The 144,179-nt window shown below is 39.6% G+C and overlaps 2 protein-coding genes across 2 annotated transcripts; both read left to right on the top strand.

The window, feature by feature from the left end:
• Nucleotides 1-71,557: 71,557 nt before the first annotated feature.
• Nucleotides 71,558-111,927, top strand: LOC135476134 (acetoacetyl-CoA synthetase-like). The gene is given in 20 exon segments (XM_064756048.1): nt 71,558-71,853; nt 85,115-85,218; nt 88,406-88,523; nt 89,067-89,180; nt 92,345-92,442; nt 93,080-93,194; nt 93,473-93,551; nt 94,483-94,633; nt 95,346-95,426; nt 98,997-99,121; nt 100,377-100,441; nt 100,770-100,841; nt 100,844-100,891; nt 102,657-102,710; nt 102,713-102,769; nt 104,188-104,317; nt 104,626-104,721; nt 105,319-105,377; nt 109,606-109,811; nt 111,042-111,927. Coding segments are annotated over 20 exon segments (2,025 nt in total). The 5' UTR covers nt 71,558-71,738; the 3' UTR covers nt 111,180-111,927.
• Nucleotides 111,928-115,585: 3,658 nt separating this feature from the next.
• Nucleotides 115,586-131,847, top strand: LOC135477115 (uncharacterized). The gene is given in 12 exon segments (XM_064757269.1): nt 115,586-115,630; nt 117,952-118,090; nt 118,656-118,811; nt 120,904-121,067; nt 121,587-121,675; nt 124,834-125,053; nt 126,879-126,954; nt 128,475-128,536; nt 128,538-128,623; nt 129,186-129,389; nt 129,666-129,796; nt 130,853-131,847. Coding segments are annotated over 12 exon segments (1,641 nt in total). The 3' UTR covers nt 131,122-131,847.
• Nucleotides 131,848-144,179: the final 12,332 nt, after the last annotated feature.

The raw sequence follows: 144,179 nt of genomic DNA, 5'->3' as shown, positions 1-144,179 counted from the left end.
AACTACACAAATATTTGTCTACACCCACTATTAAGTTGCCAGTAAGCAGCATGCCTTCTTTATTTACGACTTAAGAACATCGTATGCCGATAAGTTTTCCTCATTAGTTCTGCAAATTCTGCAAAATGGTGCTTAGAAATACTCATCTTATATTCGTTCTTATCATTCTCACTGGATATTTTCCCCCGGCTATTGTTGCACTGAGTTCAGTTGATGTGTCGTCTGCTTCTCCAGATTTTCAGCTGACGTCGTATGCAGTCTTCAAATCCTCACCAGTCCAGCTTTTCTCTTCCAAAAACTTTTCAATAGCATCAGCAAGTTTACTTTCCTGCGTAGTTCGTGGCGCCACAGACGACACTTGTTTCGCGGTGAATTTTTCGGACCAGGATGGCATCTGTCAGTTGATGTACAGTGACGGGGTCACAGCGATACATGACCAACCCACGGGAGGAAATTCAAAACGCTGGAAAAGTATCGAGATCAGGGAAGTCCAAAATGTATGTATACGATTCAGATGTTTATCCGGTTGAAAAGTTACCCTGCTTTTGTTCTGATTTTAAACAAATGCATAAGCTGAAGCTGAACGTTCTTGAATGACCTTCTCTTGAATATTTGCATGTCTTTGCACTTACAAAGGGCCGTACACATTTAAACTTTTAAATAAACTAGAGTTTGTATGCGCAGTCAAAGAAGCTCAGCAACTAATTTTTTTTCTTTTTTTCTTTTTTTTTGAAAACACAAAAACAAAATGTGGTGCTGGCAAGTGCTTTTCAGCCAGCAAACATAAACCCATGTTATGAAATTATAGATCATGTTCTTACTAAGAAATTTACGATTGTTTTCCAGGTGGATACTACTTTATCACCGATTGTGGAAGGTAAGTTGTTAAATTCAGATTTGACGAGGATTTCTTTCAGCTGTACTTTTTTTTTTTGGCTTGTTTAGGGTTTAATGTCGCCTTTAACATTGTTTCGGCGATATGTCACGACTTTGTCGGCTAGTAGAATACTGCTCTCAGTTCTGACATACGCCTAGTGCTGCCTCACTGGAACGCCATGCTGACAGCACCACTTGTAATACCCAAACCAGGATCAGTATTTTGACACTGGGGCACCCTATTCAAGAGTGTATTAAAAATTTAAGCCATTCCTAAATCTTAATACCAATTTTAGTCTAATACAAAGCTAACGGTACTGAAGTCCAGACTAAATTTAATACCGGGCTTAGTTTTAATACACTTTTGAACAACTGGGCCCGGGCCGAACAGTATTTAGCCAGACAAAGAGGAAACGGTCTTAAATGTGCTTCAACAAACATGCAAAAAAACTGATGACAATTATGCTGAGCGCCAATTAAAAAATAAACTATAATATGGTGGATTTAAAATGTAATACATATCACTGTTGAAGTCATGAATTTGTAATCACCTAATCATGGCCTTGGGGGGTTTTCTGGGAGTTTTTATTTTTTTTATTTTTTTTTTGGTTTTGTTTTTTAGGGTTTTTTTATGAGACTTATTATTTTTCTTTACTTTTGTTAGTCTAAATAACGGTAAGCAAGAATAATGAAGCGATGGTGCAAAAATGCGAAGCGATACTATTGGTGTACGAAGCGATGATGCGAAGTGTTCTGATCTCATAACCTCGCTTGGCATCTATGGAAGCACTTTTCAATATTTAATATTTTTCTTCACTTTGTAAATGCGCTTTTAGAGCAAATGCTCCTAACAACACAAGCTATTTTAATGCCGCGTACTTTTCAACGGAATGTCGTTAATTGTACCCATTCCCTTTGTCCTCAGAGGGCGCTTTTCCCACAACATCCGTGAAGCCGCACGGCTGTGCTCTGGACATGGCGGGAGAATTCGGTGACAGTTGTTACAAACTCGTCAGGGACGAGATCTCCATGTTTGCGGCGGTCACATGGTGTGAAACAGACGGTGGCCATCTTGTTGATGTTGACAGTCAAAAGGAGCAGGATGTCTTATGTGGATTTGTCGAAGGTGTGACGAAATGATATAGAAGAATATCAATATACAAGTAAATTCCTACATCGCTATATATAACGAATGAAAACTGAACATGAAAAAGCATTTAAAATTCTGATTCTGTTGGTGGACTAAGCACCCCGAGGCCTGGTCCCTTTGCATTATTAAATGTGATTGTATGTTAAAGGTGATGACAACACAATATTACGAGTAATTATAGACTAGTGACGTCTAATGATTTGCGACTACCATCACTGCAACATTTTCCCTGTAATTCTACTTAAGCTGTGGTGCTATGGGGACTTGTAATTTATTGCTTGTTAAGCATTTATATGAGTCATGAAGAGTTAGAATAAAACCCTAACTGACGTAAATTGAAGTCCTATTTCCTCAGCTACCTGTGGCCTTGAACCAGTCATCACACTGGGAGGTCACTACTCCGTACATATTCATTATATTTAAAATTACTCAGCTTGCTCCTGTTTAACTCTCTGTGGCGTAAGTATTGTATTATATTTAAAAATTATTCAGCCTACTCTGGTTTTTGCCTTCTATTCTGTACGCCTTTAATTATATCTTATAGTTGTCTGCGTATGTGGTCTTAAGTGCAACTCTCATTAAAGAGGGCATGCCTTTTATCAGGAAAGCTGCGGTTTTCTCTGCGGCTTTATGTTGTTTCCTTCAGGGCCCTGCCTGGTTCCATCCACGCACAAACCGGGTATGTAGTCAGATGTTGGTATTTGCCGTTTAAAAACTTCAATTAAATAAATATTTTTTGTCTAACTTTGGTTGGCATTTAGATGTTGAAATATGGCAGGCAATCTTACGTATATTGCTAGAAACTCTGTTCAGCCACAATTTCATCCCCCAAATTTCTAGAAAATTATATAAAAGCTGTAATTCCAACAAAAAAAACCCAATAGAATTAACTCATCGAAAATTAACATCCTAGTCTGCTAATCTCATTCTGGGTTTTTTTCCCCGTCGATTGCACCAGCAAACATGTATCCCCTTTATCCTGGATAGAAAAAGGCTTGGATTCATCATTTTCTTCTTATAGCCACAAATGTTTATTATATATTCTTTAATTTACTTTTATGCTCAAAAACAGCCCCAGAGTTGATTGAATTCTTTAATTTACCCAAGACACAAATAGCCCCAAGCTTTTTTTAAATGCGCAGTTCGTCACAAGCATAGCTCGCCTTCCTACATACGTCAGAACTGGGTTTATGTTCTAAAGCAGTGATTTAACTCCAAAATATATTCCATTTAAATCTTTTTAACTTTAATTCTTGCCCGAAATACTAAGCTTTGTTTAAAGTCTTCGATTGTACCGAAGTATGCAGGTATGCTTGGGGTTTAACGTCGTACAATTTTTCAGTCAGATGACGACGAGAAGTCATTAGGTGTGTGCTCATATATTGTGTCTTCTTGTGGCAGGGCGAGTCCACGCCGCCAAAGTGCTGCCAACATGCATTGTAGTATCATGCCAAAGGCACCAGAAATGACATCCCACCCAGTCACTTTATACTGACACCGGGTCAACCAGTCTTGTTTCCTTGGTCTAATTTGTGGCTCTGGTCTTCTTTGTTAAGCCCGGACCGGGGTTTGATTGCGAGTCTCCCGACTGCCTCCGCCGTGATGTAATGTGCTGTATCGCATTTTTACATATTTCACCCCATACATCTAGTCTTTGTTATGTCAACAAAGATGCTATAAGAATGACAGTGAATGAGAAGGCAACTTTCCCTGCCTCAGAGAGTTCAAATCCAGTTCCCACCACTCTGTATGCATATAAGTTCCATACTAGTTCCCAAAAAATTAATGCCCCACTCAAATACATAACTAGTTAACATAAAAAAACATAAAAATAACATGAAACACTCACAACTGGAAAAAAACATCGAAACACTTATAAGGACATGTTCACGATCGTCTGATCTGTGTTAACAGAATAGTCAAAAACTATACTCACAATGCTAATATTTTGTCCACTGTCACAAACAATTTTCCATCAAGAGTTCAAAACCAGCAGGCATGCTCATGCTTAAAAGACAAATATTGCTTTCTTTTCAGGAAAAAATAAGTTTTTTCACTTTTGTGTTCAGTATCTAAGTTTAAGTTGCTTTCCATCTTTCTTCTTTCCTTTAGTTGTATTAATTGTCTGTTTATTTCTCCCAAAGCTTCAACAATATTTTAAGCTTTTACAGCTGATGCAAACAAAAAATGCTATAAATACATCCGTCTCGGGCACAGCAGACTTAGATGTCAGTCTAAGGACGAGTTTTGAGGACAAGGGTGTTTATTTCAAAAGATCTCTTTCGATTAAGAACAAGAATAAACAGCAATAAGAGCCCTGTAATGCCCTTCTTTAAGCCAAGCTAAAAGAGGGTAATTGCGAAATCAGCGTTTGAAGGGGTGTTTAATTTGAAAATATAGAATGAAACTGGAATTAAAATCTTGACATAGTTATCTTTAACCATTACGCAATGTCACCAGTGCGCTTGACCGAAACCTTGACACTCTGTTCTGCCTATTTTTAGAAGCGCTAGAAATCTGGACCGGTGGAACTTTCGATGAAGGAGTGGCGTACTGGATATCTTCGGGTCAAGACGTTGGCTACACAAACTGGCTGGACTCTGCCACACCCACACAAACCACTGGAACTGCCGTGTACTTGGACACGTCCAAACCAGGCTGCCCTTGGCGAATACAGTCATTCACAACACCTAGAACATTCATTTGTGAATACAAGAAATAAAGAGTTGCTCGAAGACAATCCTAGTGTGTTTTTCTTTTTCAAAAATATTAAGTTCCAATTTAAACCTATACAGTTAACTTAACTTTGATTTGTATGCCAGATATTCATTACAAACCTTGTGTAACCATGCATTGGAGCGAGATGAATTGATGACAATGTATAAACATAAAGTAGAACTGAGGCCAATGTTTCAGCCGATAAGCCGTGTTTATGACGTTGAACAGGCATGATTAGTCAAATTCCGTATTGTGCTGTTCACGAGGGCACCTTAAATGGGGAAATATATATTTACTGATTTATTGATTTATTTATTTATCTAACTGTTCTTAATCACCATCCTCTAGAATTTCTGACTTATGACGGTGAGTTTCATGGGTACTGGAAACCTGGGTACTCGTGGTAAACCACGAAACATTGGCAAGTTAATGACGAACTATTCCACAGACAAGGGCCATACGACCAATTATTGCCACCAAACGAACTACAAGGAGTGCGAGCAGGAGAATCCGCAATCTCGGGGTCAGTTTAACAACATGTTACGTAACTGGAGCCCGAAGTTGGGTGCAATCTACGCAGACAACACTTCTGAACGCCTTCTTTGCGGGGCTTCTTCAGAAAAGCCGTTTAATTCCGTTTTCCACGGTAATATCTTTCTCGTGTTAAATGTGCAAACAGTTAGCTTTGTATAAAACAAACACGGCCAGCTGTGCTGTGTATAAAACTGCCTTTATCACCAAAATATCAAAGAGGCAATTTGGTGGTCCGACGCTATTTATTTAGTTAGTTAGTTAATTAGTTATTTCGCACCTAAATAACCATACTGTTCTCAGGGATATAAAGGGTAGAGGATACCTTGGAGAAAAGAGAAGGAGACATAAATGTCGGTATCCCAGACAAACTTCCTCACTAAAGCCGCAACGGTTGTCTCACCCTGTTTAAATGGTCATTAAAATACGACCTGTGTTAGAAAAGAGCAAACCCGCGGATGGTCGTGGGCTTTCCCCGTGCTCTACCTGTTTCTCTCTCACTGTTATGCTGGCCACCGTCGTATAAGAGAAATATTCTTGAGTATGGCGTAAAACACCAATTAAATTAAAAAAGCACAGAAAATGTTTTATAGAAAGACACCGTCAAGACGTTGTACTAACTGAATGACACAATGAGTCACTTCTGACTTAAGTCAAAGTTTAAGGCCTCGACAGAATGCGTAATATCTGGTACTAAAAGTTGAAAATTTGGCACATTCGACTTAAGATAAAATTCAGGAGTTGCTCAAAGTTTGAATCCCTATAACCCAAAATTAAGCTGCAAAATCGTATTTTATATTCTGTCAGAAATGGCTTTGTGGAATCGGCCCCTGTGGTGGTTTGTGTTAAACATTGTTTTGGGGAAATTGATCTTCCGACTGTTGCCGCTGAACGGCCATTATAGTTGGGGCCGCTGCATAAATGTCTGTTTCGACTCCTATAGACTGCAAGATGTATTTAACGATAAACAAAGCTATATAAACAAACAGCTCTAAGCCTCCGTGTGAAGACATTCCAACAAGATTGAAATTACATGTGACTAAGCAAACATGGTAGTGTTTGTCAGCAAGCGCAGTGCTGTTTGAACGCATCGCTGACAATGAACGCGAATGTCTTATAGCACAGGAATATTGATTAGATACCGCTTCCCGTTATCACATGCTACGATAATATCCGCTTACACTAAAAAAACTAATCTGTTCATTATAACAGAAAAACTGATGTCTGAGTGATTCTGTTATGAATAACACAATATTCTGCCATATTCAACATAATATCCTGTTACTGTAATACAATCTTTATGTTGAATTAACAGAATATGTGGTTTATATTTATCGGAACAATCTGCTGCAATAACAGAATACATTCCAGCATCACTCAAACAGACTTGCTGCTAATATTAACAGATTAATTTTTTGAGTGTACACTGACTGTGTGCTATAACAGTACTCAGATTAATCTGAGGTATACGCAAAAAAAGAAAGTGTTGAAGTATAACACCTGACGATGAAGTCCGTATCGGATTGCTTTTACCTTACTAACACAAATTCTTGTATTTTCAAGTTGGTTCGAATCGAGAAACGTGGAGATCGACCGAGGGCATTCTCAAAGTTGGATGCATGAAAAGACAGAGCAACATATTAAAATATTTTAGATGCGGGTTCAAGAAAGCAAGCGATAATGTTATGCTCTCGTCATCTATTTGTTTACATCATTAGAGGTTTTTCGTTTACTATGTTCATCCGCATAACTGTACTCTCCTTAAATGTCATGTTAAATCTGTTATATGCAGTATCTATTATCTAAATGGATCCTTCAAGTTAAAAAAAAAGCTTTCATTTATTCATATATTTTAACTTGAAATAACTGACGACGGTGAAGTTTATAGGTGAAGTAATCCGCTGCCAATCGCTAGGTACAGGACTGATAGAATCAATAAATCAATCAATCAATCAATCAACTATTGAATCAATCAGTTATATCAGGAAATTGGTTAAACTACATCTCTTCGGGACTCTTCAAAGTGTTTTTTCTAGTAGTTTAATCAAGTGCATATTGCACCTCTTTTTAGAGATGCTCGGAAGGGCTGTGTACAGATACAGTCGGTACATAACTGTGGGATATATGTCAGAAGAGTCATGTAAGGACGGCATGACGTCATCATTTGAGTTATAATGGCTGCCTAGAGACTTGAGTGAATAAAGTCGTCGATCTGATTTCAAAATATTTTTCTTATCATATACCGGGACTATTTAAATATTTCTCTAAAACTAGCTGCTGTTGTTAAGTACAGCGTTAAACTACCGTGGCCGATATAAATTTTCCTTTTTTTCTTAACTTTTGTAACTTTTTCTTAGGTTTTCACCCGGGTGGAAACTCACGTGATGCAAGGAGCCTCGTGCTCGTTTCCGTGGGCAGAATGATGATGAACTACAACATGTAAGAACTTCAGCATGACGGAGAAAGACGTGCATGAGACAAGTCACATGGAATTCTACATGACCTCCATATAGAGTGTCCCCAAAATTTTATCAGTAGTCAAAATGATTTCATCTTCCGTTAATAACCCGTCCTAAAGTCCGGCTGCCCACGGAAACGAGAACGAGGCTGTTTGCATCACGTGAGTTTTCACCAAGGTAGAAACCTAAGAAAAAGTTACAAAAGTTAAGAAAAAAGGAAAATGTCGTATATGGGCCACCGTATTAAACACACCAATCAAATGAAAACATAAATTCAGATATAGCTTAAACAAATAAAAATCAGTTTCTTGTAAAACTACAAAGCAAATAAATAAGATCTTAGAGTATTACGTCCGCCAAGTGGTTTTAGGTCAGAGGGTATTGTTAAGCTACTTGCCATAGATTCGGTGAAGGCATTGACGGTGGTACGTGCTGAAAGGAACAACCTGTCGAGAGTAACGTATAGAGGAGCGAAGAGAAAGCTAAGGATGTAGGTCAAATGCTTTTGTCAGTCTCAGGGAATCAATTTACCTTTTAATCCATATCGATGGAAAATTTGATATATTTGCTCAGCAGCTGCTTTGACCCTCTTCATCGATCACTGGCGTTTTGTTTTCACAGAAGGAGAGAACAAAGAGTGAAGTAAAAATTATCAGAACGATAGTGGAAAAGTGAAGCTAAAAATACATCTACCGATATTTAAAGATTTGTTTACTTAAAGTGCAGTTACATTTCCTGAATGTAAAATGGGCTTTATGGGATATATTTGGTATAATGACGTGAATGAAATTAATGTATTGTGTGCTTCTGTGAAATATATGATAAAATCGTTATGCTGTATATGATCCATTAAACGCGCCTTTGAGTGATTGGGGTTTAACGTCATACTTAACAATTACGATGAAGGAATCCTTAGAGTGCATGTATTGTTGCCTCGTTGTTGCAGGACGAATTTCCACCGCTCTTTTATCTAGTGCTGCTTCACTGAGATGCCTTACCGAAGGCAGGTAAGCTGCCCCGCCCGGGTCAACCAGTCATTGCACTATCCCCTTCATGCTGACCACCAAACGACGAAGTTACAACGTCTTCTTTTAAGGTCAAATGAGTGACATGACTCAGGATTGACCCTGGATTTACCGCTCCCGAAGCGGGCGCTCCACCAACGTTCCCACCTTTGAACCCAAATAAATAAATCGATCTGGTAAAATGAGAAAAAAATCTTGTAAAATTACCGCTCATGTCTGGCTACAGTTTTCATTTGACTTTCTTACTTAATTTTTATTTTGTTTCTTGTCCATTAATCTTTTAAGCCGATTTTAACACAAGAGAAAAAATCTTAGCGTTGAGATGTGTGTGTCGCCTGTAGACTGTTAAGGGACTCATATCCAAAGCGACTTAAAGCACCATATCCAAAATGAATATGTAAGAAATAATATAAAAATAGCAAATAAAGCTAGTAAGCTGCAAGAGAGAATATATTTCGAAATCTAACAATAGGTTAACATAACCGTGTCAAAAAAAACACTAAACAAATCCACACAGTATATGTCAGAAAAGGTGAAACTGTTTCTAAACACTTGTCTGTCATGGACATATAGTTGCAAATTTAAAAGTTTCCAATAAGTTTACTTCAGTTCATTAAGGGAGTAAGCTGCGGTTATGGTACTTGCCTTTCTGTTGATAAAAATCATTAACAATTCCTTCGGTGACCTAATGAGTTAGAGCGTCCACCTGGAATGTCTGGAGACACCGGGATCAAACCCATGTCGGGCCTTACCAAAGACTTTAAAAATAATATTTAATGTTGGTGCTTCACTTGACAATCAGCACTGAGAGGTTAGAGAAACGGAATACGGAATAGTCTATATTATACAAATTATATTATTATAAGGCTCGATTTACTACCAACTTAATAGAAACCAGTTATGCAACTTCTAAATGTGGAAACACACGATGCAAATGTTTCATGCTACCAATTTTCACTTCCGCATTAACGCTGATATGAACTGTAATTCCTAACATTTACTGTATGTCTTAACCTGCTCTAATTGTAATAAATTCTACATAGGCGAAACCGGTGATTCATTAAGGAATCGATGTAGGGTACATATGCAACAAATTAACACGCCAAGTTTGCAGATTTTACCTGTAACCAAACATATCGCATTATGCACCCGTAACCTACACAGTGGGCCCAAGTTCCACATAAAACCCTTCTTTAAATTATCGGTGAATAAAGCACAAACCAGAGGAATCAAAGAGTACTTCAACAGTACTTCATTCCATTCATAAATTTAAATCTGAACTTAACAGAGAAGAGGTCGGGAGATAATCTCTCCGAATGAATAATCCCCTGGGAAAGTTAAAACTTTATTAATTAAGACCGATCACCATGGATTAATCTACCTGCATGTATATATATCTGTCACAGAATATGTTGAAATAAAAAAAGCTCTGAAGAACCGTCTATGAAAACGTTTTCTGGCGTAAAGGTACTTGGTGCTAAGTTGTGAGGTTGTTCGGCAGAAAAACTGTTGAGTCATGCATTAGAAGAACATAATGGTTAATTCGAGTTGTCATTACGGGGAAAGTAAACTCATTGGACGTAGATCGTTGCCATGCAAAGAGTACATAAATACAGCGAGGTGCCTCGCAAAACAAAACTTTTTAACAAAACTGGCAATCGTCGATTTCGGATTAACGATCCAGGGCGATAATCGTTTACCCCTCTTAGATCAGAAGGAGATCACTGACTTCATTGTCCCTTGCACAATTCAGTTCTGTGAGGTACGAAAACATACCTCAGAACAAACACATTGATTCTTTATGATTTTTGAACCATCAAAATTCCAAGAATGCTCGTATGCTGCAACTACATCAGACAAATGAACTCGACAGTTATTTGCATATTTGCGTCGAAACACACATTCGTTTACCAGCTGTCAACCAAAAACGGAGGTTTCAGGTCAATAACCGCAAACCCAATTCCCAATTGACCCGTATTCAGCTGGACAACAGAAAGGACACGTCTTCACAAAATTAGGTCACGCCCAGCCCAGTATTCTATTGATTGTCCCTTGAGTAAGAATTCTATTAGCTGTCCAAACCGAGATTTCTTAATTACCTCCAGAGCCCAGCAGAAGTTTGGGAGCCGTACCAACCAAGCAGTATAGAAAATTGCAAGATTGTGCGAATGTTAAATTGGGTTTGTTAGAAACGATTAATTATTCGAGAATAATCATTCACCTGAGGAACTCAATTAACGTTTTACTGTGATTTTTTATCTTTCTCGGGATTTTCATGGCATTAGAATTGCAGTGACTTTCATCCGAAACGGAATAATTATGGAACGATTGGATATGTGATTCGTGACCTTGGAAATGCGAATTTTTGAATAGAAAAGTTTTGTTTTGTGTGGTTCAAGTCAAATGAACAAAAAATGAGAATGTTGTTACAGCTTCCGAGTTCACTGAAAGAAGCTTTGATTTTCCTGAGTTTCCAGTTTTTGCTGATGTTATGTAGTGCAGACGAATCTTGGTTAAGATTCAGCGGCCTGCAACGAGTGGATAGGGGCTACAAGATTTCACCCGACTCTGCCGTTACATCAGTCAGTTCCAGGAGTTTAGTTGCTTGTGTGTCCGCTTGCCTGGAGTCTAATGTTCATTGTTTCTCTGTGAACTTCCAGCCAGAATCAGGGACATGTGAGCTGCTAGTTTCCGGGTCGGGGAGCAACATTGTGCCGAATCCGGGCTGGAGAAGTGTCACACTCACGAAACAGGTCAGTCTGGCAAATCATCCAACTGTTTGATCGTTTCTTAGTTTGAGGGTTAATTTCAGGTTGAAGATAATTAACATATATCTCCAATGTTTCTCTTTATAGTACATCGGTGCCGTTGCCGACATATCTGCAATAGTGCCCCACTTAAAAACGTAACAAAAGAAGATTTTAGGCTTGATGCCTCGCACAGTAACAGTATGCTAATATAGTAAAGTAAAGTTTATTTCTCCTGAAATCACAGGGTTGAGTGTTAGGCAATATAATATAAATATAATCACCATTACGTGTAAAGCCAGAGCAACGACAAAAAATTCGTGTCATGAAATCCGGCCACTTGTGTTGAAATCTGGTCTCTTGTGTTGAAAACCGCCCTCTTTTTTGACATTCGGCCTCTTGTCATGAAATCCAAACTTTTGTCGTGGCCCAACTAGACAAAGAACACTGTTTTACGTCTTGAAAGGTTGCAACTTAAGCGCCATTAGACCAGTACCCTAGTGTAGAATTTTGGATCCAGTTGTTCCGTATTGTACTAGACAATACCACTAGTAAGTAGTATTTTAGCCGCTATTCCACGTATCCGCAGCATAAGTATAGCATCGTTAGATTTAGTCTTCATAGTTTACTGTCACACGGTTATTTTGGTGCTGAGCACAAAGTTGAAGATTTCACTTAAAGTTTAATCTAGCATTAATTCTTAAGACAGCCTTGAAAAACCAGACCGATGGCTCGTCTTTAAAAGGCAGTCTCATCATGCGCCTGTTAAAACTTCCATGACAAGATTTAAAGAAGAGACACATTGCCATACTTAATACGTATGACGTACCCTTGCGACAGCTTTGTGACACGGGCATCTCTTAGGCAGTTTTAAAGTTACACCTAGATAACACTATTGTATCAAATGACTACACTTGTTTTCAAACTGGAACTTATTCCACCAAAATGACTTAAGTCATGATCGTAAGGCGTGTGTACATTGCTACTGTTTATGCATTTACATGGACAATTAGAATAAAACCCAGACTGAGGTAAATTGACAAGAGACCGTATTTCAACGGTTACATGTGACGGCTTGCCATCTATCACACTGTCTGGTTTTACTCTCTATGCTGTACATCTTTAATTATATCATAAAGGATACCTCTTCACTCTAAGTTTCATAAAGATTTAAGTAAGCAAGTTTCTTGTACAGTGAGCATAGAGCGTTCAGGATCCCTGACAAACTGTGTCAGAATGTCTAATTCTGCTTCATCCGGTGCTAGGTGCTGTATAAGCATCCATGTTTATAACATCGGCAAGGTGCTTTCATGAACAGTTGCAAACAATCCGTGAGTGGGATACCTGTATTTGTACTCAGGGACTACCGGTGGGATATTTGATTTAGCTAGTTTGCATTGTATATCGACTGTCCTTCCGTACCACTGTAAACTGATGACTGTATCTCTTACATTTTACCAGTTTATTTACCATTTATATAGTTATTTATATTCCTTCGTTTTTGATTCTATTTATTTGTTTTGTTGGTTTACGTCGTAGTCAAGAATATTTCTCTTATACAACGGCGATCAGCATTTTGGTGGTAGGAAACCGGACAGAGCTCCGGACGAAACCCACGACCATCCACAGGCTGTTGGTAGACCCGTATTCCTTCGAAAACTGATGTTTTTCGCTTTTTCTAAATCGGTCTTGTGCTTATGGACTTGGTCTACGAGTGGAATGCGGACGTAGAACTTGATGCCTATATTGTGACCAAGTATAGTCCACAAATTCTGTATATATTGCTCTTATACCGCCTAGAGTGATTCCCAGATTTCATTGGTCAGTATACGGTCACATGTCACACAGGTTACATGTGACATGTACATGGTTTAGCAGAACATGGTGCACAAAGATCACGCGCTCTCGCTAAGCAAAGTCATGCTGACGAAGTAATATCCCACGTTAACGAGGCAATAGCCAACAATCTCGTGCTGATATCCTATGATCACATGTGTTTATTCTACTGCAGTTACCTCCCATTGTGTGCTTGCTTGTAAAGTAAACAACTGGGCGAAGGTTAGCTCCCCTGTCGATGTACAAATGCGGCCATTTAAAATACTAACTGAGTAACTACACGTTTTTCCGTATGACAAAACATATAGTGCATGCTGGAAATGGGATATCAGGAACTGTCAGCTCTCTATCAATAATGTTCAACTGTTAAATATAACTTTTCTCGAGCTGACATTTCCTTATATACCATTCCTCAGCATCCACTATCTGTGTAATATCTAATATCAACTCCAGTAAAACTCATGTCAACACAAACCGCACAACTAATATGGTTGCCAGTCTGGATTAGTATATTAGGCATATTGTGACGAGAACATAGTGTGACAAGGCAGCAATTTACTCGCGACATGAGAACAATAGCAGTCAGAAAAAAAATAAACAAGATATAAAAATGATAAATAACAAATGCCAGGTAACGCATCACACAAGAACACATTTAGGAGTTATGATTCTTTTGTATCAGGTGCTCTGGCAATATTCACGAGGCAGGTCGCTTCTCTCTATAGAACGATTGTGTACAAATTCGCACGTCCACAGTGACGCGTGTATTAGCGGTGCACACATATGTACACAGGTCACTGTGGATGTCATAAATGAATTACACAATTTGTGTACTGCTGATACACAAAATAATGATAATTAAGTTTCCAGCGTCAAATGTTGTGTTATGTCGAAACAACTTTTGAGGAAGGGAGCTCGTTTGGGGTGCTACGCTTTCACGCCTTGCCAGTTAGTTCATCGATGACGTCATTTCCTAACATTTTGCACCACTGAGCAATAATATTCATACAACTGTAATTAGAAAACAGCTCTTTCAAGGCTCCCAAAAGAACGCACTTGATGTACATACCTCGACACTGTGGACGTACTTACACAATTCCAAAACAGAATATTTGAGATCTACTACCAATTATTTTGAGATGATAGAGATTTCTCCTCGCTCACGCTATTTAAAGAGCTCACGCACTCTGTGGTGAGGTACGCGACTTCCAAAGCTAGAAAACGAGGTTTGGATTTAATTCTAGCTGGTTGTTTGAGTTGCCTTGATACATAAATACATGTACTTTCATAGATACATAATACAAATTTATTATAAGATACCGAACACATAGATACAAATACATTATTAAGAAAAATTAAAGCTATGCAGCCACTCGTAGAGAAGAAATATCGCATAACGAGTAATTTCATCGGAAGATACAGTCCAAACTGAAACAATGATGGCTGCAGGGAAATGATTATTATTTCATAACGGAGTGATACAAAGCCGTATATGTCTAACTTGCCGATGCCGTTTTATTTTGCAGACAGTAACCACTGCCTCTACAACCACAGTCGAGAGTGGTAAGTTTTCAACCTTCCCATTTGTCTTGTAAACATACAAATATACATGCATATTCGTTGATCTAACAGAGGTATTTAAAATGTAGCCAGAAAGTATTAACTATTTCAGAGGCCCATCACAAACGATATTAACACTGTATAATACCTAAAGATATATCGAATACCCATGCATAAATACAAAACACTGTCACATTTGTTTGAATTACTGCATCGTTGTATTCAAACTGTAGTGTATCGGGCATACACTACAGTATTTACTGAACGATGACTGTTTACTTGATAAATCTCGTCAGTTATGTACATACACATATAAAGATAATATATTTGTTTATTGCTCGATCGTGGTTAAATATGGTCTACACAATTTATTTCTCCACAGTCAATAAACCCGTTTTTCGTTTTGTTAAGAAGTTCTGAAGAAATATAAATTGGTTGAAAAAACGAGAACTGCATGCAGTTATACGGCTTCCAAGTGGTCCTTACACACGGTTGTTCCTGTCTGCTGCAAAACAAATCTGATACTTTCTCCACGATAAACCATTTAAATTTATCAATTCTATGCTGTTTCGAAATACCCCAGGGTTTTGTGATGCGAGTGAAAAAGACGTAACCCTTATTAGAAAATGAACTCTCCGTACGAGAAAATTACACAATTGTGTCATATTTGTGAGCTTTTCAGAGGAGGTAGAGGACGGAAGGCTACATGTCTGCATGACGAGAGCGTCTGTCTCAGAACATGACACTGTAGAAGACGATAAGCTGCGCAGCCTCGTTGGAATGTTAAAGCCGACAACCTTCTAGCTGTTGTCTGTATGATGGCCATACTACATGTAGCCATGTATTTAGCTTTCAGCTTGGAAGCCTAATAATTTTTTTATCTTCCAAAAATTTTGCCTTTTTAGGCTGTCCGGATAATTTCGTGCCGTTTCAAGAAAAATGCTACTTTGTTGAGAGAAACAACCAGAAAAACATCCCTGACGCCAGGGCAGACTGTGATAAGTTATCGGCGGAACTGCTGAGCCTCGAGACACGGGAAGAGCAGACGTTCATAAACCAGATTATCCTGGGTAAATTTATTTATTTATATATCTGACTGAGTGGTGTTTAATTATATTTTAAATCTAAGCGTCGAAACAGACACATTTGTACACCAGCCGTCAACGAATAAGGACGTACCAGGACAATAATCGCAAGGCCAATTGCCAAAACGACGTTCAGCGCAACCACCGAAGAACTAAGAAAATATAAATATTGGACGGAATCATGCAAAGAGAAAAAGTCAATAATTTTCAGTGACGGAAAGACTCAAGGTATGTTCTAGGCGACTGAGTTAAACCAGTACTCAAACCGTGCACCACGCTAGAACACCAGTTGTCGAAAACAAAATATTTATCTCGGTTGGATTGCAACTCTTCATAAATCCAAAGTAGCGCTCTAATTCAACACGCCTAATATACGGCCCTTAGCCCAGGGTTAAGCGGAATCAGACACGATCAGAAAGCAGAGTGCCAGAGATCATGGACGCTCTGTTCATACTTACTTCCCAGAGAATTACACTCATTGTAAAACTTAGAAACTTGGAGTGAAGGCGTTTGATGGAATAATCTTGACATACTATTTTTTGCAGTAATAACTTGTGGCATTGATTGAAATCGTCACACAACATGTAAAGACTTACAGTGTAGAGATTAAAACAAGACCAGCGACGACAGTGTGATAGCTGGATTACCGCAGATAGGGTTTCATTCTAACTGTGGCTTCTTTAAATGCTTAAATAATAGCAAATTATTATAACATTGATTGTGGGCACAGACAAAATCACATTGATTGTGGGCACAGACAAAATCACATTGATTGTGGGCACAGACAAAATCACATTGATTGTGGGCACAGACAAAACCACATTGATTGTGGGCACAGACAAAATCACATTGATTGTGGGCACAGACAAAATCACATTGATTGTGGGCACAGACAAAATCACATTGATTGTGGGCAGCTGAGGATGAGTGTTGGGTGGGGGAGGGGCTCATTAGACAAAGCCAGTGTGGTCGTGTGTTCGAATCTAGATCTGGTTTGGCTGTGATCTCAAATTGGGCATTTATCAGACGCCTGGCGAGGTGTGTCAGTCAGCTGCTCCTGACCTATTAAAATCAGGCTGCCTTCACACAATGTGACATCATCGAATGTTAACACTCTCTTCACACATGTATGCAAACTTTCCTGAACGGTATGTGCGGATAAAGTGACGTTATTGATAGTACAGTGGGAACATTCTAGATGATCCAGGTTGAAGTTGCGTTCCACTCGTCGATGTGACCGCTACTGCTGACAGATTCAACGGCCTCCGAAGAACATGGTGTGTCGTTCTATTGATCTCCTTCAGTGCCATTACACCTTCCAGTGCCCAGTGGAAAAACATGTTAGTTGCAAGTACATCCACAGATGGCGAATGGAAAGAATGGAAAGTTTCCATCACATCCACCAGAGGCCATTGGATAGACAGGTCATTTCCCACCACATTCTTCAGTGACCATTGGACAGACACGTCATTTCCCACCACATTCTCCAGTGGCCATTGAACAGACACGTCATTTCCCACCACATTCTCCAGTGACCATTGGACAGACACGTCATTTGTCACCACATCCTTCAGTGACCATTGGACAGACACGTCATTTCCCACCACATTCTCCAGTGGTAATTGGACAGACACGTCATTTGTGACCACATCCTCCAGTGGTAATTGGACAGACACGTCATTTGTCACCACATCCTTCAGTGACCATTGGACAGACACGTCATTTCCCACCACATTCTCCAGTGGCCATTGGACAGACATGTCATTTGTTACCACATTCTCCAGTGACCATTGGATAGACACGTCATTTGTCACCACATCCTTCAGTGGTAATTGGACAGACACGTCATTTCCCACCACATTCTCCAGTGGTAATTGGACAGACACGTCATTTGTGACCACATCCTCCAGTGGTAATTGGACAGACACGTCATTTCCCACCACATTCTTCAGTGACCATTGGACAGACACGTCATTTCCCACCACATTCTCCAGTGACCATTGGACAGGCACGTCATTTCCCACCACATTCTCCAGTGACCATTGGACAGACGTCATTTGTTACCACATTCTCCAGTGGTAATTGGACAGACATGTCATTTGTTACCACATACTCCAGTGGTAATTGGACAGACACGTCATTTGTCACCACATTCTCCAGTGACCATTGGATAGACACGTCATTTGTCACCACATCCTTCAGTGACCATTGGACAGACACGTCATTTCCCACCACATTCTCCAATAGCCATTGGACAGACACGTCATTTGTCACCACATTCGTCAGTGACCATTGGACAGACATGTCATTTGTCACCACATTCTCCAGTGACCATTGGATAGACACGTCATTTGTCACCACATCCTTCAGTGACCATTGGACAGACACGTCATTTCCCACCACATTCTCCAATAGCCATTGGACAGACACGTCATTTGTCACCACATTCGTCAGTGACCATTGGACAGACATGTCATTTGTCACCACATTCTCCAGTGACCATTGGATAGACACGTCATTTGTCACCATATCCTCCAGTGGCCATTGGACAGACACGTCATTTGTCACCACATACTCCAGTGACCATTGGATAGACACGTCATTTGTCACCACATCCTCCAGTGGCCATTGGACAGACACGTCATTTGTCACCACATTCGTCAGTGACCATTGGACAGACACGTCATTTGTCACCACATTATCCAGTGACCATTGGATAGACACGTCATTTGTCACCACATCCTCCAGTGGCCATTGGACAGACATGTCATTTGTCACCACATACTCCGGTGACCATTGGATAGACACGTCATTTGTCACCACATCCTCCAGTGGCCATTGGACAGACACGTCATTTGTCACCACATACTCCAGTGGTAATTGGACAGACACGTCATTTGTCACCACATCCTCCAGTGACCATTGGACAGACATGTCATTTGTCACCACATACTCCAGTGGTAATTGGACAGACACGTCATTTGTCACCACATTCTCCAGTGACCATTGGAATAGACATGTCATTTGTCACCACATCCTCCAGTGGCCATTGGACAGACACGTCATTTGTCACCACATACTCCAGTGACCATTGGATAGACACGTCATTTGTCACCACATCCTCCAGTGGCCATTGGACAGACACGTCATTTTTCACCACATTCTCCAGTGCCCATTGGACAGACATGTCATTTGTTACCACCTCCTCCAGTGGTAATTGGACAGACACGTCATTTGTCATTACATCCTCCGGTGGCCAATAATGGAGTAAATAGAACATGCTTTTAATAGTCTGATGTATGAGAGCCATTTGCGTAGAAGTTCTCATGATGAAAATAATGTTAAAGGAAGATGGGCGTTGTCTTCTGCGTGGCGACTCTCATGACAAATGATGGTAAAATAAACGGACGCTATCGCGTGGATACCGTGTTTTATCATTTGGTAAAAATGAAAAGTCCAAAAAGATCAATAGCAACCTTCGTATTGAAACCTTTGTGATAAATCACAAGAGAGGTATCTCAGTGTTACGGACGAATAAATATTTAGTTACTCATTATGCAACCCACTGAAACAATTACGTAGAAGATGGCCAGTGCTTTTGTCTTTGTTTTCTTCAATATCAAAGTTAAAATATGACCTGAGAGAACTCCTAAGACCTCGCTCTGGTGTATCAGACCAATTATTTTCCCGTTTCAAACAAAGTGGTTAAAAATAGTCTGTTGTACCAAAGTGTCATCTCGTACAACAAATGCCGTATAACAGCTATTCCTTTAGTAAATTCTTGTGTGTTGATGTAAAACCCCAGAGAAATAAAGCAATTTCTTCTTGACCCATACTGTTTCTTATTTTGCAGATAATGATCACAACATAAACTTGTGGACGAGTGGCCAGGGCTTGGGAACGAACGCCTATCAATGGAGCAGCAGTGGCGTTTCCTATGGCTTGGACGGACTTCACGCCGGGGTTTCCTGGTGGTTATTACGGCCAAGATAGCTGTGTTTATATCGACGGTTTTCGATTAACCTGGAAAACAGGATTCTTGTGATGTGGCAGTAAATCGATATATATGTGAATACCCTAAGACTGTCTGATAAATTAAATACAAGTACCTTTCTACAACGAACAGAAGATATTCTCTCTATCTATTAAACACAGTTTTTGGGAAGGCGATTTTCGCGATTTATCAGATATGCAACAATATTAATATTTATAAAAAAATAATAGTAATTTATATGAATAATTATATACAAATAATAATAATTTATTCATATGTTCTATAAAATGAAATACATGGTTCAATGCTGAAATGCGTGTTTTTGAGGGAATCTTACCCTCTAAACAGACACTTGTAAGACCAGACGTCAACAACAGTTTAATAGAAAACGGCCAATGAAAGCAAGCCCAATTTCCAAAAGAGCGTTCAACACGTACCACTGAAGAAAGAAGATGTATAAAGTAAGAAAACAAAGAAGGTATATGCAAAGAGGTGTCCTGCGACTGTTTCGCAACAGTAGTTTCATGTATAGATAGACAAATGTTTCTGTTGCACCCTTAGCGGGCACATCGGTCAAACTGCTGTTCAGAGTGCACAAATCATCAAAGTAAGAGGACATATGTGATATTTAACTGATACCTAATTTGTGATTATTTGTCTGTGTATATATATGAAGATTAAGATTCAACTTTACAACTTCAGTTTGCCTTATTGGGTCCTTTCGATTTTACTTCGAGGTCCGTTCAACAATACTAAACACCAACCCACCACTGAAATAAAGAAGTATAAAAAAGTAAGGACTGCTTCAAAAGCAATAAATCATGAACTTCAAACAAACGCTTCTGTTACAGTCTTAACGGATACATCTGTCAGGCTACTGTTTGGGGAAAACATTGTAAGATTTCATTTCAAGCGTGTATTACGTGTGAATATTCCAAAGATTTTTCAAGGAAATTCTATTCATGCTGTGTCGAGTTTGTATTTTTAATAAAATATCTTTATAAATTCAATGTAAACTCTGTCTCATAACATTGCTTTATAGGGCCGTTTCAGTTGTCCCATTCAGTGTCAACGTTGCCCCTTGTGTTTGACTTCCTGAGTCATTTTAGTTTCACTGTAAGGCCTTAATCACCCAGTAGAACTTTTGTGTACATTTTTGCAAACATATCAAGATCCGTTTTATTGAAGCCGTCTATAGTTTTGTTCTGAGAATGACACACAGATCTAAACAGACAAAAATGTCACTCACAACTTTCATTCTTAATACCAGTTACGCTCAAAATATACCTTTAAATTTCTGAATAATCTCAAGTAACATCTCAGTAGCTGCCTGTATAGTAGTTGCACAGTGGTGATCAACTAAGTCTCACCGAACCCGAAATGATCCATGGCAACCGCAAAATTCCTAAAATAAATACACTACAACAACTGTGGTCGTAAGCCGTCTGTCACCATTTTGATCATTTGGGAGAACGAACGAGACTGAAGCGGAATAGTGCCATCTGAAGTTAAAAGGGCGACTATACCAGACTAGACCAGACTCGCAATACTTCGTGCATCTCGATTAAAAGTTAAATTCCGCAACTAAAGGCATAAGCATGTATAGATGTACACTTATTTATCTATGTATTCCATTGGTGTTTTACGCCGTACTCAAGACTATTTCACTTATACGACGGCGGCCAATATTATGGGGGGAGAAAACCGGGAAGAGCCGGGGAACCCACAATCATCCGCAGGTTATAGCCAGACTTTCCCACTTACGGTCTGGGAGGAAGCCAGCATGAGTATAGATCTACAAGTTGGCTGTATAGATCAATTAGCATTTATAGCAGAAAAGAACAGAATATAGTTTTGTGCCATAGCTACGTTTGAAATACATATAACAGCGTTACCATTCCATTTTGGACGAGTTTTAAGAAATGAAAAGTGCAGTATCTAACATGTTTTCCAGAACCAATCTTCCTCTCGTTCATCAATGCCAGTCGTGGCCCCACTGGCAGGTAACAAAATTTGACTTGCAGATGGATTTGATTATGGAATTTAAGCAATGCATATTCTTTTATTCTGACGTCATTTTTTCACAGTCGCCAAAAGACGGCAAGAAAACATTCAACGCTACGTTTGACATCAAAATTAAAATCACAGAAAGACAATTTAAATAACTGGCAAGAAATTCATCATATCGTGATGAGATAGAATGAATGAATGAAGGATTAGTTAACTGTCACTATATGGTGTTGACAACATGTTTAAACTAGGAGACAGTAATGGTGACGAAATGTTTAAACCAGGAGACAAAAATGGTGATGACAAAATGTTTAAACCAGGAGACATTCATCGTTGTGACAAAATGTTTCAACCAGGAGACAGTCGTGGTGATAAAATGTTAAACCAGAAGACAGTAATGGTTGGGACAAAATATTTAAACCAAAAGACAGTAATGGTTGTCACAAAGTGTTTAAACCAACAGACAGTAATGGTGGTGACAACATGTTTAAACCAGGAGACAATAATGGTTGTGACAAAATGTCTAAACCACCAAACAATAATGGTGGTTACAAAATGTTTAAACCAGGAGACAGTAATCGTTGTGACAAAATGTTTAAAAAAAACCCAACAGTAACGGTTGTGACGAAATGTTGCAACCAGGAGACGAAAATGGTGATGACAACATGTTTAAACCAGGAGACAGTAATGGAGGTGATAACATGTTTAAACCAGGAGATAGTAATGGAGGTGAAAACATGTTTAAACCAGGAGATAGTAATGGAGGTGACAACATGCTTAAACCAACAGACAGTAATTGTGGTGACAACATATTTAAACCAGGAGACAGTAAAGGTGGGGACAAAATGTTTCAACCAGGAGACAGTAATGGTGGTGACAAAATGTTTAAACCAACAAACTATAATGGTGGTAACAACGTGTTTCAACCAACAAACAATGATGGTGATGACAAAATGTTTAAACCAGGAGACAGTAATGGAGGTGAAAACATGTTTAATCCAGGAGACAGTAATGGAGGTGACAACATGTTTAAACCAAGAGACAGTCAATGGTTTTCGATGTGGAGAGAACATACAAAATAAGAGGAAAAAAGACCAGCTCATATTTCATATCACATATAAAACATATAAACACATATAAACATATAATCATATAAACATATAAGCTAGAATGAATGACCAAGGAAGAACACACCAGCCTTGGCACTTCAGCCACATGGTGGTGACAAATGGAATCAGTTGTGGCTTTCAATATAATAATAACATTTGAATGTCTGAACAAAAGTCACAAACATATTCTGTGGTAATATCTTTTTAAAAAATGGGTTTCAAACATTTATATTTAGAACAGCTCTATGTTAGTGGCCTTTTACGCCAACCTTGGTTGTCTAGATGACTGGAACCCTGGATGTATGTTGTTAAACAAGTTTCAAAATGTAAATAAACCAAACAGCTATGTATAAATATTGAGAAAGTCGATAATTTCATCATCATTTTCATTTTTGACACACTCTGTACAAAGGACGATAACTTTTACAATGGAAAGTCGATGTGAAACAACAACAGGGGAGCCTTGGTAGTTTGAGAGCTTTAAAGGCAATCCCTTGTGCTAAAAGAATTTGATATATTCCTCTCTTTTTTGCGCTTTCAAAACTTTCAACAACAGCCAAATCTTTTTTAGTGGAACGAGCTATACACAATTGTTAGTCAGCATTTCAGAGTCACATGTAGAAGTCCAAGCTTAGCCTTTAGATCTTTTACTGTCAATAAAATGGAAAGCTTCATTACGGAAATAGCAGTCTGTAAATACCAGTGTTCTAACTGGCAATATTACCAAATAAATTAGCTTAAAACATGATAAACAGGCGGTATGAAGCAGATACACAGAAGTTTGAATAACAGGGCTTTGTTCTCAGAAAGAACAAGGTTTTTTATGACAAACAGAAGCCAGTATGACTGTGAACATTAAAATGACAAAGATTCTGAAGAAACACTCCTCACAGAACAAAGTCAGCGTAGTTGAGTAATAATTCTTAAGTTCCTTTATTATCCCCGATACCACGTGTACTATAATACTAATAACACCAACATAACGATCCACCAAGCCAAAATAAACGGGTAACTTTCTGATCCAAACTCTGACGTCATCATTGCTAAGGGTAACGTGCCGCTTCCACCGCAACATATGGCCGCCGACACTATGCCGCAAACCGTCGCTCCCTTGGCGACACCATTCCAATAATCATTGCTGAAATGAAGGCTGACTGACCGATAATAGTAATAATGGCGCCAGCCATAAGAGATCGGAAATGGTCATAAACTGCAGCCAAAATTAACCGGCTGATGACTAATACAACCGCTAAAATGTACACGACAGAAAATGGTTGCGCAAGCCCAACAGAAACACCAGTCGGTGCCGGTTACTGTTGTTAGCCAATGGCTGCGCGGATGTGTCAGCTAGGTCTTCGCGCAAGCAAGCATGAATGAGTTAGATACGCAGAGTGAGGGGATCGCTGGCTACTTTGAGGTAGGGCCACAGGTTAAATAAATACGACATGTGTTCTGTGTTAATAATGGATTTCGCCTAAGTGAGACACATCAAAAGGATATTACGGTTATCTGTAGCTTATAATGCAGCCATTGGCTGATTATCTCGGGGCCCGACATAGTTATGTCAGGGCCATAAATAATCATCCAACGACAGTGTCACATACAAGAGTGTTTCTACTAAAGCAGGAAGCTACTGGGTTATTATGTCGAGACCCGAGATCTTTTTGTGGGAGTTTTTTTCTCGTCTGCTTAAGAAAAAAGAAATTCTTTTTGTGGGAGTTTTACCTTCTTTTTTTTTTGCCTGCTCAGAAAACAAAGAAAAGCTCCGACTGCAAAAGTGGGGTAAAAACAATACTCTGTTTAAAAAAGAAAAAAGCGCTTTGTCCCTTTTACGACCATCCACAGGATATTGACACACCTTCCCACGAACGTCCGGAGAGCTAGGCTTGAACTCACAGCGACCGAATTGGTGAGAGAGTCCTGGGTCAGTCCGGGGGAAACCCACGACCATCTGCAGGTTGTATTTAATTAGAAGTTAAAAGTTGTAACTTCTAACTTCAAATTTGAATTAGTTTACCTATTCTAGTTTGAAGTTACAAGCTACAAGTTGAATTTTTAACTAAAGGTCTCTATTGTGACAATGAGAAAATACAAACAAAAACGCCTGGTACCTAACCAAAGAGTATCAGCTCTGTTCCGCGTTCATCGGGACGATATTTCGTCTAGTTTGTCGCTCGTTCTGGGGCAATGTTCGTGGGTACAAGAGTCATAATTTAGCGGTCCTGCTCGTTCTCTTTCTGCATGGGTGTAAGCATTCGGCCTAGTCGGATGTACCGACACCAAGGAATTTACCGAACATAACAGGGCCTTCCGATTTATAACAGACTCTTTCATTCAGATTTTGGGAAGATATATTCGTAATAAATCTCACTTTGCTAAAGAAAAACAATGCAAAGTCACAATACGTTTCTTCATGCAATGACTCTCCTGAGGCGATTATCTTGCGAGCTCACTCTGAGAAGTTACACTCACGGCCATTCTCAGTTCCACCCTCATAAATGTGTTGTCCAAAATGCAGTTTAACAATTAAACAAACCGTAAAATCCAATTTATTGCATCGATATCTGTCAATAACTATAAAGAGACCACACTGACAATCGAGAGCTAATAGTTTTTTTGACGTGACAGGCCATTATCACGTGACGCTTTCAGCGTTAGTGATTGGCCAAGTCCATAATGACTTCTACAAGATGGCTACTCGGAGTGAATTGTCACTCAGTGGCATATCCCCAGTGCTGAACTTCATCTTCTCCTTTCAAAACTTCATAGAATTTTTTTTACTTGTTTTTCCGTGATAACTGTGCCCTTCCTCCTTTTCTCTATGTATAGATCGTGGCAGATTTTACATTCACTTTAAGTGCTCATGATTACAAAAAGCGGGCTTTGTGTCTTACTGTACCAGATCTCTGCGGTACTGTTATTGTTATAACCATTGTAATGCTGCGAACTATTCTGAAGTGAAGCAAAAGTTCAAAACCGTTCATGGAGACTTCTTGGAAGCCGTAAAACTGCAGGCAGTTCCAGTTTATTGTTGCTGAACGATGTACTCAAGGATTTTTCAACTATGCCGTGGTGGTGAGTGCCTGGATCAAACAACCGACCTGTGGTATGTTGCTGACAAACATTTTTGCACGTGATGTACCGATATGTACGCCAGGTAGTCTTCAACGAACGTTACTGCGCGAACTGTTGCATGAGCGACGTAAATCGCTTTTACTCACCAACACGCTCAAACAGTGAGAAATGGGATATCTACAAATTTCCTGTGTTAACAAGTTTGAACCCGCCCTTTGTGTTTATCCCCCTAGATGGATTGAAAGGCATACACCTCTACTCAAAGTTTTATATTATAGGCAATGTTTCACGTTAAAATGATGCTTTTGGTAAGGTGTTTATTTTGCTATTTTCATTCCACTGTCTTTTATTAAATGTCGGTGTATCAAAGAATCACAATTTGCGGATCTCGTGTGAAAAAATAACAAAAAGCGCATTGAAAACATTGTGGGTAAAGGGAATCATTTAAAAGGGACATAAAAAATTGAACACCTGCCTCACGGATTGGGACTGTACAGATATTTGCCTGGAGCGTTCGAACAAATATCGCAAAAGAATCAATGTTCCTTTGATGTCATCATAACGATTTTCAATATCCATGTAAGCGGTTCCAGATAAGTTATTCCTGAAAACTCCACATGTCAATACCCTTCCTTTCTAAGTTTAGAACTATAAAATCTATCTTTATCTATATTTATGATTTCATTAAGACCGTAACATTAACGCTTGGGTTCAAAGCGACGGAAGTAAACAAGTAAAGCAATAGTGCTCCGCCTGTCGTTTGTGGAAGTTTGTACAGCATTCAAAATCTTCAGTGTTTCCAAACTATGCTGACACAACACACATCTACAATAATGTTGGCGTGACCTCAAGTCCAATAATCCAATCATTTATTCATTTATTTATTCACCTTTTCTTACACTTCTTCTTGTGGTTATTCGTTTTCCTATCAAAAACATAAACAAAAGGGACCGTCTGGTTGACGAGATATTCTCTATAGCATTTTAAAAGCCTCCGGGCAAGTTTTGAAAGCGACAGGCAAAGGTGAATCAACGCACCTCCGAGTCCTATCACTTGTATTTAGTACACTGCTTGAAAACAGGAAACACTTTGTGCTGACTTTCTCGATGATGAGAACCGCCCAGTGGCCAGCGTTATGGCTCTGGCTTCACAAATCCTTCAGCAATGTAGGCTATCTTGGAAATAGCTATTATAGATGACTTCCATATACAGCAACATTTGCAGTTTTTTTCACGGCTGGCATGCAAAATTTCTTCCCGTGAAAGATGACTATGTCGCCACAACGTTTCACTTTTATCACCGACGCTTGGATTTTCACAGGTATCGCGTTGTTGTTATGTGGTAATGTTTTCAGAGCGGACGAATCTTGGTCAAAAGTCAGCGGCCCGAACCACGTGTATCGTGGTTTCCGAATTTCCCCGGATTTTTTGGTTACATCCTTCATTTCTCGGAGTTTAATCGTTTGTGTCTGCGCATGCCTGCAGTCTGACAGTGCATGCGTTTCTGTGAATTACCAGCAGGGATCAGGAAAATGTGACCTGCTTACAGGTTGGAGTTGGGGAGTCGTGGGAGAGGAACCTGGCTGGATCGCCGTTATACTCACACAACAGGTCAGTCTGGCTGACTTACTGACAGCGTGACGAGCGAACCAGTCTCCAGTCACTAGTTTTGGTACCATCTCTGACCAACTGGTTTTCTACCTAATCCTCAATTACTGTTTTAGAACCAATTTTGACTGATTTGCTACCTAATCTTCATTTACTATTTTGGAACCTATTCTGACTGACTTGCTACCAAATCTTCGTTACTAATTTGAAACCAATTCTTTCTGACTTGCTACCAAATCATCGTTACTATTTTAAAACCAATTCTTTCTGACTTGCTACCAAATCGTCGTTACTATTTTAAAACCAATTCTTTGTGACTTGCTACCAAATCTTCAGTTACTATTTTGAATCCAATTCGTTCTTTCTCGATACCTGATTTTCAGTTACTATTTTGAATCCAATTCGTTCTTTCTCGATACCTGATTTTCAGTTACTATTTTGAATAAAATTCGCTCTTTCTCGATACCCGATTTTCAGTTCCTATTTTGAAACCAATACTTTTTGACTTGATACCTGATCTTCGGTTACTATTTTGGAACCAATCCAGACTTCCTGAGTCGGAGTGACTTGCTACTTAATGTTGAATTATGCTGTTTTGGGAGTAATTCTTGTGACTTGCTACCAAACCTTCGGTTACTATTTTGGAACCAATTCAGACTGCCGGAGTCGGAGTGACTTGCTACTAAATGTTGAGTTATACTATTTTGGGAGTAATTCTTGTGACTTGCTATCAAACCTTCGGTTAATATTTTGGAACCAATTCTGACTGATTTTCACCTTATCGTCAGTTACTATTTTGAAATCAATTGTGAATGACTTGCTTCGTGATCTTCACTTAGTAGTTTTGGTGCCTCTTCTGAGAGAATTGTTGTCTGGTGTCATTTCTGACACCTTGCTACCCAACATTCAATCGCTAGTTTTGGTGTCGCTTTGACTGCTTAATCTTCAGTCATTATTTTGGAACCAATTCAGATTGAGTGCCACTAGTTTTGGTGTCTCTTCTCACTGACATGCTCTCCGTAATCCAATCACTAGTTTTGGGGTAGTTTCTCACTGACTCGCTACCCAAAATTCAATCACTAGTTTTAGTGCCACTTCTCATTTACTTACAAGCCAAATTCAATCACTAGGTTTGGTGTCACTTCTCACTCACTCGCTACCAAAAATTCAATCACTACTTTTAGTGCCACTTCTCACTGAATTACTACCCAAATCTAATCACTAGTTTTGGTGTCACTTCTGACTAACTTGCTGCTTAATCATCAGTCACTAGTTCTGGTGTCACTTCTGTCTAACTGTCGACCAAATATCCAGTCAGTAGTTTGGTGTCACTTCTGACTAACTTGCTGCTTAATCTTTAGTCACTAGTTTTGATGTCACTTCTCACACATTTGATTCTTAATGTCTAGTCACTGTTTTGGTGTCACTTCTGACTAACTTTCCGCTTAATCGTCAGTCACTAGTGTTGGTGTCACTTTTCACTGACATGCTGCTTAATCTTCAGTCTCTAGATTTGATGTCACCTCAGACCAACTTGCTGCTTAATCTTTATTAGTTTTGGTGCCATTTCTCACACACTTGATGCTTAATGTCTAGTCACTAATTTTGGTGTCGCTTCTGACTAACTTGCTACCAAATATTTAGTCCATAGTTTTGGTGTCACTTCTGACTAACTTGCTGCTTAATCGTCAGTCACTAGTGTTGGTGTCACTTTTCACTGACATGCTGCTTAATCTTCAGTCTCTAGATTTGATGTCACCTCTGACCAACTTGCTGCTTAATCTTTATTAGTTTTGGTGCCATTTCTCACACACTTGATGCTTAATGTCTAGTCACTAATTTTGGTGTCGCTTCTGACTAACTTGCTACCAAATATTTAGTCCATAGTTTTTATGTCACTTCTGACTAAATTGCTACCAAATATTCAGTCAGTAGTTTTGGTGTCACTTCTGACTGACTTGCTACCAACTACTCAGTCACTTGTTTTCGTGTCGTTTCTGACTAACTTGCTACCAAATATTCAGTCAATAGTTTTGATGTCACTTCTGACTAAATTGCTACCAAATATTTAGTCAATAGTTTTGGTGTCACTTCTGACTAACTTGCTACCAACTACTCAGTCACTTGTTTTCGTGTCACTTCTGACTAACTTGCTACCAAATATTCAGTCAATAGTTTTGATGTCACTTCTGACTGACTTGCTACCAAATATTCAGTCAATAATTTGGGTGTCACTTCTGACTAACTTGCTACCAAAATATTCAGTCGATAGTTTTGGTAACAGTTCTGACTTAATTACTACCCAGTCTTCATCTATTAGTTTTAGTATCACTTATAACTGATTTGTATGCTACCTAGCTACCTGCGCGCTAGCGTTGCGTAATAACCCAGAAGCCTCAAACCAACGCTGTCGCTGTGAGTTCGTCCAGCTCATGCTGGCTTCTTTTCCGATCGTACGTGGGAAGGTCTGACAACAAACTGTGGATGGTCGTAGGCCTCCCCGGGTCCTGCCCGGTTTCCTCCCACCATAATGTTGGCCGCCGTCATTCTTGAGTACGGCGACAAACACCAATCAAATAAATACATAAATTAAATGAAACAAAACTAGGCCTGAGGACATGTATTTTATTAATCAGGCAAGAACTACCGATAAAATCTGCGAGCGGTCGGTTCTGAAAATCCGGTTCATCTTAACACACCCAGTTTAAGATGTTTGTGTTATGTAGCAGGCTTTTCCTTTCGCCAAAAATATTTCGACGGTGTTGGCTTGTAGAAAACTAGTGCAAATTTCAAGATATTTGACCGTTACTTCCACGAAGTACACTATCCAAAACACATATCCACTTACGAATATAAGAATGTACCCTAATGGAATGAATGATTATGGCTTTACGCCACATCGGCAATATTTCAGCCATATCGTGGCGACGTACCCTAATGGACGACACTGTCCAAAACACATACCCACTTATGAACATAGCAATGTATAGCAATGGAGGCCACTGTCCAAAACACATACTCACTCATGAATATAACAATGTATAGCAATGAAGGCCACTGTCCATAACACATACCCACTTATGAACATAGCAATGTATAGCAATGAAGGCCACTGTCCATAACACATACCCACTTATGAACATAGCAATGTATAGCAATGGAGGCCACTGTCCAAAACACATACCCACTCATGAACATAGCAATGTATAGCAATGGAGGCCACTGTCCAAAACACATACTCACTCATGAATATAGCAATGTATAGCAATGCAGGGCACTGTCCAAAACACAAACTCATGAAAATAACAGTGTACTGTAATACAGGACAGAACGCAAACTGACTTATGAACATAACAATATACCGTAATGGAGGACACTGTGAAGAACACATGAACGTAACAATGTATAGCAGTGGAAGACAATGTCCAAAAGACATACTGGTACTCACTTTCAGGGATCATGGATCTCTTATCTTTATAAGCGACTTATTAGTTTGTACCAAGAATATTACTCTTTTGAAACCTCAGTACATCAGTTATCAATTAATAACAACAGCAATTATGATTACCAGATGTTTCAATGATATTTCCATCGAAAGTTTTGTTTGTTTTCTGTCCTTCAGCTACAGATAAACAGTTTGACCACCACATCTGCAGCGACAACCCCTGGTCAGTTCTCAACCTTTACCTCTCATTTACACCTGTGTGTTGTTGGGAAAAGTAACGTTTTTGATTAAAATAAAACTTCTAGAACCTGGTTTTATCATATATGATTCTGGGGTACTTTGTCCAGACGATTCAGAAGCTGGATTTACTATGTTTGGCCGGATTACTACATGACAGAGGATTAACAGGGCAGAGTACTATCTGACACCGGAGCTCGCTCGTACATAGTCAGAAACTGTTCTTAGCCCGGTTTTCACAGGTTTTAACTAATATTTTTTCACACAATATGTGTGATAGAGCACTGAAATACTTCGACAAACCAGTCAGAGGCTGGTTTTAACGTCTTCTTAGCCTGGTTTTGGCCGAATTTACCAATATTGCGCTGAAGTACATCGTTGTCAGGAAGTTCAGAAGCTGTTTGTTAGCTGAAACATTCGTGGCCCCCACCTCCCTCCCTCCCAGCCTTTCCAACGTTTGTAAAAGATAATTGTGTGTACTCATTAGTGACCAGTGTCACTATCCGATGCAGGTCGAGGAATCGCCAGGCTAAGATGAGGCACTTTGACTGACCTAAAGTATAACATCAACTGAGCACTCACGTCACCATCTGATTCCTGTATTTACGTAGAGCGCTTATTTCAAACAGTGATCGTATGACGATCCGGTTATAGATGGACGACAAACAAAATGTAATATATAAATAGTAGATCTTGCAGCAGCCTGCCGATGGTCGTGAGTTCCCCCTGGCTCTGCCCGATTTCCTCCCACCATAATGCTGGGCGTATAGATGAAATATACTTGAGTTCGGTCGTAAAACAACAAATCATTACCAGAAAATTCATTTAATTATTTGTTAATATTTACATACAATAGCAACACGGTGTGTGAATCATTTATAATCATTATAAACTTTATAATCATTTATAAACTTAAGCGTTTATAAATGTTCGGCTCATTAAATTTAACTCTCACAGCATTTTGTGTATCACATTCTAGCTTGCCCTACTGGATTCCTGCTAAATGAAAACGAGTGTTATTTTGTTGATGTACAACTCTATTCCGTTCCGGAAGCCGTCGTAGCCTGTTCGCTGAAGTCGGCCCAATTGCTCAGCATCGAAACTCTAGAGGAGCAGCAGACTATAGGCGATCTATTGACAAGTAAGTACCAATGTGTTAAGTATCGTAAGCGGGCCGTGTCCAAGTTTTTTCAGTTCTTGTCCACCAGTTCTTGCTGCCAACATCCATGTCCGATCGTATAAGTCGTATAAGTGTAATATTCTTGCGTACGGCGTAAAGCACCAATCAAATAAATAAATATATAAATAAATATATAAATTACTGACGGAGTTTGAAATTCCAATCATATGTCACGCCTACAGAATGTCAGCTGTCTTAGGCTTCCTTGTTTTCTTTCGTGGTTTTCCGTTGTATAGACGATGAATTCGTTGACCCATAAACAATAGTATTGAGTGCGGTGTACTGAATTAAATGCACATATTTTATCAATATTATGCTAATTTTACAGATTATAACGATGACCTCCAGTTGTGGACAAGTGGCCAAGGTACAGGGGTGGATAGGTACCAATGGAGCAGCACCGGTTTTGCCATCACCTACGACAACTTCACCTCAGGCTTTCCCGGAGGTTACTACGGTGAAGACAGCTGTATTTATATCGATCGTGCCTTAGGCTGGAAAACCGACAACTGCGAACATGGCCTGCATGGTGTCATATGTGAATACTCAAAACTCTGAGTCGACTTTTACCAGTTGAGATAAGTGCGACAGATTAGGCAGGATGTATATTTTAAACTGCGGTAACCTTCATGCCACGTAGGTAGTATAACAAGTAACAGTCCCTCAATATGTCATTACAAGCCTATCTACCTATTTGAATTGTCTTTAACGCCGAACTTGCGTATTGGTGGAGGAAACATGTGCTGGGTTCGAACGTGTGCGGCTTTACTGATGAAAGGGCTAACGAATTTCAGCAGACGTCATCCGTGTTAATTTGCTTTTCTAGCCTGTAGTGGATTCATTTTTGTGTAGTTTAACAGATTGATCTGCCGATGCATGAATGAAGTTCAGTGGGCGCCAGTGCCCAGTTTCACTAAGACGTCGCACATGTGTGATAATCGGACATATAGAGGACTATGGCGCGGTAATAGTGATGTACAAAATATCCCTCGACAAATGTACGATAAAACACTTTGTGAAACTTGGCCATGTAGCGAATGCAGACCACAATAATTTTGAACACTTATGTGTGTAAAATAAAGATGATTTAATACAAAATGAAATCAAACAATACCCTAGGTTCCTTTTAGAGTTTAGTGTTCATTGTCCCAGTCAACTTCAAAGCACATGGCGACAAGTAGCTGAGTTCAATGTCCTCAATTCCTAAGTCAAGCTCTCCTTTCTTCTTTCCTTTTACATTTCATATCTTAGTTAATGACTGTACACGTCCAGGAGTGATTTATAACCTAATGAGACAGTAGTTCTAAGAAGTTCCAGTTCTGTTCTTACCTCCCTGTCTGACCAGTCGGACACTCCAATCTAACACTGACCTCAGTCCCCACAATCCTCTCCTGCACCAAGTAAATTAAAATACTGCACCTGGCAGTAAAATGTGGAAATGGATTTTCCTGTAATTTTAGGTTTACGGTAATTTTGTAAATATTCATAGTATCAAAAAGACAATAAAATGTAATTTAGGTATCCGTGAGTATTTAGTATCAGTTCTTTACTAAATATAGTATATAGCTATTCCTTTCCTAGATGGGCTTACAACTGAGCAATATTCAGCCGGAAATATCACAATACAAAGGATTACAACATACAGAGTAAAACCAGAAGAGCGACGACAGTGTGACAGTTGACAGATGTTCAGTTCACCTCAGTTTTATTGCAACTGTTCATGTAAATTGTGTAGAAAAAAACTTATACAGCATGCACATGGCACTCTAGTGCCATGGTGTAAGTAGAATAAGGTGAGGAGGACAACTAGATGGGAAATCGCCCCCTGTCGCTTTGGCCGATTGCCAACATGCTCACAATCACAAATCATCTCCGAAATGACACAAGGACTTCCCCGGTATGCGGCTGAAGTTGTTATGTAACAGGTGTAGCCGATGATATAGGCCAAGCTAAAATATTCGTTGCTATCCTCCAGCCTACTGTATGCCATTAAACGCACAGGATAATATCATTTTCCGTCTAATGTTGGTATGTGAAACTAGGTTTTTATACCTTGAATATATGACAGTGTCTTTAATAGATATTTATTACGAAACTAAGCTGATAAACAAGTGCCCCCTTTCTCAATGTAATTTTACGATATGCCGTTAGCTGAAGTAAATACAGTTAAGCTTTACTTGGAAGAATATAGTATGTAATCTGTATAGATTTACAACAGTATATTTAAATTTATCTAACATATAGCTTGAAAAATATATATGAAGAAACATAAAAAAAAATCCTTGTGTAACTCATATTAATCCCCCCCCCTTCCATAACCCTCACGTTTTTAACAACTGAAAAAAATATGCAATTATAGGATTTGAACTGGTTATCCTATTCTACACAACGGTTCAAGATTCGAATCTTACCACTGGACCAGTACGGACAAAGCGTTAGAGGCCATGACATATTATGATAGAACATATGATCGCGTGAACCAACACGATACTTCGTTATAGCTTACTACTCCTTAACTACACACCAAATATATGGAAATCATTTTGATTCACGAAATCATATTTTTATTATGAAGGGAATTCCAGCAGGGGAAACACCTTAAAATAGCAAAGTCTGCTTTTGATCCTACTTTTATCTTTTAATGAAAAAAAAGTATAATGGCATCACTCCATTTTTTTCACACACATGCTCTTCAGTAATTGTTACTTCATATTAAATTAAGTTTTAACTTGTTTTTCTGCGTGAAAAAAAATACACCTCACTACTGCACCGAAGTGGGACGATTCTTTACCCTAGTTGCAAGGGATCCTTTATACAATTCATAAAGCGGATAGCATTATGACTTTTCAAACTGATTTATACTATCAAAAGTAGGAATCTTACATTTTATTGAAAGGCAATATTCCCCAGTGACAGTATATATCCCTGACGCGTTTCATGAATAAAGGTTTAGTATTGTGATCCGAATGAAATATTTATTTATTTTTTGTTTGTTTAATTATTACTTAAAGCTATTCTGAAAAATTTTCACTTGTGTGATGGTCGGCAGTTTTACTCGGAGTGCTCGGAGTAAACCACGTACCTCGGGCATATTTGTGTCGTACTTTATCACGTGGACAAACAACATGATCCGGTTTAAATACTTATCGTTTGTTTCTAATTTAAGTATTACTTAAAGCTATTCTGGAGAATTTCCACTAGGGCGATGTCAGTTTTACGGATGGAAGAAAACGGAGTGAAACCAACTACCTCGGGCATGTTTCAATCGTATTTTGTCAAGTGAGACATAGTGGAAAAAACTTTAGGTATAATACAACATGTGTACGAGAGAGGATGCCGCCCGCCAGTACCTGCTGCCAACGCTCCAAATGTCCAATTATAATGGTGGCAAGAAAATGTTGAACCTGGGATTAAACCCTCGGCTGCGAACGTGTTACCGTTCAGAATTGGTGAATAAGTTTAAAATTTATAAAATTTATAAAGCGGATGGCATTATAACTTTTTAAACTTTATAAACACTTTAATACTGTGTATTCATATTCATATGACGACGAGCACGTAAGCCGCCCCACCCGAACCTTTTATACTGATACGGGTCAACCAGTCGTTACACTATCCCTTTAATGCTGAAAGTCAAGCGAGGAAGCTACAACTTCCTGTTTTAAGGTCTAAAGTGTGACTTGACCCAGGATTTACCTGGATCTACCGCCAACGAATCGGAAGCCCAAACAACTGTGGTCATCGGGGCCGGTCCAGTGTGCCTTGAAACTGTTGTGTCGAATAGGATAACGAGTCCGATCCCTATAATTGTATAGCTTTTTTTAGTGCTTAACAAAGTGAGGTAATGGACTGGAAGAAGGGCGGGGGGGGGGGGGATTAATTTGAACAACACAAGAAATTCCTTTTTATATTTCTTCATATGTATTTTCAGTCTCTAGTTTAGACAAGTTTGATTATATTTGTGAATCTATCTAGATTATATGCTGTTCTTCCAATGAAAGCTCACCGGCCCCGATAGCATAGCTTCGGGAGCGGTAGATCCAGGGTCAATCCTGGGTTGGGCCACACCTAAAAACACCTAGTTGTAACTTCTTCGCTTGGCGTTTAACATGAAGGGAAAAGTGCAACGACCGGTTGACCCGTATCAGTATAATGGCTCGGGCGGAGCGAATTGCATGTCTTCGGTAAGTCGTCTCAGTGAAGCAGCACTAGATAAAAGAGCGGTGGACATCCGCCCTGCAAGAAGAAGGCACATTACATGCACTTTAAGGATTGAGTGCATGTAATGTGCCTCAAAGCTATTTACTTCAGCTAACAGTCTAATAACAACTTCAACCACATACAGGGGAGGCCCTTGCGTCACTTCACAGACGATTTCTCAGTGTGAACAGGTTGGCAATCGACCTGAGCGACAGATTTTCCACCCAGTTGCGAGGAGTTCTTTTTGACCGTACCTTGTATAGTGGGGATTTTTTGTGTCATAAACTCCGCCGTCCGCCGTCCTATGAACGAACTATGTATTCTTTATCGATGCAAATAATTCCCCTTATGTCATGTTTTTGGTATAGACATTAGCGCAACTGAACGTCGGACATAAGATTTTCAATCATCAATCTTGAACGAGCGTAGCTTTGTTTGTCTTTGTGCCTTTTTTTTTTTTTTTTTTTTGCTTTTAAATTGAGGAATTCGCTACGAATGGGGAGGGGGGATGTAGATTTCTCTTACGGGTGTAGGTTTTTCTTGGGAGTGTAGATTTCTCTTGCGGGTGTAGATTTCTCTTCGGGGTTAGATTTCCATATGAGGTTTGTGCCAATCTTGGTCGACAAATACCATGTGAAGTACCCGTTTTATGCAATCGAACGTTATCAAGGATAAAATTTCAAAACTGTTTACCATCTCACTGAGTAAAGTGGTTGAGAAAACAGAGATAAATCCAATCGAATTGCAAGAAGCATGTTAACGCATGGAGACGTGACGTCCCACCCAGTCAAACGACAATGACACTGCGTCGGTAAGCGGTGAGTTTAAACTAAATCGAAAATCAATTCTTTTGATAATGAACCTGGAAAAATAGCGATAGTTTGATGCCAGTATTCCATGGCAGCTGAAGAAAATACACGACGAATACGACATATAAAAATCAGAATGAACTAAAAATGTTTGCTTAAAGCAAACTGGGAAGGTGACACGCAAATGTAAACAGATAGACAGACGGCTGATTTTATATGCCCAACTCTACTGTTGGATCTAATAATGTTTGCATTGGTATTTATTAAAGGTTTTTGAAATTTGAACGCAGCTGTCAACGCAGCGGCCGTGGAAACACTGCAGCGAATGCTTTAAAGAATCGTATGAGCTAACGCAAACGCTATTGCTTGTCACAGAAAACACAGCTTTTGGACGATTTAAGTATTTGTCATGGGCGGAGCTGACATTATGTGAAGGCTCATAGCTGTTGAAACATTTCCAGTCGAGCTTAATTTATTTATTTATTTGATTGGTGTTTAACGTCGAACTCAAAAATATCTCACACTTAACACAGCGGCCAGCATTATGGTGGGAGGAAATCAGACAGAGCCCGGAGGAAACCCATGACCATATGCAGGTTGCTTACAGACCGTCTCACATACAGGCGGAGAGGAAGCCAGCGCGAGCTGGACTTGAACTCACAGCGACCGCATTGTTGGGAGGCTGCTGGGCTGATTATCGACAACTTATAAATTAGCATGTTACTCGATGTGGATACTCAATCTATTCGTTCGCCTGTAGGACATTCCCTGTGCCTTTCCAACATCATTGAAAACTTGTGTGGGGGGGGGGATATTGTTCCGCTCATTTCAACTAGAATACAAATGTATGAAAAAGCGCTACACTAATAACAATACAGGATACCTCGAAAACCCAGCCTATATTGGCGTAAATGACAGGGATTTTGCTAAACACCGTTATTAATGTAAACATTCTTATCTTGGTTATGCAACTCTTCAGGTGTCCATGCACAACCAGTTTCTTAAGCACTGTATTTTAACAAAGGTGTGTTATTGTATTTGCTATGGTTACATTAAATCCTTTCTTTGTGCATGTTGAAAGAATCTGCTTTAAGAAAATGAATTCAAAGGACAAAGAAAGAGATAAGACGTCCAACCGTCGTTGTTCAGTTATCATCGAGCAGATATCAGTTTTCACACGGTCATTTGTTGCTTTTGTTTAACTTACTTGATACACATTTGTATGAAATGATGGACAGGCAATTATATGTAACATAAAGGAGAAACACTCAGGTTATGCTGCTCTACTCAGATATCTATCCAATAGACAAAACAAGTCAATGAATACAACAGAAAGCTTATAATAGGGAGTTAACCGAGCGCAGCGAACAGGATGGGACAGTTGACATCGCTCATACGTAACCGGTGAAGTACGCCTACTTGACCTTACGGTGAAGCCTAGGTTGTATTCTAAAGCGCACTCTTCACAAATAAACTTAAATTGCAGTACTAACTCTTTAACTGATTAATTGTTTGTCTGCCCCATAGGGTTTACAGGTGGAAGCGACTGTATAGTGCCCAGGGGGAACCACTGACATTTGGCAAGTTACTGATGAATTTTCCTCTTCTGTAACACACTGACGTTCAAGCCGTATTGATGGAAGACAAGCGGTCCCTTTGTATTGTTTTCATGTTTTTGTTCATTAAATGTTTTAATACAACATTTTGAGTAATTTTAGATCAGTGACCTCTAAAATGTTGTATTTCACATCACTGCGGTTCGTTTTTCTTGCCTAAATCTACTTAAGCCATGGTGCTAGGGGCGTGTAAATTGCTACTGAAGCAATTACATGAACAGCTAGAATAAAACCCCAACTGATGTAAAGGATTTAATGTAACTGATGTTGTTGACAAGAGACCATATTTCACCGGTTATATGTGATCATTTTCCAAATATGATACAATGGCTGCTGCTCTGATTTCACTCTCTATACTGTACGTCTTTAATGGGAGAATCGAGGACGAGCTACACAGACGGTCCAAATGACAGTAGAACACATCGCTTTCTCCTGTGACGTTGCAGTGCCTTCATGTATACTTTATGCACACACATACACCCATAATTGGGACGTAATAAAGGAAAGAACAAACGCGTTCAACTCTTTGGGCCGCCTTGATCAGGCGCCCATGTCAAATGAATAACCGGAGTTGAGGAACCTAGAAATGTCTTGCTCAAGGCCGGGGTTGAACCCACATCTAGTGTGTGTCAGTGGTTTTGAGTCTTTACATTCAACTATTCAACGAAAGCCTCTTATTTTCATCAAAACCTCAAGAACAATGAGAGCCAGGGATCTAGGAAGGTGAATCCCAATGACTGAGTTGAGAGGGCACATTGTGACCGACTTCAAAAATAGTAGTAGTGAGCACTCGGTTTGCAGAATCGGCCAAAACAAGATATTTGCTGCAGTATCTAATGCTCTTTCTATCGGCATCACCGTATAATTGGTCGATCCAAAATAATAAAGTCTCCCTTCCATGATATGTTCATGTTGTTTGTTCACCGTGCTTTGTGCACCGAAAAATGTTTAGTTTTTTTTAAAGCTGTGGAAAATTATTTATGTAGGATCCACAGATTTTAGGCCACATTACTGTGATAATAGTTCTCTATGGGTTGACAATTGTTGATTAAAACGGCCTTAATCTCTAAAACACTTCTTTTTGTTTTGGCGGAAATTATTCTATGGAATGGGGTCGCCATGTAAGCTAATTTATATTGTATTGTAATAATTTCTGTCAAATCGCTTCGGCCTCTGTTTGCAGAATATATAGAAAATATCGTGACAATGCGTGATCCGCGATGACGTATCAACATCGAGTTGTCTGAGGTCAGGCTGTCGTATCACCACTGACAACGAGATGTTGATACAACTTTGCAGAACACGCACCGTCCTGAAGATCTTTTTATCATATGCCTTTTTACTCCACGAAATCAACAAGAATGAAATGACAAACTTAGAAGTTCAACTATGGCGCCAAAGTGTCTGATCACGTCACTCGTAAGCCCGCAAACAAACATAGTTAATTCAAAGTATACACGGGTCTAGTATCGGGTCTTCTAGCAGCGCGCTTGCTAGTTTTTGTCATGTGACAAACGAGAAGGTATGGTATCAAGGATCACAATTTTAAAGCCTTCAATACGAACCAGTACTAGATACGAACCGCGCACAGCCCTAGGGAAACCCAAGGCCATCCACAGTTTGTTGGTAGACCTTCCCCGGAGAGGAAGCCAGCATGAACTGCACTTGAACTCACAGCCACCCCTTTGAAGAGAGGCTCTTAAGTCAATGCGCCGTGATGGCGTGCTAATCCCTCCGGTCATAGGGGCCCCCAATGATGTATATATAGTGGGTACCTTACTACACGTGCTGCACAATACAAGTTTGCATTTTTACAGAAGAAGACGGAAAATCGCAGGGTATATTCATCACTTTGCTCAACTTCTGGTTCATCGATCGCTCTAGGTTTGGTGTCCCGCGTGAAATGAAGCAATTAGGCCTATATCAGATCAATTATTGGAGTACAGGTGCGCTAGAATGCCCTGTCATTTAATCGTTCGCTCATTTGACATGATTTAACGAGTAGTTGTACTTTATCGCCTTAATTTCCAAAGAGCTATAGCTAGAGGATACTGAATGGAAACAGCACAACTCGAAAGAGTCGCAAACACTTCGCTGTTGCTGGGAGTCTCCGTCTGACGTCGCGGACACATGGCTTAAATCAACAGGAGTTATAAGGCATGGTATCTTTCTGGCTCATATATGTACCTTAAGAATCTTAAATCAGCGATGTATGGGATTTGAAAAAAAAAACAACGTTTCTTCCGTTGTTGTTGTTGCTGTGAGAGATATTTAGCCATCAATAACAGCGATGAGGAGCTATTCTGTTGCGGTCGTTCTGACTCTGGAATTCTTTCTCTGTGATAGCCAAGGATTGTTTCGGCTTGCCGGACCACAAAAGGTCTTTCATAATTCCCGGTTTGAGCCCATATATGGGCCCTTCACGGCAAAAAGTTTATTAACTTGCTATGCTTCTTGTCTGGAAGCGCCTACGTCTTGCGACGCGTTCAGCTTTAACAGGAAATCTTTCTCGTGTGATCTAGTACCACGGGGAGCTGAAACATCTGTAGTCTCAGATGACAACTGGATGTCCGTCATTCTTGAGCAACAGGTAAGAATTATATCCGGGGTAAACCAGGATTCCACTGGTGGACTAAGGATTCCACTGGTGGACTAAGGATTCCACTGGTGGACTAAGGGTTCCACTGGTGAACTAAACATTACTGAGGCTTATCCCTTTGCAGTGTTTTCATATCATTGTGAATTAAAGGAAAAGACTGCTTAGAATCGAAGCTGGCATCACTAGATAGGCCACTTAAAATTATGCGAAAAATACTTTCATTTATCCTTATAGTCTTTCTTCAAGAGAGTTCAAGGCATTCAAATGTCTGTATTCTAAGGTGGGCTTTATGGACCATTCTGCCACGGTTTATGAACTCTGACGTCATAGAGGTTTTTCCAGCTGTAAATGTTGGAATAGACCTTTTTCCAGATGAGTGAAACTTTACTGAAACAATGTTTTTAATAATTCCTTTCTTCTAGTGAACGCAAAGAAATAGGGCGATGTGCTGTCAGAGTTAGTAAACATCGGCCGTATGACAGATAGGGTACACCATAGACGTGAACGTTTGAATGTCTTTAACACTCTTGAAACCATCTAAAATGATAACTGACAGGACTTTTACGCATAATTTTCATTTGTGTCTGATGAACCTTACTTCATATTTTACTCTTCTTTTACTGTAAATACCTGCTTAATCCATGGTGCTGGGCGCGTGGAATCGACTAGAATTCAATTCTTTAAAAGAGCAGTTAGAATAAAATCCTAACTATGGCAAACTAACAAGAAGCGGTATTTCACCGGTTAGGTGTGCATGGCCAGTTTTCAATTATCACGCTGTCGTCGCTGCTCATATTTTACTCTCTATCCTGTAAATGAAATATAAGCTCAAACCTTTACGATAAGTTAGTTCAGATTTCAAATGCTAACTCTCGCTAGCGAAGTGGTGAACAGTCTCAACCTGGTTTTCAGATATCTGGCGATATATAAATATAAATAATATAAACTACTGGTACTTTAGGCAAGACTAAAGTTAATACCGGTCTTAACTGTTGATACAATATTGAACAACTGGGCTCTGTTGTTCAGAAGTGTATTAGCAGCTAAGCCAGATCAAGTCTAGTATGAAGATTTAAGCCTAGCTTAACTTGGTACATTAATACATTTCTGAACAACAATATAATCTGGGCTCTGGGGTTTAGTATAAACAGTTTACGTTAAAAGTCAGAAGTGTGGTCTCATGTTGACATCGATATTGGAATTATTGATTTTACCTATGGATTTTAGAGAATCGCCGAGAATATCTGCAGGAAGTCAAGTTCCCTCTCTCCTGAGTGTTTTCGATATGTACATGATTCTTAGTTCTCTGTTCGCGAATGTAAAGCGCCCGTGTCAATTCTGCGATATCTAAAATCTTTGGTGATAGGAATCAGTCCATAGATGGATGATAGTTTCCTGTGGCTCTGTACTTCGTCAAACACAAAATCTATATCTCAGGTTCTGTTCATGCCGGAAAGCCTCTCAATGCGTGCTTCTCTTGTTTGAGTTGTTATGAAGGAACGCTCTTGTACTAAGTGGCTTGACAAGGTACGAGTGAAATTCATCCTGTGGCTTTTGTGAACAGCTAAAAGCATATCCATGCATGTACTCCAGTTAGCCAGGGCCAGACAATACTTTGGTTGTGTGAATAGGATATCATAGAGGCGTGATACATGTACAGTGTGGTAGCCGGCTGTTGGCAGTTTCACCAAATCTTTGTAAGCGTTCTTTAGGAGCGATGGGAGTGTTGACTTCATTTATATAAAGGCTTTTATGTGGCACGATGCAGATATTGTCTCGAATCCAACAAAGACACCTGAATAGAGAGACAAAGGTGTGAAGTTGGCATGTGCGACTACATTTGAATAAGAATTATAACTTTATGTTGATTTCAATACCTTCGCAAATCCCTATACTTCAATTTTATGTATTTATTTGTTTGCCACAGACAAGAGATGGGTTTAGAGAGAAAACAAAATCTTTTCCTTCGCCTTTTGTTCTCGTTGAGAGAAGATAGGTATTGGGCCAAATGTATATATGTACCTAAAGATCATCTTACCGAACATTAAAATGTCTACCATTTAACCGACATTTTGGTTACCAAGATGTCGAAATTCAGAGAAAGCAAAATCATATATCTAAATATATATCAGTTTCGACTAAACAAGCAATTTTTTGTGACACCTGATATCGCCCCTGCTTTCACTGTGACGTCATACTTTTTTGCGTTTTTATCATACTGAATGCAGATATTGTCCGAGTGACACGATATCGTGTTTTTGTTTATATGGGTCTATGCCGATCGCCAGAGTCTTGTTATAGGGACATGAAAAAATGTTAAGAAATTACCGGAAGTAGTTTTGACCAAAGCGCTTAACGAAATAGACCGTGTGTTATGGTCAAATATTAGCTTCCTTTCGTAACGTTTTCTCCATTGTTTGTCGGGATTTATATGTTGTGATTATGCATTCAACAAAAATTTTAATTACTTTTTGATTTGTGCTTTCATGTGTCGTGTCACGAAAGGTTATCTCATGCGCTTGTGCTATTTTGACGATCGTGACGGAAAATGATGGTAACACCGAAAACAACCGGTTTTTGTTAATATGTTACGGTGTGACGCCTTGGTCGCGTTGTTATGATTTGGGGCAAGTGCAATGGAATGGGTGAGCACGAAAAAACGCATCGTTACCCATGTTGCGCTAATGCAGATATATTATCTAGATGCTTGTTGTTTGATGCCAACGTTTCATAGACCTATCTCATAAACGGGATAAGTGCTTATTGGCCACATGATGTCGGTAGGAGTAACTGTTTCACCATAAAACTTAACTGCCTGACCAGTTATATGTAAATTCGTTTTGCCTTTGTCCTGGGAAATGTGAGCTGTAAATTTTTGAAGACAACAGACGTTTTGACAGCACAGCACAGCTTTCTTGAGTACGGCGTAAAAAAACAATCAAATCAATCACAACTCAGCCACTGCGCCCGTCTATTTTACTAGCGAATGAAACCGCCCCAGTGTCCATGACGAGGCCGCAATTGTATACAGGTTGTCAAATTGAGCACACTTCTTTCACCATTGCTTTTAGAGTTAAAGTTTTGGAGGTATGTTAGGATTGTGTTTGAGACATTCTCTAGTGTTTGCCATGAAGAAGATGTAGCAAGGGCAACAAAATGGTCATTTGGGTTACCATACAGCAAGTTCTGCTACTGGACTGCATTAAATCTTCCTACTGTCGCTCCCAGTGCATAGTTTTAATTCTACACCTATCGTCAGTTATTTGTGCTATGTTAAAGTGTCATCGAGGATCCAGTTTCCAACGTTTTCTGAGGAGAGAAGCTAATGCAATGCAATACAACCATCACGAGAACAGTTAGTGTTCAGAAATATCTTAGATTTATACTATATACTGCCAATGAATAAAACACAAATAATAAACTTTTGTCTTCTACTGTAGGCCTACGTTTGGATTTAGCATAACAAATGTATCATGTTTTGATCCCAAAACGGCGGTTTTTCGCGTATATAGACATGTTTCGACAGGTAAACAAAAATTTACCGCATGAGACAAGTTACCATAGAAATGAAATAATACTGCAACCCTTGCTATCAAAACGAAATGAAAAGGTAAAGTTGTCAGTGAGCGAGTTATTGGAATAAACCCAGTAGGGCTAGAGGCTGAGGTGTAATAAATAAATGTATGCCCATGAGCGTCATTCAGATTCATTCCACGTGAGGAAGAGCTGAAGTAATTTATTCTATAATGTTATCACAAGTCGTAATTCTGGGCAATCACTATTTACATGCATATACTTATAGTCTTATAAGTAACTACAAGAATCTCTGTACCGGTAGGTCTATGTAGGCCTAAACATGTATGCACATGTATGCGCATGTGTGTCTTTCGATTTTCTCAACCCCCGTTCACTCAGTCAACTTCACCATTACCAGGTGTATTACTGGGGACCCAAAATAGTGAAGTGTTAAGTATTTTCAAATAATGTCTACTGTGGTAGGCTTACCCAGTACTCCCTCTCTTGGAAAAGTATGGAATACCGTACTACCTCTGAAAATTAGCCTATCTCTAGCACTGCTTGACCCCTTGGGTTACTGTCAAATTGTTGATCTTCCTAATTGCGTGAATACATGTGAACTTATTATACAAAGTTTTTCATCGTCCATTGAAGAAGTTATCTGTTAAATTGTGGAATGAGCTGTTAATTACGTTTGCCATATGGGATGAACATGTGTATGTAATCCTGAAAAAATCTTTAAAAAGGTTGACAGGTTGTACGGACATGTATTTTATGTCTAGTTGCCATCTTTGTACTGATACAGGAATACAACTATACAATGTAAGGACCAAAGCATATGTTGCCTTGATCTGTTGGCACATGCGGTAGTGGTACAGATAATGAAGATTTTCATGCTCCCACAAACCGAACAAATAGAAATGGTAACGACTTAGCTGCAAAAAAAAATTTCGGCAAAATGTCTACAATCTTACAGTATATCATAATATGACGTTCTGGTGCAATGCATTCTCTTTAAAGGGATGTCATAATGAGGGGTGGGGCTGGGTCCTCCATTACAGACAATAACTGATGGGTCCTTTGTGGATGGAGAAGACCAGTGAATTGTACAAGAAGACAACAGTACTGGTCATTAGTTACAAGAAAAATAATAATGGAAGAAGAGCAATAGATCCATTTCACAGCCCTTGGGCTCTATTTTTTTCTAAATTGGCATATTCCATAGCATGGTGAGAATTCCAGATTAAAAACTGATCAACAGAGTTACCGAACACGTAAGAAAAAAACGGCTGTGGCCATTTTTGCATATAGGCATATTTAACAACTGTCGACGGTAATTATTTATTTATTTATTTATTTCATTGGTGTTTTACGCCGTACTCAAGAATATTTCACTTATACGACGGCGGCCAGCATAATGGTGGGTGGAAATCGGGCAGAGCCCGGGGGAAATCCACGAGAGGAAGCCAGCATGAGCTGGACTTGAACTCACAGCGACCGCATTGGTGAGAGGCTCCTGGGTCATTACGCTGCGCTAGCGAGCTAACCAACTGAGCCACGGAGGCCCCCTCGACGGTAATTTATCACTACGTTGGAATTAAATGAGGAACTCGTAAAACACTTTCTCGCCTACAACAAAGCGACCCAAAGCTATGAACTGTTTTGTTCTTTCCTTAATTTATTACTTCTCAGTTATCGGTGCTCCAAAGGTCAAGCTTGTCTATTGATGGCAGTGATGTAAAGCGAAAGATAGAGAGGGACGCGTGCGCTGTATAGGGTGTGTGTGTTCTACCGTGATGTGGGTTCTCTTTTGGGCAGCTCGTCCGAGAGTCTCCGCAACGCGATCATGATTTGCTTTGATGATTGCTCGAATTCTAACTAATAGTGTAATAGAGCCAAGGCTAAACATATAAATGGACTTAAATCAATATAACAATACATGAAGCTCACAACAATGCAAAATTAATGACTTATTTACAAGCGGATCAAACCAAGACAAAGGACAAAATTGCAGCCACAAACTTCGATCTCGCATAAATCTATATCAGTATTCACGTAAGTCAAGCTAACATTTGTATGTGAAAAGCAGACATGTCCGTGAACAATTCCAAAATGAGCTCGCCATGCATGAAGGTATCGTCGTTACACCGTTTGGTACCGTACACCATTCCATCTTCTTTGTTGCGTCTTTCATTGACTCTGTTGAGTTTGCTCAGCTGGTCATGTCACATCGCGGTGCCGTGTCTGTGTGTGACGGGAATGTGATGGTGTAAAGTATCACGTCTCCGGCCGAGTAAATATTCACTGTCTGTATTAGGACTACATCATACGGGCGCTCATAGCCTCGGTCATCTAAGGTTTACTGAGTGACTGCTTGGGGCTTAACGTACTTAACAATTTTTCAGTCATATGATGACGAAGGAGTCCCTAAAGTGCATGTTATGTGCCTCCTTGTTGAAGGACGGATTTCCACCGCTCTTTTATCTAATGCTGCGACTTACCGAAGGCAAGTAAGTGGCCCCGCCCGAGCCATTATACTGATATGGCTTAACCAGTCGTTGCACTGTCCCTTAATGCTGAACGCCAAGCCAGGAAGTTGCAACTTTCTCTCTTAAGGTCTTAGGTGTGACCCGGCCCAGGATTGATCCTGGATCTACCGCCTCCCGAAGCGGACGCCCTAGAAAATGTGCTATCGGGGTAGGTCTAATGTTAAGAGGTTAATGAGGTACTGACCGGTACCCGTTGTTGGTCAACATAGGGGAGGTAACAATTAAAGTGCCACTCTGGTCAGAACGCAAATTGGGTAGAAATATTACAATGATATGAAAGAAATCCTACGGAGTAAGCCTAACACTATGTTTCAATTGGATTTTGATGAATAACACTATTTAACCCATATAACTGAAGATTCCCTGAAAACCAAAATCTTCGGCTGTGTCCGTAAAATTTTCCTGATGTGACAATATCAGGATAAAATATGTGACAATATTTTCCTGATGTGACAATATTCCCTGTATGACGTCGAATCAGACAGATGTGACGTTGAGTAAGGCATTTATGCTGGGATGACGGCAAGAGCGTTTGAAAGGGCAGCGTCATTTGTGGATATACTTCAGCGATTGATGATGCCATGTGTTCGTGGGTGACGTCACACTAGGCAAAGTGAAAGGACAGAAATATTTTGTTTCCGTGTACTCTGACGAAACGTACACTATCGGTTTTAATTCACTGCAATATTTTCACGATTTAGGAAAGCAATTCAGACTATCCCAGTCTTTATCAGTTCACCTTGCATTTAAGACACGGATGTTTTGACACATAAGTATCTCTATAAGGGAGGGGCCTCCGTGGCTCAGTCGGTTAGCGCGTTAGCGCAGCGTAATGACCCAGGAGCCTCTCACCAATGCGGTCGTTGTGAGTTCAAGTCTAGCTCATGCTGGCTTCCTCTCCGGTCGTAAGTGGGAAGGTCTACCAGCAACCTGCGGATGATCGTGGGTTTCCCCCGGGCTCTACCCGGTTTCCACCCACCATAATGCTGGCCGCCGTCGTATAAGTGAAATATTCTTGAGAACGGCGTAAAACACCAATCAAATAAATAAATAAATTTCTATAGGGGTCTCGTAAGGACTTCAACTAGCAGGCCTCAGATCCCTATTCTGTTTTTATGTATTTTTCTATTTATTTATTTGAATGGTGTTTAACCAAGAATTTCAGACCTTCCCACGTACCATCGGAGAGGAAGCCAGCATGAGCCGGACTTGAACTCACAGCAACCATATTGGCGAGGGGCTCCTGGGTCATTGCCCCGCGCTTGTACGTTAACCACCTCGGCCACGGAGGCCCAACACTCCCACCCCATTATGTTTTTATAAGTTACAGTGTTAACGTTTACAGTGCTGTATCTCAGCCCTAAATATTCCGTATAAAATAGCGTATACAATAAAATTAATAATATGAATAGCTCGAGAACTGATTATCAACGTAGCAAAGTTTCTAAGTGTTATAACGTGTTATAGATTTACAAGTGTGTGTCAATATTATCGAATCACCTTATGAAATTTTAATTATTTGCTTCCCAACATACATCTTTTTTTCTGTTCCAATTGTTTCATTCCTTAGTGTTGATTTTGATCAATGACGAAAAGAACAAAAAATTATGTAAGTGAAGATGATTTTGTCAGCACTGGTAATACAAAAATCGATGTTTGACCGATGTATTTAATACCTTGTCGTTTCTCGCATGTGCAGCACATGGAATTATCACGCATGCGCGGGTCTTTAATGGTTGATTTATTGCTTGCATGAGAGTGGAATATACACACAACTGTCTCTTTCAATCACTGTGTCACAGTACACCCTGATTCAAGCAAAACCTGTACTTGACACAATCGAAACGTCGCCATCTCTTCAGTTTTCATCAATCAGACGCGAGTTATCTCTATAACCCAGAGCGCTTACGTCCAACGAACCCTGGATTTCCTGGTAAACATGTGTGCGTGGGATACCAGTGACACGCAATCATATTTCCAGTTGTTCTAAAAATTGATGTATTGAGTAACTAGTCACATCAGAAAAAATGACTGTAGTCATTTAGATCTGTTTTCACCCCTGTTCATGATTAACCCAGGTTACATCATTTGTTGTCTTTCATTTAAAGACGGTTTTCACTTATCATCAAGTCATAATTATTCTCAACGGACAATAGAGGTATGATGTATGATAAAACGCATGACTACTTATAAAAACAAAGTCAGAATTAGACTTTCAGCCCCTGGATCAAATACATACAATATAGTTAAAGACGCACAGCATAGAGAGCAAGACAAGAACAGCGACGACAGTGTGATAGACGTACAGCCAGAGAGCAAGACAAGAACAGCGACGACAGTGTGATAGACGTACAGCCAGAGAGCAAGACAAGAACAGCGACGACAGTGTGATAGACGTACAGCCAGAGAGCAAGACAAGAACAGCGACGACAGTGTGATAGACGAACAGCCAGAGAGCAAGACAAGAACAGCGACGACAGTGTGATAGACGTACAGCCAGAGAGCAAGACAAGAACAGCGACGACAGTGTGATAGACGTACAGCATAGAGAGCAAGACAAGAACAGCGACGACAGTGTGATAGTTAGCAAATGTCACACGCAACCGGTGAAACACGGCCTCTTTCGTGTCAATTTACCTCATTCAGGGTTTTATTTTAAATGTTCATGTAAATGCATAAATAATAGCAATTTGCACGAATGAGGTGAAAAAATGCAATGATTTTAACTGCAATTTATTAGATGTCACTGGTCTAGAATTCCTCAAAACGCTGTGTTGTCATCACATTTAACATACAATAAAATTATAACAAATCAAAGACACCATGCTTCGGTGATTCTTAGTCCAACAACGGAATCCACTGGTCTCGGTGCCTTGCTGGCAAGAAGATGTCGTCCGTGCTCTCCTATGTAACCTTACACGCAGTTTGCTAGAGACCGCATGGCTTTCACCAACATGATGTATGTCACACGTGTGCAAGTCCACCAGTAACTAGCCAGCGGTGAACCGTTTATTCGGGTGATCAGGTTTCTTCCATAAAATTGACCATAGCTGATCGTTTTTTTGAGTGAAAAACTGTGGAGTATAATCCTAAAAGACAAATCTACACAAGGAGAACTAGAAGCGAAATGAAACGCTTTTGGATTTAACTTTTTAAATCTCCTAGGAGTCTCTGTGGCCTAGTTGTTAGCGAAGTATAATCGTAGAAGACTCTCACCAGTGCGGTCGATGTGAGCTGAATCAGTTCATGCCGAGTTCCTCTCTGCTCATTTGTGGGAAGGTCTGCTAGCAACATGGTGGTGGGTTCCCTCCAATCATAATGCTGGCCGCCGTGGTACATACGATATATTCTTTGCACATTTTACGAGTACGTTGTAAAGCACCAATGAAATGAATAAGAAAGTAAATAAATCTCCTTCGGTCAAAATCTCCTTACCATATTGTCTATCCATTGTAAACTACAAACGGGGTCTAAGCAATTGGATTATTCTGATGTATCTGTTTGCTCTCATGACCTTCCAAAATGGAGGTCAAAAGCCAACAGGGCACATTACCACACACTTCCTACAGCGCATGTGTCTCCACGCTCACCTTCCATCGCTGCCACCACTAGACAGCCCTCATCACCGTCACCCAGTGACCTCGACGCATGGGTTGTAAGGAGAATGAGCCTCCCAGGGTTTGAATTCAGATAACCTCATCTTTAAAAAAAAAACGAACGCCTATGAAATAAATACATTGCATAGTGTCAAAGGGCAGAATCTGTCCTATTTCGTGCCCTTGGTAAAACCTGTGGAGATGGAAACTCATGGTAATAGGCCTGTATATCCTTGCCATTTCATGAGAACAATTCAGTTTTCATAATTGTTTGCTTGTTTTGTTTTTTTTTTTTTGCTTGTCGCTTTTTTTGTTTTTTTTTTTTGTTTTTTTTTTTGTTTTTCGCTTTTTATTTCTGCCGTTGAACTGTGATCGTTGGAACAACCGTTGAGGCCTACATTGCTTGAATCGGGCTAATAATCTGTTATTAAATCGCCGCCACCTCTATGGCCTAGGGCCTGATGATTGCAGCGAGTCAGCGCTTTAAACATCTGAGCCAGCAAGCCCCTTTCTTCCCCCACCCAACCCCCACCCCTCCAAAATACTCTTTAAGTCGGTAAGGATACTAATTTGCACTGTTTATCATATTTGTAGGCAACTCTAAGCGATTCTACGACCACTGCCACAACAAGCACGTCAATATCGCCAGTGATGAGGGTAACCACTGCCTCAACCACTTCACCAACAACAACAACAACTTCAACAACTACACCAACTAGGCCTACAACTGCGCTGCCGACAACCACACCGTTTGGTAAGCGTTTAGGAAACCTTCATCTGACGAATAATTATAGAAAAAGATGATAGACCAGTGCGTATAGATTTATTTGTTTTTGATTGTTCTTTAATTTTATGCTCGAGAATTAGCATAAAATTTTTAATTAGCATAATTAGGCACTTAGGCCTATTGAAGGTAGGTCTACAAAAGGGAAACAGTTTTCGGCCCTTTCAATGTTGAAGGTCGTGTTACGTTACGCTAAACAATGTCCAGTTTGCTGGAATGCGCTGGTGTCTAAGGGTTCAAGCTGTGATGTGCAGATGTCATTATTACTAATTAGTAAAATACAATGACGATGATATATGCAGGTGTCTGATCACAGGTGACATAAATGCAACAGAAATACTGAGTTTGCGGAAAGACTAGCGTTATAAAGAGTTATATTCCATTTAATTTAATTATCCGTCCTTGGGGCTGATGAATCCGTCCTGTGAATTGACTTATGCGTCCTGTGAATTGATTTATGCGTCCTGTGAATTGACTTATGCGCCCTGTGAATTGATTAATCCGTTCTGTGAGTCCAATAAATCTGTCTTGTGAGTCGATTAATTTGCCTTGTGAGCAGATTAATACGTCCTGTGAGTTGATTAGTTTATCCTGTGAGTCGATATTAATCCGTCATGTGAGCCAAGAGTCGATTTATTCTTCATTTGGGTCGATTTGTCTTTATCATGTGCCTATAATGGCCGTTACTCAACTGATACAGAGGCATCCTATATTTTTCCGTGTATTCATTGTCTGAAAAAGTAGGACTGCTTTCAATGTTTACATTCAAAGCGCCCTCTTCAGGGGGAAAGCCCTATATTAACAACAGAATTTGGCGTGACGTAACTACATTAACAACATTAAATTCCAAAGAAAACACATTTATTGGTCTTCGTTTTAGCATACAAAGACACGACAAGTATGTTGCCTACAGCCCGGGGGGAAATTATGTAGCTTTCAGAACCAAATCTGCCCAAACTTTGATCGCGGCTTCCAAATTAACAATTGTTAAGTACGACCAGTCACTCACTCTCTCACCCAAATTAACTTGTTCTACGTATCAAGCAAGGCTGACACCGCGACATCGAGGTATTCACTGAAGCTCAATGAAAATATGACTGATCTTTTTGACTGCCTTAATTTCCTTTAAATGCTTAACTTTGTCCCCTAAGAAACCGAAAAACAAGGTGACTCAGATAAATGGTCACATGTTCATCAATCCCATACAGTCGGTGATCTGATCTTGTTTCACTCAAAGTCACATGAATCCAAAATTTACCATTTCCATGAACCATGTAGTTTCATCATTAGTTTCTACCGGTGTGCCGTAATCAATGTTCACTGCTCGTTTTGAAAGTGGAGTCACCGAGGCTACAGTCACACATGGTCAGTGACTACACGACCACACGAGGACGATATTGTCCATTAATGCAGATTCTACATCACTGTTGTAGCTTTCAGTCCCGTCATCATCGTGTACTATAGCCATTCCTTTCAAACAGATTGTGATTTTAAACCATACCACACGTTAAGCCTTTGCAAGCGTAATCCACGTCTCTCTCGAGTGAGGGGATTCCCCTGGTGTAGGGATTTGACGTGACGTGGCGACCTTGTAATAGTCTAAGCTCGTGAATATTCTCTTTATTGATTTATTTTAAATACTTTGCTATTGAAACCTATGAAATAGAAATTTAAATAACATAATCATATTGGAGGTGAAGAAACTGTGCTCATTTATAAATGAACTACATTTTGTCGGCGTAGGGTTTCTGGTTGTAGCAAGTCGGTCTACTGATGACCACTTATTACGCAAAAATAAAGGTATATGATAAATAGATTATCATGAAAATGCGCGATGTTGTATCAGGTCGCGTTGTCTGAGGTCAGTCTGTCAGCAAGGTTGATACTTGCTATAGGCTCCGTAATGACCCTTGCTTTACTGTTTAAAGCCTTCAGAAACCTACTCTATCGACAGCCAATGGCATCGCGGCCCATGTACTTCCGCCAGGGAATTTTCAGCCAATCATTGATCGTCCCTCATAAGTGTGTATTTCATTATTTCGAACTAATGCATGCTCGTCCTGATCCGAGTATCCTTTATTTCTTTGGCACACTATACAACACCAATGAGCAGTGCTATGAACGGTGATCGATGTGCTTTAATTGAAAAGAACAGCAAAAGAGGCCGTACAGCCAATCGGCTATGTTGTTGTTTCGCCACTAATTTCTATCGATTTTGCCTCAAAATGACGGTCGCCTGCACTTCTAATAATTGTGAAATAATGGTATTCATCGCATACTTCTCACGTCAGCCACATCTCATGTTGCCTTGAACTCCTGTCAGTATCAATAACTGAGGTAGAATCTGATTGGACCATGAATCATGCATATTTATGAAGGAAAGTTCAGGGCTTTGAAGAGTGAATTTGACTCATTAAATCACGGTAGATGATGTGGGATATCGTTATCCATCATTCACTATCAACGCCCAATTTTCATCAGTAACACCAGGTAACATTTCCAATGCCAACAGATGCCATCCATTCACTATCAACACCCAATTTTCATCAGTAACACCAGGTAACAATTCCAATGCCAACAGACGCCATCCATTCACTATCAACACCCAATTTTCATCAGTAACACCAGGTAACATTTCCAATGCCAACAGACGCCATCCATTCACTATCAACACCCAATTTTCATCAGTAACACCAGGTAACATTTCCAATGCCAACAGACGCCATCCATTCACTATCAACACCCAATTTTCATCAGTAACACCAGGTAACATTTCCAAAGCCAACAGACGCCATCCATTCACTATCAACACCCAATTTTCATCAGTAACACCAGGTAACATTTCCAATGCCAACAGACGCCATCCATTCACTATCAACACCCAATTTTCATCAGTAACACCAGTTAACATTTCCAATGCCAACAGATGCCATCCATTCACCATCAACATCCAATTTTCATCAATAACACCAGGTAACATTTCCAATGCCAACAGACGCCATCCATTCACTATCAACACCCAATTTTCATCAGTAACACCAGGTAACATTTCCAATGCCAACAGACGCCATCCATTCACTATCAACACCCAATTTTCATCAGTAACATCAGTTAACATTTCCAATGCCAACAGACGCCATCCATTCACTATCAACGCCCAATTTTCATCAGTAACACCAGGTAACATTTCCAATGCCAACAGACGCCATCCATTCACTATCAACACCCAATTTTCATCAGTAACACCAGGTAACATTTCCAATGCCAACAGACGCCATCCATTCACTATCAACACCCAATTTTCATCAGTAACACCAGGTAACATTTCCAATGCCAACAGACGCCATCCATTCACTATCAACACCCAATTTTCACCAGTAACACCAGGTAACATTTCCAATGCCAACAGACGCCATCCATTCACTATCAACACCCAATTTTCATCAGTAACATCAGGTAACATTTCCAATGCCAACGGACGCCATCCATTCACTATCAACACCCAATTTTCATCAGTAACACCAGGTAACATTTCCAATGCCAACAGACGCCATCCATTCACTATCAACACCCAATTTTCATCAGTAACACCAGGTAACATTTCCAATGCCAACAGACGCCATCCATTCACTATCAACACCCAATTTTCACCAGTAACACCAGGTAACATTTCCAATGCCAACAGACGCCATCCATTCACTATCAACACCCAATTTTCATCAGTAACATCAGGTAACATTTCCAATGCCAACGGACGCCATCCATTCACTATCAACACCCAATTTTCATCAATAACACCAGGTAACATTTCCAATGCCAACAGACGCCATCCATTCACTATCAACGCCCAATTTTCATCAGTAACACCAGGTAACATTTCCAATGCCAACAGATGCCACCCATTCACTATCAACACCCAATTTTCATCAGTAACACCAGGTAACATTTCCAATGCCAACAGACGCCATCCATTCACTATCAACACCCAATTTTCATCAGTAACACCAGGTAACATTTCCAATGCCAACGGACGCCATCCATTCACTATCAACGCCCAATTTTCATCAATAACACCAGGTAACATTTCCAGTGCCAACAGACGCCATCCATTCACTATCAACGCCCAATTTTCATCAATAACACCAGGTAACATTTCCAATGCCAACAGACGCCATCCATTCACTATCAACACCCAATTTTTCATCAGTAACACCAGGTAACATTTCCAATGCCAACAGACGCCATCCATTCACTATCAACACCCAATTTTCATCAGTAACACCAGGTAACATTTCCAATGCCAACAGACGCCATCCATTCACTATCAACACCCAATTTTCATCAGTAACACCAGGTAACATTTCCAATGCCAACAGACGCCATCCATTCACTATCAACACCCAATTTTCATCAGTAACACCAGTTAACATTTCCAATGCCAACAGATGCCATCCATTCACTATCAACACCCAATTTTCATCAGTAACACCAGGTAACATTTCCAATGCCAACAGACGCCATCCATTCACTGTCAACACCCAATTTTCATCAGTAACACCAGGTAACATTTCCAATGCCAACGGACGCCATCCATTCACTATCAACACCCAATTTTCATCAGTAACACCAGGTAACATTTCCAATGCCAACAGACGCCATCCATTAACTATCAACACCCAATTTTCATCAGTAACACCAGGTAACAATTCCAATGCCAACAGACGCCATCCATTCACTATCAACACCCAATTTTCATCAGTAACACCAGTTAACATTTCCAATGCCAACAGACGCCATCCATTCACTATCAACACCCAATTTTCATCAGTAACACCAGGTAACATTTCCAATGCCAACGGACGCCATCCATTCACTATCAACACCCAGTTTTCATCAGTAACACTAGGTAACATTTTCAATACCAACAGACGCCATCCATTCGCTATCAACACCCAATTTTCATCAGTAACACCAGGTAACATTTCCAGGTGTTACTGATGAGAGATTGATATTGATAGTGAATGGATGGCGTTATCTGTTGGCATTGGAAATGTTACCTGGTGTTATTGATGAAAGATGGGTGTTGATAGTGAATGGATGGCGTTGTCTGTTGGTATTGGAAATGAATGGATGCAAGGTGTTAATGATGAACTATTAGGGTTGAACGTGAAAGTTATGGATGAACTGGAAATGAATTGAAAGTGTTATTGAATAAATGTTAATGTTGGAAACCAATGTATAGGGATATATTAATATCAATACATTGTTAGTAAAATCTTGCTATTGATCATTCACAGTGAAAGCGTGACATGGAACATTCACAATGAAAATGTGACATTGAACATTTACAATGAAAGCCTGACATTGAACATTGACAGTGAAAGCGTGACATTGAACATTCACGATATTGTACTACACGCTACCCATTAGCTTCACGAGATGAAGAACTGGATTAGAGATTGTCTATCTTGAATTAAAAGACGTAAAGACGTATAATTGTTTTTTAAATTATTTTTATTATAGGTCAAACGAACCCGTATGTATACGGAGACACCCAAGTAACCTAGCAGGACAATAATTTTCAGGGTTTGAAACATGCAAATAAAAGTCCAAAATTGCGATCAAACATTGCGGGTTATTTGGAATAGGCAAAACCTGTAGGATCGATATTGTTAATAATCAAACCTTCTATTCCGCCTTTCTCTCCCGAAATACTCAAGATCTAATCGATATTATGACCTTACATATCGATGGCAGAAAAATCAATATACTTGATCCCAGCACAAGGTATTGCTCAACAGGAATGTTTTGCACAGGGGTATAGACCAATTCGTTGTCCTCGTTATACCGCATTGACTAAACAACCGTGCTATACAATTCTGCATTTATTTTCTGTATTGACGAACAGATGTCTGCAGGTCGAGAGGTTTGAGATAAAAAGCAACATTCGGTACAACCATTTCATGGTGCACCTATCACAGATCCATACCTTTAACATTATGATTTTGTTTTTGTTTTAGTTCTATAGGTTTTTTTTATCCCATCAGAATTAATAGTTCACATGACTCTGTCAATAATACTTATAATGTATTAGGCAGAAAGAAAATACCAGCGTCCGCAGACCAGTATAGATTAACTAGAATAACGGAATAGCGGCGCATAGATCTATACCAATGTCCAGGCTCGTCAAGTGGAAGATTAGTCTGCTATGGAAACAAACCTTTGTCAGAAAGTTTGAATTCTTCAAAATAACGCTCCTACATCTAATAACTGTGAACAGTCTGATCATGGGATGACGGGCGATATCAGATAATAGCTGCCAACAATGGGATAAGACTAACGACGCTAGGCAATATGGTATTCATCTTTATACAATAACCGCTATGCACTGATTGGGTTCGAAATTACCACTGACTTGTCCGGTTGAATAGTTTTCGATGAAAATTTGCACATACATGACGTTTTGCTACTTTGATCAGTTTCCCAAACTGGTGTTCGACTGGATTCAGAGCGGCGCCTTTTATTCGTGAGAAAACGTTAAATTACCTCAAAACATTGATTCGTCGGAAAATCGCGTTTTCATCAAATGTACCAGACTTTCTGTACGAGACTTTAGTTGTTACCCTGTTCCCGTGGCTTTTCGTCGAGCAAAGAGACGCAAGGCGCATATTGCGACGTGAAATTCACGCGGGGACAGGAATGCGACTCTAGAAGTATGGTAGTCGTTGGCAGCGGAACGAAAAATATAGATCGCTCAAAACGACCGGCCTATCTAAACTCGGGTTTACCAAGCAATCGACTTATGGATCAATAACCGACCTAAGCGACGAAGCTAATCCAACAACCGTATGTGGGAAGGTCAACCAGCAACCTGTGGATGGTCCGGGGTTCCCCTCGGGCTGTGCCCGGTTTTCTCCCGCCATAATGGTGGACGCCGTCTCATAAGTGAAATATTCTTGAGTATGGCGTCAAACACCAATAAATAAATAAACTAATAAATAAATAATAGAACAACAACGTCAGCTATGTTGCAATATTTGAAGGTTGACTGGAAGCGATGTATTGCGCCACGTGTGAAATTACGGTTTCCACAGATAACCTCCCAGGTCAATTACTAAAACAGATACGATTAAAAAACTTTAAGTACACAGTTCATTTAATCATATATCAGCCAACAGTTCAGTGGGGAGAAATCCTGTGTCCTGTGAGTTGCAAAAATGACCAGTAACTTTTAGGGATCAACAGGACAATTGTCCTGCTGGCTTTTCTTCTAATTTGCATCCCGGATGGGTGCCAGAGTACTTTTTAAGATTACTCCTCAAGTGACTTGAAGAGAATAAAAATTAACGAAATGATCTTCTCGCTCAGTAATATTCGGGACACAAGCTGGACTTTGTTATTTGTATCTAACTAATCCATGGTGCTAAGGAGCATGTAATTTGCTGCTACGTGTATTTAAGCATTTACATGATCAGTTAGAACAAGACTTTAAGATGCCGGATTTCACCAGTTACGTGTGAGCATTTGCCAACTATCACACTGTGGTCGCTCCATTGGTTTTTAGTTGATGTTTTTACTGTTTATTGGGTATTTGTTGCATATTCTCTGATGTCACTGGCTTATAGATTATCGAGAGAATAGATAGAAATCCATCTTTATAGGTTTGCCAGGCTAAAAAAGCAACTAATCTGAGATAATGTTATTAGCAGTGTTTCGTGTAACAATTGATCTGTACATTTGCCAGATAGTGCACGTGATTTACCTCACCGAAATTGAACCTTAGAGAACAGGAGTCACATATGTTATCGTGTATGTGGTAAATACACATGTTATTCTGTATGTGGTAAATGGGCAGTCACAGTGTCAATATCTCGTGATGACATACATGTGCTTGTGTTGGCCTAAGATACTGTATTTCTTAATGACGAGATAAATAACGAATTACATTAAAATCTGAGTGATGCTAGAATGTATTACGCTATTGCAGCACATTATTCTGTTAAATATAACACACATATTCTGTTAATTCAACATAAAGATTTTATTAGGCTAACAGGATATTATGTTGAATATGACATAGTGTCACGTTATAATAACAGAAGACATTCTAGCATCACTCAGACAACAGACTTTCTGTTAAAAATAAGAGAATAATTTCTGAGTGTACTGAATTTAGAATCACCCGCACTTAGTGTTCTGGCCCCGGGGTCACGAAGCCATCTGAGACACTCCGGATTCCAACTGTCACACTGGCCGTATAAGTGAAGTATTATTGACTATGTCGTTACAACAATGAAATAAATACATTCGTGTTCTGATTTACACCAAGTAAGATACGATTAACCACTTTGGCGGCTGATATGTACTTTGTGACCTCTGGTTCGCAACAAATGAAAACTACTACTCGAGTTTAATAAATTTGATATCGTGGGTCACGAATTTCATATTCTATTTATCCCTTAAATGCCTTGTAGTACCTGTTGTTGTAACTTTTGATTGGTCGATTTGATGAATGAAAAGATACACGGGCCAATCAAATGTTGGAATTTATATAACACGTGATGAATATCAAAATGATATGTCATGCCTTTATTACCCGGAAAAATGAACATTTATGGGATATATATATATATATATATATATATATATATATATATATATATATATATATATATATATATATATATATATATATATATATATATATATATATATATATAAATGGCATTGACAACATATTAAATCTTTAAATCTCTAGCATTAGCTTGAGACGCTAATTACGACATTTGATTGATATACACGAAATTTGACCGATACTATATATATATAGTATCGGTCAGATTTGGTAATTAGCGTCTCAAGCTAATGCTAGAGATTTAAAGATTTAACATGTCGTCAGTGCCATTTTATGTGAGTAAAAATCCGTATCTCGATCACCATTACGCGAGTTGAGTGTCTCGCCAGTTGTTACGTTTCTTTCGTAATTGCATGTAATGACACCATGTCTCAAAGCGATTGTACTCTAACTAAGTTGATTGTAATTACCATGACACTATGTAATTACACTGTGTAATTTTACCAATTTTCGCAACAATCGACCAAATCAACCGCTACAGTTAAGTTGCTGAAGGAGGAAAAAAGTAGTGCAGCTAGCAGAAATTATGCTAATTGTAAATTTTCCATTCGCGTAAGTATTTGACTTTAAAATGGTCCTGTTGCAGCCTGCCCAACAGGTTTCGCGAATTACAACAGTAAGTGTTACTATATGGAGAAGAATGTGCAAAAGAGCGTGGTCAACGCGCATGCGGACTGCAGCGGGAGATCAGCAGAACTTCTCAGTATAGAAACCGCTGAAGAACAAGAGTTCATACGCCTTTTCATAACAGGTAAGTCCAAGTTAAAATACTACGAAGGAAACTGGCGAATAAAGAAATTGTTGTAGAAGTAAACTGCTAAAATGAAACTGGAGAATAGGGAAGCCAGTGAAATAGGAAACGGGTGAAGGGAGGAACTGGCGACCAGTATTATGGTTGGAGGAAACCGGGCAGAGCCCAGGGGAACCCACGACCATCCACTGGCAGACCTTCCCACGTACGGTCGGAGAGGAAGCCAGCATGAGATGGACGAAGTCACAGCGACCGCATTGGTGAGTGGCTCCTGGGTCGTTACGCTGCGCTAGCACGCTAACCAACTGAGCCACGGGGGCCCCCGTTAATTTATAGGTATTAAAGATAAATCACAAAAAGTTCTAACGATATAATTTGGGAATCTCGTATCAAGGAAAGAATAAAGTATTGGAGTCTGTTTCTTTTCACTTGACACCTTTACCCAAATGCATGTGCCTGTAAAATCATTCATGCTCACTACCAATACTCACTACCAAAATTGCCTTTTACTGTCAATCACAAGTGAAACCATAAGCTCTACACATGGATAAGTTAGACATCCATATTATTGCCCCCCCCCCCTTACCCCGCCAAGATAAACAGCGGAATATTCGTTTCGAACACATTATGTTAAATTCTATGTACCGGTAAACTTTTTTGGAAGGCAAGACTTCAAAATTATTAAGAAAGAAGTTGTATACCTTGTTAAAAACCATTTACAATCTTTTTTTTTTGTTATTGAATGTTACATTTATACCATTTCCAGGAAAGAATTTTCACTCTTTTGAAGGTAACTATATTATAACTTGTATTCAATAATTTGACTAAATTGCAGGAGCAGGGTTGTCCAATAACTTTTGGACATGCGGCAGAGGTACTGGAAGTGGATCCTATAAATGGACTAGTACCTCGCAGCTTCTGGACTATACTAACTTTGCGAATGGATTTCCTGGCGGAAACTACGGGACAGACTCGTGCATTTTCCTGAAAGGACCGACAGCTTACCAGTGGAGTCTCGATTCCTGCAGCGGTGGCGTTAACAGATATATCTGCGAGTATCCTAGAACCTTGTAACGGCATGAACTGACCGACCGTGTCTGTCAGCTGAAATATATTTACGAAACACAACTGCCAGTTAAAATATTATAGATCAGCCAGTTTGAAAACTTGATACTTGGTGACGCCGCCATTTTGCCCGTTACGCCAACCCGTCAAGTTTGAATGGGAACACATTTGGTGGGCGTGGTTCGTATCATTGGTTTGCCAGTCGGCTACTCATCTAAGTGTTGGAACAAATTGACCGTATAATCTGATTTTAGAGAATGAAGACTTGCAATTAAGAACACGTTATTTCACAAGAGGAGAAACAAAAAGGCATCTATAAGGGATTTCGAACTCATTTTCAAGGATATAGCAAGATCAGTAATATCTTGCCAGATCGACTACTGCCGCCATGGACAGACGGTACTTTGAAGAAGAGACATGCCCGCCGGAAGTATTGAAGGACGTATGTCTGTGATGATGTTCCGGTACAAAGAGAATTCATATAGTTTTTGTAATTTCAACTATGGATATCGCTATGGGAATTGAGCTTGTTCTGTTGGTTGACGGCGCCAATCGTCACCTGGACATGTCATGCAACCTACATACATATAGGCGTATACGATTGAAATTTAATTTTACATGCAGATTCCCTCTGTAGTGTAAATTTTGGTACATTGTACTTATATCTATGTTCCCTTATGACATTTGCCGCGGAAATAGAGCAAGCTGTCGGTTTGCCGTTCGTAAGAAATTTCTTTCCTCATTGGTGATTTTTTGGTGTAATAACAAGTATACCTGTTCAGTTGGGTGACAGAAATATAAAAAACTAAGCAACTCTGTGTATACCAAAATCAGTTTCTGTTCTGCCGGAAAAAGAGGTTTGTGCGCTTATTTGTTTATATAAATGACAATGCATGATCCAATTTATTTACCCGTCAGCGCCATAGACAAATCAATGTAAAAAGTGCTAAACCCTATACTTGCCTTGGATACATACATGTTGTTTGATTTGTCAGTGTTGTTGACGCGTTCGTGATCACGTCATTTGACTGACAAGTCTTTAACGGACATAAAAAATGTTACAAACACTGTTGAACAACGGGACCTGTCGCAGCTTTGACATCAAAGGTCAACATATTTATGGAAATATGCACAATGGGGTGTACCTGTATTGTTTATAAAGATGAGCAGGATAAGCACTGATATGACGAGATACTTGCTTTCACAGATCAGATGTGTATTTAATTGCATGTAATTTGACAAATGATATATAGGCTGAATGTGTTAGCCAGCAAAAACTATACTACACGTAATGTTGACAAATATAAGATGATTTGTTATATATTGATGATAAAATCGTAGCATATATATATTAATGTTACTGAAAAGCGGCAGCCTTTCCTGCACACATTCGGTTTTTCAATTGAAGATTTGTGGGAAGAGTAAAGCGAGGGGCCTTCGGTGGGTGCGCAATTTCGCACATACGCCATTGGTGCAATCGTGTCAAATATTTGCCTCAAAACCGAAGAGTGAAGGGGGCACTGTTTGGATCATACTGCCGCACAGACATAAGTGTTTGTTGATACACTATACATTTCTGCACTGCTATTTTGCACCTTGTTGAAATATATCAGAATTTTGTCTGATTTGCATAGAATTCACAACTGTTTTGCCCAGTGTTACTAACCAGTCCCCTGAAGGTTACCAAGGTGACAAAATGTTATGACTTCACTTCCAGCAACAACAGCTAAGAAATGGTAGTCCTGAGGTTGATTTTATAAAAATGTTTTACAGAAAAATGAAAAAGCGAAAGTGAGGGGATATTTATTTCTGGGGATAAACTGACAAATTTACTACATAAATAGTAAGGAAAATCAATTCGTGTAACATGTAAGAACCTCTGTCCATAAAGAAGCCAGACAAATAAGACGAAGATACAGGTTTACCGTTTTGTATGACACGACGTGTAGAGGTACGTGCAACCATTAACCATGAACTTTTAATATTATTTTCGATTTATTATTAACCAGTTATTATTCTGTTACCCGCATATCGACATCAATAAATCAATATTCACCCAGTGAACACCTTGTTTAAGTACCTCTTATGTCTGGTCAAATACTGTTACTGTAACAATATGCCCTATGGTTTGGGTAAAGGAATTCTGTTAAAGCTCTGTGCCAAAATCAATGTAGTCAGCGCCCTAACATATTAATGCGTGTGCACTATGCATGGATCTTTTCCTTTCAGTATGAAACCACACATAGTTCAAAAAGTTTTGGTATAAAATCTTAAAGTACTTGTGATTTATTTATTTATTTGGTTATTGTTTCACGCCATGGTGGCCAGTTATTTTCTGGTTAGAGAAAAGCCAAGTTCACCAAATAAACCCGCGACTATTGGCAAGTTTCTGGTGAACTTTTCCACGTGAGCGTGACTGATGTTGGTGGTAAGCGATCTCCAAGGAGCTTCATGCGAGAGTACATAAAAGCTATATATATATAGAGAGAGAGAGCTTCTTGCCAGCATAGCTCTGAGAACATGCTGTGAAAACGGGTAGGGTGCAACCTGAAAAGTGGGTGTCACAGCAATGGGCTGCGTTCATTATGTGTCATTCATGAACATCGATATATTACCTCTGACAAGCAAAACTTACGTGAACAAAACGAAATTTGAAATTTCCGCTTAGGCAGTTACGAATCAGAAACTAGTCCGGGACTTACAATGGGTAAGGCACTACTAGATTGACGACAAGCTCTCTGTGATTGAGGCGAGTTTCGGTCTCCGGTTGACTTTACCAATCGCTTTCCAGGGCAGAGTATTGAGTGTTGAGAATAGTTAACCGTATTGGTAATTGTAATATTTTCGCCAGGACATCCCTTCGTTCGGGTTGTTGAAAATTCCCTTTCTCCGGCTGGAACTGGAACTCGAATAACCTAGCGATTGAAAAAGCATCTTAAAGCCAAGTCACACCGGAGCGTGATCAATACGTCATATTGGTGACAAACCGTCTAAAGTGAGTGAGACTATACCCAATGGACTGGTTGTAGCTAACTATAGTTAACAAGAACATAAACGCACCAAAGCAACTGTATGTTGTTTTACACGCTGCCATAACTCCTTGATTATTGCCCTAAAAGGTGAAAAGAGACAACAATGTAAAATTGCTTTGCACGTTTATATTTTTATTGAGTATAATTTCACCGTAGCTTTGTTTGTTTGTTGAGGAAAATCTTATTTAAATTATGTAGGGGTGTTCGGGACATAGTGTTGGATACTATGGTCATAACACACATATACTTCTGTTCGATCATGGTTTCAAGGTAAGCGCATCATAACAACAATACACTATTATTAAGATGATTGTTTACCGATGTGGACCTAAATAAATCTAAATCAGACGTTGAGTATGCCAAAATTGGTAAGGTCGTTGACTACTGACTGGTCATTTGTGGGTCTGTCGAAACAGTGTTTTCTTTTGCATGGTAAATTGCGTTTATTTCCTAACGATCCACGCATCGGGAATCCCGTGGTACTAGTCTATATTTCTGGTCCCTTTGTTTGTTGCATTGTTTGGCCCGTCGTTTTGTCCCTCCCCACTTCCTGTTGATTCCGTTGTTTCACATGGGGGTCAACTTTTCCATGGACAACGTCATACTCTTCTGGTGTTAAAGGGAGATTCTGCGGGAATGGTAAGGCTGTTATTTTTGACAGTATATGACTGTCTTCTTCTGGCAAACAAGCAAACCATGTCTTTTTGCCTTGGATACATACATGTTGTTTGATTTGTCAGTGTTGTTGACGCGTTCGTGATTACGTCATTTGATTGAAAAGTCTTTAACGGACATAAAAAATGTTACAAACATTGTTGAACAATGGGACCTGTCGTAGCTTTGACATCAAAGGTCAACACATTTATGGAAATATGCACAATGGGGTGTACCGGTATTGTTTATAAAGATGAGCAGGATAAGCACTGATATATCCTCCCGGGGCGGCTTGCACAAGTTGATCCTAGGCTAAGTAGATCGTAACTACCATGTTGAAAACATATGTTGCCATGGTAGTTACAGTCGACATAGGCTATACGATAGCTTTGTGCAAGACGCCCCGGTTTATGTTCCTTTCTTTCATATATTTTTCTGAGCTAAAGCTCATTCGCTGTATCTCGCACAGAAATATTTGGTAGACGGTGTATAGCAGATGCATGCATGCTGGATTATCCATGGCGTTCAGCATAAAGCTTAGGGATAGTGCAACGACTGGCTCGGGCGGGGCGACTTACTTGCCTTCGGTAAGTCGTCTCAGTGAAGCAGCACTAGATAAAAGAGCGGTGGAAATCCGTCCTGCAAGAAAGAGGCAGATTACATGCATTCTAAGAATTCCTTCGTCATCATAGGACTGAAAAATTGTTATGTACGACGTTAAACCTCAAGCACTAACTCATTCACTCAATATTATCCATCTATTTGTCTCGTTCCTGTAGGTCTGTTTATTTATTTTCACGAGGTTTAAAGGACGCAAATAGAGAATAGTTCGATGATTGGCTATACCAAAATATATTTATTTGTTTGACTGCAATTTTTACGCCTCATTCATGCAAGAATATATCACTAATACGACTGCGTTCAACTTATACATGGTGGGAAGAAACCGCGTTGAGCATGAATGAAAGCAACGACTAGGGGATGGAGGCAGGAGCCCCACACTTTCAAAATCAAGGAGGCCAACCTATGTTCTGCCTCCACACACCACCACATTTGGACCAAACCATATAAAAAAACACACACACACTGAATGATTAATGCTTTCTTCACTTTTTTTAAATGGATGTTGAAATATTTCTTTTAATTCGTTCAAGCAGGTTAACGTACTGTAATTGTATTGGTCAGATATTTTAACCTCGGGGAAAGCGATCATGTCGTTTTGCAAAATTGGTATGTGAATTTGCAATTTACAATATCGGCGACGTAACTCAGCATTCAAACGGAGTGAAAACATCCACGTCTACAAATTTGTCCGAAAAAGCCTCCTAGCCGCCAGCCGCCAGCACAACTCAGCGGAGTATTTGCCATATTTTCTGGCATATTTTCAGGAAAGCAATAATACTCACTAAGCTAATATTTTATCGAGCAATGCCAGCATGTTTTCTGTCGCAAAGAACGTCAGAATATGGAGTTTACCTACGTATAGACTTTTATCATAATGCTGGATAGGAATTCTCTTTTGCGATATCGCGAATGCCCTTAGCTCCAGTTCAAATGAGATACTTAATAACAACCTTCAAATAGAGGGTGTATATTTTTTCTCCTAAAACACACTCAAAGGCGTATATTTATTTCATGGGGTTTACAATATTTCACTCAAATACAAACACAAATTTTCCATCCCACTGGATATAAATTAAGTGCTATGTACATTATTCATATCGTTTCACAACACATTCGCATCCTCGCTTCGTGTACTTCAATCGATGGGAGACAACTTCTTCTACCTATAGATATGTATATTTGCGACTCGTCTTCGACCATGCCTGTTCACTTTGTTTAAAGTTCATGCAGCACAGGCAAAAATCGATTAAAAACAATTAAAAGTTTTGTTTGAGGGACAGGATGAATTTTATTTTTCAATGAAGGCGGAGGGTCTAAAAATTAAACTGAAAAATCACCAAAGTTGGGATAAATGTGAACATATTTAGGTAAACGGAAAACCGTAAAAAGCAGCAACAATTATATAAAACATTAATATTATAGGCAAAATGAAAAGACTGATTTTCAATTTTATTTTTAATCATTTTTTTTTTTGATTTTTTTATCACACAAAATAAAACCGGTGTCACCTTACACATTAAATTGTTTAATAAACACTATATGTCATTCCTTTCTGTTTTTAAGCGGGATCAAACCCGGGTAGGGTCATTAACCAAAGACTTTAAAAATGATAGTTAATTATTGCTGCTTCGCAAGTCACTCAACAGTGAAAGGTTAGAGCATGGAAACAGGACTGGTTGGCCATGTGAGTGGGTGGGGTGTCATCTGTAGTGTCTTTGCCATGATACTTCAGTGGAGGCAGCACTTTGGCGGATTGGACTCCCTCTACCAAAAGAAGATACAATATATGTACACACGCCTGACGACTTCTCGTCGTCATATGACTAAAAAATGGCTGAGTATAACGTTAAACACCTAGCATACACACACACACATATATATATGCGTCCTTTTTGTAAACTTCGCTAGAAACTTGTGATAAACTTGCATTTCTGCTCTCGAAATCAACGTTCTCGCACGATTTATACGAGGCACCGAGGGAATCACCAAAACAAAATAGCGACCATTTGTCTCAAAACCTTGACAATGTTGAACCAACTTGTTACGGCCTGAGTTTACACAACACCCATGCAACTTTAAAAAGAAAATCTGTTAAATTTAACAGAGATTATTTATTTATCTATTTATTTGATTGGTGTTTTACGCCGTACTCAAGAATATTTCACTTATACGACGGCGGCCCAGCATTATGGTGGGAGAAAACCAGGCAGAGCCCGGGGGAAACTCACGACCATCCGCAGGTTGCTGACAGAGCTTCCTACGTACGGCCGGAGAGGAAGCCAGCATGAGCTGGACTTGAACTCACAGCGCATTGGTGAGAGACTCCTGGGTCATTACGCTGCGCTAACGCGCTAACTGACTGAGCCACTAACAGAAATTAAGTTGTCAGAGTTGTGCTAGAATGTACGTGTATTCTGTCATTTCATCAGATAGCCAGTAATTTGTCAAATAGGCCTATAACACTCCTATTTTGAGATTTCAACTTCAACATTGTGTTAATTGAACCAACCAAGATATTATGTTGAATATGAACATAGTATTTTGTTGTAATAACATAATGCATTCTAGCATATTTCAGACAAGAGACTTTCTGCTATTTTATTATTATTATAACTTATTTCTATTTATTTACTTTTTTGGAAGTGTAGCTTATTTTTATGAGGATATGATATAAATGTACACATGCAGTAATCAATATTTAAAAGTATTCACGGAAGGCCTCCGTGGCCGAGGTTGTTAGCGTGCCAGCGAAGCACAATGACCCAGGAACCTGTGACGAATACGGTCGATGTAAGTTCAGGCCCAGGTCATGCTGACTTCGTCTCCGATAATGCGTGGGTATCAACCTGCGGATGGTCGTGGGTTTTCACCCGTGCTCTGCCCGGTTTCCTCCCACCGTAATATATTTACCGCCGTCGTTCTTGAGTACGGCGTAAAACACAAATCAAATAAATAAATAAAAGTATTACAAATCCTATTCCAATACCATATACATAGGCTTTTGACCATATAAAGCTTGGACAGTTTGACTTTAAAAGTCCAAAACGTGTCTGTACGACCAATCTTATACATGGATGACAATCAACCCAAATAAAAGATGTTTTATTTTTTTATTCTGTCTCTGTTATTCAGATTAAATTCTACAGAAATATTCTACTTTATAAAACCTACATGATAATATGTAGCCTAACAAGTAAGCGCATTGGATTAGAGCATTGTTATTATTATGCTCATGAAAACACAACGCCATGTGTTCGACTCCAGCCCTTGGCGGTTCCACTCATCATTCATCAATGCATCAACAGAATATTTTATACATAGATTTTACCTTGTGTTCAATTTAGGAAAACCTCATTGAACAAATTAACAAAAGTAGGCCGCACCTTAGATGAAGACAGCCTCAGATACTTGTAGATCTAAACATGGTATAGGCTACATGAACAGCTCGTGCATATTTGCGGGTACCGTTGATTAATATTTCCGGCCCATCGCTTTATTTCACCTCAGATAAATTTAATAAATGTGTTGGCCACATTTCTCATTAACAAGCGCAAAATGATCCAAATGAGGTATTCTACATAAGAAAATGAAGAGCATCCAAGAGCTAATTGCATATAATGCATGTAGGATAGCCCAAAGCTAAGCTGGACGTTCCTACCGTAACGCCCATCTCCTGTTGACTTCCACGCGGCCAATTTCACTAAAAAAAAAAAAAGCGCTGGAACCCTACCTTATTTTTGCTATCCACCGATTCCCTAAAACGCCCGAAATGTGACATGTCAAAGTTAGCACTGGTAAACCATCTGTCAACAGTAATCCAGCCGTTTAAAATTTCGAATCGGAAGACTCATATCAACGTCCGCCGTGTTTTGATTTTTTTTTTTTTCACCTTCGTGCAGGATGATGGGCCGAGCAAATTTTATCCCACCCAACATTCTGTTTACAGTGCATGCTATTCTTAAAGATAACGTTTGGTAGGACGAAATTTTCGTGGCCCATCACCCTGGACGAAAATGAAAAAAACATAAACAATTCGGAAGTTTAAACGGCTGGATTACTGATGAAAGATGGTTTACCAATGCTGGCTTTGACATATAACATTTCGGGCGTTTTAGGGAATCAGTGGATAGGCCTAGCAAAAAAGGTTGGGCTGAGTCTGTTTTGTTTTAGTGAAATTGTCCGCGTGGAAGTCTATATGACCGATGCTGGGCGTTACGGGTAGGAACGTCCAGCTTGGTTTGGGGCTAAATGTCGAAATACTAATAAACCACCATGAACAATATGCTAGCTGAATGACAGGCCGCCGCGCGCTTTTCAAAGTGGGGTGATCCCCGACACACGTGTGGCGTGTTCTGAGCTAAATATAGATCGACCGCCTCACCCAGCGGAGGGAATGCATACCCAACCACGAAAGTCTCACGAAACGTGTTTATTTAGAGTCGACAGCCCTTACTGTTTATATATGAAGCAATCGTGTGCAGAATTTATCATCAGCGAAAGCAACCTGTTACAAAAATTGTTAGTATTTGTTTTCTGACGCGGAGATTTCCTCCCACGTTGTTGAGTTGTGCGGTTCAGGTTTACAATACGTTGGGGTTGTCGCGAGGTGGCATGGACAGTTGTATTTGACTCCCAAAATTTCTGCTGATTTCCTTGCAAACACGATGGATGGGGCTGGCGACATTTCACCACAGATAATGTGGAAACCTGACAGAAGTAAACCCACACAACTCGACGAGCTGAGGGAAAGGATTAACCAGAAATACGGCCTTGAACTTTGTAAGTTTTTTTCGTTTTTTATATCTGTGATTGTCAATGTCAGATTATGCACTGTTACGCATTTTGGTGTTGCTGACAGTGTTAGTTTTATGTGGATGCGTTTTTGATACGCTGTGAATACGTTAAGCTAGGAAAGATTTGTCCGTATTTCAGCATGTTTGAGGTACATCAGGCCTGTTGTGTAGCTCTGACGGACCGTCTCTTCCTCCTAAAGGATAACGGCCCTGATGCCAACAATGCTACATGGCATATAACCGTACCTGCTTTACAGGCTGTCAATCACACATCGTTCAAATCCAGCTCATGCTGGCTTCCTCTCCAGCTCATGCTGGCTTCCCAGGGGACATCTGGCCGAGATAAGCATTTCAGTCAACTAGCACGGACAGACACTTTTTATCCGCCCCAACATCGATGTGTGACGGACAACACATAAAGCAGGTACGGTTATATGACAGGTATACATGTAGCATTGTTGACAGAGCTGTTATCCTTCAGGATGAAGAGACGGCACGTCAGAGCTACTTATTGTGGGGACTTTTTCATTCAAGCTTGCACTTGTGCATGTAGCTGATTTTCATGTTCATGTTTCATTGCCAAATTAGCTCTGTATATCACTCACTGTAATATTATATAAGTGAAATATTTTTGAGTACGGCGTAAAACACCAATCAAATAAATAAATAAATAACACTAATATTATAATTGCAGTTAAACACTGGTAAACGAAAATTAAATGAAAGTTAAAATTTAAAGTTAACTGAAGGCCCAATATACATGTACATGTAGGACATTCACAATGTCTGAGCTACGAGGGCCTTGATTCTAACGTGTCAAATACTGGTATGCTATATATACAGTATTGTATAGGTATATGTATATAGCACATTAGTTTTGGTCGATTATTGAACTATTCTTATGTTTGGATTGTCACTCATATACTAGCTAGAACCAATCCAGGGATAAAAAAGAGAATAATCACCCAGGCCTAATAACACATTAGAATTACTGCCCTTGTAGTGCAGACTTGTTTTGATGGTTAAAAATAGGTTGAATTGAAATGCCCTCCAGCTGTGTAAAGACAATAGACCTACTTTCTTAGCACTGATAAGCCTGATAAGAGGAATAATGACATTTGTCTACAGGGTTCCCAAAGCCTTAACAAAATAAAGGAGAAAGAAAAATTACCTGGTTAATAGTGATTATATATCACCAGTGCATCCATTTACAGGTATAGCCTGGGTTAGAGAGCTTAATCTCTGTCTGCTATTATATATCACCCAGCCAGTGCATCCATGTACAGGTATAGCCTGGGTTAGAAAGCTTAATCTCTGTCTGCTATTATATATCACACAGTCAGTGCATCCATTTACAGGTATAGCCTGGGTTAGAAAGCTTAATCTCTGTCTGCTATTATATATCACACAGTCAGTGCATCCATGTACAGGTGTAGCCTGGGTTAGAAAGCTTAATCTCTGTCTGCTATTATATATCACACAGTCAGTGCATCCATGTACTGGTATAGCCTGGGTTAGAAAGCTTAACCTCTCTCTGCTATTATATATCATGCAGTCAGTGCATCCATGTACAGGTATAGCCTGGGTTAGAAAGCTTAATCTCTCTCTGCTATTATATATCACGCAGCCAGTGCATCCATAGCCTGGGTTAGAAAGCTTAATCTCTGTCTGTTATTATATATCATGCAGTCAGTGCATCCATGTACAGGTATAGCCTGGGTTAGAAAGCTTAATCTCTGTCTGCTATTATATATCATGCAGTCAGTGCATCCATGTGCAGGTATAGCCTGGGTTAGAAAGCTTAATCTCTGTCTGCTATTATATATCACCCAGCCAAGGCATCCATGTACTGGTATAGCCTGGGTTAGAAAGCTTAATCTCTGTCTGCTATTATATATCACTCAGCCAGTGCATCCATGTACAGGTGTAGCCTGGGTTAGAAAGCTTAATCTCTGTCTGCTATTATATATCACCCAGCCAGGGCATCCATGTACTGGTATAGCCTGGGTTAGAAAGCTTAATCTCTATCTGCTATTATATATCATTCAGCCAGTGCATCCATGTACAGGTATAGCCTGGGTTAGAAAGCTTAATCTCTGTCTGCTATTACATATCACCCAGCCAGGGCTTCCAAGTACAGGTATAGCCTGGGTTAGAAAGCTTAATCTCTGTCTGCTATTATATATCACCCAGCCAGGGCATCCATGTACAGGTATAGCCTGGGTTAGAAAGCTTAATCTCTCTCTGCTATTATATATCACCCAGCCAGTGCATCCATGTACAGGTATAGCCTGGGTTAGAAAGCTTAATCTCTGTCTGCTATTATATATCACCCAGCCAGGGCATCCATGTACAGGTATAGCCTGGGTTAGAAAGCTTAATCTCTGTCTGCTATTATATATCACCCAGCCAGGGCATCCATGTACTGGTATAGCCTGGGTTAGAAAGCTTAATGTCTGTCTGCTATTATATATCATGCAGCCAGTGCATCCATGTACAGGTGTAGCCTGGGTTAGAAAGCTTAATCTCTGTCTGTTATTATATATCACCCAGCCAGTGCATCCATGTACAGGTGTAGCCTGGGTTAGAAAGCTTAATCTCTGTCGGCTATTATATATCACCCAGCCAGTGCATCCATGTACAGATGTAGCCTGGGTTAGAAAGCTTAATCTCTGTCTGCTATTATATATCACTCAGCCAGTGCATCCATGTACAGGTATAGCCTGGGTTAGAAAGCTTAATCTCTGTCTGCTGTTATATATCACCCAGCCAGTGCATCCATGTACAGGTGTAGCCTGGGTTAGAAAGATTAATCTCTGTCTGCTATTATATATCACACAGTCAGTGCATCCATGTACAGGTATAGCCTGGGTTAGAAAGCTTAATCTCTGTCTGCTATTATATATCACTCAGCCAGTGCATCCATGTACAGGTGTAGCCTGGGTTAGAAAGCTTAATCTCTGTCTGCTATTATATATCACCCAGCCAGGGCATCCATGTACAGGTGTAGCCTGGGTTAGAAAGATTAATCTCTGTCTGCTATTATATATCACACAGTCAGTGCATCCATGTACAGGTATAGCCTGGGTTAGAAAGCTTAATCTCTGTCTGCTATTATATATCATGCAGTCAGTGCATCCATGTACTGGTATAGCCTGTATTAGAAAGCTTAGCCTCTGTCGGCTATTATATATCACCCAGCCAGGGCATCCATGTACAGGTATAGCCTGGGTTAGAAAGCTTAATCTCTGTGCGGTATTATATATCACCCAGCCAAGGCATCCATGTACTGGTATAGCCTGGGTTAGAAAGCTTAATCTCTCTCTGCTATTATATATCACCCAGCCAGTGCATCCATGTACTGGTATAGCCTGGGTTAGAAAGCTTAATCTCTCTCTGCTATTATATATCATGCAGTCAGTGCATCCATGTACAGGTATAGCCTGGGTTAGAAAGCTTAATCTCTGTCTGCTATTATATATCACCCAGCCAGTGCATCCATGTACAGGTATAGCCTGGGTTAGAAAGCTTAATCTCTGTCTGCTATTATATATCACCCAGTCAGTGCATCCATGTATAGGTATAGCCTGGGTTAGAAAGCTTAATCTCTGTCTGCTATTATATATCACCCAGCCAGGGCATCCATGTACTGGTATAGCCTGGGTTAGAAAGCTTAATCTCTGTCTGCTATTATATATCACCCAGCCAGTGCATCCATGTACAGGTATAGCCTGGGTTAGAAAGCTTAATCTCTATCCGCTATTATATATCACCCAGCCAGGGCATCCATGTACAGGTATAGCCTGGGTTAGAAAGCTTAATCTCTGTCTGCTATTATATATCACCCAGCCAGGGCATCCATGTACTGGTATAGCCTGGGTTAGAAAGCTTAATCTCTCTCTGCTATTATATATCACCCAACCAGTGCATCCATGTACAGGTATAGCCTGGGTTAGAAAGCTTAATCTCTGTCTGCTATTATATATCACCCAGCCAGGGCATCCATGTACAGGTATAGCCTGGGTTAGAAAGCTTAATCTCTGTCTGCTATTATATATCACCCAGCCAGGGCATCCATGTACTGGTATAGCCTGGGTTAGAAAGCTTAATGTCTGTCTGCTATTATATATCATGCAGCCAGTGCATCCATGTACTGGTATAGCCTGGGTTAGAAAGCTTAATCTCTGTCTGCTATTGTATATCACCAAGCCAGTGCATCCATGTACAGGTATAGCCTGGGTTAGAAAGCTTAATCTCTGTCTGCTATTATATATCACCCAGCCAGTGCATCCATGTAAAGGTGTAGCCTGGGTTAGAAAGCTTAATCTCTGTCTGTTATTATATATCACCCAGCCAGTGCATCCATGTACAGGTGTAGCCTGGGTTAGAAAGCTTAATCTCTGTCGGCTATTATATATCACCCAGCCAGTGCATCCATGTACAGATGTAGCCTGGGTTAGAAAGCTTAATCTCTCTCTGCTATTATATATCACCCAGCCAGTGCATCCATGTACAGGTATAGCCTGGGTTAGAAAGCTTAATCTCTGTCTGCTATTATATATCACCCAGCCAGTGCATCCATGTACTGGTATAGCCTGGGTTAGAAAGCTTAATCTCTCTCTGCTATTATATATCATGCAGTCAGTGCATCCATGTACAGGTATAGCCTGGGTTAGAAAGCTTAATCTCTGTCTGCTATTATATATCACCCAGCCAGTGCATCCATGTACAGGTATAGCCTGGGTTAGAAAGCTTAATCTCTGTCTGCTATTATATATCACTCAGCCAGTGCATCCATGTACTGGTATAGCCTGGGTTAGAAAGCTTAATCTCTGTCTGCTATTATATATCATGCAGTCAGTGCATCCATGTACAGGTATAGCCTGGGTTAGAAAGCTTAATCTCTCTCTGCTATTATATATCACCCAGTACTGGTATAGCCTGGGTTAGAAAGCTTAATCTCTGTCTGCTGTTATATATCACCAAGCCAGTGCATCCATGTACAGGTATAGCCTGGGTTAGAAAGCTTAATCTCTGTCTGCTATTATATATCACCCAGCCAGTGCATCCATGTACCGGTATAGCCTGGGTTAGAAAGCTTAACCTCTCTCTGCTATTATATATCACCCAGTACTGGTATAGCCTGGGTTAGAAAGCTTAATCTCTGTCTGCTATTATATATCATGCAGCCAGTGCATCCATGTACTGGTATAGCCTGGGTTAGAAAGCTTAATCTCTGTCTGCTATTATATATCACCCAGCCAGGACATCCATGTACTGGTATAGCCTGGGTTAGAAAGCTTAATCTCTGTCGGCTATTATATATCACCCAGCCAGTGCATCCATGTACAGGTATAGCCTGGGTTAGAAAGCTTAACCTCTCTCTGCTATTATATATCACCCAGTACTGGTATAGCCTGGGTTAGAAAGCTTAATCTCTGTCTGCTATTATATATCACCCAGCCAGGACATCCATGTACTGGTATAGCCTGGGTTAGAAAGCTTAATCTCTGTCGGCTATTATATATCACCCAGCCAGTGCATCCATGTACAGGTATAGCCTGGGTTAGAAAGCTTAACCTCTCTCTGCTATTATATATCACCCAGTACTGGTATAGCCTGGGTTAGAAAGCTTAATCTCTGTCTGCTATTATATATCACCCAGCCAGAGCGTCCATGTACTGGTATAGCCTGGGTTAGAAAGCTTAATCTCTGTGCGGTATTATATATCACCCAGCCAGGGCATCCATGTACTGGTATAGCCTGGGTTAGAAAGCTTAATTTCTGTCTGCTATTATATATCATGCAGTCAGTGCATCCGTGTACAGGTATAGCCTGGGTTAGAAAGCTTAACCTCTCTCTGCTATTATATATCACCTAGCCAAGGCATCCATGTACAGGTATAGCCTGGGTTAGAAAGCTTAATCTCTGTCTGCTATTATATATCACGCAGCCAGTGCATCCATGTACAGGTATAGCCTGGGTTAGAAAGCTTAATCTCTGTCGGCTATTATATATCACCCAGCCAGTGCATCCATGTACAGGTATAGCCTGGGTTAGAAAGCTTAATCTCTCTGCTATTATATATCACTCAGCCAGTGCATCCATGTACAGGTGTAGCCTGGGTTAGAAAGCTTAATCTCTGTCTGGTATTGTATATCACCCAGCCAGGGCATCCATGTACAGGTATAGCCTGGGTTAGAAAGCTTAATCTCTCTGCTATTATATATCACTCAGCCAGTGCATCCATGTACTGGTATAGCCTGGGTTAGAAAGCTTAATCTCTCTCTGCTGTTATATATCACCCAGCCAGGGCATCCATGTACAGGTATAGCCTGGGTTAGAAAGCTTAATCTCTCTGCTATTATATATCACTCAGCCAGTGCATCCATGTACTGGTATAGCCTGGGTTAGAAAGCTTAATCTCTGTCTGCTATTATATATCACTCAGCCAGTGCATCCATGTACAGGTGTAGCCTGGGTTAGAAAGCTTAATCTCTGTCTGCTATTATATATCACCCAGCCAGTGCATCCATGTACAGGTATAGCCTGGGTTAGAAAGCTTAATCTCTCTCTGCTATTATATATCATGCAGTCAGTGCATCCATGTACAGGTATAGCCTGGGTTAGAAAGCTTAATCTCTCTCTGCTATTATATATTACCCAGCCAGTGCATCCATGTACTGGTATAGCCTGGGTTATAAAGCTTAATCTCTGTCTGCTTTTATATATCACCCAGCCAGGTCATCCATGTACTGGTATAGCCTGGGTTAGAAAGCTTAATGTCTGTCTGTTATTATATATCATGCAGTCAGTGCATCCATGTACTGGTATAGCCTGGGTTAGAAAGCTTAATCTCTGTCTGCTATTATATATCACCCAGCCAGTGCATCCATGTACAGGTATAGCCTGGGTTAGAAAGCTTAACCTCTCTCTGCTATTATATATCACCCAGTACAGGTATAGCCTGGGTTAGAAAGCTTAATCTGTCTGCTATTATATATCATGCAGGCAGTGCATCCATGTACTGGTATAGCCTGGGTTAGAAAGCTTAATCTCTGTCTGCTATTATATATCACCCAGCCAGGACATCCATGTACTGGTATAGCCTGGGTTAGAAAGCTTAATCTCTGTCTGCTGTTATATATCACCAAGCCAGTGCATCCATGTACAGGTATAGCCTGGGTTAGAAAGCTTAATCTCTGTCTGGTATTATATATCACCCAGCCAGTGCATCCATGTACAGGTATAGCCTGGGTTAGAAAGCTTAATCTCTGTCTGCTATTATATATCACCCAGCCAGTGCATCCATGTACAGGTATAGCCTGGGTTAGAAAGCTTAACCTCTCTCTGCTATTATATATCACCCAGTACTGGTATAGCCTGGGTTAGAAAGCTTAATCTCTGTCTGCTATTATATATCATGCAGCCAGTGCATCCATGTACTGGTATAGCCTGGGTTAGAAAGCTTAATCTCTGTCTGCTATTATATATCACCCAGCCAGGACATCCATGTACTGGTATAGCCTGGGTTAGAAAGCTTAATCTCTGTCGGCTATTATATATCACCCAGCCAGTGCATCCATGTACAGGTATAGCCTGGGTTAGAAAGCTTAACCTCTCTCTGCTATTATATATCACCCAGTACTGGTATAGCCTGGGTTAGAAAGCTTAATCTCTGTCTGCTATTATATATCACCCAGCCAGAGCGTCCATGTACTGGTATAGCCTGGGTTAGAAAGCTTAATCTCTGTGCGGTATTATATATCACCCAGCCAGGGCATCCATGTACTGGTATAGCCTGGGTTAGAAAGCTTAATTTCTCTCTGCTATTATATATCATGCAGTCAGTGCATCCATGTACAGGTATAGCCTGGGTTAGAAAGCTTAACCTCTCTCTGCTATTATATATCACCTAGCCAAGGCATCCATGTACAGGTATAGCCTGGGTTAGAAAGCTTAATCTCTGTCTGCTATTATATATCACCCAGCCAGTGCATCCATGTACAGGTATAGCCTGGGTTAGAAAGCTTAATCTCTGTCGGCTATTATATATCACCCAGCCAGTGCATCCATGTACAGGTATAGCCTGGGTTAGAAAGCTTAATCTCTCTGCTATTATATATCACTCAGCCAGTGCATCCATGTACAGGTGTAGCCTGGGTTAGAAAGCTTAATCTCTGTCTGCTATTGTATATCACCCAGCCAGGGCATCCATGTACAGGTATAGCCTGGGTTAGAAAGCTTAATCTCTCTGCTATTATATATCACTCAGCCAGTGCATCCATGTACTGGTATAGCCTGGGTTAGAAAGCTTAATCTCTCTCTGCTGTTATATATCACCCAGCCAGGGCATCCATGTACAGGTATAGCCTGGGTTAGAAAGCTTAATCTCTCTGCTATTATATATCACTCAGCCAGTGCATCCATGTACAGGTATAGCCTGGGTTAGAAAGCTTAATCTCTGTCTGCTATTATATATCACTCAGCCAGTGCATCCATGTACAGGTGTAGCCTGGGTTAGAAAGCTTAATCTCTGTCTGCTATTATATATCACCCAGCCAGTGCATCCATGTACAGGTATAGCCTGGGTTAGAAAGCTTAATCTCTCTCTGCTATTATATATCATGCAGTCAGTGCATCCATGTACTGGTATAGCCTGGGTTAGAAAGCTTAATCTCTCTCTGCTATTATATATTACCCAGCCAGTGCATCCATGTACTGGTATAGCCTGGGTTATAAAGCTTAATCTCTGTCTGCTTTTATATATCACCCAGCCAGGTCATCCATGTACTGGTATAGCCTGGGTTAGAAAGCTTAATGTCTGTCTGTTATTATATATCACCCAGCCAGTGCATCCATGTACTGGTATAGCCTGGGTTAGAAAGCTTAATCTCTGTCTGCTATTATATATCACCCAGCCAGTGCATCCATGTACAGGTATAGCCTGGGTTAGAAAGCTTAATCTCTGTCTGTTATTATATATCACCCAGCCAGTGCATCCATGTACTGGTATAGCCTGGGTTAGAAAGATTAATCTCTGTCTGCTATTATATATCACCCAGCCAGTACATCCATGTACAGGTATAGCCTGGGTTAGAAAGCTTAATGTCTGTCTGTTATTATATATCACCCAGCCAGGGCATCCATGTACAGGTATAGCCTGGGTTAGAAAGCTTAATCTCTGTCTGCTATTATATATCACCCAGCCAAGGCATCCATGTACAGGTATAGCCTGGGTTAGAAAGCTTAATCTCTGTCTGCTATTATATATCACCCAGCCAGTGCATCCATGTACAGGTATAGCCTGGGTTAGAAAGCTTAATCTCTGTCTGTTATTATATATCACCCAGCCAGGGCATCCATGTACTGGTATAGCCTGGGTTAGAAAGCTTAATCTCTGTCTGTTATTATATATCACCCAGCCAGGGCATCCATGTACTGGTATAGCCTGGGTTAGAAAGCTTAATCTCTGTCTGCTATTATATATCACCCAGCCAGGGCATCCATGTACAGGTATAGCCTGGGTTAGAAAGCTTAATCTCTGTCTGCTATTATATATCACCCAGCCAGGGCATCCATGTACAGGTATAGCCTGGGTTAGAAAGCTTAATCTCTGTCTGTTATTATATATCACCCAGCCAGGGCATCCATGTACAGGTATAGCCTGGGTTAGAAAGCTTAATCTCTGTCTGTTATTATATATCACCCAGCCAGGGCATCCATGTACAGGTATAGCCTGGGTTAGAAAGCTTAATCTCTGTCTGTTATTATATATCACCCAGCCAGTGCATCCATGTACTGGTATAGCCTGGGTTAGAAAGCTTAACCTCTCTCTGCTATTATATATCACCCAGCCAGGGCATCCATGTACAGGTATAGCCTGGGTTAGAAAGCTTAATCTCTGTCTGCTATTATATATCACCCAGCCAGTGCATCCATGTACAGGTGTAGCCTGGGTTAGAAAGCTTAATCTCTGTCTGCTATTATATATCACCCAGTCAGTGCATCCATGTACTGGTATAGCCTGGGTTAGAAAGCTTAATCTCTGTCTGCTATTATATATCATGCAGCCAGGGCATCCATGTACTGGTATAGCCTGGGTTAGAAAGCTTAATCTCTGTCTGCTATTATATATCATGCAGCCAGGGCATCCATGTACAGGTATAGCCTGGGTTAGAAAGCTTAATCTCTCTCTGCTATTATATATCATGCAGCCAGGGCATCCATGTACTGGTATAGCCTGGGTTAGAAAGCTTAATCTCTCTCTGCTATTATATATCATGCAGCCAGGGCATCCATGTACTGGTATAGCCTCTGTTAGAAAGCTTAATCTCTGTCTGCTATTATATATCACCCAGCCAGTGGATCCATGTACTGGTGTAGCCTGGGTTAGAAAGCTTAATCTCTGTCTGCTATTATATATCATGCAGCCAGGGCATCCATGTACAGGTATAGCCTGGGTTAGAAAGCTTAATCTCTCTCTGCTATTATATATCATGCAGCCAGGGCATCCATGTACAGGTATAGCCTGGGTTAGAAAGCTTAATCTCTCTCTGCTATTATATATCACCCAGCCAGGGCATCCATGTACAGGTATAGCCTGGGTTAAAGAGCTTAATCCCTGTCCACTATTATAAAATGTGAACAATACATCTACGGAAATTCATGACCAAACCATTAAGCAGAATCAGACATCTGTTAATCAGTGCATTATTAAATTGAATGGGAATGCATGTCTGTTGGAGAGACAGAGTTGGTTCAGGTATTTCTAAAAATACTGATGGATACAATGTTAGCCTTCTGCAGCCATGAGGTTTTTGATTCCGGGAACTTCCATAAACCTGAACTCATAAACCTTACTGCCACAAAAAAGGGAAAATTCTGGAGTACAGTGTTAAATATCAAACAGATAAATAAAGGAAATGAATTTATGGAGTAGATACCCTTCTGTAATGGTTCAGCTTGATTAATATTGATTATAAGCTGATCAGTGATTAATGACAAAAAGTATTGAGTAGATTTGGAAAGTGAACATGCCATGTACTCGCAAAAAATTTGTCAACAGCGGTAGATTTAGTTCACAGGATTAGTCTTGTAGAATTAAGCAAATCTTGAGCGACCAATATAAATGTTTAAAACTTTATTTCTGTGTTCATGTCTGTATGTGTCAGTGAGCAAATTGGGTCTTAGCATTGATTCAGACAGGTGCCCCATGCTGACCCTATGTAAAGTGACCCTACACACCCACCCAGTTTAGACCAATCATATCACATCTGGCCATCACACTGTCAACACAGCTTTTAAAGGATTGAGTGTCAGTTCACACAGCTGTGCGTGGCTAAGTCAATATTTTGCTCATCTGTTGTCACAAACAACTGTTTATACAGTCATGTATGTACATCGGTCAGCATGATGCCTGCTCCTAAAATTGACATACATTAAAATCAAATGTTCATGGCCCAGTTTATTCTTTACAGTACAATTTTTATGATGAATTTTTGAATGCATAAGTAATTACATATAATTATTCATTAGTTTGCCTGTATTTTTGTACCAAGAGAGATTTACATGTATCTCAGAATGTCTTAATACATGAACATGTAACAGCTAAAGCAGTGTTGATTTAATGCTAGGGGTGGTATCCAGTATATTATATATTTATTTATTTGATCGGTTTTACGCCGTACTCAAGAATATTTCATTTATACGACGTCGGCCAACATTGTGTTTGGAGGAAACCGGTCAGAGCCTGGGGTATACCCATGATCGTCCGCAGGTTGCTGACAGACCTTTCCACTTACGAACGGAGGGGAACCCGTATATTAAGTACCACTACTGCATGTATTGAGCTATGCTTTTCTATACATGTCAAGCACAATAACACGAGGGGGATGTTTCATTGTTGATATGGTGTGTGCATATTTATTACAATAAATTACAAAATTCGAGTCAGTGTTAAAGTAAATGTTAGGAGTGGTATCCCAAGAGGTACTGCATATATAGAGCTGAGGGTTTGCATACATTTCAAGGCAACATGACCCATGGGGGATGTTCCATTTTTGATGCCTTGTCTGCATATTAATTACCATAAATTATAAAATTCAGGACTTAGTGTATTGTGTATTTGAATGTGTTTTATTTTTATATTTCCGTTCACCTGTGTACATCTACAAATGGCCTGTTGATGGAAGGTTGCATTGTTTTATTGGTTTTAGTTTTGTAGGCTTTGTGAATGTTTTTTTAATGATTTTAATTGAAATTTTTTTATGCACATGCATACCTACACGTAGGAGAACAAGGGTATTGGGTTCATCTGGCGATTTTACCATTTTCCTGTTTTACACACATCATGCACACATTCAGATTGACTTCATTCTGTTCCCTGTAAACACAGATTTCTACAAGCCTTTGATGTAGGGCTAAAGTTTGTTGTGCAATTACTTATTTAGATAAACTATTTGTCTCCCTAGCTACTTTACTAGATTTGTAGAGTGTAAGAATATATGTTCATTTGTGTATACACAGTATCTACGGAAAGCTTTCCACATCTGTATTAGTACTAGGAGCTTATGACACTGGCTGATGCATGTGCCCTCCTGTACTGTGATGGAATGTTTAAACCATCCACACAGAGAGTGACTGATGTCAGCTGAGTATTTCCTCAACCAATCACAGGGCTACAATGACCACCCATAGTACAAGGATAGCCAAGCATGGGAAGCAATTTGCATATCAAAGAGCACTGCAGGGAGTTGGTACCCAAACACCCCACAATGAAGTTTTTTTGCTACCATAGCTCAACATTTACTCAGGCTTTCACAGCATTGGAATTGTTCATGGATTGCCGCATGCAGTTAACAATTTGCATCTCAATTTTGTGCACGAACTCCCCCACAGTGATGTCTTTACCACCACTGCATCTTACAACTTTTATCTTTATTCTGATTCCATTGTCTAGTTGAATGCTATAGGAGGCGGACTGGTGGGATTCTCTGAATTGCCTTTTTCCTGATTCTGAGAATTCTATTGATTTTAGAAAGGTGTTTTGAGGTTTGCTTGGGACATGGGGTGATATTCTACTGGAAAATAGTAAGCACCAAAAATAGTATTTTGTAACATGTATTTGCCTCCAAAAATACACTTTTGTGGACGACATTTTAGGTCATTCAGGGTAATTTAATTCTCTGGTTGGTAGTTACTGAAAGCCCTTTGTGTGTACATTATTTGTATTATTCTGTTGATAGATGAGTATGAAGGCTTCCATCAGTGGTCATGTGACAATTACCCAGAATTCTGGGAGGAGGTATGGGACTTTGTTGGTGTGGTGCATTCACAGCCATTCAATCAGGTAACATTGTTTTCGTCTTCATATTTTGTATTTGTCTTGTTTAAAGAGGCTTTACTAGATTTTTTTTAGCCAAATAAATAAACTAAAATGTTTTGCTGCTTTCCTAGAATACCCCAATTAATTACATTTCACAAAATCTCGGCCCCATCTACGTGCATGTTTCCGTTCAAAATAAGTAATAAAGCTCCTAAAATTTATAAAACCAATCGCATTACAATTTCATCGAAATTTAGAGTCCTTTTAACACAATGAATTTTAAGGTATGAGTCTGATATTTACTGAAAGACAATAATTGAGATGTTTTTATATGTCCTCGTTAATAGGCGGAGCGTATTATGTTATAGCGATATTTGTCCATCTGTGTCCACGTCCGGGCTATAACTCCCACAGTTTTCAACACAGTTGTAATTTTTGGTGGATACATAGATACCCAGATGACAATGTGTCGCGTCTGACATAAGTCCTTTTTCCGCGTAGAGTTTACATTTTGGGTGGATGCATACATCACCAGATGATGATGTGTCACTTTGTTATGGTAACCAGATACCTATTTTCGTGATATATACTATCTGAATAGATACAATCTCGTCGCCAGGTTACAACTGCAACTGTTGTCCACACAGAGTTATAATTTTGGGTGGATATATAGATACACAAAGGATGATCTGTCACAGCTACCTTTGTCCATTTTTGCAGTTGTTGTGGTAACCAGGTAGCTGTTTTCCTTGAACATACTATATAACTAGAAATTTATAGATTTTATATCTCGGCTACAACACTAACTGTGTTCCACATAAAGTTTTCATTTATGGTGCACCCGTTTGTTGACTTTTGCAGTTGTCATGGTAACCACATACGTGTCATCGACACACATGAAGATTCCCCTCAGGGGTTATGCTAACCACAATTTTGCTGGTATTCTTTTATACATTTCAAACAAATCCATTTGTTTGGGTGTATGTTATGTTCACCTGAACATCTTTTTGTTAAATACAGAAACTTTGGCTTGATTAGCAAGTAAGGATTTTTGGCCAAATATCTTTGGTATTACCCTTTAAAGTCAGCTTTACAAAAGTATAGCTTATTATTAGAGCCATGTAGGGGGCCTCAGTGGCCGAGAGGGGAACGCGCCAAAAAGGTGCAATGACCCAGGACTAGAGCCTCCTACCAATGCGGTCGCTGTGAGTTCAAGTCCAGTTCATGCTAGCTTCCTCTCTGGCAGTACGTGGGAAGGTCTTTATCAGTCTGCGGATGGTCGTGGGTTTCCCCGGTTTTCTCCCACCATAATGCTGGTCGCCGTTGTATAAGAGAAATATTGTTAAATACAGTGTAAAACACCAATGAAATAAATAATGAATAGAGCCATTTAAAGTGTTGAAAAATGTAAGTATTTGTACTGATGAGATTTGAATACTGTAATTTCATTCTGGGTGGTTGAATCAGGCTTATATTACTAATAATATATAATGGAAGGAACTTTCCATTTTACACATACATCTATGCTGTATAGTGTTCGTGGTAGTATGGCAGGAACTTTCCATTTTACACATATATCTTTGCTGTATAGTGTTCGTAGTAGTATGGAAGGAACTTTCCATTTTACACATACATCTATACTGTATAGTGTTCATTGTAGTATGGAAGGAGCTTTCCATTTTACACATGCATCTATACTGTATAGTGTTTGTAGTAGTATGGAAGGAACTTTCCATTTTACACATACATCAGTGCAGTATAGTGTTCGCAGTAGTATAGAAGGAATTTTACATTTTACACATATATCTATGCTGTATAGTGTTCGTAGTAGTATGGAAGGAGCTTTCCATTTTACACATACATCTATACTGTATAGTGTTCGTAGTAGTATGGAAGGAATTTTACACATACATCTGTGCTGTATAGTGTTCGTAGTAGTATGGAAGGAACTTTCCTTTTTTACACATACATCTATACTGTATAGTGTTCATAGTAGTATGGAAGGAATTTTACATTTTACACATACATCTTTGCTGTATAGTGTTCATAGTAGTCCCATTTTACACATACATCTATACTGTATAGTGTTCGTAGTAGTATGGAAGGAGCTTTCCATTTTACACATACATCTGTGCTGTGTAGTGTTCATGGTAGTATGGAAGGAGCTTTCCATTTTACACATACATCTGTGCAGTATAGTATTCGCAGTAGTATGGAAGGAGCTTTCCTGTTTTACAACTACATCTATGCTGTATAGTGTTCGTAGTAGTATGGAAGGAACTTTCCTTTTTACACATACATCTGTGCTGTATAGTGTTCGTAGTAGTATGGAAGGAGCTTTCCATTTTACACATATATCTATACTGTATAGTGTTTGTAGTAGTATGGAAGGAGCTTTCCATTTTACACATACATCTGTGCTGTGTAGTGTTCATGGTAGTATGGAAGGAACTTTCCATTTTACACATACATCTGTGCAGTATAGTATTCGCAGTAGTATGAAAGGAGCTTTTATGTTTTACAACTACATCTATGCTGTATAGTGTTCGTAGTAGTATGGAAGGAACTTTCCTTTTTACACATACATCTATACTGTATAGTGTTTGTAGTAGTATGGTAGGAGCTTTCCATTTTACACATACATCTGTACTGTATAGTGTTCGTAGTAGTATGGAAGGAATTTTACATTTTACACATACATCTTTGCTGTATAGTGTTCGCAGTAGTATAGAAGGAATTTTACATTTTACACATATATCTATACTGTATGGTGTTCGTAGTAGTATAGAAGGAACTTTCCTTTTTACACATACATCTGTGCTGTATAGTGTTCGTAGTAGTATGGAAGGAACTTTCCTTTTTACACATACATCTAAACTGTATAGTGTTCGTAGTAGTATGGAAGGAACTTTCCTTTTTACACATACATCTAATAAAATGTGCAGTCAGCATTAATAATCAGTTCAATAGTGAGTATATCACAACAGATTTGGCTGTTATTTTATAGGCTTCCAGTATTGATTGAAATTTATGAAAATGATTTAGACAGAACTTCATTTTTTCGTTCCTTTTGTTTGTTTTTTCTTCTAGAAATAGGTTATATTGATGTTCATTGCCCGGAGTCCAAAGGTGTGAGCAAATTTGAAAATTTTGATTTAATTTTTTTAATTTAAAGATTTAAGGTTTTGTCTCTTTTTTGATTAATTTAAAGATTATTGACCGAACCAAGAACATCACAGATGTCCCTGAATGGTTTCGTGGTTCCAGGCTGAACTTTGCGGAAAATCTTCTGAGATATGATGACGACAGAATTGCTCTGTATGCCTCAGGTAATAACTGTATAGCAGAAGATCGCCGTGTCTGAAAGAGTATGTCGTATCCATACTGGTTTTATGAGCTTTTCCTAGAATATGTCAACTCAATAAAGAAAAATACAGCTAAACAGTTTCATCTGAATGGTATTTTTAAATAATAACATTTTGTTTCCTGCTTGTCGAAAATTGATTCTCTGTGACAAATGATAAAGACCATATCATTTTCTCTGAAGACACAACCCTACTTGCTCTTCATTTTCTGATTGGCCTTACGAGGCAGATCGTCTTTGCCTGCAGATCAGCTTACCCTCAATCAGCTTTCCAGGTGTTTGAACATATACATGTATGTACGCTTCTCATGCTATCTTAGTAGGTATAATATGTAAAGTACATAAGTACAATAATTAGTGGCTTTATTCTTGTACATTAGTTGCATTGCCTGTATAAGATGATGCACAGAGATCAGTGCTATCAGTTTATGAAGTGAAATGAACGAGGAGGTCATTTTCGTTCTTCTAAATCATATGTTTGAACTTTCACCTTTGTTTTTTTTTCCAGGTGAGAAACAGAAGAGCATCAGACAGGTGACCTTTAGAGAGCTACGGCAACACGTAGCACGATACGCGGCGGCCATGAAGAAGATAGGAGTGAGGAGAGGAGACAGAGTTGTGGGTGAGTGATAATGGTTATATACCTGTATCTGTTTGCTGTAGGGATTACCTGTTGGCTCATTCAGCTATTAAAAACTGTTTTTCTTGCCACAGCTGAATAATGGGGTTCAGTCCTCCTGCCTATCAGCGACAGGCAGACAGAACAGAAAAAAATTCACCTGTCACATCGACAGGTAGGTTCAATAAGTTTACAGTCATGTTTAAGTCAATATTCATGCATATCTATATTTGTGAAATTTGCATATTTACGTGGCGTTTCCATAATCAAAATGTTATTGCAAAACTTTGTCATTTTCGGCCCAAACAAGTCAACACTGTTAAGACAAGACGTCATTTAGTGGACAAGGTTGTCGTCAGCGAACCTATCGTAATTGCGCTTTCAATTCCGAGACCAAATGCACAGCCCAAAAATGTACAGCTTTAGACCTGCATTGCTAACTTTTCCCCCTTGTATGCGAATGAGTGGCATCACAGGTGTAAAGGGGAGCAACTCAAGACACACATTTCCTCAGTTGTTTCCCTTGAATGGGAAGTGCATGCGTACACAAGTACAGACTGAACTGTTAGTTTCATTTTGATGATCGACTGTGAGAAGTCCCGGTCCCGACAGAATATTGAATTAAGAGGAAAATGTTATTGAATCCAGATACTCTTGTAACGCGGTAGACAAATATGGCTTTGCCAAGGTGGCGATGTTGACGGAAAATAATTTTGCCAAACTGAAATAACGTTAGCAAAATGTGACAATGGTGATCGGTAGGGCTGGAATAGAATAGACTTTCTAAAAACCAGATGGATGGGGACAGGTAGATGGCTGTAGTTGACAGCCCTGCGTGGGCTCTGCCCTGTTTCCTCCTGCCCTGTTTCCTCCTGCCGTAATGCTGGCTGTCGTCATATAAGTGAAACATTCTTGAGTATGGTGTCAAATACAAATCAGATAAATAGGAATCAAGTAATTCGAGTTGTACATCAACTAGAAGATTGTACTGCTGTGCAATCAAAACAGTGTTGAATATGAAGTGAAAGCAGTGTACATATATGTGAATGTGTGACATATTCAACTGAGAATTCAAAGACTAGACTTTAACATTTAAAGAGAAGTTATTGTAAAAAGTTAAATATATTTTGAAAACTGTCAGATTCTACATATGCAACAGAATACCTTTGTTTTTTTTTTTTTTTTTTTTTGGGAATTTCTTCTTCAGTCGTGGGTACCAGTAATAATTGCTCTCTGATTTGCTGTGTTTTCCTCTGTGTGTCATCAGAGAAGGTTATAATAATACAGCATCTTTTTCCAGGCTACATCCCTAACATCTGTGCGACAGTATGTTTTCCTCTGTGTGTCACCAGAGAAGGCTATAATAATACAGCATCTTTTTCCAGGCTGCATCCCTAACATCTGTGAGACTTTGTTTTCCTCTGTGTGTCACCAGAGAAGGTTATAATAATACAGCATCTTTTTCCAGGCTACATCCCTAACATCTGTGAGACTTTATGTTTTCCTCTGTGTGTCATCAGAGAAGGCTATAATGATACAGCGTCTTTTTCCAGGCTACATCCCTAACATCTGTGAGACAGTATGTTTTCCTGTGTGTGTCATCAGAGAAGGTTATAATAATACAGCGTCTTTTTCCAGGCTACATACCTAACATCTGTGAGATTGTATGTTTTCCTCTGTGTGTCATCACAGAAGGCTATAATAATACAGGGTCTTTTTCCAGGCTACATCCCTAACATCTGTGCGACAGTATGTTTTCCTCTGTGTGTCACCAGAGAAGGCTATAATAATACAGCACCTTTTTCCAGGCTACATCCCTAACATCTTTGAGACTGTATGTTTTCCTCTGTGTGTCATCAGAAAAGGCTATAATAATACAGGGTCTTTTTCCAGGCTACATCCCTAACATCTGTGAGACAGTATGTTTTCCTCCGTGTGTCATCAGAGAAGGCTATAATAATACAGGGTCTTTTTCCAGGCTACATCCCTAACATCTGTGCGACAGTATGTTTTCCTCTGTGTGTCACCAGAGAAGGCTATAATAATACAGCACCTTTTTCCAGGCTACATCCCTAACATCTGTGCGACAGTATGTTTTCCTCTGTGTGTCATCAGAGAAGGCTATAATAATACAGCACCTTTTTCCAGGCTACATCCCTAACATCTGTGAGACAGTATGTTTTCCTCTGTGTGTCATCAGAGAAGGCTATAATAATACAGCACCTTTTTCCAGGCTACATCCCTAACATCTGTGAGACAGTATGTTTTCCTCTGTGTGTCATCAGAGAAGGCTATAATAATACAGGGTCTTTTTCCAGGCTACATCCCTAACATCTGTGCGACAGTATGTTTTCCTCTGTGTGTCATCAGAGAAGGCTATAATAATACAGCACCTTTTTCCAGGCTACATCCCTAACATCTGTGAGACAGTATGTTTTCCTCTGTGTGTCATCAGAGAAGGCTATAATAATACAGCATCTTTTTCCAGGCTACATCCCTAACATCTGTGAGACTGTATGTTTTCCTCTGTGTGTCATCACAAAAGGTTATAATAATACAGGGTCTTTTTCCAGGCTGCATCCCTAACATCTGTGAGACTGTATGTTTTCCTCTGTGTGTCATCAGAGAAGGCTATAATGATATAGTGTCTTTTTCCAGGCTACATACCTAACATCTGTGAGACTTTATGTTTTCCTCTGTGTGTCACCAGAGAAGGTTGTAATAATACAGGGTCTTTTTCCAGGCTACATACCTAACATCTGTGAGACTGTATGTTTTCCTCTGTGTGTCATCAGAGAAGGCTATAATAATACAGGGTCTTTTTCCAGGCTACATCCCTAACATCTGTGCGACAGTATGTTTTCCTCTGTGTGTCATCAGAGAAGGCTATAGAATACAGCACCTTTTTCCAGGCTACATCCCTAACATCTGTGAGACTTTATGTTTTCCTCTGTGTGTCATCACAGAAGGCTATAATAATACAGGGTCTTTTTCCAGGCTACATCCCTAACATCTGTGAGACTGTATGTTTTCCTCTGTGTGTCATTACAAAAGGTTATAATAATACAGCATCTTTTTCCAGGCTGCATCCCTAACATCTGTGAGACTGTATGTTTTCCTCTGTGTGTCATCAGAGAAGGCTATAATGATACAGCGTCTTTTTCCAGGCTACATCCCTAACATCTGTGAGACTGTATTTGCCATGTTAGCAGCAGCCAGTATTGGAGCCATCTGGAGTTCAACTTCTCCTGATTTTGGAGTAACGGTAAACATCTTCTGTGTACATTATCAGTGTTAATGAAAAAATTTTCCTGACATATCCAGCATAATGTTTCAGGGAGGTAGCACTAAAATGATGCCATCAGGACCATTTTACCATAAACTCTGTTGTAATGTAGCTAAAAATATGAAGACAAATAATACTAAGAAGGCCACAAGAATTAAAATTTTTGTTTTACTGGCAGAATGTATCTTTTCTCAATGTTGGAGGAGAGAATTAATGTAAAAGAAAACTGAAAATCACCAGATTTGTGAGAATTGTGGACTGCCACAGAAATTGTTCCTGTGAAAGACATATTTACATGATTGAAAAGCCTTAAAAAAACGTAAAATCATAAGGACATTAAAATTGGACAAAACATAAGCTGGATTTTCAATTTTACTTATATTCCATTTTTGGATATTTTAGTTTCTGCTTGCCAGTAAAGCACAAAATAAAGTTGATCTAGTTTGGACATTCATCTTAGGTCCCAAAATTTGTGCTAAAATATGTAAAGTGTTGAACTGTATTTGGTAGATGGCTAAATCAGCAAGTAACAAAAATAGAAAAATTTTGTTTGATTACTTATCTTGAGTTTTATCATTATTTTATTGATCTCAATTCTATTATTTTGACTTTACAGGGAGTGTTGGAGAGATTCTCTCAAATCCAACCCAAGCTGATCCTCAGTGTGAACGCCGTGGTGTATAATGGAAAGGTTCACAATCACCTGGAGAAGTTACAACAAGTTGTCAAAGGTGAGCATTGATGGATACTGGTTGGTTGACCTTCTGTGAATGTTTTTGAAAGACAACCCTTGCACAGATGATAATATGCCTAGACAAAGTATCTTACTTAATTTAAAGCATACCTGTTTATTTTGGAGATTGAGAAAATTAATGTTAACCACATGCCCCTTATTTGTGTAACCAGGGATTGCAACTGTTTCACATGGACACTCTTTCGGCTGAATTAATTTCCCATCATCATGCAGTGTCACAGTTGCGTTGGCTGAATTTCTGGCTTTCCTTTTCAGGGCTGCCTGACCTGGAAAAAGTTGTCGTTATTCCATTTGTACCTGAATCTAGTTTAAACTTAGATGAAATTAAAAACAGGTAAGGTTCAGCAGGTAGCATGTATGGCCACAATCAACCTCTTCTTCTGTTGTAAGTGAAAAGGTATGACAGCAACCTGCAGATGGTGAAAGGTTTTCCCCAGGCATGCTGGGTTATGCCCAAATTTCTGCCACTACAATGCTGGCAGCCATTGTATAGGGGATCTGTTTTATCTGATAGTACAATGTCTGCCTCAGAGAGGATATTTTGAGATTTCACTCTCTGCCCCTTTCTCAGGACTAGTGTGTGGCATTTAATTTAATTTCCATCAATTTAACAGATAATATACCCTAAATGACCTAAAATGTCGTCCACAATAGTGCATTTTTAGAGACACAAAATTTTATTTTTGGAGCTGACACTCTCTTTTTCAGTAGAATATCATCCAATGTTCCAAGCAAACAGTTTTCTAACATCAATGGACTCTCAGAATCAGGAAAATGGATAAGTTAGTCATGGATAAAAGTTATGGTCATTTGAGGTATCTTCAGATAGGCCTGCGGAGGGGAAAAAATTTGTGTGTGCAGTGTGGGAAAGTTTGTGATTTACTTGCCAAGGACAGGTGGTTTACTCTGATTTTTAATCTGTGACTGAAAGCATTTTTGTATTATAAATATTTTTCAGAGAGTTAATCAGTCAATCAAATAACATCAGTGAAATATTATTTGATGTTTTAGTTCGTCAGTGAAAGCATTCATCCTTCTGCAGGTTTCATTCAGTCTACCTGTTAACGACTGAAATTTACTTTGCATTTCAAATAAATTCAGAAAATACATGTAACTTTCACAGTCTGGTCATAACTTATACATAAAGTATCATGTTACGATTTTGTTAACTGTTGAATGCACTTATATTGGTACACATATATACCAATATGTGTTGTAAACTTGAAAACTGTTAAGCCTAATGATTCAGCGTTTCTCTGTGACAGCTGTTTGTTGGATGAGTTTTTGTCCCTGGATACACAAGACACCGTAGACCCAGTGCTGGAGTTTGAGCAGGTGCCCTTCAACCACCCGCTGTTTATCATGTACTCATCAGGAACAACGGGGGCACCCAAGTGCATGGTCCATTCTGTTGGGGTGAGTGATTGAGTTAACAGTTGTCATTTTGCTGACATATCCGAGTTGTGTATGGCTTTGTACGTTGACATCCATAATCCGCTTTCCCGATATATTTTCTACAGAATTTGGGATAAAAAAAATATTGAAAAATATTTCAGAGAAAGAATAATTTTAAAAATTAATAGCATATTTTTGTCTTTTTTCTTTGCTGACGTCTGTCGAGTGTTTTGTTAGCGCTCTAACTTCTGAATGTTCTCTTGAAGTTTCACCAAACTCACATTTTGTCAAGGAAAAGAACATTTTCTTTTTTCATTGACCTTAACCTTTTTTTTCAAGGTCATTGATGGCGGTGAGAATTTTATTTTATAATAGGCTAGTGAGCATGAATTTGGTTTAAATTTGAGATCAGTGTTTACTAAACTCAGATGACATGTACATCTTGGCATGCAGATGAAAGCTACTAAATTTTAACATTCTGCGACCAACTGTTTGGTCCATTTCTCCCATCAGTCTGTCTCTTGAACAGTTCAGACCAAGCTCAACATTGCCTTGTCATAAGGAAACACCCTGTTGATTTTCAGGGATGTCCATAAGGCTGAGGGATATTTTTTTCTGGAGCAATGTCAGTTTGTTCCTTTCCGACTTTTATCATCTCATCCCATTTTGTTCGTACTTTGGTACATCTTGATTCACTTTTGCGAAAAAAAAACATCTTTTCTGTTTTAATCAGGGAACTTTGCTGAAACACTTGGAGGAACACATTGTACAAGGAAACATGTCCAGAGATGATGTGATTTTCTACTACACAACGGTAAGTAACACACCTGCTGTCCTCTCATTACTATAGTGTTAACAGAGAGAAGTGAACCAGCATTTCATAACACACCTGCTGTCCTCTCATTACTATAGTGTTAACAGAGAGAAGTGAACCAGCATTTCATAACACACCTGCCGTCCTCTCATTACTGTAGTGTTAACAGGGAGTAGTGAACCAGCATTTGGTAATGCACCTGCCCTCCTCTTATTACTATAGTGTTAACAGATAGGAGTGACCAGCATTTGGTAACACACCTGCCGTCCTCTCATTGCTATAGTGTTAACAGGGAGTAGTGAACCAGCATTTGGTAATTCAACCTGCCCTCCTCTCATTACTATAGTGTTAACAGAGAGGAGTGAACCAGCATTTAGTAACACACCAGCCGTCCTCTCATTACTATATTGTTAACAGAGAGGAGTGAACCAGCATGTGGTAAAACACCTGCTGTCCTGGCATTACTATAGTGTTAACAGAGAGTAGTGAACCAGCATTTGGTAACACACCTGCCGTCCTCTTATTGCTATAGTGTTAACAGGGAGTAGTGAACCAGCATTTGGTAACACACCAGCCCTCCTCTCATTGCTATAGTGTTAACAGGGAGTAGTGAACCAGCATTTGGTAACACGCCTGCCGTCCTCTCATTGCTATAGTGTTAACAGGGAGTAGTGAACCAGCATTTGGTAACACACCTGCCGTCCTCTCATTGCTATAGTGTTAACAGGGAGTAGTGAACCAGCATTTGGTAACACACCAGCCCTCCTCTCATTGCTATAGTGTTAACAGGGAGTAGTGAACCAGCATTTGGTAACACACCTGCCGTCCTCTCATTGCTATAGTGTTAACAGGGAGTAGTGAACCAGCATTTGGTAACACACCAGCCCTCCTCTCATTTCTATAGTTTTAACAGAGAGGAGTGACCAGCATTTGGTAAAACACCTGCTGTCCTGGCATTGCTATAGTGTTAACAGGGAGTAGTGAACCAGCATTTGGTAACACACCTGCCGTCCTCTCATTGCTATAGTGTTAACAGGGAGTAGTGAACCAGCATTTGGTAACACACCAGCCCTCCTCTCATTGCTATAGTGTTAACAGGGAGTAGTGAACCAGCATTTGGTAACACACCTGCCGTCCTCTCATTGCTATAGTGTTAACAGGGAGTAGTGAACCAGCATTTGGTAACACACCTGCTGTCCTCTCATTACTATAGTGTTGACAGAGAGGAGTGACCAGCATTTAGTAACACACCTGCTGTCCTCTCATTACTATAGTGTTGACAGAGAGCAGTGAACCAGCATTTGGTAACACACCTGCCAACCTCTCATTACTACAGTGTTAACAGAGAGGAGTGAACCAGCATTGGTAAAACACCTGCTGTCCTGGCATTGCTATAAGTGTTAACAGGGAGTAGTGAACCAGCATTTGGTAAACACACCTGCCGTCCTCTCATTACTATAGTGTTAACAGAGAGGAGTGAACCAGCATTTGGTAAAACACCTGCTGTCCTGGCATTACTATAGTGTTAAACAGAGAAGAGTGAACCAGCATTTGGTAACGCACCTGCCGTCCTCTCATTGCTATAGTGTTAACAGGGAGTAGTGAACCAGCATTTGGTAACACACCAGCCCTCCTCTCATTACTATAGTGTTAACGGAGAGGAGTGACCAGCATTTGGTAAAACACCTGCCGTCCTCTCATTACTATAGTGTTAACAGATAGGAGTGAACCAGCATTTGGTAATGCACCTGCCCTCCTCTCATTGCTATAGTGTTAACAGGGAGTAGTGAACCAGCATTTGGTAATTCACCTGCCCTCCTCTCATTACTATAGTGTTAACAGAGAAGTGAACCAGCATTTAGTAACACACCAGCCGTCCTCCCATTACTATATTGTTAACAGAGAGGAGTGAACCAGCATTTGGTAAAACACCTGCTGTCCTGGCATTGCTATAGTGTTAACAGGGAGTAGTGAACCAGCATTTGGTAACACACCTGCCGTCCTCTCATTGCTATAGTGTTAACAGGGAGTAGTGAACCAGCATTTGGTAACACACCAGCCGTCCTCTCATTACTATAGTGTTAACAGGGAGTAGTGAACCAGCATTTGGTAACACACCAGCCCTCCTCTCATTGCTATAGTGTTAACAGGGAGTAGTGAACCAGCATTTGGTAACACACCTGCCGTCCTCTCATTGCTATAGTGTTAACAGGGAGTAGTGAACCAGCATTTGGTAACACACCAGCCCTCCTCTCATTTCTATAGTTTTAACAGAGAGGAGTGACCAGCATTTGGTAACACACCTGCCGTCCTCTCATTACTATAGTGTTTGACAGAGAGCAGTGAACCAGCATTTGGTAACACACCTGCCAACCTCTCATTACTACAGTGTTAACAGAGAGGAGTGAACCAGCATTTGGTAAAAACACCTGCTGTCCTGGCATTGCTATAGTGTTAACAGGGAGTAGTGAACCAGCATTTGGTAACACACCTGCCAACCTCTCATTACTACAGTGTTAACAGAGAGGAGTGAACCAGCATTTGGTAAAACACCTGCTGTCCTGGCATTACTACAGTGTTAACAGAGAGGAGTGAACCAGCATTTGGTAAAACACCTGCTGTCCTCTCATTGCTATAGTGTTAACAGAGAGGAGTGAACCAGCATTTGGTAAAACACCTGCTGTCCTGGCATTACTATAGTGTTAAACAGAGAAGAGTGAACCAGCATTTGGTAACACACCTGCCGTCCTCTCATTGCTATAGTGTTAACAGGGAGTAGTGAACCAGCATTTGGTAATTCACCTGCCCTCCTCTCATTACTATAGTGTTAACGGAGAGGAGTGACCAGCATTTGGTAAAACACCTGCCGTCCTCTCATTACTATAGTGTTAACAGATAGGAGTGAACCAGCATTTGGTAAAACACCTGCTGTCCTGGCATTACTATAGTGTTAAACAAAGAAGAGTGAACCAGCATTTGGTAACGCACCTGCCGTCCCTCTCATTACTATAGTGTTAACAGAGAGGAGGTGTTGGAGCGTCTGTTGTCTATTTGATTGCTCACCTCTGTTACTTTGGTAATTTCAGGCTGGCCTGGGATGATGTAGAACTGGTTGGTGTCCAGACTTGCCGTGGGAGCGTGTGTTGTCTATATGATTGCCTCACCTCTGTTACTTTGGTAATTTCAGGCTGGTTGGATGATATAGAACTGGTTGGTGTCCAGTCTTGCTGTGGGAGTGTCTGTTGTCTATTTGATTGCTCATCTCTGTTTCCTTGGTAATTTCAGGCTGGTTGGATGATGTGGAACTGGTTTGTGTCCAGTCTTGCTGTCGAGCATCTGTTGTCCTATACTATGGCTCGCCACTTATCCCTCATGTCAACGTACTCTGGGATTTGGTGGATTAACAGAGAGGAGGTGTTGGAGCATCTGTTGTCTATTTGATTGCTCACCTCTGTTACTTTGGTAATGTCAGGCTGGTTGGATGATGTAGAACTGGTTGGTGTCCAGTCTTGCTGTGGGAGTGTCTGTTGTCTATTTGATTGCTCATCTCTGTTTCCTTGGTAATTTCAGGCTGGTTGGATGATGTGGAACTGGTTGGTATCCAGTCTTGCTGTCGGAGCATCTGTTGTCCTATACGATGGCTCGCCACTTATCCCTCATGTCAACGTACTCTGGGATTTGGTGGATGAAATTGGGTACGTTTTTGCATACACCTGTAAAATACGCACCGGTAAGGGGATGTTTGGTGAAAGGTTTGTACATGTGTGCACATACTTGTGTGTATTGTGAAATTCTCTTCCTTGAGCTCAGTTTTACCATGTGAGGTGGAAAGTGTTATATTTGATGGTGTGCTGAAGTAACAGAGACGGCCGTACGAACAGCAGGGTACTTTCCCCAAACACCGTTCTCAAAAGTAACACATATGCTTCAGCATACCATTAAACCTAAATGTGGTTGTACAAGGCATCACAAGTTAGCTTGTTGTAAAGTTAGACCTGTTTCTGCTTTTTTTTATTATTTTTTTATTATTTTAACTTACCTGGGTATTTTAATCTCCAGTTTCTATCAGGCACAGGGGGGCCTTTGTGGCAGTTAGTGTGCCAGCGCAGCAGAATGACCCAGGAGCCTCTCACCAATGCGGTCGCTGTGTGTCTCTCTCCGGCCGTATGTGGGAAGGTCTGTCATCAACCTGCAGATGGTTGTGGGTTTCTCCGGGTTCTGTACTCGGCGTAAAACATCAATCAAATAAATAAATAAATCTATCAGGTATATGTATAGTTCCATAGTTATCTCCAGTTGTTGGTAATTCCCTGTGTCTTCTTTACCTACAATTCACCTAGCTGGTCTGGATTGTCTGGGAATGTGGTAGGCTGACTGTGGTCTCGCATCAAAATTTGTAGTAGACAAAGGAGCAAGGTTAGGCATGATTTTTGTTCTGTTGATATTGACTTCAGGCGTTTGGAAAACAGACTAGTGAATCTTACAACAAAAGTAGTTAGATGAAATGTTAGAGGAAAGCTGAAAAAGGTGAATTTTTACTCTTGTTTTCTATTTAGTGTTGAACAGCCCCGATGGCTGAGTTAGTAGAGCATCTGCTTTGGAGACAGGAGATCCAAAGTCAGTCCTGGGTTGGGTCACACCTAAAACTTTAAAAGAGAAAGTTATAGCTTCCTCGCTTGGCATTAAGCATGAAGGGGATAGTGCAACGACTGGTTGACTTGTATCTGTATAATGGCTTGGGTGGGGTGGCTTACTTGCCTTCGGTAAGGCGTCTCAGTGAAGCAGCAATAGATGAGAGAGCGGTGCAAATCCATCCTGCAACAGCGAGGCACATTACATGCACTCTGAGGACTCCTTCGTCGTCATATGACTGAAAAATTGTTAAGTGTGATGTTAAGCCCCAAGCACGCACTCACTCACTCAATCTATTTAATGTTGCTGCTGTTTCAGAATCACCATGCTGGGAACTGGTGCAAAATGGTTGTCTGTGTTAGAAGAAAAGGGAGCCAAACCAGGTAAAATTTTGTTTACGCACGCCAATCAAATGAGCCCCACTTTGCTGTGCTTGTTTATTTAATTTTTTTTTTTCATATTTTTTATGGTATATACATCACTTACATTATAGTTTCTCACATTACCTGTTTGTCAGCCTAAGGTTGCGTTCTGCATGCAGTGGTTAAAAGTTCTATCATACAAGGCACTGTACAAGATATTGTTGCCCATAAATTCTGATTTGACTCAACTGTCACATAATTTACTTCACCTAAATTATGTCTTTGTGTTTTCAGATATTTGGCCAGATTACTGAGTCATTTTTAAGTTTCATTCCTATTGACATTCCAGGCATGACCCACAGCCTCAAGAGCCTCAAGATGATCATGTCTACGGGATCCCCTCTGAAGCCTCAGTCATATGACTAGTTTATAGGGAGATTAAGAAAGACCTTCTCCTGGCTTCTATATCAGGTAAATAAGATAAAAGTCAGGTAAATATCACAGAAATCAGGTGAATAACAATTCAGGGGTTTATAGATTCGGTCTGGTATTCGATCTGTCCATTGAATAAAAAACTCAATAACTGGTTATATTTATTCAATTTAAGGTTGTTTTTTTTTTTGAAGGAAATATTCAATATTGTACATAAGCTCAATTTGAACATATTTAAAGTTCTGCGAAGCAATCTGTCTGCATTAGGAGCTATCTTCCTTGTACGGAAATCTTCGTGAACCTCTGCATTGATTAGATGTAAGAAGCCAATTTTTGGAAGTAGTGGGGTGCATGTAATCAAACGTGACACATAGTAGCTGCTTTGACCATGCCAAATCTCTCCTCATGAATAATTTGACCTAATTTGGCTTCTGATCGCTTGGTTTTTAACATTAAAGTAGCGCAACTGACTGCATATGAGTGCACTCAGTCTGACTGGTTTCCTCCCCCTTCCGTCAGGTGGCGCTAATATCTTTAGCTCCATTGAAGGTTAACACGCAGTTTGCTTCCAGGTTTCGTTTTCGAGAGTCTGAAGTTTGATAAAAGGCTTATTATAGCAGGGGAATTAAAAACTTTTCCAGATATGAACACTAAACACTGACATCGATTCACTATAAAAGCGTGTTTTTGTTCAGAGACTGAACTAGGAGATGTGTGATTGACAGGACGTCAGGCCGTTGAGATCCAGTCGTATTGATGTAGATATAGCGCTGTATTGCATCTCTCTAAATTTGTAGCCTCTCTATTTAGAAATCATTATAGTTAATACTATATGGGGTAATTCACAATTTGTTGATTTCTTGACTTACTCAGGATTGGTGGCTGATTTTCCAGGTAAATTTTGCGTGACTAGTACCCTGTCAGGTCAGACAATTTTGTTGCTTGAAATCTTGGTTTATTATGACAAGTAAGGATAATGCAGATAGAATTTAGATAATGCACGCAGCATTCAGCTGGATGCACTATTCAGATTGGTTTCTAGTATACATGTACGCTGTCTCATGATTTTTGATTTTGTCAAATGTTTTTTTTTTCTTTGGATCATTTTTGACGTTTTTTTACAGACTGATATTCACACATATTCCATAAGCCATTACTGCATGACCATTCTGTCTTGATTCATGACTATTCATTAATATTTTTTAAAAGTGATGTCACCTAAGACAAATTGCCCATTGTTGTGAGTTTCAGTCAGTCTAGACTGCTTCAAGTTTTAAGCTTTCTCTGCAGGTCCTCAAACTCCACTGACTGGTATCCTGGAATACCTGTAACATTAACTGTTATGTGCGCTGAATATCAGTTTGCAGTGTCAACTAGGACGCAAACTTTAGTTCATGTGTAGGTAGTGATAATTGCTTTATACAGTGAAGGATAGTACAAAAATATTCAATTTGATAACTTCGAATGGCCAGTCAAAACCCCCAAAAACTCAATTTTTTTTAGGTAAATAACACAGAATTAGATAAATAACACAGAAATTATGTGAGGTACGTAAAACAGAAATTAGGTAAATAATACAGGAATTAGGTAAATCACACAGAAATTATGTAAACTAAATAACACAGAAATTAACAATGTGACAAAATAACACAATGTGAGAACAGTATTCAACAAGACCTTTTTTTTTTTTTTGATGTATTTTTTGTTTAATGATGTATTTTTCAGGTACATATTCCAAGGCCTGGATTCTCCCACTGATATATAAATCAGCCCATTGGTCACAAATTTCTTTTGTTTTCATCAGGTGGCACAGACATCATTGCCTGTTTTATGGGTCCAAATTGGACACTTCCAGTCTACAGGGTGAAATCCAATGCTGTCTTCTGGGTTGTGCCATGTCAAGCTGGGGGGAGAATGGTAAGGCACTTGTATTCTTCCTGTTAAAGAACATGAAGAGTCTTGTGTGTTATGTTAGCTTATCAAATGTTTTCAAAATAAGAACAAAATTTACACTTGTTAGAATGCTTGGAGATCTCAACCCATATGCAGGTTTCAGGTAAGGGTTTCCCTTGTGTCAGTAAATATGTTGTAAATAGATGGACCATCATATCTGCTGTCTGATATAGTAGTGAGGCAGCACTAAATATATCAGCATTAGGATCAGCCTGCTGTGAAAGGAGAAACTTTGTTGCATTTTGACTGAAGTAATGATATTACAGTGAGGCAGTGAGGAAATGATATTAGTGCGAGGCAACACTAAATATATCAGCATTAGGATCAGCCTGCTGTAGAAGGAGAAACTGTGTGGCATTATGACTGAAGTAATGATATTACCGTGAGGCAGTGAGGCAATGATATTAGTGTGAGGCAACACTAAATATATCAGCATTAGGATCAGCCTGCTGTGAAAGGAGAAACTTTGTTGCATTTTGACTGAAGTAATGATATTACAGTGAGGCAGTGAGGAAATGATATTAGTGCGAGGCAACACGAAATATATCAGCATTAGGATCAGCCTGCTGTAAAAGGAGAAACTTTGTGGCATTATGACTGAAGTCATGATTTTACTGTGAGGTAGTGAGGCAATGATATTGGTGTGAGGCAATGATATTAGTGTGAGGCAGCACCAAATATGTCAGCATTAAGATCAGCCTGCTGTGAAAAGAGAAATTTTGTGGCGTTATGACTGAAGTGATGATTTTACCATGAGGTAGTGAGGCAATGATATTGGTGTGAGGCAGCACCAAATATGTCAGCATTAGGATCAGCCTGCTGTGAAAAGAGAAATTTTGTGGCGTTATGACTGAAGTAATGATTTTACCGTAGGTAGTGAGGCAATGATATTAGTGCGAGGCAACACTAAATATATCAGCATTAGGATCAGCCTGCTGTAAAAGGAGAAACTTGGTGGTATTATGACTGAAGTAATGATATTACCGTGAGGCAGTGAGGCAATGATATTAGTGCGAGGCAACACTAAATATATCAGCATTAGGATCAGCCTGCTGTAAAAGGAGAAACTTGGTGGTATTATGACTGAAGTAATGATATTACCGTGAGGCAGTGAGGCAATGATATTAGTGTGAGGCAACACTAAATATATCAGCATTAGGATCAGCCTGCTGTAAAAGGAGAAACTTGGTGGTATTATGACTGAAGTAATGATATTACCGTGAGGCAGTGACGCAATGATATTAGTGTGAGGCAACACTAAATATATCAGCATTAGGATCAGCCTGCTGTGAAAGGAGAAACTTTGTTGCAGTGTGACTGAAGTAATGATAAGGCCACTTTAGACCCCCTGTAAATGAATAATCTTTTTTCTTCTCACTTAGGCAAGTCCACTAATGGGGAAGGTGGGGAACTGGTGTGCACCAAACCCTTTCCGTCCATGCCAGTGACCTTTTGGAATGACCCGGAAGGTGTGAAGTACAAAAAGGCCTACTTTTCAAATATCCAGGTACGGTGATCTGATTTTGTCTAGCAAAAAAAATTTGTTCCTGTATTTGTAAATGAAAGTCTTGGATGTTTGTGTGAATGTTTGAAGCATATATTTTGCTTGTTTACTTGTTTCTGTTTATGTTATTTAGCACTGTATTTTGCTTGTTGCATTTTGGTGTGCAGGAAGATATTCTTGCATAGAATTAAGTGCATTTAAATACTGAAATTCTAAAGTAGTCTCTTCGCAAACCATTTTTATGTTTTTGTCAATTGTAATACAGTTTGCGCTATTGCATCATTAAATTATTTATAAGAAAAAAAAAACATGAAAGAAAATCAGTGCGTTCATCGTCCCCAGGTGTGTGGGCACATGGAGATCACTGTATGATCAACCCTGTTACAGGAGGCATCGTCATGCTGGGAAGAAGGTGAGTGTCTCGGACAATATTTACACATGCTGTTATGTGTATGTACTTTGGTGGCTTAATGGTTACAGTGTCAGGGATCAAACTCTGGCTGGGTAACACCAAAAACTTTAAAAATGATACTTTTTGCTGCCTCATTTGGTACTCATCAGTGAGAAGTTAAAAGAAAGCAGGACTGGTTGACCCTATAATGTGACTGGGTGGGAGGCACACATGCATACAGTGCTGAACAAATCATGTCCTCACTGTTAGTGTGTTAAAATTCACCTTTTTTGCACTAAAATGTTTTATAATGTTGTATAATGATGAAATACAGTGTAAGCCTGCCAGCAAATCTTCCAAATTACAGTTTAAAATACACAAAATCATTATTCTCCCCCTCCCCCCCCCCCTCCCCCCACTCCATCTGGAATTTGTCCTGTGCCTGTATTGACTGTTTTTCTGACTTTTTCGGTGCTGCCTGGCCTGACAACTCAGGTTTGGTGACTTTGGCATGATACTTGAGTGATGGCAGGACTTTGGTGGTTTTATGAAATGTGAATTGGTTTTTTTGGCATTGGATTACATCATATCTTTGCCTGTCTCCTTTGTTCTTGACAGTGATGGCACCCTGAACCCTAATGGTGTGAGATTTGGTAGTGCAGAGATCTATAATGTTGGTGAGTAACACTTGCTCTTACCCAGTTACCTCAGTGCTATACAGTAAGCTGAACCGTAATGGTGTGAGATTTGGTAGTGCAGAGATCTCTAATGTTGGTGAGTAACACTTGCTCTTACCCAGTTACCTCAGTGCTATACAGTAAGCTGAACCGTAATGGTGTGAGGTTTGGTAGTGCAGAGATCTCTAATGTTGGTGAGTAACACTTGCTCTTACCCAGTTACCTCAGTGCTATACAGTAAGCTGAACCGTAATGGTGTGAGGTTTGGTAGTGCAGAGATCTCTAATGTTGGTGAGTAACACTTGCTCTTACCCAGTTACCTCAGTGCTATACAGTAAGCTGAACCGTAATGGTGTGAGGTTTGGTAGTGCAGAGATCTGTAATGTTGGTGAGTAACACTTGCTCTTACCCAGTTACCTCAGTGCTATACAGTAAGCTGAACCGTAATGGTGTGAGGTTTGGTAGTGCAGAGATCTGTAATGTTGGTGAGTAACACTTGCTCTTACCCAGTTACCTCAGTGCTATACAGTAAGCTGAACCCTAATGGTGTGAGGTTTGGTAGTGCAGAGATCTCTAATGTTGGTGAGTAACACTTGCTCTTACCCAGTTACCTCAGTGCTATACAGTAAGCTGAACTGTAATGGTGTGAGATTTGGTAGTGCAGAGATCTCTAATGTTGGTGAGTAACACTTGCTCTTACCCAGTTACCTCAGTGCTATACAGTAAGCTGAACCCTAATGGTGTGAGATTTGGTTGTGCAGAGATCTCTAATGTTGGTGAGTAACACTTGCTCTTTCACAGTTACCTCAGTGCTATACAGTAAGCTGAACCGTAATGGTGTGAGATTTGGTAGTGCAGAGATCTGTAATGTTGGTGAGTAACACTTGCTCTTACCCAGTTACCTCAGTGCTATACAGTAAGCTGAACTGTAATGGTGTGAGATTTGGTAGTGCAGAGATCTCTAATGTTGGTGAGTAACACTTGCTCTTACCCAGTTACCTCAGTGCTATACAGTAAGCTGAACCCTAATGGTGTGAGATTTGGTTGTGCAGAGATCTCTAATGTTGGTGGAGTAACACTTGCTCTTACCCAGTTACCTCAGTGCTATACAGTAAGCTGAACCCTAATGGTGTGAGATTTGGTGTGCAGAGATCTCTAATGTTGGTGAGTAACACTTGCTCTTACCCAGTTACCTCAGTGCTATACAGTAAGCTGAACCGTAATGGTGTGAGGTTTGGTAGTGCAGAGATCTCTAATGTTGGTGAGTAACACTTGCTCTTTCCCAGTTACCTCAGTGCTATACAGTAAGCTGAACCGTAATGGTGTGAGGTTTGGTAGTGCAGAGATCTCTAATGTTGGTGAGTAACACTTGCTCTTTCCCAGTTACCTCAGTGCTATACAGTAAGCTGAACCCTAATGGTGTGAGGGTTTGGTAGTGCAGAGATCTCTAATGTTGGTGAGTAACACTTGCTCTTACCCAGTTACCTCAGTGCTATACAGTAAGCTGAACCGTAATGGTGTGAGATTTGGTAGTGGAGAGATTTGTAATGTTGGTGAGTAACACTTGCTCTTACCCAGTTACCTCAGTGCTATACAGTAAGCTGAACCGTAATGGTGTGAGATTTGGTAGTGCAGAGATCTCTAATGTTGGTGAGTGACACTTGCTCTTACCCAGTTACTCAGTGCTATACAGTAAGCTGAACCGTAATGGTGTGAGGTTTGGTAGTGCAGAGATCTCTAATGTTGGTGAGTAACACTTGCTCTTACCCAGTTACCTCAGTGCTATACAGTAAGCTGAACCCTATGGTGTGAGGTTTGGTAGTGCAGAGATCTCTAATGTTGGTGAGTAACACTTGCTCTTACCCAGTTACCTCAGTGCTATACAGTAAGCTGAACCGTAATGGTGTGAGATTTGGTAGTGCAGAGATCTCTAATGTTGGTGAGTAACACTTGCTCTTTCCCAGTTACCTCAGTGCTATACAGTAAGCTGAACCGTAATGGTGTGAGATTTGGTAGTGCAGAGATCTCTAATGTTGGTGAGTAACACTTGCTCTTTCCCAGTTACCTCAGTGCTATACAGTAAGCTGAACTGTAATGGTGTGAGATTTGGTAGTGCAGAGATCTGTAATGTTGGTGAGTAACACTTGCTCTTTCCCAGTTACCTCAGTGCTATACAGTAAGCTGAACCGTAATGGTGTGAGGTTTGGTAGTGCAGAGATCTCTAATGTTGGTGAGTAACACTTGCTCTTTCCCAGTTACCTCAGTGCTATACAGTAAGCTGAACTGGAATGGTGTGAGGTTTGGTAGTGCAGAGATCTCTAATGTTGGTGAGTAACACTTGCTCTTACCCAGTTACCTCAGTGCTATACAGTAAGCTGAACTGTAATGGTGTGAGATTTGGTAGTGCAGAGATCTCTAATGTTGGTGAGTAACACTTGCTCTTACCCAGTTACCTCAGGGCTATACAGTAAGCTGAACCGTAATGGTGTGAGATTTGGTAGTGCAGAGATCTATAATGTTGGTGAGTAACACTTGCTCTTTCCCAGTTACCTCAGTGCTATACAGTAAGCTGAACTGTAATGGTGTGAGATTTTGTAGTGCAGAGATCTATAATGTTGGTGAGTAACACTTGCTCTTACCCAGTTACCTCAGTGCTATACAGTAAGCTGAACCCTAATGGTGTGAGATTTGGTAGTGCAGAGATCTGTAATGTTGGTGAGTGACACTGGCTCTTACCCAGTTACCTCAGTGCTATACAGTAAGCTGAACCCTAATGGTGTGAGGTTTGGTAGTGCAGAGATCTCTAATGTTGGTGAGTAACACTTGCTCTTACCCAGTTACCTCAGTGCTATACAGTAAGCTGAACCCTAATGGTGTGAGGTTTGGTAGTGCAGAGATCTGTAATGTTGGTGAGTAACACTTGCTCTTACCCAGTTACCTCAGTGCTATACAGTAAGCTGAACCCTAATGGTGTGAGATTTGGTAGTGCAGAGATCTCTAATGTTGGTGAGTAACACTTGCTCTTTCCCAGTTACCTCAGTGCTATACACTAAGCTGAACTGTAATGGTGTGAGATTTGGTAGTGCAGAGATCTCTAATGTTGGTGAGTAACACTTGCTCTTACCCTGTTACCTCTGTGTTCATTTGGTCTGATTCTAAGAGTACTTAGAAAAGTGTTTTGAGCTTTTTTTGAAAGGCTTTGTTTTATCCTACTGGAAAGGGTAATTTTAAACGTAATGTCTTATTATATTTATTTGCCTCTGAAAATACACTGTTTGGCATAAATTTTAGGACATTTACTATGTCTGTGGGAAAGTTTAATATGGCTTCCATTGCCGGTCAGGACAATGATCCAGGAGGCTCTCACCAATGCAGTCGAAGTGAATTCGTGTTCAGCACAGGCTTGGCTTAGTCTTGTACGTGGGAAGGTCCTCCAGCAACCTACAGATGTTTTGGGGTTTCCCCTGGGCTGTGTCTGGTTTTCGTGCCGCCATAATGCTGGCTGTCGTCGTATAAGTGAACTATTCTTGAGTAAGGGGTTAAACTCCAATCAAATAAATAAACAAATCCATGCTAATTAAATAAATACATACATGACGAGTGACTCCCATTATTAAAGATTGCTCCACCATGACAGCTGTCCTATGTAAAGTGGAAAAAGTCTGCATTTTTTTCACAACCCAACAAGAGAATTTTCCTATAATTGGCTGAGTTCAACCTTTTTTGGGTTAAAAATGTGAAAAAGGCTACTAATTTCATCAGGACAGGTGATAACTCATGTAATTTGGAGGTGAGGTGAGGTATTTTCAGACTTTCTTGAGAAACTTTAGACGTATTTCTGACCGTCAATTCCCATGTCTGCCTATGAGATATAATGGAAATCTTGTTGAATTGTGCACAGTGACAAAGGAATGAATCCTGTAATTGACCTGACAATTTACTAAGTTACTAATTTTGCCTGGGTCTGTGAGTTCTGTTGATTTTAAAAATGTAATTTGAGGTTTGATGTGGAAGGTAGGATGATATCCTACTGGGAAATGTCAGCACCAAAGGTAATGTTGTGTCACCTGTATTCCCCCCCTAAAAATGCACTTCGTTGTTTTATAGGTAAATTTAGTGATGTGCATTGCTTTTTCCTTGGGTCATGAACCAGACCACTACTGTGCCTGGAAAATAATTTATGGCACAACGTAAAATGGTGCGTGTAAATTAATCACATCTGTTGTAGTTGAGGCATTTAAGGAGATAGAAGACAGCGTATGTGTGGGTCAGCGGAAGAAGGACGGCACAGAGGAGAGGGTGGTGCTCTTCCTCAAGATGGCCCCCGGGAGCGAGTTTACACCTGAGTTCAGGACGAATGTGAAGAATTCTATCCGCGTCTCCTTGTCTTCCAGACACGTCCCCGCCTTTATACTTCCCATTGCCGACATTCCTGTGAGTGGATGATACTAAAATGTCGCGAAAGATGCAAACTTTGTAAAAACTGTGCCGATTATTTCTCTACCCCCTGAACGTTTCAAAATATTTGCAGCAGAGGTGTTTGAAAAGGTTGAAAAACTAGATGATTATCATTTTCTTGACAAGATTATTGGGCCACCCTCAGAGAACAAAATTTTGATATAAGTAAGATTTTAAGAAATGATGAATTTGCATGCAAGTCAAAACAAAAAAAATCCCCCAAAAAAGGAATAAAATAAAATACACCTATGTACTTTGTCCATTTTTGATGGTTTTATGATTGTCTTGTTTTTGAAGGCTTTCTGATCATGCTAATATGTCTTCAGCAGGAAAAATTGCAAAGATAGTCTACAGTTTACACAAATTAGATGCTTTTTAAGTTCCGTTTTGATACCCTCCGCCAACATTGAAGAATGCTTTACAAAGTTTCACGAATGCTTGGGGTTTGACTTGTCAGATGTTTCTAACAGAATCACAGTTGTAAGCTCTCGTAATTTTGTAATGACCTTGAGCATTTACATCTATTTTTATGTAGGTCAACCTCTGTGACAGAGGACACGCAAATATTCACAAGATAACAACTCTTAGTATTTTCATGTACTATTGAAAAGTTCAGGTTCTTGCTCATTGCAACTGTCAGGCCTTTGACCAATGAGGTGGCGTGTTTAAGTCCATCTATTGTTGTCTGAGGTACATGTGGATGGCTTTAAAAGAAAAGGACACATTTATGCAATCTACACCTTAAATGGAAGAGCTATACTTAGGGTTAAAATGAAATCTTAGTCGGACAAAGTGATGTCACCATGAATATTCAGGAGGAGGAAAGGAGGATTTTCATTGGACAAGCCAAAAACATGGAAGATCTTAGTAGAAAACGCTGTTTAGAAAAACTTAAAAAAGAACAACAACTTGTAGCTCTTTCATTTAAATTATAGATGGTATTATGTGTTCTTTTCCTTTAAGTCAGAACATTTACACGTATCAGATAACTGATGAATAGCAGTGGTTTGTTCTGGGCTCTTCAGTTTCCTCCACTCATAAACTTGGCCGCTGTCATGAAAACCAATTGAATAAATAACACAATATCTAACAGTTTCATTAGAATTTATCCTGTACAGTTACAGTATTTGATATTGAAAGTGAAACCATAGTATATAGCTATCCTTGGAGTGGCATAGTAAATGTATCATGAATGTTGTCTTGTAGTACACAATCAGTGGTAAGAAGGTGGAGGTAGCTGTCAGACAGGTTCTAATGGGGCAGGAAGTGGTACAGAAGGGAGCCCTGGCGAACCCCAACTCTCTCAGTCTCTACTACAACATTCCAGAGCTGCAGAACTTCTGAGCTGGACTCTTTTTCTCCCGAATGACCTTGTCGTTTGTTTCCTTTTGATAGAAGGAGGCAGATTATTCCTTCAAGGTGTGAACTAAGATATGCAAGTGTGGAATATGAGTATTAAGGCTATGTATTGTTTCTCATAAACATATTTACTGCTTTGTGGTGTATTGTTCTTGTTTTCTGTTTTTATACAGTACTGTGTATTTAAAAATTGTACATTTAATATATACATGTAAGTCATTCACATATGGTAGAGGTTAAGGGAGTTTATTTATTTATTGAGCATTACCTTAAGAATGGTTTGAATGCCAAAATGGAGAAAAGCTATCACCTTTTTGACTGAAATGTTTGATGGACCACTATGCAATTGCTGACTTGAACATTTTTTTTTTTATAAAAATTTGAGATAGGTTGAAGTTTTCTTTTAAATTATGGCGAAATGCAGGGCAAAATATGAGAGTGTGATTCACTGCATTCATTTTTCTGTGTGAAGTTTCTCTGAAATATGCCCAGCTTACGACTATTGAAGGATTATCCCTGTAAAAAGTTTTTTAAAGAAAAGCCAAGAAACCATTAATCAGTTACAAGTTTATATTACCATCAGAAGGTGAATTCCAAATCAGGAAGGTACAATGTGTTTATGTAGATGTATACATACTTATGACAAAAAACAGGAACAAAAAAAAAACCTTCTCCATTTTTACATTGTTGTATTCTAATTGTAACTTCCATTCTCATCAAGGTCAACTTTCAGTTTTTTTTATGTATGTTGATGAGAAGGACACTGAAGTGGAAATACATCCATGTAAAATCAAGAAAGTTTATTTGTTTTCTTTTTCTTTCAACTTTTCTCCACACCAGAAAAAAAATCAACGTGTGTAACTGTACAGATGCATGTATATATTTGGAAGGCACATAACATGATGCAAATAGAACAAATGTGTGTTTATTATTAAAGTAGATAATTGCTATGCATGAGTAAGTTAATTATACCCTCAGATTTATACTAATTAAAATCTGTTAGCGGATTATTTGCATGTTTGTTCTGTCACTCTTACTCGTGTAAACGTGCTAAATATAATGGACAACGTAGTCAAGCTACTGAAGTCGACCCTGCAGAATTTTTTTTGTGTATATGTCCTACAGAAACCACTCAGTTGTATGTTTGCTTGTGTGTTACGTATTATCATTTTGGCTTCATTTGCTGGTTTCATTACCGTGCCTCTGCGGGAGTCTGTCCTCATTCCAGAAGAGTAATATAAAAGACTTTTGTCAATGAAGATTAAGGAGAACTCTTGAAGTTAAAATTGATTTGTAATTGTAATAAATTGTATGTTTTGTGTAACTTGTGGATGTAACTTGACAGTGTTGTCCATGCCTGACAATATAGATTGACTTTGGTTATCGTTCTACATGTAATAATTCTTTTACATCATATGAGAACGGTAAAATCGTTGCATTGGAAGCTGATAGTGTTTTGTAATTGCAAGTTCCATGGTTTATTGTTTAACTTCACGCTGTCATGCATTTGAAATATTTGTGTATGTTTTTTTTTTATTGTACATGTGCTAATTTTTTTTACTTCAAATGTATATTTCTATGGTAACTTAATACCCGGTACTGCCATCATTGTTTTGATGTCTTCCATTGTAAAATTGTTCTCTTGTTTATAATAACTGTGGTGGTTTTCTGTTATTCTTCGTTTAATGTTGAGTTTTAAATTATGTACAGTTTTATTGAATTTTACCGTTATATCAATGATTATAGCCAGCTGACAACATGTACCGCAGATACAGTATATGTGGTTTAGGATTTAGGATTGTTTCTTTTTGCTTGTGAAGCATATAGACATGATAGAAGCTCTGCATTTTTTTTTTGAAATAATTATGTTTGACTGTTGTTGTGTTGTTTTGTTTGGTTTTATTATTTTACATTTAATACGTGTGGAAGCATTACTGTGTTTAGTAGAAGTATTATCCGGTGATTTATTTATATATAAGGGGTTTTTTTTTTTTTTGGGTTTTACATAAATTGTGTATTAAGAGTTATTGAACAAAATAAAACCTGCATTTGGTGAACCTTGAAGTATTTAGTTTTTCTTTTGTTTCGGAAATTGGTTTTATTTTATTCAAATTCCTCGGCCTTTTCACGTATGACAGCAACTTTCAGTGCAATTTATACACATTTATGATAAAATTTCTGAGACAAAACTACATTGGTTGGATTTGCTAATTTCACAAAAAGTAAAATTTTATCAGTCCACAGTACAATACTTTCAGAATATACTTGAAGAAATACCTTGCAAACATGTGAAAAGGTTGAAGAATTACATTAACTATATACATTAGTACATCAGTCCACAAGCAAAGAAGCTGTTCAAAACTTAAGTCAAACTTTTATTCATGAACGTTTATTTAAAATTAAGTGCTAATTTTCACCTTCGTCCTGAAAGTTAAGGCAACTCTCATTTTTATTAAAATTAAAATTCTTTCAACATTTTACAGTTTTGGCAAAGAATAAATCTTATAAATGATCACTGCTCGTTTTGTGAGTCCAAAGTTGACAAAATGGAATCGTGGTTTGAAGGAAAGTAAAATAAATAAATGTGACAATTTTTTTTTTTTCTTTTTTTTTTTTTGTGATGTGATATTGCTGGTTGGTGTATGACAGTCCATATGTGTATATGCAGCTTGCTGTTTGAAAGGGCTTTTATCTACATTCCGTGTGCAGTTGGTGCCTGCTATTCGTTTGTGAAACAGGGTTAAATGTGTCAATCCTATCTCTTGCTCTCACTTGTAATAGAGGGCTATGCATGTGTGGTTAGTCCAAAGGGCCATAACCCTGAGTGTGGGAAGCTGGCCAGTAGAGGGCTCAGGGGAAGAGAGGAGCATGGGAGAGGGAGAGGATGACCAGCAGTTTTTATGTGTGTATGGTGGTGGCCACATGTGTTTTGTAGTGTCTTGTAAAGGAAGTCTTTTGTGGTGAATACAAGGATTACATGTACCCGTACTGGATGTGTTGTTGACTCTTTTCAAAATGTGTTTGTTTTTTAATCATGTAAGAACCATATCTCATAAACACGTATGCATGGAGGAAGAATAAAGGAAGAAATCCTGTTATTAAGGGTGTTCTGTTTTTTTTCTTTGTGCTGTTGATTCTGTGGCATGTTGGTTTCTCTTCATTCCGCATTTTGGTTGGGCAACTGTTCTCCATTCAAACCAAATCGACTTATGTTTGAAACAATAATGAACCATCTGTAATGTATAGTCTAACGATTAAGTTTCACTGTTTCAGACAAATATTAGTGTTCCAGAATAAACTTTCATCTTAAAGATTCATTCAACAAATTTCTGTTTACAGGATCTGTGTTACCCAGTCATTTCAAGTTGTTTTTCATGTTGAGTTACATGAAGACGTAATTGTAGAATATGGGGTCTCCTTTGAGCAAATATAAATTTTGTGACAGGTGAAATAGTTTATTCACTTCACATAAATGTTGATGTGTCACTGGTTCAATGCATAAAACTGGGGTTCACTGCAACTTTCAGGTTCTTCAGTAACGAGGTTGGCTGTTCAAATCCATCTCTCACCTAGTTGGCTGCAGCTTATGTCAGGAGGTTTCTTGGATGTCTAGTGAAGTGCTGTGGTTTATTATGAAATTTACCAAGGTCATACAAGAGTAAACTTGGTCTCAACACCAATCAAATAAATAAAATTCAACAATGCAAATGGCCTGAAAAAAGGCATTTGTACCTTATACCTTTAGAATTTTAGAAATGCTTCTCAGCATGTAATTATATTGAACAAGTGGAGGAATATTACTTTGTTGTGAATATTTTGTGAAAAAAGGATGTAGAGCTTAATGAAGGATAAGGCCTGAAATACAGGTATTAATTTAAGTGAGTATGAAACTAAAGGTCTATCAACAACCTCGAATGATCTTGGGCTGCCCTCTGGCTCTGCCCAGTTTCCTCTCACCATAATACTGGTTACCTAAGTGAAAAGTGAAATATTCCTAAGTACGGCATAAAACACCAATCAAATAAATAAATAAATTAAACTAAGAACTCAAAATTTTGTCTTGGTATCTTGAAATGTAGAAATGACCAATCTAATTAAAAAAAGGACAACTGGAAAATAACTGGAAACATAGAATTAGCCAGGTTTGGAAATCAGGGTGTCTCATTTTCAATTTATTTTCCATTTTCCTTACCTCTCCCATATTAATTCGTGCCGATGTGGTATCTAAAATACACTGAGACACCTACTGGAGGAGCCCTACTGAAATGTTCAGTCAGCACTCATGTTGGAATTTTATAGCAAAGTTATTCCCCTTGTTCCGCATCCGATGGTCCAGAGTTGTCTCTCCATTAGTCCGACTCCTTATATGGAAAATTGCGGGAAAAGTAAAAATGGCTCCCGTGCCGCTGAAGTTTGTGGTGTCGTTTAGCTCACAGGTATGCGTTAATGGGCAATATTCATACATTCAAATCATTCAATGCTTAAGTTTCCTTGTGCTTCGAGATTCTGGGCAGTTGTGGCTGCTGTAAAGCGAAGGTGTGTTCTGAAACTAACGATACCTGGGCTGCGTCACCTTGCACTCACGTACAGCTGCTGAGTTAGGCACCATGTGCCGTCAACACTTTCTGAGCTTCTGACATTATGTTGACTGTCGTGATTTACAGCGTAGCTCCTTGGCTTTAAAACTTCTCAGTTGTTTAGAGAGTCTCTCCCCTGTGTAGTGATCACATGAGATAACATAAAATTATTTTTACAGTCAACTCTATGGGGGCTATGTTAATGTAGAAACATGGCCTAATAACTAGCCCCAGGTGGCAGTTTCAGCTCTTTTTATCCAGGGCTGGCGGAGTGTTTTAACCACAAGGGCAACCTGTTGTAAACTATACACAGATTCACACCATTTCCAATAGGTCCTTTCTGTCTGTGTCTCTTACCTGTCCTCTCACCTGCACATGTAACATCCCGGGTATATTCCACTCGGTAATGGCACACCAGCTCCGTATTCAAGGTACTGCAACTGTGTATGTCATCCAGGAACAACAACTTTTTCAAGACCCATAACTATAGTGACAACGAAATGGCTGCTGCTTCAGTGGTGACCGTCTCATGATTGCAGTGCTGGTGTACCATTATCGAGTGGAATATACATGGGATGTTGCGTGCGAGGGCAAGATGACAGGTAAGAGCCACAGATGATGCCTGTTTCGGGCTGCAGACATCGTTTAGAAAGGACTTATTGCATGTGGTGTGAATGGGTGTATGGTTTACCATAGGTTGCCCCTGTGGCTGTAATATTGGTACTCTGCCAACCTAATATTAAAAGAGGAGTTGAAACATCCACCTAGGGCTACTACATGACATTATATGTAAGCATTGACTTACCCTGCACTCCTCAGTTCTCAGTGTGCTGTCCTCGACATACTTTTGCCATCTGCTGCATGACATGGTTGTCCGTAATCTGGCAGGGCTCAATTTTAAGGATTTTTCCGGGTTGCCCATAGCCTTTGAGGTTGTCGGGCACAGAATTTGGTTGCCTGGATAGTTCTGTCTACAATTTTTCATTGAAAGATTGATATACCTATTTTCCCAACCAAATAACGAATAAAGAGTGGCATGTAGGAGAAATTCAGAAGTGATGACAAATTTAGTGAAGCCGACCATAAATTATAGCATTAATGAATTTGTGAGAGACATAATTTCATACTTAATTACAACATTTTGAAAAGTATATGTAAATTTTGAACTTGTGAACAGTTTTCTTACCATGTGAGCTTTGACAAGATTGCAGCAGCTGGCGAGTTCACTGTTTAATCTGTAATGGCAGTGTCAGTGAGCTCTGTGTGAGAATTTCATTTGTAAAAATACATACACTGTACACATCTGATGGCCTCTCGCTTGGTTTATTTGCTAACCAGAAGGACTGTCCCAAAGACATTTGAGCAGTGTCAAGCTCTTAGGCATATGGCTCTTGAAACGAGTGTAACTCACACATATAATTTTTGTGTAGCTTGATTCCAAGCTGCGTGTCTCCCAGCTAACATAACATGATGTAATGATATAATGAAACTACTTTCCCAGGGTGATCACTCTAAGATGATCACACGATCTCCAAATTTTGGATTGTCTTTTTGGGCTGTCGCTAGTGATGTAAGATAGAAGCCATCTGGCTTGTCGGTGAAACCAAGTCACCGGAACACTTGAATCGTCACCTTCAGTTGAATTACTGGACTCCATATCTCGTAGGTTGATTTTATTTCTGATTGTACATAACATGATGCCATAAATAACTCAGTTCCAACAAATTCAATATTGCATTGTAAAAATAATCCAAGCAATGTTAATATCACTGTTAGGAAAAGGAAAGGACAAAGTACAAATCACAGGGATACCACATGGAGGCTGTTGAGTTCACTGTATTCATGTGCCTCACATAGAGATTTTAAACTTGAGGCATTAAAGTTGTAAATGGAAAAGCCTATTGAAAGGGATTACAAGAGACAAAGACTTACAGAGTGCTCCCTTTTGTGATATATTGTCTTTTGCTTCACATCATTAACACTATACAAATATCTACTGATCTCCTTTGATTAGAAACTCTTTTCATCTTGAGTTGCTTATGTACCTAATGTAGGCCCATTAAAAAGAATGACTGAGCAATTGTTTTTTGTTGTCTTTTTTTCTCTTATTTTACTTGGTCCATCTTATTTCATGAGCAATTTCTGATGTCAGATTAATTAGGGTACATATGTAATTTCAGGATGACCGTCACCCAGTGGGGAACCTGTTGTCAGGAAACGGGAAGAAGCGCTGGCTATCAGCTCCCAAACTAAAGACAGGCCAGATAGAGGCCGTGTTTGAACTGGAGAGGCCCTGTGTTATCACACACATTGATATAGGTACTCCAGAAATGTATCTGTATGAACAAAAGCACAGCAAGCTTTATAAGTGCCTTAAGTTCCTCTGTCTGTCTATCCACTGATCGGTTATTCAGTCAGTTGATCAGATGGTAATTTTTGTCTTTTGACGTGGGCATTGTGTTGAAAAAGGGTAAATAGCAGAAAGCTGTGTACTGCTGTCCCTGTGGCCACCTACCTTGTACACCATGGCCTCCTACCTTGCACACTGTGGCCATTTAAACCCATAGTACATGTAAATGTGACATAATTTGTTTTCAATTAAGTTGTCTACTTTTGAGCTCTGACTTCCTTTTCATACTCGACTTATGAAGCATTTCCACCAAGTTTATTTTTATGAACTGCACATGGTTATGGTGATACAAAAAAACATTCTGTAGTGTATTCTTATAAATTATGAAGTCACTCAACCAGTTTTTAGATTTTCCAAAATTCCCAGTCTGCAGAGTTTTTTTTCTGTTTTTTTCTTTATAACAGTGTTATACATGTTTTCTGTCCATGAACAACTTAGGGTATTGTTTTTGAACCTGTTCACAACTTGTTGCAGGCAGTGTGTGGTGTGCTAACATTGAGGTTCAAGTGGGATGGTCTTCTTGGGCTCAAGGAATCCCATACAAAACAATGGTGGCCACAGCAAACCTCATGAGCCCCGTTGACTGCCGAAACTCCAATGCATTTATTAAAACAAGGATGTTCAATGCCAGTAAGTTTGTTTTTCTTTGATATCTGTGATATTTGAAATTTCAGAAATTTGGTGATTGTTTGATAAATGCATGTAGTTTAAGTGGGTTTGACTTAAATCTTTAAGTAAAATAAAACGAATAATACAACCTTTGATATTTCGTAAGGGGGGTGAAAACAGATTTGAACACTCACAGCCATTTTGTTCTGACGTGCTCGGTAACTCTATAACTTAACTTCTAATCAAGAATTCTTACAAGGCCATTGAATGCACAGTGTTGGAGAAACCAGAAAGACAATGTTGTTTGACTTGTATCCCTTGCCATATGGCTAAAAGCCAAAACATGGTTTGGGTGATATCAGTGCGTTCTCGGGTTAGAGAAAAAACTCGTGCCTAATTGGTGAAAATTGATAACATGGCAGCGCCTTCACTTTTCTCTTGAAACTCCTTGAAAGTGCTTGAAAAATACAATTTCATTTTCAAATACTTGAAAGCCCTCAAAAAAGACAAATACTCCTGGAAACTCCTTGAAAATCTGTTTGTCCTGAACTTAAATATTGTCTGCTAAATATTTAGGGAAATAAATCAAGGTAGAGTTACACCTGTAAATGAAGTTACTTCCTATGAAAAATTTAAACTTTTCCACTTAGTAAACTATTTTTGGGGGTATCCAAAGTAAATTAAGAATATGTGCTGTTAGATAAATGTGTACACCCTCTGGTTTTGTCCTGTCAGACTGTGTTACTCCAGTGTACTGATCATAATGTTGCATTTAAATAAACTGAATTTACAAATCAATTTCGTAACAAATTTTTCTGATAGAGGAAATTACATTTTACTAGGATCCTACAGATAGGTTGAAAAAAGGATTGTTTTTTTTTACCAAAAGAGAAAAACATACTGTCAAGCTTTGGTCCACTATGAATAGGGCAATTGTTCTAAATGTGACGCGTGATAAGCTCCACATATAGCAGGAAGAGACCAAACTGATTCTAGCAGCTACACCAAAGGAGATAAAAATGAATTACAGAAGGAGACCTACAAGAGTCATGGCCACAAAGGAAATATGACCTAAAGAAAAATAGCATTTACTTCAAAATCTGATCCGTGGCTAAAGTGACTGGCTAAAAAAAATACTGAACTAAAGGAAGCCCTGCATAATGATATATGGTGTTCATTTGTTTTACTGAGCCAAGGCCGGGTCAAAGAATGTGTCGCATTACAGAGATGAAGGGCAGATATTTCTTGCAAAAGCAAGCAAACTATTCAATATACAGGCATGCAAATTAAAGCATCTATAATTCAGACTTAAAATATAGTCTACAATTTTCACCATGGTATGTTTAATCTAGCCTTGAAAATGACAAAAAAACTCCTGGAAAACTTCTGGAAAACTCCCTGAATTTCATTTTCATATACCTGTACGAACCCTGTTCTCAATGTTTGCTGGTTTCTTCTCTGTGAGCTTTGAGGTCTCTGTCATACAACATCACAAAATTAAAAAGTACCCTCTTTAATTGACTGGGGCCTCTGTGGCTCAGTTTGTTAGCACGCTTGCGCAACATAATGACCCGGGAGCCTCTCACCAACTCTGTGTGATTTCAAGCCCAGCTTATGCTGGCTTCCTCTCCGGTTGTGGGTTCCCCCGAGCTCTGCCTGGTGTCCTCCCACCATAATGCCACTGTAGCATAAGTGAAATATTCTTGAGTACCGGTACAGCGTAAAACACCATTCAAATCAAACAAAATCTTTAATAGACTGTGTATTGAATACTTTAGCAATATATATATACTTGTGATCTAGTGTTGTGTTATATTTTAAAACTGAGGTATTTCAAATCTTGGCTTAAATATTAAACATAGGTGTATCATAAGTTCTGTTGTACTTGTGAATCTTTCTTTCGTTGATGTACGGCATTGTGTTAGTCATGTGGTTAAGTTGCCCGCCTTGTGACCAGGAGAACCAGGTTCAAACTGAAGTCCAGTCAAACCCATGACTTTACAATTGGTTAACATCACACTGTCTGTGCTTAGCATGAGAAAACAGTTGTAGTACGGCCGCATAATTTCAAAGTTTCTGACCAAGTAATCTATGGTGTTTATATATCTATCAGGTGACTTTATGGAAGATGTCCGTACTCAAGAATGGGACAGAATTCGTATCATTTGTCGTCAGCCTTTCAGGAAAGATGTACAGTTTGGTTTATCCTTCATCCGTATCACGGGAAATTTCTCCGACAACAACAACACGCATGTACAGTCGCCAAATCGGAACACGGTGAGTAGCCAGTCCTGGACCCAGTAGTTCAAAAATGTAATTAGCAGTTAAGCCCGGTTTCAAACTTTGTCTGGACAATCCCATTAGTTTTGTATGAGGCCAAGACTAGTATTAAGATTTAAACCTGGCTAAACTTTTAAAACACTTCTGAACAACTGGGCCCTGGAGACATCATTTAGTGTTTTGAAATCTGTGTCCTTAGTTTGTCAGAGAGACTTGAAAGAAGCAAATAATATGACCTTAGTTATTTTGAAAAAGATGGGAACAGATCTGAACGGCCACAACCAGTTTATTCTGATAAGCTTAGTAACTTTGACCAGGAATGAGGAGTTACCCACCAATGCTGTTGCTGTGAGTTAAAGTATAGCTCATGCTGGCTTCCTCTCTGGCCGTACGTGGGAAGGTTTGCTAGCAATCTGCGGATGGTCGTTAGTTTCCCCTGGTTTCCCCCATTTCCTCCCACCATAATGCTGGCCGTTGTCAAATAAACTTGTGAGTGTCATTCCGTGTTGTTTTCAGAATCGTGATGGCAACCCCACACAGTCATCTCCCTTTACTGGAGCAAAAACACCCAGAATGGAGGACGTCATTTCAAGACAGAGTGCTAAGTACATATGTTAAGGTTGGACACTGGGTTATTCTCAGTAAGTGGGGGCTGGTTGTGTCTGATGCAGTCTGATGCAGTTTGCCACATACTGGTTTGGGTGTAGCTTTAAGACACGAGGTTTGATGTGGTACCTGATACAGTTTTCCTCTTCCTGGTTTAGCTGTTGGGGTCAGGTACCTGATGCAGTTTCCCTCTTATTGGTTTGGCTGTGGGTGTCAGGTACCTGATGGAATTGCCCTACTTACTGGTTTGGCTCTAGCTTTAAGACCTGAGGTTTGTCAGGTATTGTTCGGCATTAGTCTTTACATATAGGTTTACATGTTGATTTTTTTTTTAAATTATGGGTCAGTTGGTGAGAATTGCCAGAGCCCCATTATAGAGGCGTGAAAAAATGTGAAGAAATTGCTGGAAGTAGTTTCACTCAAGTATGACGTGTCTGCACTTAACAAAATAAACCGTGTGTTATATTCAGATACTGGCTTCCTTTTGTGATGTTTTCCTCATTTTTTTGGTGGGATTTATGTGTTATGATTATCTATTGGATAATAATTTTAATTAGGTTTGGAGTCGTGCTGTCATTTATTATTGGTTTAGTTTTGTGTCACGAAAGGTCATTGAATGGTAGAATTTTGAGGATCATGATGGTAAATGTCACATACTGGTAATTGTCACATACTGGTCGGTACCTTGATTTCCTGTGATAGCATATGAAACGAAAAGATTTACACCATGTAAGGTATCCTACATTAATGTATTTAACAGCTCATAAAAATACTTAGGCTTACCTTACGGTAATTGAGGGCTTTGTTAGTCACCAAAATGTGAAAATAAAGAATGTGGAAGTTATCAGATGGCAGGTATTCCATTTGACCTTGACCCCAGTACTAAAGATAAGGGGCATACAGGCGTAAATGCGCTTAAAAATTACACGATACACTTCTAAAATTGTATTTAGTATGTGTATTCAGTACAGAGTGTACTGAATACACATGGTGATTTGTGTGTATACCTAACTTCCTGAAAGCTATAGCGTACATGCAAGATTTAAAACAAATAGTCTTGTCAAAATCGAAAGTAGATCTCCAAAGTAGTTTACAAGCACGAGACTGTCCACGATGGGTTAGTGTTCAGAAACTGAAGGTTACAGCAAAAGCTTGTGTGCCAATACCAGCAGCTGTGGAGAATGACTACTGTGATATTTGTATATGTGACATTCTCTAGTGTTTGCCATGAAGGAGATGTAGCAAGGGTATTTGGGTTACTATACAGAAAGATCCACTATTACACTGCAATAAATCATCCGAATATCGCTCCCAATGTATGGTTTTAATTCTACGCCGATCGTCAGTAATTTGTGCCATGTTAAAGTGTCATCGAGGTCCAGTTTCCAATGTGTACATGTATCGCTGATATCTGAAGGGAGAAGCTATTGCATTGCAATACAATGATCACAAGAACAGCTAGTTATCAGAAACACTTCAGATTTATACTATATGCTGCCAATAAATAAAGCACAAATAATTTTTTGTCTTCTAATGTAGGCCTACATTTTGATTTAGCATAACAAGAGTATCTTGTTTTGATCCCAAAAAGGCAGTTCGTGTATACAGAAATGTTTCAACAGGTAAAAAAAATCACCAGTCGCAATAGGCAAGCTACCATAGAATGAAATAAAACTGCAACCCTTTTTATCAAAACAAAATGAAAAGGTAAAGTTGTCGGTGAGTGAGTTATTGGAATAAACCCTGAAGGCTTATAGGTTGAGGTGTAATATATAAATGTAGGCCTGTGAGATTCATTCAGATTCATTCCACGTGAGGAAGAGCTGAAATAATTAATTTAATCTATAATGTTATGACACGTCGTAATTCTGGGCAATCAACATTTACATATATCTACTTGTATTCCAGTATGTAACTATCTCTGTAGCGCTAAGGGCCTCCGTGGCTCAGTTGACTAGCGGGCTAGCGCAGCGTAATGACCCAGGAGCCTCACACCAATACCGTTGCTGTGAGTTCAAGTCCAGTTCATGCTGGCTTTCTCTCTGACCATAAGTGGGAATGTCTTCCAGCAACCTGCGGATGGTCGTGGGTTTCCCCCGGGCTCTGCCCGGTTTCCTCCCACCATAATGCTGGTCGCCGTCGTATAAGTGAAACATTCTTGAGTACAGCGTAAAACACCAATCAAATAAATAAATAAATCTGTACCGATACATCTGTGTAGGCCTATACATGTATGCACATTTATGTCTTTCGATTTCCTCAACTCCCTTCACTCAGTCAACGTCACCATTACCAGGTGTATTGCTGGTGACCCAAAATAGTGAAGTGTTGAGTATTTTCAAAAAAAATGTGTCCTGCGGTAGACTTATCCAGTACTCCCTCTCTTTGAAATGTAGGGAGTACTGCGCTACCTCTGAAAATTATCTGTGGAGGGTTTGCACATGATATCGTCACTCTGGCAGAACAACAGCCAGTACGCCATATTGGAGTCCTTTTAACATGTGCTGGTATAGCCACAGTACTCCAATATGGCTGTCAGAAGTGGGTCATGCAACCCCCCTGTGGTACTGTTTAATCCCTTGGGTTACTGCCCAATAGTCAATTGTCCCAACAAATTTATTATACAAAGCTTTTTATGGCTGTTTGCTATTTGTGATGGAAAGATCCAAAAAGGGTTGACAGATTGTACATGTATTTGATGTGTCCTTTGACGTATTTATACTATTGAGATACAACTGTACAGTGTAAGCACGAAAACATGCATTACAATATGTTGCCTTGACCTGTTGCCACATACAGCAGTGGTACAAATAATGAAGATTTTCATGCTCACTCTAACCCAACAAATTATAACGACTTAGTTGCAAAAAAAATTAATATGACGTTCTCGTGTAATGCATTCTCTTTAAAGTCATGTCATAATGATATCCTCTATTACGTATAGAATAACTGATAGGCCCTTTGTGGGTGGTGAAGACCAACGAATTGTACTAGAAGACAATTGGTCGTTACTTACAAGAAAAATAAAAATAGAAGAAGAGCAATAGACCCATTTCACAGCCCTTGGCTCAAGTTTACATACTAATACCTAGTAAAAACAGGTCAATTAAGTATTAACACCATTTGTTGTTTACTTGAACAAATTTGTTTTTCTCAGAACTACCCCTGCCAGGACTGCAGAACTTCAGAATCGACTGTTAAAAATCGCCAGTTCTGCAGAGAACGGCAGCGCGAACGAGGTGTCCATGTCAAGAACAGTGCGACTTGTGCTGGCTGCCGCGGACCAGAGTCCCAAATTTAGTCCCACCATCCCCTCGCAGCATAATCACAAGTCTCGACTACTCTCCAACAGCGTGGACAGCAGGACTGGGCCCTCAGTAAGTCTAAACTAAAGGGACACTAGTCTTTCTTCGTACTTTACAGGCGAGCCAAAATCCTAAAGTGGAATAAAAATTTAACTGCAAATCCACCCATTTCTCTATTCCAATCTTGAGATTTTAAAAATTTTCTTATGTAAATGTCTTAAAAAGGAGAAATTGCTGGGATGGTACTCATTTCTCACACAAGATGGTATTCAAGTTTTAGTTTTATTTTTATACCCTCCGACGACATTCCCAAAACAGTTGAAATTGGTGTGACCTGACAGTTTTTTGTCTTTAATCGTCTGGTGAGAGTGTGATGTAGCCAAGGTGGAATGTATGCACCTTCCATCCACCAGCACACAAAGCACAGGCTCAGTCCTACCCTTGAACAGGAACTGATTGTATTAAGGCGAAGAAAAGACTAAAATAAAGTATTTATCAGATGAAAGACCATTAAACACTGTCCATCAAAATACTTTGATATACTTGTTCAGAATTTTTCTGACCGACTCAAATGTATTTAAAACATAGGACTCTACGGTGGTCTGTTGGGACCCAGAGGGTATCAGTGGCGTCACAGCAATATGTTTGGTTTGTTTCAAGGTCAATTTGTTGAATGCATTCATAGGTCTTAATAAAGATACATTTTGAATGATGAAATATAGCAGTTTATGTGTGTCAAGTGGCAAAAAGCTGACATCACTTGTCCCAATATGGCCAGAAAAATCCACATTAGAATCCAGTTATAAAAGCATTTTTTACTAGGTCAAAAAATATTCTAAACAAAAATTATTCAAAAAAAAAAATGAAACTTTTTTTTTGAACAATATTTAATTATCTTTCATCTAACCTGTTCTTCATGCTAGTGTGTTCTTTGCCTATTATGTTAAGGCAATCTTTTCCATCAATGTCGGCTGAAATTTCCTCTATTTGCTGACCCCCTTTAGTAAACCGGTTGGTTTTGGTCTGAGATTTGATGCTTTAAAAATCCTGATTTCCTTTAAAATCTGCCGAAACCAGGTGAAAATTCTCATCCCTATGCATTCTTGAAATCTTAGTGTCAATAACCAGATAGCAAAGCTTTTGAGTTGGTGGTTGTCCAAGGGGACTGGCACGCCAGCGTGGCACCATGACCCAGGAGCTTCTCGCCTCCTCTTCAGGCTGACCCCCATTAGTAAAACGGTCAGAGATTAGATGCTTTGAAAATCCTGATTTCCTTTAAAATCTGCCGAAACCAGGTGAAAATTCTCATCCCTATGCATTCTTGAAATCTTAGTGTCAATAACCAGATAGCAAAGCTTTTGAGTTGGTGGTTGTCCAAGGGGACTGGCACGCCAGCGTGGCACCATGACCCAGGAGCTTCTCGCCTCCTCTTCTGGCTGACCCCCATTAGTAAAACGGTTGGTTTTGGTCAGAGATTAGATGCTTTGAAAATCCTGATTTCAGCTGAAACCATGTGAAAATTTTCATCCCTATGTATTCTTGAAATCTTAGTGTCAATAACCAGATAGCAAAGGTTTTGAGTTGGTGAATGTAGCCTTACATTGGTTAAGATTTAGACCTACTTGTGTTCAGCTCCACTAGTATAGCAAAACCCAGGAGCCTCTCACCAATGTGCTCACTGTGAGTTCAAGTACAGCACGTCCTGGCTTGCTCTCTGGCTGTACATTGGAAGGTCTGCCAGCAACGTACACATTTGAGAAAGCTTCAATAACATGTCAGATGTCAACAGTTTCCTCCAGCTCTAAAACTGAATGTCATCATGTAGATGAAAGATGTTTGAGTGTATTCTTTATACCTAAATTTCTGTTCTGTGTACTGGGCCTTTTTTCCCTTACAGTTTAAGGCAGAAGTAAACCATTTTTTATCGTGTCTGCAGTTGACAGAAGAGGATTTGTCAACAATTACTATTGCAGGTAGGTTTGTTTTAATAAAACTGTGGAAATTTGTTTTCAAATGTAAGTTGAGTACTTATCACAATAGGTGCTGTCATTCAGTAAAACACTCTCCAAAGCTAACTTCTCAAAGACGTGGCTCATTTACGATGACATGTGAAAAATATACAGTCAGACTTGTACCTACGACCACCTGTAATCAGCGTCCATCTGCCGTAAGCGGCCACGCTCTACCGCGACCAAACAATTTTCCATGTTAAACGACCTGTAATATACGGGCACCTGTCCAACGCGTCCAGCGGCCAATATATTTTGCCACCAAATTCTATATCAACCTGTCCTGAGAGCCGAGACTTTAAACAATAATGATGATTGCCGCATCGAACATTCAAAAATTTCAAAATGGCAACCACCCGACTTTAATGGTTTTTGTGGTGATTAAAATTTACAACCTGCCACTTTGTGATAACAAGTGAAGTGTGAACATTATTGGTCAATAGCACTGAAGTTACTGTTCTTTAATCAGGCCTAGCTGGTTATTAGCCCTGCACTGTGGGCAGTGGATTAGCTCCATGCTGAGGTCCCTGCTATGAATGCCATAAGCAGCAGTCAAACTCGGATATAATCTGACCTCCTGTGGTTCCTCGCATGAATGGTTTCTTTGACAAATTATCTGGCTTGCTTGGCAATTATCTTTGCAGGTAAATGATGTTGTATTTTCATTTTGCGTGGCCAAAATATTGCCTGTACCGGATCTTCCTTCATTCGTACATTTTGTTGTTGTTGTTTAACCGGTAATGGCAAATATGATTGAACATCTCAGCAGTCTGACATTTCAGTCCAAAACTTTGTTAGAATAGTCATTTATTCCTACATAGGCCAAACTAGTACATGGCTTTATAGGGCTTGACAATGATTGGAAGAAAGTTCTCCTGTCATGCGTGCCCTCACGTGAAACTTTCTGTAATCGCCTGTTAAATGCATGAAGTCCATAGGTCTACCCCACAAAACTTGAAATTATTGAGTTATTATTTTACTACAATTGTTATATTTCTATGAAATCTATGTAGCTGACCAAATTAGTGTTTTAACAATTATGTATAAGAGTATTATGTAGGCCTACATGTGTAGATTTCCTGAAACTTGATTCAGTTGTGATTTGGCGTGGTCTTCACAACCTGTGCTATGTGGCCAACTGTCATATGCGGCCACTTTTTACGTGTCCCTTTACAGGCCACATGCCACATACAACAGGTTTGACTGTATGATAGAAGTCAAATCAACTTTGTTTGAGCTGGTTCTGGGTTCCAAGTATGTTTATTGATGGCCATTATTTCTGAATATTTCTGACCATTGATGGTAGATATGCTTAAAATATTGGTGTTATTAAGAAATATAAACTATGCGTTCAAAATGAAATTAAAATTCACTTTTTTTCGGCATATGTTTCTTCATTTTTCCTGAAATATCTTATTCTTATGGACTCTTCTTTGAAAACTATTATTCAAGTCCTAGTATGTTATGTGTGTCCAATTCTCCAGATCTTCGCCACCGATTGGAAAAGCGAAAACGACGAAAGCTGACATGTGAGGAGAAAAAAACAATTCATCAGCCAAACTCAAGAGTTTCTTCAGGCGAAATTCGAAAACGATACAGATGAACCGGAGAATGATGGAGATACTGACAAATTGTCAGTCCCGTTTTTGATACACCTTCAGTAATGGACTCAAGTGCTGATTCCATGAGTATATCAGAGGATATTTACATTGGACGACTTGAGCTGCTCCAATCCTCAAGTGTGTGACTACGAAGACAGTTTGGAAGCAGAAAGCTTCCAGTCGCCAAAGACGGCAGAGGTTAGTGTGATTTCTGATTCCAAATTTGACCTTCGTCGTGCATCACCACACCAATCTGTCCAGTCCTGGTATGAAAGGGCAGGTAACTTACTGTGTAAAAGACTTGGATGTGGTCAGTTCACCAATGAATGTTCATCAGATAGAGAGTACATTACCTTTGACAAAAAACCCCATCAGAAACATCAAAGTGGGACAGGCCATTGGCGTCAACACCTTACAAAAAACTTTTATTACCCAAACCGATGACGTCTTCCACAGTACAAACCAAGTTCCTCTGCACAGAATGAAGATGTGGACAATTCAGCACAGGGAGCTCAGCAAGCAAATAACGTCTTGTCAACCACGACCGCACAACCATGTGCGTCCCCAAATGTTAAGAACTTCACCGCCATGAAGCCTGTTGATAAAGAAGCGCAAATTTTATGTGAAACGCCCTCATCAATTGAGAATATTGGAGCAACTACGACACCTGGTCAGAAGTCCCAGGTGGACTGTACATTTCACCTCAGTACCTTCAGGTACCAGTATCTCGTCATCAGTGAACACCAGTACAACAACAACAGCTACAACAACAACAAAACGAAAAATTGCAGCAAAGGGGTTTGTACTCTTGTGCCATACTCTTTACAGCACTGCTGTCTATGTTCACTTTACATCACTGCTAGCAATAGCTTTGGTTTTTTCATTCAGATGTTATTAAAGCATTAAATATTCTTATCTACTCTGTCTGGGAAAGACCCAATTCATGACAGGTGACCATAATAATGGTATTGTGTACATTCTAGAGATATAATGAAATATTAAGAATAAAAATTTCTCTGGATGCTGGTTTTCATATGCATACAAATGTACATGTTAGCTGTGTTTAATTTGCAGATCGTCAAGTAGGAAAAACTGCAAAATAGAATCGGACTACAAGACCAGAACTGTCACAGTGAAGGTGCCAAGCTCTGCCAAGAGAGTGCCCAGCTCTCAAATGATCACAGTACATTGTATTGAATGTGGAAGTAAGGATTTAACATTGAGACAAATGTCCATGTTATTGACTCATGAGCCAATGACCTATGCGGTTGCTGTGAGTTCAAGTCCAGGTCATGCTGGCTTCCTCTCCGGCCGTACGTGGGAATCTCTTCCAGCAACCAGCAGATGGTCGTGGGTTTCTGCGCGGCTCTGCCTATTTTCCTCCAACCAGAATGCTGGTCACTGCTGCATAAGTGAAATATTCTTCAATACGGCGTGAAACACCAATCAAATAAATAAATAAATAAATAAATGTCCATGTTGTTATCTTCACCATCATGTTAACTCAAATAAAGAGAAAAGCAAAACGCTTAGTGGTATCAGTTCTTGGTTTCATGTTAAAAGGCAACACCAATTTATTTTGTGTATTTTTGGGTGAGCCAACACTTAAAAGTCTTTAAATGGAAGAAAAATAAATTGAAAATCTGCCTTTTTATGTTATCTGATGTTCATAATGTTTTAGATGATTTTCCTGTGTCACAACAAACGCACAAATCGGCGTTACAATCGCACAAATATGTCTTTGTAGACATGACCTGATTGGGCATTAGTCAGTCTGTTTAATAGGGCTTCGTTTTGCTTTGTATGCTTGTGTCGACCGCTCCCTCACACTTAAAATACCCTCAATGACCTAAAATTTTACCCACAGAAATGCATTTTTAAAGGCAAATAAATGTCACATTTATAAAAGTATTATTTTTGGAACTGAAACAATTTTCCATTAGATTGTCATCCCATGTTCCCAGCAAACCTCAAATCACCTTTGTAAAATTCTGGCTCAGACAAAAAATCCACATGACCTTGGATTATCTGATCTTCGACTTCAAATTCTGAAGTTTCAATCAGTTTGACGCCTGACTTTGGGTAGCAGAATAAGAGTGAAAATGTGTAGGCAGTGATACAAGTTTAAGTGGAGGCCAAATGAGCCGTATGGCATGATAGTCATGATAGTGATGTCAAAACTGTAAGATTTTATGAAACTAGCATTACCTCAAAACTTCAAATTTAATTTGGTTTGCTTTTTCACTTTTTAAATTTTGCAGAAATGGTACCAGAGCCAAATTACTTATTACATCAGGTACGCTGTAAGAACTTGAGCAAAACCAAAAGTGTAGACAAAATAACAACACCTGGGAACCCAAGGGCAATGACGGTAAGGACGCCAGTGTACCAGACGCCCCCAGACATTGGCATACACGTGGACGAGTGGAGGAGTCCACATATTCACAGAATGGTGACCTGTCCAATTTGTCAGCAGAACTTCCCGGAAGCTGACATCCAGGTCCATGCTAATTTGTGTGCTGAACTGTGAAATCACCTACCCACATTCTGCCTGGGATGATCCAGGAGTGCCACAAGATAGTGTTATAACTGTCAAACACTTGGACACACTAAGTCTGCGTGTTGGCATTTGGCTTGTGTGGAGAGAGATCAGAACAGTGGTTGTGTGGCTTAGAGGTCAGCGACTTTAGATCTACATGACTCTTGGCATTATTGGTATGAAGAAAAGGTTTTTTTTTTATTAGATTGAGACAGTCTGCTTTTCTTTTTACATTGTTGAAGTGTTGTTTTCTTTTGTTGTGTTGGAGATCTACACTCTGTCTGCAAGCTTTTGTATTGTGAACAATCCTGAATCAAATAATGCTTGTATGGTTGTGTATGTATAAAGGTAACTGAATATTTCACACAAGTCTTTCTCCACCAATCATGCTCCAATTGATGTTTTCCACTTTCTGTGTTAGGTTTTCTTACATTCTTCTCGTTCAAATGTATGAAATCTTTAAGCAGCATTCTGATTGAGACTGTGTCTGAACTAGTTGCATCCTGTGGATGATCGTTGGTTTCCCTGTCTTTCCAATATCTTATTGAGTACGACGTAAAACTCTAGTCAGATAAAACAACTTACCAAATAAAATGTTTTGCATTATTCTCACTAAGAATAAATTTTCAAAAAAAAGAGAGGTTTTTTTTTGGAGCATATTAAGAAACAGTATTGTCACCACAGTTCCCGATGTAGACAAAGAGGTAAGTATTTTTTGGGGGGCTGCATATTAATTGTGGCAACATTTGAAAATAAGGCATTTCACATTTACATTAAAATAAATTTGTGCCAAAAAAAATAGATACAGTAAATAAAAAAAAGGAATATCTGTCTGAAACTTTTTCCCTTAGGGAAGTCTTATGCTTAGTTTTTTGCCACTTGTTTTTTTTTTTTTTTTTTTTTTTTTTTTGATGTTGACTGTGCTCGAGCATAATCCCAAGTATCTTCACCAGTTTGATTATGATCATTTTTGCCAATTGTATAATAACAATATTAACCATATATAAATACATGGACAAAACATTATTTTGGCATTACCAATTGACGTGAAGTTAAGTGCAAATAATGGAGATTTCTTTCTGATAAGGGTGACAATGCAGTTGCTGTGATTGCTGGTTCATGCTGGCTTCCTCCCTGGCCATAAGTAGGAAGGTCTTTCAGCAACCTATGGATGGTTGTGAGTTTCCTCCGGGCTCTGCCTGGTTTCCTCCCACCATAATGCTGGCCGCCGTCACATAAGTGAAAAACTCCTGAGTAAGGTATAAAACACCAATCAAAAAAAATAAAATAAATAAATGATATCGATGACGTACATGTATCTTGTGAAAATTCCTGTTGTTTGTGATATTCTGGACATGTTCTCTATGTTAAAATCAGTAGGATTTGTTCTCATCCTCTTCTTCTCTGGCCATAAATGAAATAATATATATTATAAAATAAATAAACAAATATTTTCATCCTCTGCTGGAGCACAACACATGTGAGCGATGTAGCTCACTGTCACACTAATTCCTTGTTGTTGTTATAATGAAATAAGGCTTGACAGGATGCAATTTTTATGAGTTTACATGTTATTGTGGTTATTTTCATTGTGACATTATATACAACTGTGTTCACAATATAAAGTTAAGCCAGTGTTTTCACTCAGAAGGTCTTATGTTTTGATGACTTTTTTTTTTTAATATTAACAGGTCTGTATGATTAGATGGTTGAAATGTTACATTTTTTGTTTTAAATTAACCAAAAAGTGCTTGTATATTACAGCTGTAAGACATTTATGGTGGCATTGGTCAAGATCATGGTTAACTCCAAAATCTCAAAATGTTTTGTGGTGTACAAAAAGCTGAAAGAAATCAAATGTCAGATTAGAATTTATGCCTTGGTCATTTGAATTGGAGTAACAGTTGGACAGTAACAGTTTTCTTTTCTTTGTATAAAGTTAGTTTCCGTACATCTCTATTTAATGTTTGTTGATGAAGTGATGCCTCTAGAACTCAGCTGTAAAGTTTCTCAAGCTAGTGGAGAGAGTCCTCTGGTGGCGACACAGTTATCTTCCTTTGATATTGATATGTGGGGAAAGGAAAAGTTATCTCCCCTGCTCCTCTTCCGGCGGTATAAACTTCATACATTTCAAAGTATGCCTACAGTTTTCTTGATTACATACAGAAAATAGACAGATTTACACTTCACATTTACAGATAGTCTTGTTTATCTCTCAGATCAGCCAATCAGAGTCAATTCTGTATTCCTTAAAATTATTTCAGATGACCAACAAAAGTCATGGTGTGGTCAACTTATTGACGACTTGGACATTTCCGACATATTGATACCTGCGCTCACCCACGTGTAGTGTATATTTACTCACCTTAAAGGGGCCACTTTATGTGAAACTTAATTAATTTCTGACCAGATTGCTGAAGTGTTGGCATCAAAAGTATCATTTAAATGCCTTTTTGCACCTTTGAAAGTGCAAAGCTTTAGGTGAAGTAGTGTAATCCAATAAATAAATAAATTAATTTAATATGTAATAGTTCCTGATAGCCTGTGGTTAGTTGGTTTGGTCTTCCAAGAACTCCGAGATAAAACTGATCTTGCAGATACTCATAAGGCTAGCTTTCAGTGGCTATTCTGGAGAAGATAGAATGAAACTAGTTATTTTCAAGACTTTGATTATACATGTATCTTGTCATTTCTGTGTATATGGAGAGGAAGTCTGTTAGTCTGAGGACTGAATTTGGATGCAGAAATCCAGCTGTGTCTTACTGCTTCTGCCATGGCCTTAAGTCGGGAGATTTCTGTGGTACTCTGTTGTGGCTTTAAGTCAGAAAATTTCTCTGGTGATTTCTGTGGCCTTCAGTCAGGAGGTTTCTTTGGTACTCTGTTGTGGCCTTAAGCCAGGAGATTTCTCTCGTACTCTGCTGTGGCTTTAAGTCAGGAGATGTCTCTGGTTTTCTGCTGTGGCTTTAAGTCAGGAGATGTCTTTGGTACTCTGCTGTGGCCTTAAGTCAGGAGATTCTCTGGTGATTTCTGTGGCCTTGAGTCAGGAGGGTTCTCTGGTACTCTGCTGTGGCCTTAAGCCTGGAGATTTCTTGGGTACTCTGTTGTCACCTTAAGTCAGGAAATTTCTTTGGTAGTCTGCTGTGGCCTTAAGCCAGGAGATTTCTGTGGTACTCTTCTGTGACCTAAGTCACGAGATTTCTCTGGTACTCTGCTGTGGCCTTAAGTCAGGAGATTTCTCTGGTGCTCTTCTGTGACCTTAAGCCAGGAGATTTCTGTGTTACTCTGCTGTGGCGTTATGTCAGGAGGTTTTTCTGGTACTCTGCTGTGGCCTTAAGTCAGGAGATTTCTCTGGTACTCTGTTGTGGCCTTAAGTCAGGAGACTCTGGTACTTTGAGAAGGGTCGTGGTTGATTGGATGCTCTGGTTTCCGCCATCCCTAAAACTGACCGTCATCGTGGAAGTAAAAACTTATTGAGTTTGGAGATAACCAGCAATCAGACAGAAAAAAACAACCCAATTGTGTTCAGTTCCTTACTAGTTTTAAATGAAGTTTCCAGAGGCCTATCTTGAATGCAGATGTTTTGATGATTCTGAAATGTTATGACTATGTTAAATGTGGTGAATTTTTTTTTTCTTTTTTTTTTTTTTTTACAAACCTTCCATATTGGAGATTGTGGCTGGCTCTGTTTTATTTTGTATACCTGTGTGTTTTATACATGTATATTGTTGAGTAACACCTGTTAATGCAGTATGATGTCACCTATTAAATGGGAGATTAATCTAACCGTTGTGTGAAAGTTGGTGAAAATACAAAATGCACATGTATATATAAGAGATTTCTGTTTTATCAGATCAAAGGTCAGTGTGTTTTCGCTAATTTAGTACAGCAAGGTGAAAAGTTCCATGAAGTTAATAAGGTTATTCAGTGTTACTCTAGTAATGTGCCATGGAGCTAATACAGGTTATTCAGTGTTACTCTAGTAATGTGCCATGGAGCTAATACAGGTTATTCAGTGTTACTCTAGTAATGTGCCATGGAGCTAATACAGGTTATTCAGTGTTACTCTAGTGATGTGCCATGGAGCTAATACAGGTTATTCAGTGTTACTCTAGTGATGTGCCATGGAGTTAATACAGGTTATTCAGTGTTACTCTAGTGATGTGCCATGGAGTTAATACAGGTTATTCAGTGTTACTCTAGTGATGTGCCATGGAGCTAATACAGGTTATTCAGTGTTACTCTAGTGATGTGCCATGGAGCTAATACAGGTTATTCAGTGTTACTCTAGTAATGTGCCATGGAGCTAATACAGGTTATTCAGTGTTACTCTAGTAATGTACCATGGGGCTAATACAGGTTATTCAGTGTTACTCTAGTAATGTGCCATGGAGCTAATACAGGTTATTCAGTGTTACTCTAGTAATGTGCCATGGAGCTAATACAGGTTATTCAGTGTTACTCTAGTAATGTGCCATGGAGCTAATACAGGTTATTCAGTGTTACTCTAGTAATGTGCCATGGAGTTAATACAGGTTATTCAGTGTTACTCTAGTAATGTGCCATGGAGCTAATACAGGTTATTCAGTGTTACTCTAGTAATATTCTATGGCGCTTGTACAGGTTATTCAGTGTTACTCTAGTAATATGCCATGGAGCTTGTACATGCATATGTACCAAGATTTGTTGGTGCTGGATATTCATTGAGCCTGAACCCCATTTTACTGTTGAGAGATTGAATGAAACATGAATGACAAAGTATTCAGTGAATCCGGACTATTTTTTCCATTGAAAGATTGATTGAAAAATGACCAATGATGGAGTATTCAGTGGATCTGGAACATTTGACTATTGAGAGATGGAATGAAACATGATGAACGATGAAGTTAATTCAGTGAATCTGGGCCCCATTTTACCATTGAGAGGTTGATTGAAACGTGATGAACGATGAAGTATTCAGTGAATCCCGACCATTTTTCTTTTTAAAGATGGAATGAAAAGTGATCAGTGATGGAGTATTCAGTGAATCTGGGCCAGTTTTCCTTTGAAAGATGGAATGAAACATGATGAAAAAGTCAAGAAATAAAAATATTGCAAATGGCAAAAGAAATAAATCTTTGGCTGAAACAGAGTGCAAGTCATGAGCCACTGGGAAACACTGAAAAATATATTCAGGTTTTTTTTATAACATGGACAACAAAAGAAGCAGACAATACATTGGGCAGAGGCTTTGAAAAAAGTTGTGTTTAGATGTGAAGATGTTTTCTATATTCACAATACGGCCTTAACCATGAGACACACATGAAGAAAACAAAGAAACTGCATTGCATACACAGGAATATGTTGTTGAGAAGAAAGTGGTGAAGGCATCCATAGGAAGATGTGGGAGAACTGACAGAAATTTCAAGGCAATGGTTTAGACATGGACACAAACCAAGATGACCTGGAAACAACATTACTGACGCGGTAAGTAATTGGATATTGACTGATCTGTGTTAATGTACATACATCATACATGTATATTAGGTCTCCTGCACCCATCAAGGCCTGTGATGTCTTTTTAGATCAGATTTTTTTTTCAAATTTCTTTTAAATACAAGAGTACCCTAATTGACCTTGACATTGAGACATGAAACATTACTTGTGGTCCTAAGATTTACATTTTCCCAGCAGGATATCATCCTAACATCCACAAACTTCTCAAAACACCTCCCTAAAATCTATAAAACTGCCAGAATCTGGAAAAATAAGCACCTTAGTCAACTTAGTTGTACAACCCTGGATATTGTGTACACATGTAATTATCAATTCCTTCTTGCATTAGGGAAGGTTTGCCAGCAGATTCTCGTGGGTTTCCTTCGGACTTAGCGGATTTCCTCCTACCACAATTATGACTTCTGTCATACAAGTGAAATATTCTTGAATGCAGCATAAAACTTCAATCAAACAAGTCAGTCAATTCCTCCCAGTAATTTACAATGGTCACTTCCTGGATAGACAGAGTCATTTGAATTTCTTGTCTAGGGGACAATCTTTGTTATATGGACGATTGTGATTTCTGGTCAGCTTTTCCAGGATAGTGGTTTATCTTGCCGGAAACAATCTCCACAGGCACAGTCCCAACAGCATTGGGTGCCTACATGGAACTCCTACATCTCACCTATTCAATTCACGATTACCTGCTGAATATGTCCACCAGTTTTCTGTGTGTCCGCAGTTACTGAGTTAGGGGCAGAAAAATACCCGTGTCCCGAAGTCACCAAGCAGTTTGCAAGCTGGAACAAGTTTTTGACAGGTGGGAAATGTGAAATTCTGAATACAGGTTAGTCATCATTATTGGTGGTTCTTAGAAATTTTGCATGAAACACTTAGTTCTTATTTCTGAATAGGAAGTATATGATGTGGCCTAACTTATAAAAGGTCAAAAAAATCATCTTGACTTTCTTTTTGGGGCATAAAAATGGATGTGAACTGCTGTTTCTCTGTAGTCCCAGTGGTCAGTCCAGAAATTAAGTAGCAAGCATCATATCGTCACATCATATGTCATCTCTTCGTGCCATCGTGCCATAGTGCCATCGCATCATGACATCATGACAAGTGATGTGGTGCATTATGATACATAAAATTTATTACTAGTTAAGATTCCACTTCTGCTTCAAGACTGAAAGTGATGAGCTTTTAATCCTTTGAGGAATATATATTTATATGCTGGACATAGAATAAGAAAAATATCTTTATGGGTCAAAGTTTAAAGGGATACAGGAGTAGTTTCCATCTCCAAACCAGCCATCTTGCCAAATTTTGGACAAGTATCAGTAGCCGAAACTGAACAGAAAAGACAGTGAATGCCTCTGGTTGTGTGAGTATGTTTGGCCACAATGAACGCCTCTGGCTGCATGAGTATGTTCGGCCACAATGAACGCCTCTGGCTGCATGAGTATGTTTGGCCACAATGTACGCCTCTGGCTGCACGAGTATGTTTGGCCACAATGAACGCCTCTGGCTGCATGAGTATGTTCGGCCACAATGAACGGCTCTGGTTGTGTGAGTATGTTTGGCCACAATGAACGCCTCTGGCTGCGTGAGTATGTTTGGTCACAATGAACGCCTCTGACTGCGTGAGTATGTTTGGCCACAATGAATGCCTCTGGCTGCGTGAGTATGTTCGGCCACAATGAACGCCTCTGGCTGCGTGAGTATGTTTGGCCACAATGAACGCCTCTGGCTGCATGAGTATGTTCGGCCACAATGAACACCTCTGGCTGCGTGAGTATGTTTGGCCACAATGAACGCCTCTGGCTGCATGAGTATGTTTGGCCACAATAAACGCCTCTGGCTGCGTGAGTATATTTGGCCACAATGATCGCCTCTGGCTGCGTGAGTATGTTTGGTCACAATGAACGCCTCTGGCTGCGTGAGTATGTTTGGCCACAATGAACGCCTCTGGCTGCACGAGTATGTTTGGCCACAGTGAACGCCTCTGGCTGCATGAGTATGTTCGGCCACAATGAACGCCTCTGGCTGCATGAGTATGTTCGGCCACAATGAACGCCTCTGGCTGCGTGAGTATGTTTGGCCACAATGAACGCCTCTGGCTGCATGAGTATGTTCGGCCACAATGAACGCCTCTGGCTGCGTGAGTATGTTTGGTCACAATGAACGCCTCTGGCTGCGTGAGTATGTTTGGCCACAATGAATGGCTCTGCTGCGTGAGTATGTTTGGCCACAATGAATGGCTCTGGTTGTGTGAGTATGTTTGGCCACAATGAACGCCTCTGGTTGCGTGACTGTTTGGCCACAATGAACGCCTCTGGCTGCATGAGTATGTTTGGCCACAATGAATGCCTCTGGCTGCATGAGTATGTTTGGCCACAATGAACGCCTCTGGCTGCGTGAGTATGTTTGGCCACAATGAACGCCTCTGGCTGCATGAGTATGTTCGGCCACAATGAACGCCTCTGGCTGCGTGAGTATGTTCGGCCACAATGAACGCCTCTGGCTGCGTGAGTATGTTTGGCCACAATGAACGCCTCTGGCTGCGTGAGTATGTTTGGCCACAATGAACGCCTCTGGCTGCGTGAGTATGTTTGGCCACAATGATCGCCTCTAGCTGCGTGAGTATGTTTGGTCACAATGAACGCCTCTGGCTGCGTGAGTATGTTTGGCCACAATGAACGCCTCTGGCTGCACGAGTATGTTTGGCCACAATGAACGCCTCTGGCTGCATGAGTATGTTCGGCCACAATGAACGCCTCTGGCTGCATGAGTATGTTCGGCCACAATGAACGCCTCTGGCTGCGTGAGTATGTTTGGCCACAATGAACGCCTCTGGCTGCGTGAGTATGTTTGGCCACAATGAACGCCTCTGGCTGCGTGAGTATGTTTGGCCACAATGAACGCCTCTGGCTGCGTGAGTATCTTTGGCCACAATGATCGCCTCTGGCTGCGTGAGTATGTTTGGTCACAATGAACGCCTCTGGCTGCGTGAGTATGTTTGGCCACAATGAACGCCTCTGGCTGCACGAGTATGTTTGGCCACAATGAACGCCTCTGGCTGCATGAGTATGTTCGGCCACAATGAACGCCTCTGGCTGCATGAGTATGTTCGGCCACAATGAACGCCTCTGGCTGCGTGAGTATGTTCGGCCACAATGAACGCCTCTGGCTGCATGAGTATGTTTGGCCACAATGAACGCCTCTGGCTGCGTGAGTATGTTTGGCCACAATGAACGCCTCTGGCTGCGTGAGTATGTTTGGCCACAATGAACGCCTCTGGCTGCGTGAGTATATCTGGCCACAATGATCGCCTCTGGCTGCGTGAGTATGTTTGGTCACAATGAACGCCTCTGGCTGCGTGAGTATGTTTGGCCACAATGAACGCCTCTGGCTGCACGAGTATGTTTGGCCACAATGAACGCCTCTGGCTGCATGAGTATGTTCGGCCACAATGAACGCCTCTGGCTGCATGAGTATGTTCGGCCACAATGAACGCCTCTGGCTGCGTGAGTATGTTTGGCCACAATGAACGCCTCTGGCTGCATGAGTATGTTCGGCCACAATGAACGCCTCTGGCTGCGTGAGTGTGTTTGGTCACAATGAACGCCTCTGGCTGCGTGAGTATGTTTGGCCACAATGAATGGCTCTGCTGCGTGAGTATGTTCGGCCACAATGAATGGCTCTGGTTGTGTGAGTATGTTTGGCCACAATGAACGCCTCTGGTTGCGTGACTGTTTGGCCACAATGAACGCCTCTGGCTGCGTGAGTATGTTTGGTCACAATGAACGCCTCTGGCTGCGTGAGTATGTTCGGCCAAAATGAAGGCCTCTGGCTGCGTGAGTATGTTTGGTCACAATGAACGCCTCTGGCTGCGTGAGTATGTTTGGTCACAATGAACTCCTCTGGCTGCGTGAGTATGTTCGGCCACAATGAACGCCTCTGGCTGCGTGAGTATGTTTGGTCACAATGAACGCCTCTGGCTGCGTGAGTAGGGCAGTGACAGGAAGCAATGACACAATGTTACATGTGGCATTGTGACCTCACTTTGCATCATCATTTAATGGAACGATGGCACGATGATGGCCTGATCTGGCTTCCATATATAAAAGCCAGCTGTATGCTACTTTGACAGTTATTATGTAAATCCAAATGAAATCAAATGAAGATTTTGTATCTTGGGGGTGATAATAAATTAAAGCCTTGTCATTGATTGTTTTGCATTCTACAAATGACTTTCTTTTTAAAACTGTTAAAGGTATAGACATTATTTCTGCAACTCTCTCCTTGAAATCACAGAAATAAATGCAGCAAATGTTTGCACTGACAAACTACTGCAATGTGCTTAAGACCATAAGATTTGATTTGAAGTACTACTCAAGTCTGAGAGAAGCGAAGTGGAAAAGTTACAATGATATTAAGGTAACGTAAGGAACAGAGCTAACACTTTGTTTCAAAACGAATAACACTGTTATACAATATTATTAAACCAAAAAGATATTCTTGAGCATGGTGTAAAACACCAATCAAATAAATAAATAAATAAACAGTAATATGATACAGTAATATTCCACACGTTATGTTGATAGAACAGCAATTATGTTGGGATGACGTAAGTAACATTTGAAAGTATGACTCCATTTGTGGCTGTATGTCATAGGTTATGCCAGTTGTGTTTTCCTGTATGACATCAAGCCATGCCAAAATGGAAACGACTGAAAACTTTTGGCTCCAGTATGATCCTTCAATATTTAAAGTACCAGTTTTAATACACTGCGGTTTTTTAGACAGTTTAGGAAACCGCTCATCTCGATCATTACTGTTTGACTCTGCTTTTCTGATGCAGATGTTTTGACAATAGTGTAGTTCTTTAAGCACAGTGCAGTTGCTGACTAAAAGCTGATTAAAAAATATTGCTTACTTTTTGAAAGAAGACTTGAAGAGCTTTTGCAAGTTATGGCTTGGTGGCTTTTTTTTTTGCAACCGTAATCAAATCTGGCTTGTAGCACATGTGACAATCCATGTGATTTATCAAAAAAAATGTTGTTTAGAGTGTCTTGAAAAGCTGATGGTTTGAAAATCTAGCTGCAAATTGGAAGGTGCACATAACTTAGGGAAATTTCTGACCATTAAAGTTCAGTTTTTGTTTTAGTGTCTCAGAGGTTGCCATCGGCGTGTGTTTTCTCAGTTTGATCCAAAGTAAAAAACATTTCTGTTTGAGCGAGTTTAAAAGACTTTTTTCTTGAGTTTGGGAAACTTCTTGGCATGTTGATGACATTTGATAAGTGTTTGCTCTAAATCAAGTGCTGACCATCCCCCAGAAAGGAGAAAGAAATTTTGTGAAAGTTTCATGCATTGATAGAATTGTTCCAGGCATAGTTCCTGAAAGAGACAGATTCCTTTTGATAAAAAAGCACATAGTTTAAAATTATCTGCCGTAAAGTGGTTAGAGACGCCACCCTTAAACACACCCAATAAGGCCCACAAGTGTCAGAAGATGGATTTGAGTGGTAGCTTGGCATCTAACTGCCGCCAGTTGATAGTTAGTTTTTGTCCATTTCTTTGGGAGAGAAAAAGAAAAGTTAGCTGTGTGCAGATTGAAGTGTTTTGACTTATTTACAGATACCAGCTCATGAAAGTGGAATCTTTCTCAGCAGAAGCGGGATTTAACTACAGACAAGCTCATTGATCAGAACTTTAATAGTGATTTTCTGGAAAATCAGAGTGGTCTCAGCTGTATTGAGATTGATTTTTGTTTTGCATGTAACTGCATCTGAAACTCATTTTGACACCATTGTTGTGCAATCAAGGAACTATTTTTTCTATGTTTCGGCGAAAATTTCATTTGATCTACTTCTTGTTAATTCTTTACTCCTTTCGGATTTGTGACCATGCAGTTTGTCACGAGAAATTAGTTTATTCTTGCCACATGAATTTGGGGCAAAAACTATTTGGAAGCCAAGTTGTGTTGCTTTAGGTTTCAATGATCTTATATTATACTCCATAACAATGTTAGTTATGTGCTGTCACTGTTGATTGACAGTCATGAATTCAGTATAATTAGCCAGATAGTGGTGTCGAGTGCCAGTTTCAAAATACGAACCTAACATTACTTTTGTGTAACTAGCTGTAGGTATTGCATGTATGTTGTCATAGATATTGTTGGCTTTCACTGTAAAACTTCTGAGGCCGCGCCAATTTTATTTTGTCTTAAAATTAAGGCAAACCTACTCTGAAAAATGACATAAAAGTAAAAACCCATCTTTTTATTTTGTCCAGTCATATTTTTATGATTTTCATGTTTTTCAAAAAGATTTCTGATCATGTAAATATGTATTCAGCAGGGAAAAATTGCTGGGACAATCCACATTTTCCAAAATTAGACAGTTTTTTCAGTTTTGTTTTATTTTTATATCCTCCAATATTGGAAAGAGATTTCTTTTATCCTTGAAAGAACAAGTTCAATTGTGAGGCCTAAGCACACATTGTGAAAGGAGATAAAAACCTCAGAAATAAACATGCACATGTTGAGCTGATTGTTTATTGTGCTTTCTTTTTACTGACTTTTAAATGAAGCTGTTCATCCCGACATTTTGTGGTCTGTTGGTTCCTAATATAATAGATTTGAATGAATGAATGATTATGGCTTAACGCCACATCAGCAATTTTGCAGCCATATCGTGGCGAATAATAAGTATTTGAAGTATAGTTTTAAAAATGCACTCCTAGGCCTAGTGGTAAGAATGCTAGCGCAGCACAATGACTTGGGAGCTTCTGACCAACATACTAGCTGTGAATTCAGGTCCAGCTCATGTTGGCTTCCTCTCTGGTCAGACAGTACATGGGGAGGTCTGGTTGTGCATTTCCCCCAGGTTCTGCCTGGTTTCCCTCCACAATAATATTGGCTGCTGTCATGTAAGTGAAATATTCACTTTCAATACAAGCGCAAAAATACACTTGTAATGAAAGTGTTTGTGGGAAGAATAAGGGCGATGTTTGATTTTGTCATCCCATTGAGCTAATAAAGTGAATATCACAAAGTCGATGACGGCAATGAAATTCTTAAAGCGCTAGGATTTCCTTGGGAACAGAGCTAACACCACGGTTCAAAAAGATTTACGAGTAACACAATTTAACCTCAGATGAGTGAAGAGTCCTCAAAATCTTGGGCAGTGAACGCAAAATTTTCCTGATGAGATGTGATAACGTTCCTTAAGTGACTCTGAATCAGATTGATGTGACGTCGGGTGAGGCAGTTACGCTGGAATGACGTCATTTTGGGTTGGAGAGTACGACTACACTTGTCGCTGCACGACAGGAATGCCTGATGGCAAGTGTTCTTGCATGATGTCACTGCAGGCAAACTAGACAAAATACTTTTTGTCTCTGTGTTATCCTCAGAAACTAACTGCAGCTGTTTTAATACATTGCAGTTTTTATACAATCGAGGAAAGCTATTCAGACTCCATCTTTTAATCTTGCTTTTAAGACGAACAGGTTTTCACTCTGTAGTAGCTTTATAAGCCTTGAAATGCTGTGAGATATTGGACTGTGTGAAT

This window comes from Liolophura sinensis, chromosome 10, assembly GCF_032854445.1.
Source record: "Liolophura sinensis isolate JHLJ2023 chromosome 10, CUHK_Ljap_v2, whole genome shotgun sequence".
Lineage (NCBI taxonomy): Eukaryota > Metazoa > Mollusca > Polyplacophora > Chitonida > Chitonidae > Liolophura > Liolophura sinensis.
The sequence above is the reverse complement of the archived record's forward strand: the minus strand, read 5'-3'. Positions and strand labels throughout refer to the sequence as shown.